This window comes from Archocentrus centrarchus, chromosome 18 (assembly GCF_007364275.1).
Source record: "Archocentrus centrarchus isolate MPI-CPG fArcCen1 chromosome 18, fArcCen1, whole genome shotgun sequence".
NCBI classification, from domain to species: Eukaryota; Metazoa; Chordata; class Actinopteri; order Cichliformes; family Cichlidae; genus Archocentrus; species Archocentrus centrarchus.
In genome coordinates this window covers 19,089,909-19,234,087 of record NC_044363.1, presented here as the reverse complement: position 1 = coordinate 19,234,087, position 144,179 = coordinate 19,089,909, and the positions used below count along the sequence as shown (strand labels likewise).

General features: G+C 41.1%; 6 protein-coding genes, 1 long non-coding RNA gene and 3 other non-coding genes across 12 annotated transcripts in view; 7 read left to right on the top strand and 3 right to left on the bottom strand.

Moving 5' to 3' along the window:
* Positions 1-18,328, top strand: part of adisspb (adipose secreted signaling protein b) — a 65,599-nt gene extending 47,271 nt beyond the window's left edge. For all 3 annotated transcript variants that reach the window (XM_030753319.1, XM_030753318.1, XM_030753317.1), the window contains exons 4-6: positions 2,839-2,977; positions 11,684-11,809; positions 16,188-18,328. In XM_030753319.1, coding sequence (XP_030609179.1) covers positions 2,839-2,977; positions 11,684-11,809; positions 16,188-16,288 — 366 coding nt within the window. In that variant the 3' untranslated portion in view covers positions 16,289-18,328. The remainder of the gene's footprint in view (positions 1-2,838; positions 2,978-11,683; positions 11,810-16,187) is intronic.
* trnag-gcc (transfer RNA glycine (anticodon GCC)) lies at positions 14,006-14,076 on the bottom strand. Its single transcript has one exon. It is a non-coding gene; the product is annotated as a tRNA-Gly (tRNA).
* A 5,976-nt stretch (positions 18,329-24,304) lies between the features above and the next one.
* vax2 (ventral anterior homeobox 2) lies at positions 24,305-46,962 on the top strand. Its single transcript, XM_030753299.1, is given in 4 exon segments — positions 24,305-25,369; positions 29,618-29,632; positions 29,635-29,804; positions 44,440-46,962. Coding segments are annotated over 4 exon segments (921 nt in total). The 5' UTR covers positions 24,305-25,134; the 3' UTR covers positions 44,941-46,962.
* Positions 46,963-74,690: 27,728 nt separating this feature from the next.
* Positions 74,691-74,773, top strand: trnal-cag (transfer RNA leucine (anticodon CAG)). Its single transcript has one exon. It is a non-coding gene; the product is annotated as a tRNA-Leu (tRNA).
* Positions 74,774-77,792: 3,019 nt separating this feature from the next.
* On the top strand, positions 77,793-80,085 carry LOC115796868 (uncharacterized). The gene is made up of 4 exons (XR_004021350.1): positions 77,793-77,917; positions 79,342-79,391; positions 79,778-79,838; positions 80,036-80,085. It is a non-coding gene; the product is annotated as an uncharacterized LOC115796868 (long non-coding RNA).
* Positions 80,086-80,362: 277 nt separating this feature from the next.
* Positions 80,363-92,499, top strand: shtn2 (shootin 2). The gene is made up of 13 exons (XM_030753285.1): positions 80,363-80,536; positions 80,629-80,726; positions 82,049-82,130; positions 82,459-82,553; positions 86,436-86,570; positions 86,663-86,816; positions 87,951-88,104; positions 88,302-88,348; positions 88,655-88,752; positions 88,892-88,912; positions 89,012-89,065; positions 89,211-89,361; positions 92,255-92,499. The coding sequence occupies exons 1-13, from the start codon at positions 80,380-80,382 to the stop codon at positions 92,410-92,412; spliced, it is 1,404 nt and encodes a 467-aa protein (XP_030609145.1). The 5' UTR covers positions 80,363-80,379; the 3' UTR covers positions 92,413-92,499.
* A 2,311-nt stretch (positions 92,500-94,810) lies between these two features.
* tex261 (testis expressed 261) lies at positions 94,811-102,872 on the top strand. Its single transcript, XM_030753313.1, has 6 exons — positions 94,811-95,163; positions 98,318-98,397; positions 99,048-99,201; positions 100,928-100,995; positions 101,107-101,209; positions 101,532-102,872. The coding sequence occupies exons 1-6, from the start codon at positions 95,094-95,096 to the stop codon at positions 101,645-101,647; spliced, it is 591 nt and encodes a 196-aa protein (XP_030609173.1). The 5' UTR covers positions 94,811-95,093; the 3' UTR covers positions 101,648-102,872.
* On the top strand, positions 101,308-101,380 carry trnak-cuu (transfer RNA lysine (anticodon CUU)). The gene has a single exon. It is a non-coding gene; the product is annotated as a tRNA-Lys (tRNA).
* A 175-nt stretch (positions 102,873-103,047) lies between the features above and the next one.
* Positions 103,048-108,547, bottom strand: ankrd53 (ankyrin repeat domain 53). The gene is given in 12 exon segments (XM_030753547.1): positions 103,048-104,387; positions 104,390-104,525; positions 104,528-104,554; positions 104,556-104,627; positions 104,630-104,839; positions 105,907-106,027; positions 106,115-106,212; positions 106,214-106,280; positions 106,522-106,646; positions 106,648-106,722; positions 108,041-108,152; positions 108,444-108,547. Coding segments are annotated over 12 exon segments (1,311 nt in total). The 3' UTR covers positions 103,048-104,223.
* A 30,548-nt stretch (positions 108,548-139,095) lies between these two features.
* The window catches only part of LOC115796804 (trichohyalin), a 10,474-nt gene continuing 5,390 nt past the window's right edge, over positions 139,096-144,179 (bottom strand). The window contains exon 3 of the mRNA XM_030753239.1: positions 139,096-144,179. This exon is cut by the window's right edge and continues 449 nt beyond it. Coding sequence (XP_030609099.1) covers positions 139,173-144,179 — 5,007 coding nt within the window. The 3' untranslated portion in view covers positions 139,096-139,172.

Below are 144,179 nucleotides of genomic sequence, written 5' to 3'. Positions count from 1 at the left end.
TCCAGTACATTTTCAGTTGGTTGCTGGGAGGCCAGATTTGCCAGCTGCACCAACGCAAAATCCTCTCTTGGTCTTAAGGATCTGCTGCACAGATTTTATAAAGAGGCACAGTGACAAATGTGCAACTAAAAGGCATGGACACTGTTACTTTTTGCAGTTGACTTTACTGTTATGCTTTTGTAGAAGTTTCCTTTTCTGAGTGCACAATTTTGGGAGGAGGTTATTTAAATGAATCACAAAAACATGAGGCGAGCAGTTGGCAGTTTACTGAGAATGGCGCTGAATTTATCGCTGAAAAACTGCACGTTTTATTTTATGCCTTCTGTGGTTGTGAAAGTTGTCGCTAGGATGTTGATTTATTTGCAGAGGGTTGTCAGAATGGCGTGGCACCAAAGCCAGAGCCCCATGTATTTATTGTCATCAGTAAAGCTGGTATTTTGATGAAACAGAGAAGAACTTAACTGAACTGAATTTGGGCCCCCTTTACACGAGAAGGTTTTCAGTGGAAATGGTGTAATTTTTGTTTTCGAACAAATTCAGATGGAAACATTTCAAAAATGATCTCCGTTTACACGGAAACGCAAGACGTTGAAAACACTGCAGTTCCCATTGCCAGGCCACAATTTGGCCATATGGACATAGGAGAGTCGCAACCATAGAGCGCATGTGCCAGTACCCCCGTTTTCAAAAAGTAGTCCATTCAAAAATTGCTCCACACTGGGACACTGTTCTCATGTAAATGGGAGGCTGAAACGCATCAAAACTTTACCATTTCCATCTGAAAACATTCTTGTGTAACATGGGCCTTAATGTGGAGTCTAGTGGAAGGAGGAGATTCATAAAGCTGGGATTATACCTGCAAGTCTGCTGGGGTCAGTTTGGCTCTGTGTGATGTAAATCTCATCATCAAATGGTGAGCATGATGTCAACGTGCCTTCCTGTTTTCTGTGACCGTGTGGACTCAGAGAATTTACATTGCAATGAACCAAATACACATGTGCCCCAGGTGGTGGACTTCAAACGAGTATAGAAGGAATGACTACTCAGCTATAGGGTCTCCTGCTATCCGTATCTATCCTACAGAGTATAATGTACACCTGAGGTGTAAAACCTGCTCATTCCCTGTAACATTCTGGCAAGTACACTACTCACTCCCGCATTGGTTCAGTTTTTGACCGGCTGATTTGTGCTGCTCTTCTTAGAATGCTGATCATTATTGAAAGGAAATGACTCTTAATTTATAAATTAGCACACTGTTAGGAGATTTCTTGCAGAACTTTCCACTCCTATCAGTGCATTTTGCTGGTTGTCGTCTCACACTAAGTCTGTGATCTATCAAAGAAGAAAACATCCAACAAAATTAGTAAGAGGGCAGTAGTTGCTTTAAGCCTGGAGCACAACGTTTTTGGCATTGCCATCCTTTTTTTTTTTTCTTTTTTCTTTTTCTTTTTTAAACCAGGTGTGATGAGTGAGTGATGCATCTGACTAAGAAACCAAGCAACACTGGATTCTCATACTCTTGTGACTTGTTGAATGTAAGATGTGTAATGTTTTAGCATCTTTAGGGTACAGTATGAAACACCTTGAGATGACTGTCGTTGTGAACTGGTGCTAGATAAATGAATCTGAACTGAAGGTAGACTCGCCTTAATGGGTACCCTGCTTACTGTCTGTTTTACACTAAATGGGACCTTCATTTACAAAGTTATCATTATGCTGTTTTACCTAAGACTTGAAACTAGTTATAAAAAGCAGGGCTTTCAAATTGTTTTGGAGTAGCAGGGGGGCATGCCAAAGTAGCAGGCACCTTATATGACCTAGACCGAAGCCATGATGGCAGCAGATGCTATGAATATTCACATGGCAGTCGTGAACCAATCAAATGGCTCAGATTGAAAGAACGTAAATATTGCAACGTGTCCACATGGCGCTGGAAATGGAGACAGCGGACGGTGCAAAAAAATTTTTTTTAGGAAAATTAAAAAGTAGACGGCGCAGAGCGGTGGAGTAGGTGGAAAATGCGCCTGCCGCCGGCATAATTTGAAAGCCCTGAAAAAGCATAAAATCATCAGTAAAGTGTTTTTTATTGAGGTCATAATTCACATCAGAAGGAGGGTAATTTTCCTATAGACTTTAATTAGAGGTGTCTCCACCTGCTAGCTGGCACTTAAACATGCACTTCACTTTTCATTGCTGGATGCTACTGTAAGTGCATTGTTTATATACACTCAATAAGCAGAACACAGAAAAGCATTAAATTCTCAGTTTTGCCTGGCTGTGCCAAATATCCTCCAACATCAGGTACTAAAGTTGTTTGGGCTCTGGAGCTGATGGAGAGGTTCTGCTGCAGCCTCCATCCCTGTGTAGAAGAAGTCCTAATAAGACTAATTGATCACAGCTTTATGCACATGGAATTAGCATCACTAAAAAGGTTTCAGAGCTGAGTGAAGTTCAGAAGGTAATTGGGTTTTCTTTTCCATTAGTCTACAATTGAAAATCTGGCAGAGGTGACAGAGATTACAATCACCAGAGCCATAACTAATCATTTCAATTAGAGGACTCTCTCAAGGAAAAATCTGCCCAGCAGTGGCGTGCTTATGGGATTGAAATATGTATCCATAAAATAAATCATTTTTATATACCTGTTATAGGCTTACTCTATGAAATGTGAGCATGTGACTTAATCAGCTTCTCTTCTATATAAATCTTCTCTGCTCAGCTAACCCCTCCCTCTTTTGGGTGCAGCTGAATAAAGGAGGGAGAATAAAAACAATGATTTGCCTTCATCTCTAAATCTTTGCTTGACTCCTCTTTGAACCCTGTTCTCCCTCTCTTTAGGTTGGCTTCCTGAAGACGCAGCATCGGTATGAAATAGTGTTCACCCTGCCTGAGGTCCCAGCTCTGGGTAAACATGTGTGTCCAGCACCGGTACCTGGTCCACACCTCCGGATCACTGACATCGCACCAGCACCAGAGGGTGAGGTCGTGAGTGCTGGAGAAAACCAAAAAAAAAAAAAGTAGTTTTCCATTTAAATTCTGTATGAATCTGTAATTATGTTCATCTTGTCGTTGCCTGTCTGTGCTGCATCTTTGACTAATGACTTTGAGCTAAAGTAGGTCATTGGTTTGGTCTATTAGCACTCACTCCTATACTCAATCAGTGTTATGTAACATTTGCAGGCAGTTAGCTCAATGATTACTGAAAGAGTGAAGAATGGGAAACTAGACATAATATTATTTTACATTTAGCGCAGTCTTTATTTCAAATGTGTTTATTTTAGATGAACTTTGGGTAATAGGACTAAATCAATAGTAATTGACTAGTTAATAAAGTATGATGACTGCACAGCAGTTTTGCCTAAAGCCTGACAGTGGCCTGTATATTGCAGCTTTGTTAAGGTCCCACCATGGTGCTGCCTTGTTAGCCTGTAGTTTGCAGCACAGAGCTTTGCAGCTTTGTGACTGTTTTCCATCACTGTCAAAAATATGTGGACCAAATGGTCACGCAGTCTACGCTTGTTTATGTTTGTACTGCTCTTCTTAAAGCAACCCCTGCTGTGGGATAGGCAGAGGTCAAATATCTGAAGGTTTCCTTTATAGGGGAGTGAAACCAGAGATAGAAACAGTGGCAGCTGTTTGCTGAAGCCATTGTCTGTTTTTTTTTTTTTTTTTACTTCTTCCTCATTGTGGTAAAGTCCAGTCCAGAATTCAACCCCCCACCCTCCCCAACACACACACACACACACAGAGCACAACACACAAGGTTTACATGGTGCTGGTTGTTTTTTGGAGGACTGTAAGTGAGTGTGCCTATGTAGCCTCTGCATTGAACTCCCATGATCCTTCCCTCTGAGAGCTGAGGTAGACAAACGCAGGTGTATAAATTAACTTTAGTCAGTGACCTGCCTCTGTAATGTTGTCAGTCTACCAGTGTTAAGAAGAAAAAAACTGCTAATAGATACAGAGACTAGAGTTAGAAGAATTATCTTAATGCAGGCTGTTGTTGATGTTAGTTGCACCTTTAATTTTTTTTAACTACTGTTAATAGCAAAACCTGTGTAGGCTTGGTTTTAGGAAAAATATGCATAGATTAGATTGGTGATTATGTGTCCCATTGTGCTGCCACTGCTGGAGTGCAGTAGCGCTGCTAGCCCACTAGGGGGGCTCACTAGGGTGAGCTTGTTAACCCAAGTTTCTGTTGCAGAAGAAGAAAGGTTGCTGGAGTCTGATAAAATAACGGCAGTTCAAAAGTTATTGTTTCAAAGTTGTTTTCTCACAGAGCATGGGAAATATATGCCTGTAAGTATGAGTGTGTTCTGAGTTCGTGTCGAGTAAGTCATGTAAGGTAATTTGTAGACTTGTTTGATATTAATATGCAGTCGTGCTTGTTAATGCTAATCGCATTAGCCTGTCTATGGGAAAATCCATTATATGTTAGCATGAAGCTAGCGGGATGCACGCTAACTATTGTTTACCTTTTTCTGGTGGTTATACCAGCTACAGTTTGAGATATTAAAGCTTCAATCGATATCGTGTAATATGAGAAATATAGTATGTGACTATATGCATGTTGTAATATGTTCTTTGTTGTGTTTTGTAGTTTTACAGTGCCTTCATTAGAGAGACAAATAAACCCTGCGATGATGGCGGAAAGCTTTTGCCTCTTCTTTTGAAGAACTGTTTATCTATCTGCCAAACTGGGCACCCACGTACAGTGAGGGCAGAATAGTAAAAAGGCATCACTCTCATCAAGAATAGTGAGTTCTGAATAAGAAACAATGGATGATACACTGGAAACAAGGTCAAAGGCGTCCAGTTCATTACGATCCAGCCAGCTTACATCATCGTCTACTGCTGCTGCCAGAGCACGAGCAAAAGCAGAAGCTGCCCGTGTCCAGCTCTCCTTTGCCAAGCAGGAAGCTAACATCTTGAAACAACAAGCTGAACAGCTTAAGAAGAAAGCAGATTTGGATGCAGAACTGCACATACTGAAATCACAGAAAGCAGCGGCAGCAGCGCTAGCCGAGGCTCAAGCTTGGGAAGCGACCGCGCAGGAAAGCGAGCACCCACAACAGTCCCAGCTGGACAATGTGCCACCAATCAACTCCAAAGAACGAGTACAAGAGTATGTGCAACAACAGTCAGAACTCAGTGTTGATCTGCAGACTCCAGAGGAGCATCCTCCTGGAATCCCACTTCCTCCAGTGACACAGCCAGGTAGCGCCATTGAGGCAACAGTAAAAGCATACAAGGAACCAAGTACCTGCCAGCCTAGTGTGTACAACAGTCAAGAGTTTGTACCTTTGCCATCCTACTGTGCTGTGAGCCCAAAGAAAGAATCTCTCAGCTGGAATTACGGGGGACAGACAACGAATGATCGATTTCACCATCCTCAGCCCAAGCTGTTGACGCCTACACCGATAAGGGGCAGTCACGGTGACACTTCAGATCTAACAAAATACCTGATACGGAAAGAGATGATCAGCTCTGGTTTGCTGAAATTTGATGATCGACCAGAGAACTACTGGGCTTGGAAGACTTCCTTTCTAAGTGCAATTCAAGATCTGAGTGTATCAACTCAGGAAGAGCTAGACTTACTTTCCAAATGGCTCGGCCCACAGTCAGCAACACAGGCCAGGAGAGTCAGGGCTGCATACATAAACAACCCTACAGCAGGTCTCCAGATGGTGTGGCAGAGACTGGAGGAGTGTTTTGGGGCACCAGAAGTGATTGAGCATGCACTTCTAAAGAAAGTTGAGGATTTCCAAAGCTGATGAATAGAGACAACCAACGCTTAAGAGAACTGGGGGATCTTCTACTCGAACTACATGCTGCAAAAACAAGTGGCCATCTTCCAGGTCTTTCACATCTTGACACAGCCCACGGAGTCAACCCAATTCTGGAAAAGCTTCCATACCATCTTCAAGAGAAATGGGTAACAGCTGCCTCAAGGTTCAAGAGAGATAATGCAGTGTCTTATCCTCCATTTTCATTTTTTGTTGGTGTAGTGAAAGAAGAAGCTAGAATTCGCAATGACCCAAGTTTTTCCTGTGTCACTGCTTCCAGTGCTAGCAGTACGAAAACAGAGAGAATGGTAAGGCAGAACTATCATCCTCCTCTTTCTGTTAAGAAGACTGAGATTTCAAGTGTTGAGGAAACCAGTTCAAACACTCTCACCGACAAGAACTACATAGACCCCGATAAACAATGTCCTCTACACAATAAGCCTCATCCGCTGAGAAAATGCCGTCTGTTCAGAAGTAAGACTTTGGAGGAAAGAAGGGCTTTCTTGAAAAACAAACAGATTTGTTTCAAGTGTTGCTCTTCTGTTCAGCACATAGCCAAATATTGTTTGAAAGCAGTACAGTGCACAGTGTGTGGCAGTGAAAGACATGTCACTGCACTACACCCCGATCCCCTTCCCTGTACAGCGGAAAGCTCCGTGACCACGGATGAGCATGGCGGGGAGGAAGGAGGCTCATCTGCAGCTGATGTGACGTCAAAATGCACAGAAGTATGTGGAGGTTCAATCGGCTCAAGATCATGCTCCAAGATATGTTTGGTCAAAGTGTATCCTGCCGAACAACCAGAGAAAGCGGTCAGGATGTACGCTGTTCTGGATGAACAGAGCAACCGCTCTTTGGCTAAAACATACTTTTTTGACATCTTTAACATTCAAGGACAATCAGAACCATATACATTGAAAACATGTGCAGGTGTCAGAGAAGTAGCAGGGAGACGAGCCAGCCACTTCATAGTAGAGTCGCTTGATGGTATGACTCAGCTTCCCTTGCCCAGTCTTATTGAGTGTGATATGATACCTGATGATAGGACTGAAATCCCATCACCCGAAGTTACTTCCTACTATCCACACCTGAAGCCAGTTCAAGGTAAAATTCCAGAAATTGATCCAGATGCTGAAATCCTTCTCCTCCTTGGCAGAGACATTTTGTGTGTGCACAAAGTAAGAGAACAGCTTAATGGACTCCATAATGAGCCATATGCTCAACGGCTTGACCTTGGTTGGGTAATCGTAGGTGAAGTGTGTCTGGGGCAAGTGCACAAGGTAGCCAATGTTAGCGTACACAGGACCAACATTCTGCTAAGTGGACGAGCTTCACTCTTGAGATCATGTCCAAACAACGTACAAGTCAAAGAGAAGCTCAGCTGTTACACACTAAACCTGAGTCTGCAAAGCTCCAAACAACACCTGGGGAGAAAGGTAAATGATCTCGGCAGTCAGGTGTTCCACGGGACACAACATGACGACATCCCTGCTATGTCAGTCGATGATGAAAGTTTCTTGAAGACGCTGGAAGAGCAAGTCTATAAAGATGGTTTCAACACTTGGGTTGCCCCGTTACCTTTTCGGTCACCACGAAACCGTCTTCCCAACAACCGACCTCAAGCCTTAAAGCGTCTTTCATCCCTTTGCCGAACGCTAGACAAAAAACCACAAATGAGGAAACATTTTATTGATTTCATGCAAAAGATGTTCGATGAGAAACAAGCAGAGCCAGCACCACCATTAAAGGAAGGTGAGGAAAGTTGGTATCTACCCATATTTGGGGTGTATCACCCTCAAAAGCCTGACCAGATAAGAGTGGTGTTCGATTCAAGCGCCAAACACGAAGGAATTTCCCTCAATGATGTTCTCCTGAGTGGACCAGATCTGAACAATGCTCTTCTTGGAGTTCTCATTCGGTTCCGGAGAGAACCAATAGCTGTTACAGCGGATGTTCAACAGATGTTTTACTGCTTCAAAGTCTGCGAGAAGCATCGAAACTTTCTGAGGTTCCTGTGGTATGAAGAGAATGATCTGCAAAAACCAGTGAAAGAGTTCCGAATGACAGTACATGTATTTGGCAACAGTCCATCACCGGCAGTTGCAATTTACTGCCTCAGGCGAGCTGCTCTGGAAGCAACTGACTCCACTGCTTGTGCAAAGGAGTTCATCACACGCAATTTCTATGTGGACGATGGACTCGCATCATTTCCCAGCGAAATGGAAGCCATTAGTGTCCTGCGGACTTCTCAAGAGGTGCTAGCTAAATCAAACATCAAGCTACACAAAATAGCATCCAACAGTAACAGTGTCATGCAGGCATTCTCTCCAGAAGACCTAGCAAAAGATTTGAAAAACCTGGATTTGGGAGTGGAATCACTACCTCTTCAGAGGAGTCTAGGTTTAATTTGGAACCTTGAGACAGACAACTTCAGGTTCTGTGTTTCAAAGGAGGAGAAACCTTTGACAAAAAGAGGCGTTTTGTCTGCAGTGAACAGTTTGTTTGACCCCTTAGGCTTTGTGGTACCTGTCACAGTGGGAGGGAGAAACTTAGTGAGGAACCTATCTGTTGAACAGTATGACTGGGACACACCACTGCCAGCATCCAAGCAGGAACATTGGAAGCTGTGGAGAGACTCTATGACAGACCTAGAACAGCTCCAGATTCCAAGATCTTATGTTCCAGTTTCTTTATCCATGCAAACACAGCGCAGAGAGTTGTGTGTTTTTTCAGATGCATCGGTCACAGCCATAGCTGCTGTGGCTTACTTGAAGACAGTTTCTACAACAGGACAGTGTCATGTGGGATTCATCATGGCAAAGGCAAAACTGGCTCCACGCCCGGCGCATACTGTTCCTCGCCTTGAACTTTGTGCAGCTGTCCTAGCAGTCGAGATGGCAGACTTCATTCAGGACAAACTGGACATTGACATTCATTCTGTAATGTACTATACAGACAGTAAAATAGTCCTGGGTTACATTCATAACACCTCACGCAGATTTTATGTTTATGTGGCAAACAGGATAACCCGAATCAGAAAGTCTTCACATCCAGACCAGTGGCATTACATAAACACTGAAGAAAACCCAGCAGATTATGGAACTCGACCAACAACTGCTGCAACTCTCAAAAGCACCAACTGGCCTACTGGACTCGTGGTTAAAACCTTTCCTAGTCAAGATAATAGAGTGCGGAAGGTGGAAGTCAGAGTAGTCAGACATGATATTGCTAGAGTGTATTTGCGCCCTGTTTCAGAGTTGATTTTATTGTTCCATGCAGAAAATGTATAGTGGTATAAAATACCAGGCGGGGAGTGTGCTGCCACTGCTGGAGTGCAGTAGCGCTGCTAGCCCACTAGGGGGGCTCACTAGGGTGAGCTTGTTAACCCAAGTTTCTGTTGCAGAAGAAGAAAGGTTGCTGGAGTCTGATAAAATAACGGCAGTTCAAAAGTTATTGTTTCAAAGTTGTTTTCTCACAGAGCATGGGAAATATATGCCTGTAAGTATGAGTGTGTTCTGAGTTCGTGTCGAGTAAGTCATGTAAGGTAATTTGTAGACTTGTTTGATATTAATATGCAGTCGTGCTTGTTAATGCTAATCGCATTAGCCTGTCTATGGGAAAATCCATTATATGTTAGCATGAAGCTAGCGGGATGCACGCTAACTATTGTTTACCTTTTTCTGGTGGTTATTACCAGCTACAGTTTGAGATATTAAAGCTTCAATCGATATCGTGTAATATGAGAAATATAGTATGTGACTATATGCATGTTGTAATATGTTCTTTGTTGTGTTTTGTAGTTTTACAGTGCCTTCATTAGAGAGACAAATAAACCCTGCGATGATGGCGGAAAGCTTTTGCCTCTTCTTTTGAAGAACTGTTTATCTATCTGCCAAACTGGGCACCCACGTACAGTGAGGGCAGAATACCCATAATTCTGAGTAGAACAGTTGCTTAAATCACAATTATCTCAATTAAATGAAGCAAACTTCTTTAACTAACAGCTTTGATAATGTGTATATTGCCTAAGCGGTGAAATCCAGGGTAAAAAACCCCCACAATTAACTGCCTATCTTAAGCTGTGAGATAAGCTGATAAAATTTTTGACAGTTATTTTGTTAAACTAATCATCCCCTCAGCCTCAGGGAAATGAAGCCCTGCTCCTTTGCAGTATACGTTTAATAAACCTTCATTTGCACAGGGATCCCGTTCATTAGTTTCTTATTTAAATTGTGACTACCTGACAACCTCAGAATATGGATCATCTTCCTCCATCACCCTATTCCTGTCACACCAGCCCTCTGCATATCCTCCTTCACCACATCCATGAACCTCCTCTGAGGTCTTCCTTTTTCCTCCTGCCTCCTTCAAGATCCTTTGTCTAATATATCCACTCTCGCTCCTCTGCACATGTAAACCATCTCAGCCTTGCCTCTCTAACTTTGTCTCCAATCTGCTCAACCTGAGCTGACCTTCTGATGTGCTTATTACTTATCTCAGTACTTACTAATGCTGTTTGTTCTGGTCACTCCCAATGAAAATCTCCTTCCAAATTTGATCTTGTCAAAACTGATGGAATTATGAACACAGAAAAGTACCATCAGATTTTAATCTACCATGCAGTACCTTCTGGAAAGCATCTGATTGGCATGATAATGATCCGAAACACACTGCCAATGCAGTAAAAGTATACCTGGATAGAAAAACACAATGGAATGCTACCAGTCATGGATTGACCTCCCCAGAGCCCGGACCTCAACTTTGTTGAAGCAGTGTAGGATCATCTTGACAGAAAAGAACAAAAGGCAGCCAACATCCAAAGAAGAAGGCTGGAAATTACAAGAAAGCTTTCCTAAGATTTCAGGCTGTGTTGAAGAATAAAAGCGGTCACGCCACTTACTTTCAAGCTCGTTAGTAATTGTAATTGTACAAGTTCTGTTTTTGCCTTGTCTACTTTGTTTGTGCATGTTTCAGTAAATCAGCATCAGCATCTCATTCTCATTTTCCTAGCAAAATACAAAGAAACAAGGAGTGACTCAAGACTTTTACACATTCGGTGTATTATACACATAAAAAGTAAACCTACTATGTGTCTGTTTTGCTTTTTTTTGTTTCTGTTCTTTTTTTTTTTTTTTTTTTTTTTGCAGGCAGACCTGAGTTAAATACTTAGTAAGTAATTCTCAGCAGTGCTGTCACAGGCTGCACAGAGTCCCAGATGTCCGAGGATTATAGCAACAGACAGTTCAGTTCATGTCAGCACAGAGATCTTTCTTTGAAAAATCACAGGAACAGCTCTGACTTTCAGACTATTTCCTGTGTTTCTCTGTGTTCCTGCCATGATAGCCGGTAAACCCCAATGATCTGCCACCTGTGCGGGCTAAAAAAAAAGTTTTTAACTACAATCTCGAACGCAAGTTTCTCCTCACCAATAAACCTGCTGAAATGGGCCAAAGGCGATCGTCTCTTTCTGGGAGTGGTGCCGACTGCATGCCTGTAATTGAAGCAGGTTACTGACCTTTACTGTCAGTTAACCATCACACCCTTTATATTACTCTCTGCCCCTGCCTGGCACTTCCCTAGTGGCTCAGATGATGTTAACAGGTGTGCCGCTATGTTTGTCTGTGTGTGTGTGTGTGTGTGTGTGTGTGTGTGTGTGTGTGTGTGTGTGTGTACATTCATGATTGTTTGCCTATCAGTCAGCTGTGTTTGTTTTTTTATTTTCCATCCTGTTGACATTTGGTTCTGGATTGTCTAACACTCGTCTTATGCTCATGAGAAACATCATCTCACGCAGAGAAGATAAAGAAGAAATGTGCGTGTATTTAGTAAAACCTGCCGATAAAGAGAAAACTTAATCTCTCTTCTTTGTAATTTTTTTTCCCTGCATGTGTCTCCAGGAGGTCTGAAGATAACGTGCGAGTACGTGACCCAGCAGGAGGGGGTTCTGTGTGAGGAGGTGCTGCTGCTGAGCGAGACCAACGAGGCCGTCTGTGTCAGAGTCAAAGTTCATGCCAGAGTCATGGGTAAGGTTATTTTTAAACAATGTATGAATGATGATAATCTTCTCTGCTCCCTCTGTATGAACAGCTAAAACTGTAACGTAACTTATAGAAGACTTTTTTTAAGTAGCTGATGAATTCAGTAATAGATTGATTTTGCAGTCATTATCATACAACTGCCTGTGCCCAGTAGACTTCCTATTAGAAAGACATTAATCATTTGGGAACTTATTAAACTCAAATGGCCGGAAGGCTTCCGTAGATTACTTGTTAAGGCTCATAAAACCACAAAGGAATGCCCAAGAAGATTTACCTCATTAAGCGTAGAGGACAAACACTGACCTCTGATGTTTTACTGATCTTTATATTTGGTCTGCAATAAGTGTTTCATTTTATCATTTTTGGTAGTTCTCCCAGATGGTTCTAAAGTTAAATGATCAAACTATATATTTATCAGTATTTACACTCACTCAGCCACTTTGTTAGGTAAACCAGCTGCTCTTTAACAAAAGTATCTAATCAGCCAATCACGTAGCAGGAACTCAACACATTTAGGCATGCAGAGATGGTCAAGACGACCTGCTGAATTTCAAACTGAGCATCAAAATGGGGAAGAAAGTTTATTTAAGTGACTTTGCTGGTCTCAGTATTTCAGAAACTGCTGTTTTGCTGGGATTTACCCACATAGCCATCTGTAGGGTTTACAGAGAATGGTCTGGAAAAGAGAAAATATCCAGTGAGCTGCAGCTCTGTGGATATTGAAAATGCTTTGAGGTCAGAGGAGAATGACCACACTCCTTTGAGCTGATAGGAAGGCAGCAGTAACTCAAATATTCACTTGTTACAACCAAGGTGTGTGGAAGAACATCTTCACTGAGGCAGACGCTCTACAGCAGCACATCTGCTTCAGGGTACCAGGTGCCACTCGTGACAGTTAAAACCAGGAAACAGAGGCTACAGTTCACACAGGTTCACTCATCAAAACAAATCTGCAGCAACTGTGTGATGCTGGCATGTCAGTATGGAACAAAGTCTCTTGTCTCTTGTTAGCACCTTGTTGAATCTGTGCTATGAAGAATTAAAGCAGTTCTGAAGGACAGAGGGTACTGGCCAGTACAACCCAGTACTAGCAAGACGTAACTAATGAAGTGCCCAGTGAGTGTGCTTTCATTTTTATTTTTTATTTAACACCTTTTTTTTTTTTTTATAACGATCACTTAATTTCTTGTTCTCTGATTTCTGCTTTGGTTTTAAAGGAAGAACTGACAAATAAACCCAAAGAATGAGCTTGTGGTTGTTGCTGATGTGCTGCTGCCACCTGCTGGTTACTCTGAGTATAGGATCTGAATAACTTAAAAACAATAGTGAAAATCAATCACAATGAACCGCTAAAAAAAATAAAAGCTAAATTTGGTTTGTGGACTTTTTTTTTAAATAATAAAAACTAGAATTGATAAAATAGTACCCTAATCCTCTTTTTTTTTTTAAGTAATGTTTTGCTGTACAACAGAAACACTATGGCTCTTGTACACTATAAATCTGTTGTCTCCTGCTATACGGAGCCTGTAGTAATAAATTTGCATCCTCCTCTTCAGTCAGTGTCAGTGAGACTGAATTAGTCTGTGGCGTTTGTCTCAGCAGATAGAGAATTAGGTAAAGGGGGTGTGCAGTGTGGGGTTTTTTTTTCCATCTGTGCCTGTGTAAATATAGCTGAACGTGGTGTGTGTGTGTGTGTGTGTGTGTGTGTGTGTGTGTGTGTGTAGTACTCTATGCATGCATTTGCGTTGCTGAGGATGAATGGCAGCTGTGTTGTTTAGTGTTTATTTTTATCCGCATAATGTGGTCCGAACATCTGTCCAGATGTTTGTGTGTAATTGAGGCCTGGATGAAAACCAGATCAGTGGATTAAACTCTGACTCCACGTCAGCTGTACTGCTGCCATTAGATCAGTGACGGAGTACAATAAAACACTGTGCTGCAGGCTGAGCCTTCAGTCTTCTTTAAATACACTTGGTTGTTGCTTGATGTTTAGCTAATTATTGTACTGCTAATTATTTGGTTGTAGCTATTAAAATGTGACATAAATGATTTCATCATGGCCATTTGTTGCAGTCCATATAGGTAAAAATTTGTTTTTAGATTATAAATACTTGTGTATTTGCATAGTTGTCTTCCCTTATGTGATGGCAGTAGGAAAGGTGGGGAAAAAGGAAAAACAGTTGCATTGGCCGGGAATCGAACCCGGGCCTCCCGCGTGGCAGGCGAGAATTCTACCACTGAACCACCAATGCATTTCTGTATGTAGTTCCTGCACTCGCAGAAAAAAGAGTGAGCCTGCTGTTACAAAGGGGGAGGGAGGGACTGTTCAAGTAGCGGCCTCAGTGAAGGGGGGGGCTGCCTCTCTTAAAGGAGCCGCTTGGCCTGTTGTTTCTCTCACATTGTGTGCACGTGGGTTTCAGCATGGCTTGGTTTGAGACCAATACATGACCTTAATTTTAAAGACAAGCCTCTAGATTTGTTGAGTCAATCTTCCTCCTTAACAACACTCGCAGATCATGTTTCCACTTCAAAATACTCAACAATAAGACTTATTGAAAAGAAAGCATGTCACTCTCATGTTTGCCTCTGTTCACTGATAAGCTTTTTGTTTTAATAGCATTTAAAATGATGGTGATAATGTTTAAAGGCATATTAATGGGCTCACTGTGTTTTACTGTTATTGCATCAGTACACACCATCAAAGTTTATGGTTAGATAGTTAAGTAGCTGTTAAAACCTGACTCCTGTCAGCCATTTCCAGTGCCTGACTTGTAGTGGCAGTGTCTGGCTGAGCGGTGTCAAATTAATTTTAGTTCATGCACCACATTCAGTTCAATTCAGTTTTATTTATATAGCACAAAACGCAGACTCTGGGAGAGAGAAGACATGCAGTAGTGGTCTATAAACACATGGGGAGTGAAAAGAGGTGAGTGAAAAAGAAACACTCAGTGCATTATGGGACGCCCCCAGCAGCCTAGGCCTATTCCAGCATAACAAAGGGAGGGTTCAGGGTCACCTGATCCAGCCCTAACTATAAGCTTTATCAAAAAGGAAAGTTTTAAGCTTAATCTTAAAAAGAGAGAGAGTGTCTGTCTCCCAAATCCAAGCTGGGAGCTGGTTCCACCAAAGAGGGACCTGAAAGTTTAAAAAAAAAAGAGTTGCAAAAATCAGGTGATTCCTCACCTGGAGTGAGAAACAAAATTTGCGTATGTTAAATGAGACTGAACAGCATCAAAGGCAAGAAATGTGATGTTTTGTACTGTTGAATGAGATGAACAATAGATAATTGTCATCTGCATAAAAATGAAGTGCTCTATTGAGATAATGTGATAATACACTGTGGAACTGGGGTAGACCAGGAAACCCACTGCTTAATTACCTGTGAAAAGAAACACTTCCAGTTGTTTCCCTTTATTTGCTTGTGAAATTATTTATATTTAGTGAACCATCAGATTAAGAACAACCTGAGGTGTGTTAATAAAATTAAGTAGAGTTTAAATATTCAGTCAGTCTGTTGTGAATCAGAGAAAAGCATCTGCACAGCTTGTTGGTGTAACGCTGCTTTTTTGTAGTATGGAAGGCCATGAGTAACATCTGTGTCAGTAAGAAGTGTGTAAAACACACCATCATTCAGGCCTCGTGCTTGGATGACATTAACAGTTCAGATAGCCACTCTTACAATGCTATGCATTCTGAATTATTAATAACACAAGGCTTCCTGGTACTATAAAGTGAAAAAGATATGACCTCTTTCTCTGCAGATTTTACGCTCTGCAGAGCCATCTAGGTGGCTGATGTTGACTCTTGTGCTCAACAACAAGAAGCCACTTCGATGACTAAAAACCTCCAAGTTCATTTGAAATTTGTGGATGTTTCTGAGCAACCAAGTTCGTGTCAGAAGACTAGGCTGTGTGGTGCTACATGATCAGAGATTGTTTTTCAAATTGAAATTCCCCACACAACTATTGAGTTTTTGACTTGTGAATCACGCTGAGAGATTTGCAGAAATATGTGTAGGAACTGAATTTAATGTCATCCGTTGGGGTGCGGTGTGTTGTGCACGATGCACTCTACGCCGTCTGGAAATGACACAAAAACCATTCAGTGGATTTTTCTCAAGTTTGGCAGAAACATTAATTCAGAGAGGAAAAGTTATGTTTTTCTTAATTGCATTATTATTGGTAATAATAATACCTTGAATATGAATGTAGTAGTAATGTAGAGACTGATGAAGCAGGTAATTTCCAGGCTTGGCCTTTAGTGACGGACATCCTTGATGCATCTCTCGTTACAGTTTGTATTTGTATTGAAAGGATCGCTCCGATTACAGTAATTATTTCTTTTCTCTTTGCCTGTTTTCCAGATCGTCACCACGGTACCCCCATGCTGCTGGAGGGAGTTCGCTGCATCGGTCCGGAGCTGGAGTACGACTCGGAGCAGAGTGACTGGCAGGGATTTGACTAATTGTCAAGCTTCTGTTCCCAGTTTTCACACACATCCACAACACCTACAGAAATTCACACACCTGCCATCTTTCCAGATAGAAAAAAAAAAGGAAAACCTCCACAGCTGCCCACTGGAGTACCACTCACACACACATATACGATTAGTGCCACGAGCTGTGCTGCTTCTCCACCACTGGTGTGATTCATCCCAGCCTGACTGTTCACTGGACCTCAGAAGAAACATTCTTCATCCTGAGACATGAAAAGCATTCCTCAGCTGTGACCTCCACTCTGACGAAACATTAGATCATCTTTCTGCAAGTCCTCCAGCTTCCCTGTCTTCAAGTGTTGTGTTTTCTTTATTTAACCTCTAGAAGGCAGCATCTGCCTGTAAATCAGCACAGCCTCTTTCTCACAGCTACGTGGGCTTCAGTTTTAGACTTTTTCTGATGTGCAGAGCCCACCTGGATTTATAGAGTTAGGAGTAAACAAGGGCTCTTTTACGATTTCAAAAGCTTGACCCTAAATTAAGGCGCTAATCTGCATAATTCAGGAAAAATTAGATGAACTGAGGAACAATATTTAGCAGCGCAATGCCTCTGTGTGACCATCAGGAGGCACTGCAGACCCCACGTGTATTGTTGCTCCAATCTAAAGGCTATTTCTTTTGCCAACTGTGCTGCAGTGTTCTCTGTTTAAAGGAAAATCCAACTCTGAAATGTTTCTGTATCTTCAGTTTTACTGTCAAACCCGTGTCAGCAGTTCTATCATTTTTGCTCTATTTGCATCAACCTGCCCCGACTTCTTACTTTTCCCAGTCTGCCTTTCAAAAACTCCAAAAGAAAACGCGTCAGCTTGTTTCAGTACGTGAGGAATGGATTTACAGCTGCAACACTGGAGGGAGAGGAAAGATGCCTGCTCTCCAGCTATGTCAGGTTCTCTAAGCTGGATTTTGCTGTGTGTGAACTTTAAAAGAAGCATCCTCTTGTTCATTATGAGGAGCTGAAACCAGAATCTGATGTTTACCTCTGGTGATTTAGATCTCGCTTTCACTTTTTTTCTTTTTTCTGAGCTGCAGATATTTAACAACTGGATTTTTTCACAAAATTTTAAATAAATGTGCAACCAAACACAACTGAATCAAACATTCAGCGTGTGTGTGCATACCCTGTGGTTATTTGAAGGGTGTTAAATTAAGGTGAAACAATCAGCTGATTAATTGATTTAAATATATTATTGTCAAATAATCATTTTTAAACCATTTTTCAAGTGAAATCCCAAACTTTCCCTGGACCAACATTTCCTGACCATGTGCAGGCCTAACAATGAACCCATTTTTCCTAAAAGCAGAACATTAATACACACTGACCACAATCCTTCGGTATTAAATCGTCTGAGGGGCTTTTTCCTTTCAGCCATTCAAGCTCTAATGTCTTGCTTTAATTCATGAAGCCTTCAGAAAAGTGCCTTTCATCGCCACATCCTCTTTGTCTCTTAACTCCACGTCCTTTATCCGTCTGTATCCTGTCTCCTGAGCAGTTTTCAGGTTTAGCGAGTACTATTTCGAGCGCTGAGGACTCAAACTTGTCTGGGATCAGAAAAGGAACGTAAACTCTGATGAAATCTGCTTGATAACTGTCCCGTGGCTGTCCTCACAGTGCAGATGCAGATCAGAGGGAACTCTGCAAATAGATGAAGTGCCAACGATCTGGCTGCGCTGCCATCTCTTTCTATCCCCTCTGAAAGAAATCATAACCTCTCCTGCTCGCTGGTTAATGTTCATGTTTTGTTGTTACCTGTTCTGTTGTTGAATGCATTCAGCCTTAAAGAATTCAATTTAGCATGTGGAATTGTTTTTTTTTTTTCTTATTATTGGACCACAACCTGTGGGAATAGTAATGATTGGATAGATTTATTTGTTTGCTCGTGCATAACAGGTCAGAGATCCTTCTTAGTGTAAAGCTCAAGTGCTTGATAGGTTTCAGGAATGTAGCAGTTTATTTGTCGCTCTCGGTATGTTTTATTTGTATTTTTAATTTTGAAAATGAATAATAATAATTAAAAAAAAGTGTGTATGTTTGAGTTTGGCTTCTTTGTGTCCTCTCTCAGTGCATTTCAGGGACGCTTGGTGGCAGTCTACACTGCCACTACACAGCCAGATATCCTGCATAAGGTGTATTCAGTCTTTTACACAAAGAGTTTCTTCATTTGACTCCACTGAATGGGGGGAAAAAATAAAAAAATTTTCTCTAAAAAAATTAGTTTCACATGAACTTTGAAGTCTTCACACATTTAGGATGATTTTATAATAACTCCTCTACATTAGCAGGATCTTTGTGCAGCACAGTTTAACACAAGAATGAAGTTTTCTGTTTTAATTGCATCGACATTACAGGAAACACAAAAATGTATTTGTAACCAGCTGTGTGACAGACCCCAAATTTGATTTTTAATAAGGTGGCTGTCAGAATTCAGTTCATGGTTTCCTCCATCATTTAGGTTTGAAGCTGCTGCACTGGTTAGGTGCATGTTTTGTTTTGTTTTTTTATTTTTTTACAAACCCCATCAAATTTAGTGATTTATTCTGTGTTTTAGAAATGATCCTAAGATTACAGATCACTTTTTTTCGTTTTCTTGGATCACTATCAGGAGGAAGAATCACACTTTTTTGTCTGTCTGAAATGATCATTTTATATGTGTACACAGGTTTGCAGGGGTTAAAGAAAAAAAGACATCCATCTGTGTTTTCGTTTATGCTGGTCAGGCTTTAGACGTGCATCCAGTAGCTTTGCTTGCAGTAATCAAACATTTTAGGAATTCAGCCGAACACCTACAGGCAGGCAGGCTCGTTTTTGTGTGTGGATGAAGATATCCATACACGCACAAAATAAAAGTTTTCATGTTCAGGTTTGGTTGTTCGACGACTCGCAGGCCTACGTCCAAATTATTTATCCTGATTGTCGAGTTGGCGCTACACTTTCAAACTTTCACACTGGAATTTCTGCATTTAAAATAAAAAGCAAAGCGGGGAAGTTGGACAGGATTTTGCGGATTCCCTCTCTTTATTCCTCTGCTGCTCCTCTCCAAACATTATATAACCAATTTTAAATAATCACCGCTCTTGGAACTGCGTAATTTCGCAGTTGCAAAGGTCGCCACCCTCCCACAAACGTCCACACAGCACCAAAGTGACGCACTTCTAATTTGTTTACGTTGGACCTTCAGATTTTCTCTCTCTCTCTCTCTCTTTAGTTGTTTGACGAGTTTGGGGACACAAAAAAGAAGTTTGCAGAAAGTCCGCAGTGTTCAGATCAGAGCGATGTCTGCGCTCCTCTGGGACACTCTGTGCCCTGAACTAAACCCGGACTCGTCAGCCCCGCTGCCGCTGCATGACCTGAGACTACGTTCACAGTTCACTTTTCACTTTTTTCTTTTTCTTTCTTTCTTTCTTTCTTTCTTTCTTTCTTTCTTTCTTTCTTTCTTTCTTTCTTTCTTTCTTTCTTTCTTTCTTTCTTCTTTAAAAAACAACAACAACAAAAAAACTGGAGTCTAGAAAAAAATGCGGAGCTGCATGAATTTGTAAGAAAAAATTTTTTTTTTAACATTTGTTGCTGCTTTTTCCCACTTTTATTTGAGACTTCTGTGATTTTTAAAGTTAACTCAAGTCTTTTAATAATTACGCGCACAAAATGAGGCATTTATAACTTTTAAAAATGCTCCTGGATGAGAAAGAAGCACATCTATAACTCGGCTTGAATAGTTTTCGTTTAGCTGGACTGCTCATATGTGGACTAGTTTATGTCCAGCAGTGTTTGGAGGAAACCAAAAGAAGCGACGAACCGTCACACTGGACACCAGACAAACGCTCTAAACTTTTGTAACCTTATGTGTGTGTCTAATAAATACTGTTAATCTCGGAGCTTCAGGTGATTAAATAAAACAAAAACAAGCAAACAAACAAAAGTAAAAACTTTATCTTTAGATAACCTCATCATTTCATTTAAAATTTAATTTAAAACATTATTGGACAAGCAGCAAGGTTTGTGTAACTTTAAAGTGAGGCGTTTGCTCTAATTACCGTTTATTCATACTGTTTGGTTCTTATTAAGAAATCCTTAATGAAGCATTTTGAAAATGCTAAATGAAAAAAACATTTTTGTTGTTTTTTTATTTCTGTTTTTATTTTTCTTGGTGTGTTTTCTTTGCAGCTTTTAAACGGAGGCAAACTGGATCTAAATTTAAGCTCCCAATGTAGTTATCGTGCTTATTATCAGTAATCTACAGCTGAAACCCCCAAACCAAACCAAATAAATAAATAAAATAGAGCAATCGGCCTACCAAATACATATTTTCTATATATCCGTAATTCATATTTCGAATTTAAAAAAGTGCATTTCGTTTAACTACATTAGTTTGACCTCAAGAAGAAAACAGAAAGTTGCTTCATTCACTCCGCATGTTTTATTTGGCGCAGTTTTATACGAGACGCTTTCCCTGACGCAACACTAAAGGGGATTTTTCTCTCTTCCCAGAGCTGAACCGGGGCTCCTTTGCTGGTTAGACAAATGTGTAAACTACTGCACTATAGAGTCACCTGTTAAAGTTAATTTCAGTCACACTCCTGCTCAATGTATACATCAAAACTCTAAAGGAACATATTTTGGGCCCTGAGCTGTTTTTCTCTCCAACATATCCGCGTGCGTCTGCGTCCGTACGCAGCGTCGTCCTGCCAATTTATCTTACTGAACGGAACCCCCCCATAATAGGGTTTCTAAGAGGCTTGTGCAACATTTTACGTAATGTTTGAAATCATCCAATGAATGCATTTTGTGTTCTTCTAAAATGTGTTAAAAACAGAATAAACAGGATGAAATACGCACATCATTTACTAATTTGTATCTGTAGTTACTAACGTGTGTGTAACGTGGATCCACGCTGGGAGCATCGTTCAGGTTTGCTTGCTAAATGAAGTTTAAGTGATAACATCGAATAACTTCACAGTTACACGGACACGTGGGCAGATTTGTGCGGCCTGTGAGGGATGTGTGAACTCTGCGTGGCCCGCTGCCCTCCTCCTGACCTCCGGGATTACGGTAATCTCTGTTGATTGATCTGATTGATCAGATTCATCTCTACGAAGACGCAATCCGGGCCGCACACGGGGCGGTGGTGTGGTTACGCAGATGAGGCAGTCGGTGCCTGGTGCAAATAACCCGCCCACCCCCACCCCCACCCCCCTTTTGGCCTGTGGGCTTTCCAAACAGTGAGTAAATCTGGGTGGCTGTAAACACCAGCATCATGTGAAGCAAAATATGCGCCTACATGTAAGCGAGAGTTCAGGAAAAGAATCAGTTTGAGTTTGTTTATTATGACACACAAAATAAATTGGGGTGTTTTTTTTTTTCAGCTGCACTTTTTTCAGGCTGAACCTGAACTCAGATCAGCACGGGGTGGAAAAAAAAAACTTTTTAGAACTATTACTGTACATTATTTTATACTTTCAACGCGATAAAGTCATTTACTGAATAGTGATGAGTGTGGAATAAAATGCAACAAAGTTAAAGACAGTTACTATGTTGCGAGTACAAATCCAGCTCAACTAGAAGTGTGATTAAAGTGCACTTAGAGTATTAAAGTAAAAACATTCATTATGCAGAACAGCTTATTTCAGAGCGTTAAACATGTAGAAATTGCTGCTGCATTAACATATAAGAAGCACTTGAATGCTTCTTATATGAAGCATTTAAAGTGGAGCTGAAACAAAACACCGTATATAATATTTCTATTTTGGGCCTCATTTGATAACGACTAGTCTACTCATTATTGTACAATTTTTTAATTATTTTTTTCTCATGCATCTACTGCGTTACAGTTTGTTCATTCAAACTGTTACAGCACACCTTGTCACAGTTTGATCTATCGTGCATGTTTCCATCCATCTATCTATCGATCTCAAGAAAGTCTAAACAAGCAGGTGTGTCACTGAGGCCTGAATGGAAATCCTGGGGTATAGTCAGGCATCAAATATAGCAGCCCAAAATCCCCTGTGCTTGTTAACATATTAAAAACATGGAATGACACAGAAATGTTTCCTAAAACACCCAAAGAAATCAAGCTTTGAGGTGTCTTCATGAAATTAATTATGGAAGAAAAAAAATCTTTTTTTTTTTTTTTGAAGGTTTTAGTTGTGCATCAGTAAAAGCAGAGAGGGCAACAACACTGGAGACAAGGAGGAAGAAAAAGTGTCTCTCTCCGTGTGTGTGTGTGTGTGTGTGTCGCTGTGCAACCAGCAGCAATCAGTCCCCTCTTGTCTCTCTGCTGAGTGCAGCGTCTGATTGACAGTTTCTATTCATACTCTGTGAGATTAGGCCAGCTGAAAGGAGTAACGACCCATGGCTGTGTGCAGTAATTACGGCTTCGGATAAGAAAAATAAGAAAACACACACACACACACACACACACACACACACACACACACACACACACACACACACACACACACACACACACACAAGCAAAACTATAATTATATAATCCCGCTCAAAATGCCTCCTTTTTTTTTCTCCGCGGTGCTTTCAGAGACGTTTCACCTGTAAAGAGGAAATTCCACCCAGTGTTTCAGTTGTGCCCGCGACTGAAATTATCTCACAATCACAACAAACTACAGGCTGCACCATCAACATCAAGCTGGCAGAAGAAAATAGACTGGTGCCGGATAAAGATGGCTCCGCGCATATACAGTGAATGACCGGCAATGAGCCGCTTTATCTCCAGTGGAAAACAAATTGTAACCTCACTTTGTGCTCTTTCATCTCAGTGCTTGTGACAGATTTTTGTGTTAACAGCGTGCAGTGTGGTTACCATCCATATCATAAACAAAAGAAGAGACAATTCTGCGTGGAGGGGTGGGGTGGGGGAGTGGGGACAAAATAATAGGAACGCCTATTCAGACAGTCAGTTCAGCTCTTTGGTCATTTCCAGGATGGAGATTGTGATACTATAGCACTGGATTACATTTTTAAAAACACGTGTTTTGCTGCTGCTGTTGCATCCATCCTCAGAATATAAGTGCATTTAGTTAATTTTAGTTTTGTGTTTTATCCAGAATTGTGACCTTATCAAACCAGCATTCAGAGGCACAAAAACGCTCTCAGATGAAATCAAACCCCAGAATTGGATGAATTTGAGGCCCTTTGACGCTGTCCTTAGTCTGGTAAAGCAGAAGTAGTGGAAGAAGTATTTTCATGGCCCCCGATCATGAATTTTGATTTTAAAGTACCTCTACTATTTGATTTAGATAAGAAGAGGGAACTAAATAGTTCAGTGGACATTTGAACGAAGAATACATTTAGAAGAGCTCACAGCATGTGAACAAGGCTTTAAGTAAAGGCATCTAAATGCAGCAGTAGGCGTTCTGTTTACCTCCGTTATGTGTCAATGACCGATATGAATATCCAGCATTTAATAGCAGAACATTAATCATGTATTTCTACACGCGGCCCTCGGATATTTTCTGTCACTGTCTGGTGTTATATTGGGATTTTGTATTTGATTAAGAGAGGAAAATCATCCAAATGGGGATATATTTTGAAAGTAATTTAGGCTTTACCTTACTGGGTCAGAACTGTTCATTGTGCATCTGCACTCATTGTTTTCTGGACCGCAGTGAGGAGCTCAGACTTCAGCCGTACAACAAGAAAAAGAGAACAGAAAAAAAAAGTCAGAGCCTGACGCTGATGCTGCGGGAAAACCCGGGCAGCGCTGCTGCTATCGGCTGTTTCCAGAGCGGGATAAGGCGGAAAAAAACAAACAAACAAACAACAACAAAAATAAAGCAAAAAAAAAAAAAACCCGAAAACCATCGTCTCATGTCTCTGTGCCTGATCGCGTTCTGCAGCGCCGCTCATCCTCTGAAAACGTGCCCTGCCAGTTGGACCAATGGGAGCGCGACTCTGTGCGGGCAGGAAATGACGTCTGGTTCCTGCCTCTGTAAAGTGCACCGTGTCACCACAAACGCGATCCATATATCACCATCTCTGTTCCTTTCGTGTGGGCAGGGTGTCTCAGCCAGTCCCGCTGTCCCAGACGTGATGTTGCAGCTATAAAGCAAATTGTCAACAAAGCAACAAGAGTGTTCGAGACTTTGTGAGCAAATGTAACCGTTTCCCCACTTCCCGACATTCCCCTCTAGAAGGGTCTCAACACAGACATTTTTTGTGCGCCTTTCAAAAGCAGGAGACCGCCGACCCCCTCAGCTCACCAGCATCACCACCAACACCATGAAATCAAGGATCCGCAGAGGCAGCCGAGCTGACCGGGACTGAAGTAACAGGCTGCTGCGTTGGACAAACCGGGAGAAACTTTCCTTGTGCACGGTGAACTGTGACCGCTGTGGGTTTCTCTCTCCCTCTCTCTCTCTTTTTCTTCAGCGCCTCCTCTCATTTTATTTCTATGTGGGTGAGCAGTATCTGAGTGGCACCTCCCCGCTCCTCCATAGGTCTTGTTGCCCCCTTGCAGCCTGCACCATGCATTCCTTCTGCACCTCCTATAGTTAGAGGAAAAGATCCCGAGGTCTCTCTCTCTCTCCCTCTCTCCCCCTCCCAGCCGACTCTCTCTTGCCTCGGTTTGGACTCCGGACCGTGCGTCATGCAGCGACACCTGAAGCGCACCCTGGTCCCCTTGCAGGACCACATGGTTCCTTTGTAACTGGATCTATTTTATTTTGGAGGGAGAGGGGGGGCATGCTCTCCTCGTCTCTGGAGAACATTTTCAAAGAGGAGAAGAAAGTAGAAAGAGAAGAGTGAACGGCAGCGACTTAAGGAGGAGGAGATAAAGCTAATCTCAGAGATTGTAACTTACTTGTAGATGTTTGACCAGGCCACGACTATGGGCGATGGGAACCACCGCTGTGGTCCCAACCCACTGTGTCCGGAGAGGATGGAAACAAAGTGTCGCTCCGAGATAGGGAGCCGGTCTCCGGTTCAGAGCTCCACCGACACCCCGGGAACATCAGCTTCAACACCGACTTCCTCCAGCGAAGACGGGCATGACAAACTTTTGGGAGTGGACCCTGACTACTGCCGGAGGATTTTAGTAAGGGGTGAGTGAGCAAAACAAAGAGATCAGTTCTGTGGGTAGAACTGCTTATCAGACTATGAGATTTGTTACATTTTACGCACGAGTATCAAAAATAAATTGACTGTAGTACAATAACAACGCCAATTATAGGCTAACCTCAGACACACAGTATAGGCAGTAACTACATTTAAAATAAAAAGCATACATTTTAGTTTGTGGTCAAAAACTTCCATGAAAATATTAAATATGAGACAAACTATCAAAGTAAAAAAAAAAAAAAAAAAAAAAACCCGCATTTTAGTTTATATAAACTCAAACTTTGAAAGTTAGACCATCAAACACACGCTTGAACTTCTAAACAAAGTATATGACGTGAGCGTGACACATGTGGTGCAGGGAGAACCACAAAAAGCCTCTCCCATGGTAACAGCGGGCGGTGTGTACTTTAACCATAATAGTTTTAAACATCAGGCGGGGATCTTAAATGCACCGAGTTAGTTTTTAAGTTTCAATGAGAACTCAAATCTCTGAGGCAAAGCATCGACTGACACAGGGTGCATCAACTGTGGCCGCTCCTTTGTTCGTGTGAAAGCATGAAAATTTAATTAGTCAAATCAATAATGAAAAACAGGGAAATTTGGCTTCAGTGAGATGATGGCTTTTATTTTCCTAACAGCAGGGATATTTTGTCTTTAAAGCTTTAGTGAGTGCGGATGTTTCAAATCAGAGCTGAGAAGGACGGAGAGCAAAAGAGAGGCTGGAGGTAAAACTTACAATCAGGGGAAATTCACCCCTGGCTGTTTGTGCTGCTGTTTGACAACAAAATCACTAATATATATTTAAAACACACACACACACACACACACACACACACACACACACACACACACACACACACCACACACACACACACACACACACACACACACACACACACACACACTCTGCAGCCGAAGAAGTGTGTGTATGTGTGTGTTTGTTGGCTTGTCAGCAGCTGATTGCCTTTTCTTGCAGCAACATTATGTCATTACACATGTAATAATAAATAATATTTAATTCGGTGTTAAAGTGAGTCCACGCCCTCCTACAGGAGGCAATGAATCTGCGTGACACCGAGAGAGAAAAAACAGGAAGTTAAGATGAAATAAGAAGCCAAAAATGACTCTTAACAAAATAAATAAATAAAAGGAAAATAGCAGTTTTTATTTCTTAAGTTTTGTAAATGATTACTGGTAGTTTTTAGAGTCATGGCAGACATATAAACAATCTATTTAAATTACATACTCTAATAATAATTTAAAAAGACAAAAATATATCATATATGCTTGTTATATATGTGAAAATATCCAAACAGAGTTAAAAGAACATTTTTATATCATTTAAGAAATTTAAGGGCATTTCAATGCAAAGTACCTGCATGGAAATACTTCGAAATTATTTCAACACATAAACATGAAATAACTGTTATAAACTCGTTAAAAAAATTCTTGATTTAGAGTTTATGATTTAGAGGAATATTTTTAAACTGTGAACCATTGTCAGGATTTCCTGCCTAGTTTTTTCCCCCCATAATGCTTTTCAAAAATAAATAAACAGAAAAATAAAATAGTTTGGAGCTTTTCTCCATTCAGAGACAAAATAAGATCAAATTAAATCGGAGTGTTATTTTGGTGGCGATATATTTTGCAGGAGTGTGTAGCTGCTGTGGGCAGACTCACTGTGTCGGCCTATCAGTTTTCAGGTTATAGAAAGCTGGGGATACTTTGGCTGCTGGCTGGTTTGGTTTTACATTTCAGCGTTTAGTCGTGTACTGCCAAGTGTCATGTAAAAAACTGAATATTTAGCTTTAGAGAATACTGGAGTTATTATAATAGCAGGCCTGTGGCACGACGAGAGAGAGGAACGAGGATGGGTGGGAAAAGTGGGTCTATATTAAAGACGATCTGCTTTTTTATGCTCTGAGCTCCTGTAGAAGTGCACCTACCTAAACGGCTTATTAATAAGAGTCCTATATATATATATTTAAATCTTTATCATGGGTATCAGGCATTGTTAGGTGGGTCGTTCGACCGTCAGATTTGTATATAAAATACAGTGTTTATGATTATTTCTGGACATATTGAATCAGTTGTATTTCTATAGAAAGCGACCTGACAGGCAGGTGCTCGTTCTTTGTGAATCATCAGCGCTCGTCACTCCCAGCACTGGAACATGCAGTTCTTATTGTGCTGCAGCAGTTTGATCGCGTCTATCTGAGGAGAAAAAAAAGGTCTGTAGGACAGATCCGTGAGGCCATTTTGGTGGGGATACTATGAGGTTAAACGCCTGTAGGATTTGTTTTTGGAGCTGAGCCTGTGTTTTCCGCTGAGCGACTGAGGTCATCGGGAGGTCAGCAGGTCTGCACACAGCCGCTGGCTTCCCCCCTATGCTTGCAAATATTTGCTCAATTCGAGCTGCTCGAGCAAAGAAATATCTAAACGCTGTGTTCTGTATGATTGCGTTAAGAAGATTTAGCCTCTCTGAAGAGGAGAATCTTTTTTCTTCTAATGGCTGGCTACACGTTAGGCAAAGAAACTTTGTGCGTAAAGGCGGAGAGCTCGTGTTGCAGCAGGGACCTGGGGGCTAACCAAACACTTGGGAAGAGCTGTATGTAGGGCTGGGATTGAAATATGCTTTCAGTACAGATCGATGCGCGTAGGGAAAGTAACTGATGAATTCACTGCGTTTCAAAAACGCATCAAATTGTCAATAAATGCAAAGAAACCCCCAAATCAGTGTTTTACGCAACGATCCTTCTTTTAATTCACCTGCTGTGTTTTACGAGTCACAATGTTTTATTTACATTTTTATGTCCACGTTTTCAAAAAGAGACAACAAGTCCATATAACTGTACAACTAAAAAAAACAACCCCCCCCCAAAAAAACAAAAAAAAAAAACAAACAAAAAGAAGCAACTTTAGTTTTTACGCACACTGTGCGTTTCTCTTACTGTTAGCCATGTCCTGCCCGGAGAAAACACAACGTGCCTTCAGTTCAATCGGTTTGTTTCATATTTAATTCAAAGCTCTTCATATTTTATTTGGATTGCATATTTTATGACCATAAAAACCGTGGACAAAGAGGGGTTCTTTTCTCGCTGGCGCGTCCACTTATTGTGATAAATACGAACAAATATTCGTAGCTACAGTGACAAAAGCCACGAATCCAAGGACTGGACTGTGAGGACACGCAGTCTTTAGAAACTAATTAAGTAAATAAAAATAGAGGTGGTCTTTATCCAGGAAATCTTTATGTTTTGACTCTCCAACCAGCTTTGATTCAGTATATTACATTAAGATTGTTTTCGGTATTTTCAGTCTGGAGGGCACCAAAAGAGCACCAAATGTGCAGTTAAAATATCAAATGGCTTATCAGTAAGGGAAATGATGAACAAAAAAACAAACTGCCCAATAATACTCAAAATCAACATGTGAAAAAAGAAAGAAAGAAAGAAAGAAAGAAAGAAAGAAAGAAAGAAAGAAAGAAACCTGCTCCCGATCTTGCTGGAACCCATGCGCAATAACTAATGTTCTGGGCAGATAACGGTGCGCAGCTCTGGTACTTGGACTCAGAGAGCAGCTCAGATCTCCAGCGAGTTTCTGTGCAGCTGAGTCGCAGTCTTGTAAAACACGTTAATAGGTCTGTTTTACACCCAGTGCAGAAATTAAGCGCTACCGGCATTGTTTTAAAAAAGGAGTTGACCGACACCTCTAACAAATGCTTGCAGTGCCATTAATTTGGCACTGCGTCACGCGGTGAAGAAGGCAGTTTTTGTTGTTGTGTTTTTTTTTAACTTAAGCGTTTAAAGCTAGCATGGCTCTTGCAGTGCGAGCTTAATTTATGTACCTTAATTTTGGGCGTAGGGCAAGTTTAAACCCAACTAATTCAGTTTTTAATGAACATGTAGCACATTGGTGCAATAAAGCAACGTCAAGAAATGGAGTAAAGGCAGTGAATGGGGTTGAATGGTCAGATTAACAGCCCACTAACATAATCATAATTAAAAATATATGCCATTATTTAAAAGTCACCGTACCGAACAGCCAGCACACCGACCTAAACGACTTGTTAATGATAACAGGGCCCTTCTTAAATATTAGGCTGCTCAGTTTGGCTGGTTCTCCACCCTATATGTGATTTCTGAGGTCTGAACTTGCTAGGAAGTGGCTTTTTGTGCGCAGCCGCAGTTCTACACTCACTTTAACCGAACCAACGTTCTCCCTTTGGACAGACGCCAAAGGCACCATCCGGAGATCGTCCTTCCGAAGGGCCTTGACCTGGACCGGCCCAAGCGCACGCGGACCTCCTTCACGGCTGAGCAGCTGTACCGGCTCGAGCTCGAGTTCCAGCGGTGCCAGTACGTAGTGGGGCGCGAGCGCACGGAGCTCGCGAGGCAGCTCAATCTCTCGGAAACACAGGTAAGGGCCAAACAAAATAAAATAAAAGGATTTATAAATATTTCGAAAATAACTAGCCGAGGCAAAATTTTTTCCAACGTTGCACTTAGCTACTAAGCTTGTAGCCGGTTCCTAGTCAACACATTTATTTTATGAGATACTTTAATAATATCGGAGCCCGTTTAAACACTTGGTTAGCTCAATGAGGTGGTTTCGATTAGCGACAGCCAGATGTTTTCTTAATTATGTGACTACAGGTGCGCGCAGAAGCTTTAATTGGCTCCTCAGCCAATCAGAAGCGATGAGCCGTCCGGCCCAGAATCATTTTCCACCGAAATTGCTACGTTTATGGCCATATTCCAGATTAAAAACAAAACAAAACTTTACAGCACAGGCTCATGTATTCATCTTTTAAATACCTAATGCATAAAAAGTAACAGAATCATCCATAAAGACACCACATGGATTCATTTGAAGCTAATACAGGCCTGAAGGCTGCAGGCCTAACGCAGGCCAAGTATGACCGCATGTTTTCACAGTTAGAGGCTCCAAAAGTATCCACCAGCGGTCCATTCTGAAACTTTTAAAATGTGTCTGCCTACATTTAGGTATATATAAGCGTTTTCTGATTCACGAATACCAAACCACAGCCTCACACTGCATGAGTCAACACCTCTGTGACATATTCGCCATTATCAGTAGCTCATTACATGTTTGGGGATGTAGGCATAAATTGTACATAATCTGCTTGAGTGTAAGAATAGAAGTGCGCTCATGTGTGTTTTTTATTTTATTATTTTTTTTACTTTTAATTCTCAGCAAACACAAAACGTTACTATTCAAATGTAAATACATAGCTGTAAATGCATGTTTATTTAGCTGCACACTAATTAAAAACCACAAAATCAAAGTTGAGTATCCAGTCCAGCAAACAAGAACTTACAGGAATTTGTGTGTGTGTGTGTGTGTGTGTGTGTGTGTGTGTGTGTGTGTGTGTGTGTGTGTGTGTGTGTGTGTGTGTGTGTGTGTGTGTGTGTGTGTTTTTGTAACGCAAAAATAGCCCGTGACACTTCATGGCACTTATGCCTGAACCCAGCACCCTTCATTCATATCTGTCCAACCTCATGGGTCAAAGCAATATGGAGCTATGCAGCAGCAGCAGCAGCAGCAGCAGCAGCAGAGCATCTTTATTTCTTTTCTTCTACAAATAAGAATGCTTTCAGAGAACTGCCCCTAAATGACAAATTATAATTGGATAAACTGGTTGTTGAAGGGCAACCTGGCTATCATGGCCCATATTAAAAAAGGTAAAGTAAAGTAAAGCTTTAACTTATATCCTCTGTAACTTCACTTGTATGTTAAAAGTTAATAGCACGTGAATTGGACTACTGTCTAAATGTATGTTTTTTCATGTGTAAATGCCTTTAGCAGCATGTGTGTCTTTAAAAACTTGCAGACCAACTCGTGTCTCATCGTAACAGCCGAATCAAATGCTGTGCTGGCCCTTGAGGGCTGTGTCGTAAGCAAATGGGTGACCAGTTAAAGGAGCTTTCTGTAGCCTATATTTATGTAAAAAGAACGCTGGTGTTAGTGACGAGTGTTACATGAAAAACCTGTGGGGAAAAAAACAGAAAATCTACTATTGTAAAGGTAAAGGTAGGATCAAGCTTTATTTTAAGTAAGCAGATACACGATTTACCAAAGCCTTCTGCGCAATTCAGACCAAAGCATCACTTGTGTGAAAACACTTGTTGCTACTGAACGCATCATTTTTGCGCATCTTTCTCACTGCGCCTGCGAAACAGTCCAGCTCTGAAGTACATATAGCGACAAAATACAAATAAAGGTAGCGGGATGGAGGTGTGTGCGCGCGCACGTGTGTGTGTGCGCGCGCTTGGTTTGGGGAACACAGAGCAGCCACTGTGTCCCTCATTAGTGCTGACTCTAGGGGTGTTAATAGGAGGGCTTCAGCTTCATGCTGCTGAGGATTGGTTGAATGAAACCGTCTGAAAAACCGTCTGGCCTTCAAGTGAGAAAAAAAAAATGAAAAGAGCCTCTTTGGTGTAAAATATTAAACCCATGGAGTCGAAATTTCTTAATGCTATGGGCTATTGAGGCAGCTTTAAGCGTGATCGAAAGGCTTTTAGTTGGCAGTAGAGGCGTTTTCTTCCTCATTATTATCCCCCTTTTTATCGGTGGCGGTTCCATGTTTTAGGCAAATGCGTCTTCAAGGCTAATCGCGCACAAATCACAAAGGGAAGATGGGAGCTCTTAGAAGTTTTAGGCCCCTTTAAAGAAGCTGTTTGGACCGTTTTTCTGGCTTTCAGGTGACTTATGGTGTTTGTTGATGTTTTGAGTTCTCAAGTAATATGTTTTATGATTCAATTAAAGAGCACTATCTATCTATCTATCTATCTATCTATCTATCTATCTATCTATCTATCTATCTATCTATCTATCTATCTATCTATCTATCTATCTATCTATCTATCTATCTATCGTGTCTGTTGGAAGACGAAAACCTTTGTCACCACTGAGCTGGTCTGGGAGTTGGCAAACCATGCAGTTCGCTTTAGTTGAAAGCAGCAGAAGGCCTCATGACTGGAAACACTCTAGAATAAGCTCTGTGGTTTGATTTTGTTTTGAGCACAACACTCCTTATACAATGGGGGAAACGACCGACTTTCAGATTACGATTAAATTCGTCAATTCAAATCAAAAATATGAAGAAAATCTGCGGATTTATCTGCAACTCGTTCGTACTTTTTCAGTGCCTGATTTGTGCCAAATTATTTTCTGTCATTAGATTATTCTAAATGAAAAGAAAATAACCCAATCAAGTCTCGCTTTTACTTTAAAGGAACGTTTACAAACAGTAATATGAGAGGTGGGGTAGATGATTGTTTTTTTTTTTTTTAACAGTGTTTGGGGATTTAATCTCTGACCCATGCTGTACCTACAGGTATTGCTCATTTATTGAAGCTGATCATAAAGAGCAGACATACACAAATGCGCGAAAAATTAACAAGGGGAGTCACGTCTTTATCAACCAAATCCTATAAAAAATATAGAAGATAAATGAATAAGAAGTAATGATCTGAGCAGTGATAAGTGTCTGATTATTACAAATTATTACTCTCACGTGTTCCAAGCTTAAACACCGTTGCCAAAACTAAAATTAAACTTTAAACTTTCCGCTTTTTAAACCGTGACCTCCAAATGTAATTCTAGCGAGTTTGGCCCGAGTTAAAGTCATAAAAAAGGATATTTTTAGTTTGAAAGTCTACAGTGCACATTTTCTTTCTCCCGTGCAAAGTTTTAAAACAAAAAGATAGCACATAATTACAACAAAAGGATAATATGAAAATAGATAAATAAAAGCCCCAAATCTGGGTGGAGCTAATTCTTACCGAGCTTCACCTGTGAAAGAAATCGATCACAGAGTGCTTGCTCCGACTTTATATCTTGAAAAAAAAAAAAAAAAATCGCGTGAATCTTTAAGGCTTTACATTTATTAAAGGCTTTTATTTTGATAGCGCGGATTTCACTTTCTTTTACCGCATTAAAAAAGTGCAAAGAACGGAGGTAAAAACAGGTGTTCTTCAGTTCAAGTTATTTTTATTCTGACTGAAACGTTTCAAAGACACCGGATAATTCAACCTCACCAAAATATTTGAGTCCACGCGTGAACAAAGCAGGCATAAATAGGCGTACTTATGTCTCCCACTCTGCTGTAACGCGTTACTCTGTTATCTGTTACCAGCTCAGAGCTCTCCCTTCATCCCGGCAGGTGGCTCCCCGCTACAGGGCAACACAGCAGGAAGGGCACGCACACACACACGCACACACATACTGTACACATACACACGCACACACACACACACACACCACACACACACACACACACACACACACACACACACACACACACACACACACACACACACACATACAGAAAGCCTGAACTAAACACGAAGGCTCCTCCATTTCAGTTTCATGGTCAGTTTCTGCTTGGATCATAGAGGACTGATGGGTGTTTATAGAAGTTTCAGGTGTGTTCCTGCATGTGGAGGAAAAAAACAAAAACGAACAGCCCCTTTGTGTGTTCTTTAAATGTCTTCTCCGGCTTGACTGTTGTGTTTACCCTGCAGCTGAACTACAAGTTGCCTTTATATCAGCCTTTTGTTGTCGAAATCTGTGGATTTAATGGTTGCTGTGCTGTGGAGTAATCCTGCAGCAAATGGGAGAGAATTCAGGAATAAGATCATGTTTTATATATATTTTATAGCTGACTGAACAGTGCACATTTGGGCAAATGTTTGCACCCCTTTTTGTCTTGTTGGTTTGAATACACAACAAATAAACATTTAAATTTAATGACTGATTGATTATATGATATCTGTGCATGGTTAGTGCCTATAATAACTATTAGTTTTTAATATTTAGCTGTCAGAAATGTAAAAAAAATAATTCAGTTCATGAAAAACTCTTTGAGGAAAAGTGTATTTTGGAGGCCTTGGTAGATATGTTTTGTAGCCACACACAACACCTCCCTTAATATGTGAGGTTTAGATCCAAAAATGTGAGAACGGATGATTGAATGTTAATTTCTTACGTTGTTCTTCACCTGGTGAAAACAATCTAAGACTGTAATGTCTCCTGTATCTTTTCTTTACCCGCACGAGTCACACTAAAACCTTGTTCCATCAGCCTCCACAGCTTTAACCACTTTAAAATGCAGATGCTGGCGTATGAGAAGCTTTATGTATGTAAATTAAGGCTGTCAGATGTTTCATGGCTAAAAGAATTTGTGAGTAGCATTTTATTGTGAAACAAATATAACTGTTGTGTCTTTTGCACTACAGTATGTTGTGTGTTAAGTTGTTTATTATGTGGGACACATTTGATTTCATGTTAACGCTGCAGGATGAGAGCAGGTGGAGCTCACACTCAGTTTAGTTCATTTGCAGAGCTTTGAAACGGCTCTTAAATGTCCCTTGTTTTTAACTCCACACAACTCCTTCAGTTTGTTTTGGTTTGTTTTCCCAGGCAAGTGTGCAGAAAAATGATTTGCATGTGTTTTCTGGCCTCTATGGCTGTCAGATTCTGTCCCTGCTGGCCGCCAAACACTCTCTAAAAGAGGCACATTTTAGAGTGAAAAAGTGCAAAGCCACCTGTATGGTGTTTTGGGTATGTCCAACCGGGAGGAGACACTGCAATCGACCCAGGACATGTTGTACAGAGAGTATTCCTCTTGGGAGGTTTGGGAATGCCTCTGTATCCGCCTGGTAGAGCTGGAGGTGGTGGCCGGGGAGAGGAGTGTGCTGCTCCAGTGACCTGAACCCGGATAAGTGGTAGAAGATGGGTGGATGGATGGACAGATGGAAGGAAGTATACAGCCAGTGTTAAAGTGAACCTCTCAGATGTAGCTGCAGGTGTACAAGTCACCCAAAATCAGCATCACGCTTTTTTTGCCCTGTCTGATGTCTTTTCTGTCAGATGGACAGTTTCATGATGCCAAACAACCTGGAATGCACTTTAGTACCTGTAAAACCTTCAAATTATGCTTTTGGTTGCTTCACTTGTGGCTTACTGTACCACAGAGGGGTTAGAGGTCAGAGCTGACTCCAGAGCAGCTCATGTGGAGCTCACACCTTTAATGTGTCTTTTTAAGCTGCTGTGCAAGGCTTCTCTTAACAGCTTGTAAAGTGGTTTATAAATAAAATGTATTAATGAATTAATAATTATTATGCTGAGCACTATAGGAGGGTGAAAAAGAGACAGACAGGCGCTGTGTGAACCTTTGTGACTGCTTATGAAACCGATGTTCCACCCACTTGTGGAACTGCTCTCGAGAAGCATCTAAAAGTGTTTTTGTGTAAGATTATTTAAAGATGGTGTCACTGTTTTATTGTATTAGAGATGATTTAGCCCACTGGTGTGAAGAGAAAGCTGAAGAAAAAACATCCAGGTTTCTTACTTAAAGACCTACAAGTCTCCTCTGTTTGATACCACGTGGAGAAAGTGATTTCATGAACATGCCGATGGATCCCTGAAATACATGTAACTGTGTTCCTCTGAAGGGTGACGATAAAGGAGACAAGATGACGAGCTGTGTTTCTGTGTGTGTCTGCTTGCAGTGAATGTCCTTGTTGTGTTTATTGTTCTTCATGACGGCCCAGACAGATGGCGTCTGGTCGTTCGTCTGGAGCGTAGAGGGCCCGGCCATTACGTATAGTTTTGCAGATGTAGCAGAGAGGCGGCTGCACAGTGCGGGGATTGTCCAAACACTCAGAGCAGAGAAAGAGATAGGAAGGGAGGCTGTCAGACAGACAGACAGACAGAGAGATGGACACTTGCTGCCTTTGTGCTTTCAGCTTAAATGTTTGGACTTGGTGCTGGAAAGAAACAAACTCTTTCCTCTTCGCTCTGCAGTGACCTAAAACTAGAGCGTCGTCTTTAAAATAGGAACTTTGTCCAACTCAGTGATGGTCAGGAAGAAACCTGTGAAGCTCTGATTATCTAATCAACTGATTAGATAATCAGAACATAACAGCAATTAATTCTTAGCCGCCTTTGTCCCTAATCACTCTCATAGATTGATTTGACTTGCTTCATCAGTTTCTGGCAGAGTGAAGAGTGTGTGAAGCCGAGCAGAGTGTAATTTTCCAAACATATGGAGCAACCTGTAATCCTTCAACATATGTGGAAATAGGAAATCAGCAGGATTGGATACAAGAGGTTTGCACTTCATGCACACGCACGCACGCACGCACGCACGCGTGCACACACTCGCACACACAGAGCGCCTCAAGTCTGACCCCAAGTTGCCAGACAATCAGCAGGGTCAAAGGTCGCGTATGTGGCCTTTTTTGTTACATTTTCAGTTTGACAATTGCAATGACGTCTCTGATTGGAAAGGGAATGCTGAATGCTGGGAATGCCCTCACACAATAAGCAGTCAGATAAATGCAGTAAATGTGGAGGAGGAGCAAATTAAATTCAATGAAATTAATTAGAAGATAATGAATCCAGTCTAATATGGACAAGTATCTAAAATGTGAATTTAACTATAGTATTTTAGTCGTATAGATGACTTTATCATGCTTGCATTTGTGGTCATTTAAAAACTCTAAGTCTCTTGAACAGGAAAGCCACTGAGCAGAGGTGAGGAGAGACGCCTGTGCAGTAGGTGATGCATGCACAGACATCAAATCTAAGAATAAGAGAGAGTCGTGCTTTAATGCACCTTTCTTTTGCCAGCTGTGATTTCCTAAAAAGATGGGAAAAAAATAAGAACTGTCAGAGATTTTGGGCAAAGACAAGACCATGTGCTGAAGGTGATGGGAAATTCAAGTGACTGCGGGGTGACATGCACAAAAAGTCATGGACCACATCCAAACACCTGCTGACTTTTTTTGGCAAATGCATGCAGTGTATCTCTAATGTTACAGCACGCGCAGGGAGGAGGTAATGGCTTAGGCGGAGACCGGTCATTGGACAGAGGCGAGGAAGGAGGGGCAGAGAGGGAGGGAGGCAGCTAGAGAGAGAGAGAACAAGGTGAGCCTCATAACAGTCTCACGTGCTTTTGTGCTAAGGAGGATTAGGCAGCCACATCTATCAGCGATTCTATAAAACCTCTGGGTGAACCTGGACCTGCCTGGAGGTTTGCAGGTCAGCTGAAATGTGTTGATGATAACAGTTTTGGGGGGGTGGGGTTGGGGGTAGTGTGATAGGAGATGATGTCAGGCAGGTGAAAATTATTTGTAGTGTGGAACTGAGGTGATTTATTTTAAAACTATATGCCTTGTTTCTTTCTTTTTCTTGTTTTTTTGGAATGAACCAAACATCCACGAATGTGTTTAAATCTGGTGCATTTAGCCACGATTGGGCTGATCCTGAGCTTCCCCGTGCAACACATTTTGAAACTCAACAAAAATTAGCCACAAGAAGCAGATGTAGAAATACTGAAATACCCAGAAACAATAAAGAGGTCATGTCCTCTGCTATGTGTACAGAAAAACTTTATTTTATTATTTTATTATAATGACTTTATTTATTTTGTGCACCTTTTAAAAATGCCTCATTAAGCGCTTTGAAAGACGAGCAAAAAGCAGGACGCTCAGCAGGTAAATTAAAACAGAAATTCAAACACTGGGCAAAAAAAAAAGCAAAATGTCAACATTAAAAATAAATATCATTTAAAGAATAAAAACTATAATAACAGTGGAGACAATAAACAAGACAATGGAAAATAAATGGTGACAATACACTAACAAATGTTTCTAAAAATGTGCTTTCAGAGGTGATTTAAAGGAAGTCCTCGACAGTGCAAAGCTCCTCTCCTTAGGCAGATCGCACAGAGCTGAGGGACCCTGATGGAGAAGCATTACCACTCTCAGATTTAAGCCTTGAGTTGGGAACAGCCTGCTGATAGAAGGCTGCAGCTACATTTCAGCAGCGGTTTAAAAGTAAAATGTACAGGGAGCCAGTGGAGAGAGGCAAGGGTGATGCCATCTGCTAAAACAAGGCGGTTGCGCGTGCATTTAAGGACAAACGTTCCACAGGGCTTCACAATAAAAGCATGTAAATGATTTATAAAAAATGAGCAAATATAATTTTAAACGGACAGTTAATTTTAGGTTTAGATGCAAAGGAATAAACATGACTGGTCATCTTTGTGAAAACGTACTTTTTAAACTATTTCTGAGAAGGTAACATTAGTCAGTTATTAAATGAAAAATTTAATGCAATTTTCCCCAAACAGTAGCACTGTCACAATAGTTTAATTAAGATCATCCTATCTGTGAATAATAGGTGCTGGTTTCACTAATATAAGTGGGAGAGCTGTCGGTAAAAGCCTGATGTGTTGATCCTTCACACACAGTTGTTCCTGCCCATTAGCTTGTTGCAGTTCTCCAATAATGGCTGCTACACACACACTACAGCTGAGTAGCCAGTGGTCCATTACATTACATACAGTCGAGTATCCACTGGAGCATTACATATGGTTCAATGGCCCCTGGTGTGCCTGGTACAATCTCCATGGAAAAGTGTTTTCATTGTGTGTTTGTCACATGCCTGGGATCAGGGGATCTGAACAGGGTCACAGTGGGAGCAACAAGCTGATGGAGGGGTCATGGAAAGTACAAAAAAGTCACCAAATGTTCCTCTTCAACACTTTTCTGTCATCCTAGATTTCACTTTGCATTATCAACATTATGTACCCATTATATAGCCAGAGAGTGCTGCTTGGATGTTTTAGTTAATGCTTCCCGTCTTTGTGGCTTAGGCAGTTCAGTTTTGATTCATTGTGGTGACACAGGAGGGTCAAGTGCATAGAACAACATGGTCAAAACACAATATAAATACATTGGAGAAATATGGAGAATTATAAATGCATCTAAACAAAAATAAATCTTTTCTTTAATCCAGTGACCTCCAGTTGTCCACCTCTAACACTGTGTTACTTCAGGGTGCAGCAGAGCTTTTACACCCACTTTATCTGTACACTGGGTCTTGATCTGGCTTAACCATTTTTACTGCTAACCCAGTTTGCCTTCATTGCTGTTTGCAGCTGCCTAGAACCACGTTGCAAACCTCTGACCTGTGCCTGCCCGGTCTGTGTATCCATGCATGGCACCCTTGATCATCTCTCCCTGAATTTGAACTTAGCCCACCCCCATCATTTTCATTTTTTATCCTACCCCATACATTGTAATTTGTTGTTCACTGCTGCCTATTTTTTTCCGACCATCATTTGATAGTAAACAGACAGGAAACAGGCAGAGGAAATGCGGCAAATGGTCTGACGTACTGGGTACTAAGCTAGAGACTCACTGGTTGAGGCACATATGCTTAAGGGACATTCATCCTAACCATTCAGCTATTAATTGACTATAATTTTGCTAAAATGTTTTTTTTCCCCTACAACATAATAATAGACAAACTGACATATTTCCACATGTACACACACACACACACACACACACACAAAAGCCTGCCTCTGTAAATATCAGCTGACTTCTGAATATTCTGCTGCCCTCTTGACCAGTTCTCTCTTAGAAATGATATTTTAATCTCAATGAGACTTTTGCCTGGTTAAATAAAGGATAAATATAATAAAAATTAATGTAGGAATTTAAGTAGACTATTTTTTAGATTAACTTAAAACCATAACTCCAAAAAGCTGTAATTAATAGTAATAATAACAATAGTTGTGGCATTAAAATATTATTTAGTAAATTACTGTCTTATTTAAGCATATATGTGTGTATTTGTGAGCCATTGTAACAATCAGAAAGTTTCGGTCTGAGTGCACAAACAGCGTAAGAAAGAGTTTATTCTTTAATAGCAGCTCTTCTTCATCATTGTTGGCATGTGAAGAGGAGTCACCCTTTTTTTTTTTTTGTGATGCACTGTTATTCCATGATGTAGTGATTAAGGATGTCTGAGCTGAAAACGCAGTGAGACGATTAGTTAATAAGCTGAATTTGTTGTAAATATGACCTCGTGCAGCGCTCAGTCCTAACCTCTTCACCCTTGCTCCACCCATGCCCCCTGTAGTGGATCAGGGCGTGGTGCAGAGGTGGAGCCTGCCTGCCTGGGACAAATGCAGGTCACACCCGATCCAGATCTCCCTCGGTAATCTCTGCCCCCGCACTGAACCCTGGATCCCATTAAAAAAGGATTTGCATCCAATAGTGTAGATGTACCAAAGGCAGCTTTGCTTTCTTCTCTCATCATTTTCTCTCTGTAAAACATCGGAGCCCCCCCCCGTATTATTTATTTATTTATTTTTTTCCAGCAGTGGATAGGAGGACACTGATGCGAACAGGAGCCTGAGCCACACCCACATCGCGGGGATAAGGGAAAGGGATTGGTAGGGAGTTTCATCCATAGTGAGAGCCTTTAACTGGATATTTGGCAGGAGCATGAAGATACAGAGAGAGGTCTTAGAGCGTCAGTGTGTGAGCTAGCGAGGAGTAAATCTGGACTAAGAGGAGGGACACAGATCATTTCTGATGCTTTTCCCACCCTCCTGTTGTCCCTCCCCTCATCTCCCCTCTTATCTCCATCTCTGCCGCCCCTCCCCCCTGCACCTCTTTCGGGTCTTTGCAGTAAGATCTGCTTGCGTCAGTATTTCTATTTGAGCTGTGGGATTCTTTCGATCCTCTCCGATCTCATTATTTGTGTCGCGGTCAGTAGCTGGAACTATGATCTCACTCAAACTAGTAGCTGTCACACTGACACTGTTTTTGACACCAACCAGACCGATAATCTGAATAAGAACAGCTTTAGCTTATTATATTACTGGATTGCTACAATGTTTTAGAAGATGTAAGTTAACTGATGCCAGTTATACAAAAATTACTTTGTTGGCTGTTGACAAGAGTCTAGAAGAACCGCAGAGTGCTTGGGAGGGATCAAAATGTGTACTTAGGAACCATCAAAGTGTCCTTGGACACTTAATTAGGTCCCTGAATATTCTATAATCTCACAGAGATCAGGATTAGATGAGCACGTATGGAAGCGTCTGGGGGCACGGGACACATGTCTGGGGATCTGGTTTGGCCAGATCTGCGTTTTTATACAATGATCAGCAGATGGAAAAGGAAATCTTACCCTGGATATCTGCTGGTTATGGAAGTACAGTGTTTGCCAAAAAAAAAAATTCAAGTCAAAAGAGCCTCTATTGACTTGAAAACTGGAGTTCATGAGCAGTAAAGATTTGGGATTCAGGAAAACAATTTCCAGACATTTCTGTTTCCAGCTGCTGATTGTTTAATTTTTATTTGCTCTTTTTAAAAAACGTATCCATATTTATAGTCACAGGGATAGTCATCAAAAGATTTTGCTGCAACCACAGAAACACTGGCAGTTGCCCCTGAGGCTAAGTCATCCAGATCGAGTCCCTCAGCACACAGCTGCTGTGCCGTGTCTTCACAGCTTTCCCTTGTCTTAATTTGGACTCTATGGTTTCTGCTAAAACTCAACAGAAACCCCAGGTCACGACGACTCCCCATTTTTCTTACTTGCAGCTGGAAATCTTTCAGCAGCAATGAGGCCAACCATTCACTGACCTGGAAACATTATGTTTAAGTCATTGTTGCCTTCAGTTGGTGATATGCAATAGACAGCTGGGAGGCCACAACAAGGAGGCCAGTTCAAACTGGGGAAACCCAGGTCACAAGGAAATTTTATTCAAGTATAAAACTTAGTGGCAGTTTGACTTTCAGTGGTTTTCAGCTTCAAATAATTGCACATATCTATTTGAAAATCATATAAAACAATTAAAAGTGCACAGAGTAAATGCACAAACAGCTTGAGCAGCATCTGTAATGTTGCTGTGTTCTTCCAGTACACTTCAATCAGAAAAAACGTTCTCTGAGAGGAAAAAAAAGCATATAATCAGGATGATATTCATCTACATGAGCCATCATTTAGCTCCAAAACGCACTCTCCTCTGGCTTTATCTGCATGACAGGTTTGCCTTTTTTAAAAGGTTCAATTTGTCATTCCTATTCAAACAAACAAACAAACAAACGAACATCTGTAACTTAAGATCAGACCAAAAATGTTCAGAGAATCTGAAATCAAATCAACTCAAAGTCAAAATGGTGTGTTAAGCCTGAAAGTTCCTATAAGGTCCTCTAACAGAGCGATGGGTCATGTGACAGACTTCCCTGTGAATGTTGCCTTTGTTTCTTTCTATGTGTCATTTTGCTGTTGTGCAATCAACACACTCTTATGAAACTTTTTTTTTTTTTTTAAATCATGATCTACAGATCCATTGCAGGCTTATGCAGTCCTGTTACAGGAATCCCCTCTCACCAGGGATTAGATTACTGGATTTCTACAAAAGTCTGTTGTGTAATGTTGGATTCATTTACACCATATGGATGTGAGTGGAAAAGAAGTGAAACAAAGCCGCTCGCCTCGACATTTACTTCTATCTTTTAATTGCTCTGCATGATTAACAAACATGAATTAATAACACAAATCTAGAGTGTGGCGCAAATCTCTGGGGAGATGGATCTCTTCAACAAAATGAACTAATCAGAAGGTAGGACGATAACTACAGGTGAGGGAACGCAGCCTTTAAAAAATAAGTTGCTAGTAAAAAGTTGTAAGTTCCAGCTGAAAGACAAGATGCTCAGTCACACTGGCTCTTTGTGTTTGCATCCTTTTTTTCAGATTATTATTGAGTTAATTCAGAGCATAAGCTTGAGATTAATCATTCAGCGAGTTGTCTAATTGAAAATATGTAGCTGTGCTTAAAATATTTAAAAAAGAAAATTGTTGCTACTATATTACTGTTTCTATTACTGTTTCACTTTTTATAGCACAAATGGGGCATTGTTGCAGCTTTAGCATTTAGACTGTTAAACTAAATCACATTTGATACCTCAGTTGAGAACAGAGTTGTTTTTGCTTCGTAGCTTTCATTATATTTATTTTTGTTCATTTTTGTATTTTTTAATTCAGGTAGTTTCCAGGGTGGATTTTCTAGTTTCTGCTTTGTTTTATTGTTTTAAAAGTATTACTTTCTTTTTTGTGTAATGAGAACGGCTTTTATTATGGGCAAAATGTAATAAGTACAAAACAGCACACAACACACACACACAGTCAAGTAGAGATCCCAGCCTCAGTAACAACCACACACTCCAAGACTCTTCTAAAGCCTTTCCCTCACATTTTAATTTTATTTCAGTTAGTTTTGTAACTACAAAATATTGTTCCACTTATTCTTTTTTTTTAACATTTATTTTCCTTACAGCTACCTTTTTTTTTAATTTTAAACTTTTAACCGAGTTTTAATGGAAAACAGAGTAAAATAACTCAAAAGAAAAAATGTTACAAAAGACTTGAATGAATCAACCTTAATCTGAGTGCAGTTGCAGTTCTTCATGCCACAGAAACTTCCTTTTGCCAACAAGCCAAGAACTCATTGGAAATGCTGGATTATTACATTTCTCCTTTCAGTGCCACAGTGATCCTGCAGAGAAACACGGAGCTGGCTGGATCTCGGTCAGGATGCGATTCATTTTTCATGTGTGTGACTCCTTGCAGAGGTGTCTCTCTATGAGCTGTGACCCTGTGACCCCTCTTTTCCCTCCAATCAACCTCCCTTTACCCAATCCCAAGTTTTCCCCATACTACACATTAAAGCTGCGCTCCATTAATTAAATATGGTGAACAAGGACGGGCAGAGTTCACTGAGCTTTTGCTGTTTTGCTGCAGTTAACATGATGACTCGTTTGGTGGAAGTGCATCAGAGTGAATGCATGTTTGATGACAGCTATGGGAGTGTTTTGTTCTTTAAATTTCAAATGTTTGATATTAAAGTATTCCTGTTTGTTCTAGAAGGAGTTATATGGGTGTGACTGGTTTACTGTTGCAGTGTACCCAGGGTCAACTTTTAACTTTAACTTTTGTCATGTAGTATAAAGATGTGGGATAATATCAGGAAGTGAATAACACAGTGTGTTATAATTTTCTGCTTTGAAGAAGAAGAGGTGGAATAAAATCTGTTTTTTCATTGAAACCTTTATTTTTGCTTGTGTTGAGCAGTTATTCTTTGCAAAAGTCTGCAAAGTTGTCTCACTGCTTTCACCAACTCCACCCCTGACAAAGCGTGTGCTTTTTCTCACAGGTGAAGGTGTGGTTCCAAAACCGCCGAACCAAACAGAAGAAGGACACCACCAAGGATTCAGACAAGCGCTCCTCCTCCACATCTGAGTCTTTGGCCACCTGCAACATCCTGCGCCTCCTGGAGCAGGGACGCCTCCTGTCAGGGCCTGCTCCACCACCACCTAACTCTCTCCTGGGGCCTCCATCTCATCCAGCAAATGGCTCCCTGCTGAGCAGCCCAGGTGGAGGCTCCTCCACCTCTCCAGGGATCAGCAGCAGCACTCCTCCCAGCTCCCTACCAGGGGGGACATTCGGGCTTTCTCTGCCCTCGCTGGGAGGCACCCCGCCCTCACCACGGCTGGGTGTCCCACCACCTCACCCCCTCTGCTTCTCCATGCCGCTGCTGGGGAGCGCTCACCATGAACTGTCGTCCTCCTATGGCTGTGGCTCTTCAGCTTTTGAGCCGTACATGCGCCTGGACAGGAAGGAGGCAGATCTGGGTGGGAAGAAGACAGTTTCTTAAGTATTATGTCCCCTTTTCAGGGACGACAGGGGAGCAGGGCTCGTCTTTGTAAGAGTTTTTCTCCTCAGTTTCTCTCCCTGCCACCTGTTTGACTCTTGAGTGGCTGCAGACAGGCAAAGAAAGCACCCCGCTTCATAGAAATGTGAAAAAAAGGAAGTTGCTTTCTTACAGCACCATTTTGTGCCACGGCACTGTTTGGCACACTGACACAAAATGGTGAAAAGGACTTGATGTGGTAGAAAGTGATGATTTCACTCTCCCACGTAAAAAAACAAAACAAAACCAACTAAGTTGTGAATTTTGAAGAAAAAAAAAAAAAAGCCCTGTGTGTATGTTGCGTGAACCCCGACAGGCAGATGTTTTTATCACCACTCTCTTTGCAGTGGTTTTAAGTGACTCTTCACTTTTTGTCCAGTGAGTGTGTGTGTGTGATTTTTCTCTCTATACAGGCCTTCATTTACTGTTCAGGATTAAAAAAAAAAAACAATGAGAAGAGAAGAGTGGTATTTCAAAGAGAGCTTTATGTACACATTTCTATTCCTGTACATGTGGCCATGTTTGATTTTAGTTGATGTGCTATCACAATAATAATAATAAGAAAAAAAAAAAAGAACTGTAGCATTTATTATCAGTCTGTTTGGTGTCCAGCTGTAGTTTTTGTAAATGTTTATTTGGTTGTGTTTGTGTATGAAACATAATGTGGTAGGATCTGGACAAATGGTGCAAAAATCACATATCTAGATCTAAGAGTTTAACATGAAAGGAAAGCTGAGTAGTTACGTGAAAAGGCTGGTTAGTGTTTGTGGATCAAGCTTCGGACGTGCCGCACGCGCACCCTTCAATCGGTAAAGTAAGACAAGGTCTCAGTTTTTCTTTGCAAACTCGTCTACAAGACACTCACAGTGAGAAAAACTTTAGACACGTAGAATCAGCACCGACTCTCAGTGCAGAGATCTCTGCAGCTTGTTTAGCACGGCGGTCGAACCTTAAGCTGCATCTCCGTCCTTAAATTGCCGTAATTAATAATAATTTGTTAAATGTCTTTCATCACTTTTTAAGTTAAAAAAAAACCAAACCAAAACAAAACACACAAACAAAACAAACAAACAAACAAAAAAGACTATTTCTGGTTCCAGCTTTTCAAATGAGATGATTTACTACTTTTATTTTATATGACAGCAGCACACAATATAATTTTGTAACCTTTCATGTGCTAAAAGATGAACTGAGCAAACATTTGTTGGATTGATTGACAGTGAAAATAGTTTTGGCTCTTGTTTGGATTTAAAAAACAGATGAATGAGCAGATTTTTGGTACCGGAAACTTCCTGGTTTTTGTTGGAGTTCTGTTGAGCAGGGTTTGGTTGCGTGGAAGTAAGTAGTCCATTTGGGGGGTGAAAGGAGGGTTTTGTCTGCAGAATGTTGACACTGTTGGCTATCTGCCGATGATTACTTAGCTTTTAATGTGCTTCTTTAAATTTATCTGCAATGACCAGTGGATGAAACAGGAAGTCTTAACTTTGATATGTACTGGAACCCCCCCCCCAAACTGCCCATTGGTCTCAGAGGTTCTGCTGAATAGCAGATGGACTCACAGACAGTCGTAGGATTTGCTGCTTTATAACCCCCAGTTTCATTTTTCTTTTTTTTTCAGGTTTGTTCATTTCATTATTTCTTTTTAATATTACAACAACATGAAAGCTACCTAAGTACTTTTTTACTGGGCCAACACATCCATAATCTTAATCTCCTTTAACATTTTTAGGATGCAGTGAGCTGCAGAGTTACATGAGTAAATGTGAGGCTGTTTATTTTTTCTTTGACTCTCCTGTTACATTTTACCTCAGCCTGCCTGTGTTTGCCCCTCAGTGATGGAAAAAACACTTTCTGTTTTTATGGTGTATATACATTAACCCCCCCCCTTACACACACACACACACACACTCACTTTTAAAGTTAAAACTGACTCCCAGGACTCAGTTTATTCTTAGGAAGGTGATTTTCAGAATTAAACCCAGAAAAATAAATCCTCAGCTATCCCCCCCCCCCCCCCCCCCCCCCCCCCCCACACACACACACACACACACACACACACAATAACCTGCAGTTTTCTTTCAGCTGCATTCTTTAATTGATTGACTTGATGCTAAATTGACCTCTGTGCATTAGAACTGAGAGAACGCTTGTTCGATTCATTGAGGGCTGAGAGAAGGAAGGAACTGGATGAATGACCTGTTTTATTTTTCACTTCCCCATGAGATGCCATTTGTCCAGGTTTCCTTGTTGCCCAAAGCAAATCAGAATCACCCGCGAGAACCTGCAATTCGAAGCAGTTTGCCCTCAATTTGTGCGTGTCAGATGAGTTATTGCCCCCTTTTCACTCCCGTCTCCTGTCTGTTTTCCCATGTGTCTATTCATTTCTAAATTTCACCTCACTGCGAGTTTTATTTCCTGGTCTCTTTCTCTTACACTAACTAAAGATGGCCTGACATGTATTAGGAAAAAAATGGACACTGCCATGACATCAATTTAAAAAAATGCACTTATAAGTAAAGGCCGGGCTGCGTTTAAAACAGCTGAGCATGTTTCTGGCTGCAGATACATTTCTTGCAGAGTGCTGTGGAAAGGTTCTGACCTTCAGCTCACCGGCCTTTTTGCACCCGTGTACCAGCAGCTGGTAGCTGGTGATTTGTTGTTGTTGCTGTGTTCAGAGCCCAGCAGCGCTGCAAAAAAAACCTGCCCATTATCTACCCGTGGGTCTTTGCAGCGGTGCACCTGTGATGTTGTTCAACACTGTATTATTTTCTATAAGCACTATTCATAATTCACACGCTCTGGTATCAAATATTGAGCAGAGAGATGGAGCTGAGAGGTCAGGAGGCTTGCTTCTCATGTAAGGCTGATGTAGTCTTTTCATTTATTTGTCCTTACTCGCAGCCAGGTTCTTTCATTCCTCTGCTGTGTCCCTGCTCCTCTTTCTTTCTTTTCCTTTTTTTTGGGGATTTTTTTTTGTTTCTATTGTTTTGCATTAAGCCGCACAAAACAGAGCATACAGAAACTCTTAATTTGCAAAATTTGTTCATTTTTCATCTAATGTGAGATGGCAGAAAATGTTCAGTGGCTCCATAGTTCCCTCAACTTTCAGCCGCTGACTGCTTTCTGCAGTCACTGTATTGTGTACTCAGCTCATTAGATGCAGGCTGCAGGTTGAGGATGACAGTCAGAGAGGTGAGATGACCCTTCCTCGTCCAGGCAGGGGGAAAGATTGTAAAGCTTTGCATGAGTTAAACAAAGCCTTTTTTTTGTTAGTTTCTTTTTCTCATTCCAGCTCAAGTGTGGAAGCGTTTGTTGTGTGTGACATCTTGCACTTGCTTAAGTGACACCACCATTTCAGGAACATTGCGAGCCTCCTCGCAGCCCTCGTCCAATGAGATTGTGTGAAAGTGTTCCTTTATTTTGAAGATAACAAACCGATTCAGCTTTGTTTACTTTTTGGTTATGCACAGCCGAGTTTCTGCAAAGGCCCTAACTTCTTTTCTCTGAGCAGTACTTAATGTCAAGCTAATGGCACCAGCTACTTCTTATGATGAACAAACTCTATGTACATAGATATAAATTTATATATAAATATATATAAATGGGTCTTTGCACAAGTTATCTTCATGTCTGCTCCGTGTGATTTTAACAGGAAAAACAAAAATGTGAAAGAAAGTTCAGAAAAAAAAGACTTTATATATGCTTTACAATTCTTTGTCTCATTAACATTTTGCACTTATTTAAAGAGGCTTACTTTCTGTTTCTGGGCTGGCAGAGCTGTTTTCACGCTCTGCCAAGATATTGTACAATATGTATATGTATTTTTATTCATATGCATATAAATATATGTCTATGTAATTTGCCTCCTGTGTTGTGTTTTATTTTTCATTCTCTAAAATGCCTCACGGCCAAACATCCAACCTTAAAGAGTGAATATTAAAAATAAATAAATAAATAAATACAAAATTAATCAGTGGGGGGGAAAAAAACTTGCTCACAATTTGCTGTGAGTGATAATATTTGTAATCCAGAGTCCTTGCAGAGGAATATGACTAACATCAGCCCCTTCTATCCACTCTGAGCAGTTTGAAAGTGCCTTAGCTTGCTTACAGCTTTATTAAAAACCTTGGTCTCTCTCCGTCCGCTTGGCAAATCAAAGCAGTGGATGGTTCATTTTTTTTTTCAGGTCTTTCTCTGGAGGTGCTGCCTTTTAAATTCCTTACTCTCTAATTATGTTTTGGTTTGGATGGTGGCACACAAAGACTGAATTGGTGTGTCCTTGGGACATTAATTGGATGAGAATATACTTCATGAAATGTTAAAATGACTCATGTGATTCTACCTGTAGGAAATAATAATCTGATGTTTTTAATTGCAAAAAGAAGCATTATATTAGAGAAGGTCAAATTAGTGGAAGAATGGGAAGACTGCTGGTGACGGGTTCTAAAGTGATCAGTCTGTTTTCCCCAAACAAACTTCAGATTTAAATATAATATAACACAAAGAGGAGAGCTCGTGTAAACATGTTCTAATAACAAGCCCTCACGATCAGCATATATGAATAAATGAGACAGCAAAAGTACCTATTTATAAAATAGTTCAATCACTGTGTAAAATTTGGCTCATAAGTGTTATTTTATCCCCTTTTCTATCCACAATAATCGGCCTTGCAGGTATTTTTCCCCCCACCTGTAACCCATTTTTACTTCCTAATGAAAAAAAAAAGATCTTTCTGTTGTGACAAATGACCGTGATTGGCTTGTCCAATTTAAAGACACTGAACATGTTTGGTCCTCACAGAGGGCCGTCTGATTTTCACCAAGATTGTTGTGAATCCTTTGTGATGCAGCACCTACCGCCGGGTCACATGGACACAGACATGCCACATGAATCACGTTTTTATTATTTCTTACCAAAAGTCTTCCAAATTACATGTCAGTGTGAAGAATTCTGTGCAATGAAAGAACAAGTTGTAACTCTTTCAAAGCTGTGAAGGTAAAATACCGCATATATCCTCCTGTAAGCCCAGACTTTGGTGAGGGGCACCTTTCCAAACAGGGACAATTGATCTGTGGGGTGCCAATTATAGTGATTGGCACCTTTATTTGAGTGAGGGAGAAGCGAGAGGGCCAGCAGAAAGAAGACCAGATGGGTGGGCTGTTTTAGAGAGGGGTTGGGGGCGCAGAGCACGGTGGGGATGGAGAGAAAAAGCAGGGGAAGAAACTTTGGTGGTAAACAGCTTCCAGAGAGGAGTAACAAGGCTGAACTCACTGGGTTTTTACTGTTTTTTTTGTTTGTTTGTTTCTTTTTAGTTGTTAAATTTCATCAGCAACCATATGAAGTAGTAATTAACACTGCATTTTAACACTGCACAAGAAAACATGGAGGAAAATACTAAAATCTGCATTTTGTCCAATATAAAAGCATATTATCAAAACATTGTCATAACATATTAAAGGTGAAAAACAACACTTTACTTTGTAAGCCTCATTGTTTTGCTAGGCGCTGATATGCAACAGTCAATTTGTAGGATTGCTCTTGGAGAAATTTATGCAACTTTGTAGCAATTTAAGGGAAATTAAGACAATTTTCAACCTCTCAGTTTAACTGATGATGCAATTTATTTTAGTCAGCTGAACTGAACCAATAATACCAATAAAAGTAACCAAGTTAAAATGCAACAATTCAAAAAAAAAAACGAGGCATTAAATAACGTTGAACAATAACAGAATTATTGAGTAAATTCCTTTGTGAATAAGAAGACTAACACAAACTTTGTAATTTATTTCAGACTTACTTTTTTTTTTTAAACTTTTCTTTTTTTACACAATAATTTTTGAAAAAGTGCTGAACTTTTTAAGGGAAAAAACAGCAGAACAAAAGCATAACCACCACAGGCACAGTGATACAAAACCACTGTAAGGTAGATAAAGTCTGAAAATGACACTTTTTTTTAACACTACTGAATTTTTACATGTTGATACAGAAACCAGAGGATTTTTTACTTGGTTACTTTTAAAATTTATTTTTGCTATGGTGGTTGAGGAGTGTATTTGTTTCAGCATGAATTTCACTTAGGACTATACGCTTCATAAATAATCATTTTTATAGTCATAAAAATGCCGTTATTTTGGTGCTAGCATTGTGTGGTGTTTGCTTGCTTCTGCCTTAGTCTTTTAAATGATGATAACATGGAGGGTATTTGTGAATGGAAAGATTTAGACAAGGCCAAATAGATACGACCAAACACAACTGCTTATAAAGGTAGCTGACCGACAGTATGTAAACATCTTGGTCTCAGTAAATATGCACCAAAGACTCATCAGGCAGTTTAGGTTGACAAATTTTACCAAAACAATAAAGATAAAAATGAAGAATATTTCATTTGTATTTTCACTTTATTTTAGATTTATCAGTTTACAAAGTTGTTTCAGGCCGTTTTCTTTTTTGCTTTCAAAATCCTAGTATTTATTTTTATTTCTGTCAACTAAAATATTTTTTTTTCACCTCTAATTTGGGTTTTTAATTAAATTTTTAACCCTTGGCTGTGATCCTGAAGCTGTGATTTTCTATTTTTCTGTTTGCACAGACTGATGTTCAAAAACGTGTGTCACAGAGTAATTTCACATTTTTAGACCTCATTATATTAAATTAATAACGTTAGCATCACAGATTGAAATAAACACAAAGGAATAGTTAGGGAAAACCTGACTGTTATTCCAAAATGAGCATTTGCAACATTTATGGCATTTATGACATCTTATCAGTAGGTATTAAGACTGAACCCTCACCATCACCAGGCACCATCAAACAAGAAACCACTGCAACTCTTGCACAGTACTCATACAGGTTGAAATCAATATGACCCAATCAGCTACGCTGGCTAGTCTCACCTGTCAGTATGAAATATTGCTTGTACATACTGTACCTATGTTACATTATTGTTTGTTCTCTGATTTTAGCCCATTGATAGGTGGTTGCTAGGCAACATGGTGATGCCAAAATATGTAACAGATAATGAAAGTTTTGTGGGTATAAATGAGACATTATTGTCATAAAATTTAAATCATACTATGCTTTTATAAGATGTTATGGGGCATAAATGCCTCAAATGGTTTATTTTAGCCCTTCACAGGTGGTTCACAGGCAACATGATGACATAATATTTGATTGGGGTATAAACTGTACCTGTGTGCCAATTTTGGTTGCTCAGCTGCTGACATTGTATGAGTTTGTAGTCGCACAGGTTTTTTTGTATTATGGTTGTCACTGTGTGGTATAGGCAATATAGGACCCCACTGCAGGACTCAGTAGACAGTGTGCCGAAAACAGCTTTATTTGCTGAATCTTAGTAAAGGAGAAGGCTGAACTTAAACTGTCTGAAAGCGAACCAGACCTACATAATCCAAGACTCCGAAAAAACAAAACCTGACACTTGAAACACACGGCGCACACAGGGTTAACTGACACTGAGTATGCGACAATGAACAGAGGAAACCTCAGAGCTTAAATACAACACAGGATAATGACAGGGTGGGGAACAGGTGGAAATAATTAATCAAGACAAGACAAGAGGAAGCCAAACTGGACAAGAAGCACACGGGACAAAGGACTAGCAAAGTAAAACAGGAAACAGGTAGGCACAGAGGCAAGAACGCAGACTTGACACAGGAGGCAGATACTCTGAGGGAAACAAACCTAACCAGGAATAAAATTAACGAGGCCTGAGGGTGCAAATACACTAAAACCAGGAACATAACCCATAACACAGCAAAACCCGAAAAACACAATGATAAAAGAATCTCTTAAAGGAAAACAAAACCCAAATTTGCTCCACAATAAACAACAACTTAACATACAACCAGAACACTGGGCAAACAGACCCAGGATCACTACAATGGCAAGTTTCTAATGAAAATTGCAGTTTGAAGGAGTGATGGGAAAAAAAAAGTGTGTTTACATACAGTTGATACCATCATTTCCATCAATGATGGTAGCGGACAAATGAAAGCCTTCAGCAACAACAACAAAAAAATCCTCCACATTGTGTGATTTTGATGGGCTATTTTATTTGTACTGTGATTCTTTTACTCTGATAACAGCTCATCACACAAAGGACTGAGCGAGGGATTAATGAAAAAGAAGAATATAAAGTCTGCACTCGGTGCCTCACACCAGGCTCATGTAAGTGAGCATCAGATCAATTCCACATCAGCACTCAGAAGCTGTTTGTTTTGCATCAACAAATGAACCTTCAGCTCCACAGCTCCTCTGTTTTCTTTTAATATGCACCGGATGTGTGTGTGTGTGTGTGTGTGTGTGTGTGTGCGTGTGTGTGCTTGGTCCACAGGTCTTTAGGAATGCTTCGCTGTCCTGCCTCCCCCACCTTTTAGCCCCCGCTTGTCTTTCTCCATCCCTCCATCCTTTTCCCCTCTTCCTTCCTCCTCTGATAAAGCGGCTGAGCCCATCAGGGGGCCTCTCCACTAATTAGGGTCACTAATTGGGGGTCGGCCAGGGCAGAGACCCCTCCACACCTGCGTGGTCATGTGACTTTCAAAGAGGTGCGCAGGGTCAGGGGTCGTGCAGTTGGGGGGGGGGTGGTGGTGGATTAATTTGACTGAGCAGATGAAAAGAGGGGTGATAGGAACATGTAGATAGAAAATGGCCATGCAGAAGGGTTTTATGTGTGAATCTTCTCAGCTAGCTCCATCTGCAGAACATCCACCTTCAAAATAAAAACGTAACCTGCATAGAGTCCCACAGTGTGAAGGAGCGGATGAACAACACAGGCTTTTTTTTAACCTGTGTATCACTCAGTTACAAGTGTCAGAACACTCACTGAAGCTGCACCATCAAAATGAAATTGATCTGTGAATTAACTTAATGCAGAGAAAAACAGGTTAAGCAATTTGTGCAGGGACGCCACTGCCTGGTCAGAGGTCAATTGGGGGGTAACCTTCAGGGCAGAGACCTCAGTGGAGGCCCCCAGCCCACCTGGCTCTCTCAGCTTTCATGGACTAAGTGATGGCTCCTTGTTTTGACAAGAGTCACACAAGAGTTGTGCTTAAGCTCTTCCAAAATATTCAAGGCTGCATTCCTAAGAACCCCACTGACCAGAAGGAGAGAGGGGAAACAACCGGGGATGAGGGAAGTCTTTTTTTAGTTGGGTAAAGAGTGGATATGAGATACATAACGGCAACACTAAGAGCAATATTGGACCATGGGTTTTAGAGGTCTGAATTTCATATAGCTGCTTTAGGTTCAGTGTCCTGCTAGTGTGCAAATGGGCTCATTGTCACACTTGTTTGGATATAATTGACCAGAACAGAGCCACCATTAATATAATTAATAGCCTCCAGTTGAACGTTTTCACTGTCACCATCTTGGTGTTTTAAACCAGAAGTGACAAGTGAGCACACTCATTGGCTAACAAACTGTGACTGACAAGCCAATGAGTGTGCCGTGGATAATCCTCCACACCATAATTTACAAAAATGTGGTTTATGCATTTGCCCAATGAATGAAAGATCCCTGGAAGAGACACAAGTCCCTTTTGGGGGTTGTATCAGGAAGGACATCCGGCATAAAAATCTGCCAAATCAAATATGCGGAGCGACCTGCTCTGTGAATAAGGGAGCAGCTGAAAGTAGCTTTATAAAATGAGCTTCATGTTTTATTCAGTATGACATGAAACTAGTGATTGAGGCCATAAAGTCATCAGGAAAATGTTCACTGAGGTCACAGAGGGAGGAAGTTGAGAGCTGTTTTGCCATGGACAGAAGCCTTTTGGTAACCGGAGGAGTCACCCCCTGCTGGCCATTTAAAAGAGCAGTTTTAAAGGTGTTTTTTATCATTGGTTTCAGTTTTCAGACAGACTAAGCTACTTTCATCTGCCCCCTTGTCATAATGGGTCACCACAGCTGGCAGAGTTTTACACCGGCCTCCAGATGGAATCAAACCCGTGGCCTTCAGCTTACTAAGCACACATGTAAACTTCTCCTTCTGGAACTTCTACATCTCAAACAATCCTTCAAAAGTGGATACAAGCGTTTGCCCTTTTGGAGCCATTCATTTGAAAAATCCCATTAGCTGCTTGAATTTTTTTTAATTTCAAAAATTTCCAAGTTAGTCATCATTTCCATGTCAGGAAACAGCTGTTTTACTGCAGAATTTCAAACTGGATTAATTTCAGAGGTTTTACTCTTGATATTTAATGTTTTTGACTATAATTAAGTAAAATTTATAACTTAAAAATTTCTTCAGAGTTTTTTTTGTTTCAAGGAAAACTAAATATTGTAGTGACACACATGTTACACGTTACTCCAATGGTCTGGTGACAGTTGCAGTTGAGGGATCACTCTGTCATCCCTTTATTATCCATGTGACACATACAGCTAGGCTCGGACATTTAACATTCATTGGGTGCCAATTTATTCCCGTGAAAATTTCACGTATTTGATGCATGAAGATTCCTTCCTCCTCTGTTTAGCTCTCTCATGCTCACGCACCATGTCATCAATTTTTTTAAACTAACACAGAGAGCTAGATAAAATTTACCATCACACCAACAGCCACTTTAAAATCCCCAGTTAACCTGAAAAGCAGGTCTTTGGACAGATTACTTGGGGTTCAGTATCTCGACCAAGGACATGTCAACATACAAATGCAGGAGCTACGAATTGAATCACCAACTTTCTGAACAGTAGACAACCCACTCTAAATGCTGGGCCTCTAAAAACAACGAGCTTTTTGGGGCCATAGGTGAGAACTAAGTAACCAGTGAGGAGTGTGAGGAGTCCATCCAAGAGATGTGGCTGAAACAAATAGTATTTTCTTCACTACTACACCCCTGGTCACAAATTATAAAAAAACAACAACTGTTTAAATTGAGACTTCTAAAGTCGACTGCTACAAGATCAAAGAAGTATGATCTGACACTGAGATCATTCAAAAGACAAGTCTAGTTTACTTTATCTGGAGAAAAAAATCACTTCCTTTTCAAAGAGCTAATGGGCTTTATCAAAAACGTAATCAGAGAGTAATCTCAAGTATGCTCCAATGTTGGTACTCGTATCCGTGGTTGAACAGTTTCCCCGTAATGTTAAGTTAGCTGCTGCACTATTATGACCATTCATGAATCAAGCAAATACTTCTTATCATACAGCCGAGGTCTCAGTAAATATGTCCTTCAAACCCTCATCTGGCAAGCTGCGATAACAAATTTTTTACCAGACTGATAAAGACTAAAACTAAGGATTCAGTCCTTTTTCCAGGTTCACAAAATTGCTTCCCCAAAAGTCTGATTTTATTTTGATTTTAATTAACTAAAATATTTCTTTTCATGTACAGTTTTAGTTGTCAGTTTAGTTTTAGTTACCAGGACTTAGCTGCACATGAGGGAAAAGTCTTGACAAAGAGGAGACAAGACGATAAATACTCATAAATACTCTATGAACTGATTCACAAACAGGTGATGAGATGAGATGCAGTTGAGAGTAATTAATAACAATTAACAACAAGCAGGGAATCAAGGGATGACAGAGAGAACAAAACTAAGATGGGACACACACACACACACACACACACACACACACACACACACACACACACACACATCAACCTTCAAAGTAAAATAGGAAATAATCAAAAGAGACCAACAGACATGAATACAAACACTTAACAAGATGCCAGAAACAAGAGAACACAGAGGAACCAAGTAAGCATGGGAATGAGATGGAGGCAGGCATAAACACAAACACCGGGGAGACTGACTGTGAACCAAAACACACAACAACACAAACTAAAACTTCTCACTATAAACAGAAAACCAAAGAATCCACTATACATGAAGAAAGACTCACATTATACTGGAATCAGAAAAGAAAATTAGACAAACACCACAAATGACACATACAGTCATAACCTGTGGTAATATCAAACAATATGTCTGCTGGGCAAAAACTGTAGACTGTAATCTCACCCACCATGGATCACTGATATGGATCCAGGTAAGAGAGAGGACTGTGAAATTGTCAGCTGACATTGTAGATGCTGACAATAATAGAGGGAAAACCCGACAACCCCATGGGCAAGTACTTGGCAATAGTGGGAAGGAAAAACTCCCTTTAAACAGGAAGAAACCTCTGGCAGAACCAGACTCAGGGAGGGCCAACCATATGCCTCAACCAGTTGTGGGTTACGGGAGGCATGTAAGATCTCTGCTGCATCTCTGCTTCCTGGTCTCAACTCTGGATAGTGTCTTATTTATGATGTTGCTTCACTTCACTGATGTTTGCAGGCATTCATTTATCCACAGCTCTCTGAAGGTCCCACCACAGCATTTCAGCCAGGTTGAGGTCTGGACTGTGACTGATTCACTGCAGACTTTTCTTTCTCAGTCATTCTGTTGTAGATTTGCTGCTGTGCTTGGGATCATTGCATTGTTTCATGACAGTTTCAGCCAAGCTTTAGCTGTCAGACAGATGGCCTCACATTTGACTCTAGAATAATTTGGTATACAGAGGAGTTCATGGCCGACTAAATGACTGCAAGGTGCCCAGGTCCCGTGGCTGCAAAACAAGCCCAAATCATCACCTGTCCACCACCATACTGACAGTTGGTCTGAGGTGTTTGTGTTTGGTTTTCTCCAAAAATGGTGCTGTACATGATGGCCAAACATCTCCACTTTGGTCTCATCTGTCCAAAGAACATTGTTCTAGAAGTCTTGTGGTTTGTCCAGATGTAACTTTGCAAACCTAAGCCATGCTGCCATGTTCTTTTAGAGAGAAGAGGCTTTCTCTTGGCAGCCCTTCCAAACAAGCCACACTTGTTCAGTCTTCTTCTAATTGTGCTGTCATGAAAATTTACCACGCTAACTGCAGCCTGTAGAGTCTGAAATGACGCTCTTGAGTTGTTTTTTTTTTTTGCATTTCATCTGACCTTGGAGTGAATTTGCTGGGATGTCTACTCTTGAGAAGATTGTGGCATCGTGTTAACACACACCTGAATGCTCCAGACCAGCTAACTGCCAGAACCTCTGCTTTTATGGAGGCGCTCACACTCGCTCAAGATCAGTTAACCAAGTGCATTTGATTAGCAGCACCTGGCTGCTACTTACCCTCTTAAATCCTATGGAAGCAGTAAGGGTGTACTTAGTTTTTCACACACTGCTTCTGCATTTTGGCTTAATTAATGTCATATAAATAATGACACTGTGTAATATGGCATGTATTGTTGTTCATCTGATATTGTATTTATCTGTTAAACATTTTTATTTTGTTCTGATATTGTAAAACCTTAGAATTTATGACCATAACCCTTTCTATGCTTCCTTTGTTTGTCCAGATAGTTTTTCAGGCAGACGTCAGCATTCACAGGCTTTTCCTAATGTTCTCCTTGAAAGTCCTTTCTGTCTGGCCTGTTTTTGTTTTTCATGTAAAGACTCAATCTGCTTTTGGACCTTGGTTTTGTATCTGCGCCTTGCCAGTTTTGTTCACCACATTGACGTCCTTCTTGTGTATGAACCTCGCCTTGAATTGAAAATTTGAATATTGGGTTTTACTCTGCCTCTGGCGTTACGCAGAATGATTTTGGGATCTATCAGATGCCTCCCTGATGGTATTGCATGATGAATACAAATCTGAACAGCTACAGTGCTAAAAAAAAAAATGTGTAAAATTCATACATTACAAAATACAGTCAAATGAGTGCGTCCTCCAATATGATATGAAATTGTGTCTCTAAAAACATTTTAATTTTGCAGCATTTTCTCATACTTCAAGGTTTGCTGATGCACTGCAGTGTAAACCACAAACATGTCTGCATTTTCAGAGGATGAAAGTATTTCATTTTCGGTCCCATCTGCAAACACTAGAATCAAGGCCTAATGCAGGTCACAATGTGGACACACAGGCATTTAAGCCAAAGATTTGTAGGTGACCCCATAATAGTTGTAATTTTGTGGCATTGTGGTTGCACGCACCCTCTATGATTGCATTGTAACATTTCAATTTCTCAGCCTTTCACAGAGCTGAATGAGTCTGCCTGCTGCATACAAATAAGCGCAGCTGAAGACTTTAAAAGTTCAGAATACAATTTATTGTGCAGAAGTTGCCCTTTTGCACAGTAAATTGGAGCATTGGTGTAACAGGGGGAGAGGCCAGTGGATTATATTTTCAGAGGATTCAAGGACACCCTCCCACCTTTTTGTTTTGCCCGTGTACCTTGTTTTGCCTGAGCAGGCCACATATTTGCATCATCTCCTCTTTTACATTTCTGACCGTTTAGCCTGTATTCAGATAACCCGGGTGCAATATCATGTGAAACAAGCAGTGAGTGCATTGAGAACATTCCAGCGTTGTTTTGTGTCGTGCTGAGAATCAGTGGACAGAGCTCTAGATTGACTTGATTGCTTTGACTGTGCGTATAAAGCTGCTTTTGTGGAGAAGCCATTCCTGCACTTATCTTGCTGATTAGGTCAGTGGAGGTTTAGAAAGTGATCACACCTCAAGGACACAAGATAGCATCTTCATTTGTCTCCCGCAGGACATCGCATCTGTACACTGAAGCAGTCTTTCCCCCATTAGCTGCTGTCAGCAGTCTTAAAACCAGTCTTAAAACCTTGGAGGAAATCAACGCTGCTTTTAAACACGCTTTGTTGTTCACTTTTCTTTTCTGCCTTTACTTCAGGTCCAACAAGAGTAATGCATGGTGCTAATGCGCGGCAGAGACCTTTCCTCATCTAATAAATACAAGGTTTTGTGCAGAAAGCTTATGCTTTGCATACTTTCAGATACAACAGGCTGGCATTCAAGGGAACTGACAATAGCTTGTTACAGATTCAGGAACACTGAGGAGGAATATGTTATTTGCAACTCAGCGTGACTGAAGAGTGCTTTTGGAAATAACAGGTGAGGTGATGATGAGCAGAATGCAGGCAGCGGTGAAAAATGAAAGCAGAGCACGAAGGAAGTACTTAATAATGTGTATAAGATAATCTTAATAGAGTGTCTGTATGTCCTTGCTTGCGTCTCAGCACTGGAATCTTGAGTATCTCATTCAGTGCTTAAGGACACTCGCCTCATATAAATGAAGTTTTATGAAGATAACAGCGTTCACTGTCTTCACCATCTTGTCAGATATTGATTGTGTTTCTGGCTTATTTCAGTATCATCATCATTATCATCATCATCATCATCAGGAATTTCATGTTCTCTTTATTGTTCTGTGTGTAATAAGATTCTTCTAATTATGTTTTTTTTCTGTGTCCAAGGCATGTTAGTGTATCATATCTTTATTAAGTGCTGCTCCAAAGCAGATATTTCTGTGTATTGAACAGCTCGTAGGTGCTGCTGGTATGGCAGTCAAACTTTCATTCCTCCCAACGATGTGCTGATAATAATCGTAATGCCATAAATTGTTTCTATTTATTGAATTCAGTTAAATTTAATTTTATTTATATAGCACCAATTCACAGCAACACTTGCCTTACAGTGCTTTATATTGTAAGGTAAAGATGCTACAATAATAGAGAGAAAATGCCAACAATCAGACAAACCCCTATGAGCAAGCACTTGGCGACACACGGGAAGGAAAAACTCCCTTTGAACAGGAAGAAACCTCCAGAAGAACCAGGTTCAGGCCTCAAACTGGGAGCTGGTTCCACAGAAGAGGGACCTGGATGCTGAAGGCTTTAAGTTGAATGGGAGGCAGGACCCACAAGTAAGCCAGCAGTCAGAGAGGGAAGTGCTCTATTGGAGTGATGGGGCACTGTGAGGTCTTTAAGATAAGATGGGGCCTGATTTTTTAAGACCTTCTATGTGAGAAGAAGGATTTTAAATTCTCTTCTAGATTTAACAGGGAGCCAATGAAGAGAAGCCAATATGGGAGAAATCTGCTCTCTCTTTCTAGTCCCTGTCAGTACTCTAGCTGCAGCATTTTGGATCAGCTGAAGGCTTTTCAGGGAGCTTTTAGGACAGCCTGATAATAATGAATTACAAAAGTCCAGCCTAGAAGTAATAAATGCATGAATTAGCTTTTCAGCATCACTCTGAGAAAGGATGTTTCTAATTTTAGAAATATTATGTAAATGCAAGCAAGCAGTCCAACGTATTTGTGTAACACATTGCATTGAACGACATATCCTGCTCAAAAATGACTCCCAGATTCTTCACAGTGGAGTCCAAGGTAATGCCATCCAAAGTATCTGTTTAGACACCACATTTCTAAGATTTGTGGGAACAAGTACAATAACTTCAGTTTTATCTGAATTTAGAAGCAGGAAATTCATCCAGACCTTTATATCATCCATCCATCCAGTTTCTTCCACTTATCCTTTTCAAGGATCAGGAGCCTATCCCAGCTGTCATGAGGCAAGAAGCAGAGTACACCCTCCACAGGTTGCCAGCCTGCACACAGAGAGACAAACACTCACATTCACATCTATGGGCAATTTAGAATCACCAATTAACCTAACCCCACTAATGGCATGTCTTTGGACTGTGGGGAGAAAAAAACAGAGTACCTGGAGGAAACTCATGCAGACACGGGGAGAACATGCAAACTTCCACACTGAAAGGTGTCGGCCAGAAAGTGGATTGAAAGCCAGGACCTTCTTGCTGTGACGTAACAGTGCTAACCACAGTGCCACTGCTGCCCAAGGTGGTGTTAATGACATAAAATTAAGCATAAAATTACATAAAATTTTACATCTGAATTACAGCAGTTTGTCATACTGTGTCATGTAACTGAAGTCTTTAGTTTTACAGATCTCCCTCTTGATTTCTTTTCAGGATTCTTTAAATGCTTTGTTTCTAACTTATATCATCTCTGGCTGGCAAAATGTCTCACTTTTATATTACTGTAATTTCAGCCCTTCACAAAGATCATCTCAACATGCTGGACTAGATGCTCTGCATCTGTGGGGTCACTGCAGGTTGCCCTCATTAGTAGAGGGGTCTCTGCTTCTTCCCAGTCCATCACGCTATTTGCGTGCTTCCTAATAGAGGCAAAACGACCACACATGATCAGAGGATCCTGCCCAGACCGTAACCTATAACCCTGGAAACTTCACTTAGTTCTTTGCCTCCATTCATACTTCATTCACTGTGACTTCAGCAATCTGTTTAGTCAGTGAAAAGGGAAAGGACACACACAGACACAAGAGGTCATTTGCTTATCACGGCCTTGGCTCAAACTCACACACACACACACACATCCTCCAGTGGTCACACAGTGGTGTTTTCCGGGTCGGACTGAAAACAGAGGGACCCGAAGAGAGAGGGAGCGGATCGGGATTAATGGGAAAGAGGAAAAACGGAAGAGGAGGAGGAATGAGGGGGCTGAGGCAGAGGAGGTGGGCCCTTTTCTGCTATTCAGCGGATGTGTGAACAAAGGCCTGGTCAAACTGTCGGGCCCACAGCCTAGGGTGGTTACTGCTCTTGTATCTATAACCAACAAAATCAAGCATCGCCCCACCCCCACTATCGCTACCACCTCACAGCACAACTCCCCCTGCTGCCCCTTTCCCCTTGAGCTGCCTGGCTTTATTGGGATCAACAAATTAAGGAACCATCCATCTGGGTGTGATCACCAATTACGGAGGGAAACTGTCAGCATGCATTAAGGCCTACAGGGAAGGCGGGCGTGTTAGGGCGGCTTTTACGAAGAGGGAGGAAAGGGAGGGATTAAGGAGTGAGAAGGGGAAAGGATATGATTAAACAAATGATTTTAAAATTCAAACATTCACATTTTTTAAGCCTAAAGAGTCTATAAGTCATTGAGGCCCCTCATAATTATCCAGGAGTTTTGTTTATCACAAATAAACAAAGTCTGCTTATTATTTAAAGGTTTTCTGCTCCAAACAAATATGTTTGCTTGCAGAAGCCGGGATGAGTGAGTGCACTTTTTGTGCTTGACATAATGCAAACTTGTAAATGATACAAATAAGGCAAAAACTCAGTGCAGCCTTTGGCCAGCCCCCTTTAGTCGCTGCTCACTGACACAGGCAGTGATTCCCAGTTACACTTGTCCTCCGGCCAGCTTTCTCACAACACAATAGACCCGTCATTAACTTTTTGCGCCATCGGAATGCTGAAAGACCCCGACGACCGAACGCCCCCCTCCCCACCCCTTGCTCCACCATGCATCCCGCTTTTCTCTCTGCTTGCTGGTTTTCCAGGGCCCTAATTTGTGAAGGCCAGGTGTGCGCAACCCCACAGTAAAGAGGGGGTGGGGGGTGGGAATGAGGGAGCACTGGTGCAGACTATTTTCTGGTACATTCTCTGAAGCACTGTTTGTGCATAATTACTCTGTTAATGAGTAAATTCATAATCTAACTTGGTGGTTCCAACACAAGGCCTCCACAAGGGGCCACAAGACAAAGTCGAAGGGTCAATAGACTATTAATAATGACGATGGTAGAAAAATATATTTCACAAACAAAAATACACTTTTCCTTACATTTTATAACTCAAAATGTAGTGTAACACCACATTAAACTATACAAGACTAAAACCAGCAACCTTTTTATGTTTAATGCTGTTGTATGCTGCTCTTTTAGCTCCAGTTTTGGTTTCCACCATCTCCTCAGGGCAATATCTTTCTCTTTAGCTGCTGAAGGTGCTCACTCAGTCTGTCAGCTGTTTGGAGTGTGGTAGCAAGTGTAACCTCTGGATTCTTGTGATCTTTAGGCCATCAAACGGCATTGCATTTAAAACGGACTGATTCTGTCATGGAAATCCCTGCATGGGCTCAAGGACACTTCCATCAATCATCTGTGAAGACAGTTTGACTTTTGTCATCCAAAAATACAGATTAAAGCTCTGTTATGCAAAGAAGAAGCCATATGTGACCATGATCTCCTCTGGGCTCAAAGCTGATTTAAATGGACTGAGGCAAAATGGAAAACTGTTCTGTGGTCAGACGAATCAATAGTGAATTGCTTTTCCTTTTTGGAAACATGGATGCTCCATCTCCCAGATTAAAGAGCAGAGTGACCATCCGGCTTGTTATCAGAATTCACATCTGCATCTGTAATTTCAGCAAGATGATGTTAACACACATACTGCATCTATTACAACAGCATGGCTTCATTGTACAAGAGTCTGCTGAACTGGTCTGCCTGCAGTCCAGAACTTTCATCAACTGGAAACATTTGGAGCATCACAAAATGAAAAATACAACAAAGAGCCAGGACTGAATGAGATAATATTCCTCTCCTGAAAGTCCAGCAGCTGCTCTCCTCAGTTCCCAGACATTTACAGACTCTTGTTAACAAAAGAGGAGATTCTACACAGTGGTAAACATGGTCCTGTCCCTACTTTACTGGAGTTTTATATAAATTCTCTGGTTAAGGCTTTCTCCCCAAAATAGCTAGTGGTTGAGGTCAAAAACTTAGAATGAGATGAATATTAAAACATTTGCAGAATCAGAAAACCAAAACAAAAGAGATATAGAAATATTGAATATAGATATATTCAAAAAGTTTAAGGAAATCTGCACAGTTTAGTAATAATGCCATGCTTCTCACATGCAATCATTTGAACATTTGTGATCTGAGTTTTGCTGTAGCTTTCATGTTTGCATGGTTATATACGTGCAAATTATCCACTACATTCCTCAGTGTTGCTGAATTGGATCTGTGGGAGTTCATATTTGGAAAATTGTGGTTTCTAGGTGATGTGTCACTTTGAATATGTGCTCTGGTGGTGCGTACGAGTATGAATGTGTGAATGAGTCATTGTGAGTGTGTGTGTTGGATAATTGGAGGATGAGGACGGGGGTGGTGGGAGGTGGGTGAGAGGATCGGGGGGCTGCAAGATGAAATCCAAAATCTAAAGCTGTTCACCAGCCAGTCCGGTTCAGCGAGTTGTTCAAAGCCTGGCAGCTTTTTTGAAGAGTCACAGCGGGTGAGTGAGGAGGTAGGTGGCAGTGGAGGGAGGAGAAGGAAGAGGAGGGAGGACCAGGACTAATTGCCACTAATTGAATTGGATGTGCTGATCAGATGGGAGGCTGTGGAAGTAATCGGAGTTGTCACAGTAGATAACGCCGGGCCGTCCCAGAGTGTCCGCCTCATGTGACAGCCTGTAACATAGCCTGCGAGAGGGCACTGGTCCCCTTTGTCATCACCACAAAAGGGGAGAGAAGCAAAGTTGCCAGTTACAGTGAGCAGCAACAGGCTCAGAGCAGGAGGAGGGAACAGAGGAGGGAGGTGAGGGAGGGAGAAAAAAAGGGAAGAAGAGGAGGAGAGAAAATGGAGGTAAGGGATGGAGACACAACCTGGGAGAGAAAAACAAGGTAGGAAGTGATAGGTAGGAGATTAGAGTTTTGGCAAAATTGGCAGCTTTTATTCACAAAAAGCAGCTAATAATATAAAGACTGCTCACATGGACCCCAAAAGTCATTTTCTGTAAGACTCCGTGGAATGGCATCCAGGAAAAGATCAGAAATCTGTTTGCGATTGCTGAGACGAGGACAACAAAATTCAAAAGTAATTTCTGTTGTCTTTATACTGAATAAACCTACAAGCAATTTACATCATCAGTGAAAAAGCCTCAGTGAGGGTTTCGGGTACAGGAAATAGTTTTAACATCAAATGTCAGTGTTGGGACATGTGCTTGATTCTTGTTTGTTTTTCTGATTCTTGTTTTTTTATATTTCTGTGTTTTTAAGACTGAGAACAAATTAATTATACACTAACTTCTAAATTAATTAAATCCTTTTCAAAATACTTTATTTACATTTATGTAAAAGCATTAATTCACTGCGTACATTTACAAAACATGCTTGCAAATATGTCATTTTTTTCTTCATATAGTCATGAATGATGATCGCATTCAAGCCAACTGTCTGTGTACTTTTAGATTTCATAATATTTACATGTCGTTGGGATGGAGTTTATCAGTTATACTAAATAGTTTAAGTTTAATAAAACATTAAACACATTTCAGTGAGTAGAGGTGATGGGATGGGGTATCCACAGCTACCACAGACTGAGGTTTTGTAAGAGAGAGACACAAGCGCTCTGTGAACCTAGCTCTCCAATCTAGAAATCTATAAGCAAACTCTGCAGCAGCAACACAATTTGAGCTGTGTGCTGGGAGGCTCATCTCTTTGTTAGGAAAGCAAGTATATCAGACTAAGTGTCCTTATAATGTTGTCTTTAGTAATGCATACATAGCATTAATTAACTGCCCAAGGGAGTTACCAAGATAACTGAGGAGTGGTGAAACCTGCTCTTAGAAGGACCTTGACTAATGTCTGGCTACTCCACACAAGCAGGTCATCAGGGGGCTGTGCACATAATCATAGTGCACATTCATATAGTGTGTTTTGTCCTTTTTTCTCCGTGTTCTCTCTCTCTCTCTCTCTCTCTCTCTTTCCTCCACAGTGATGTGACAGACTGATAAAGTCACACAGAAAATTAATACTTCAGGTTATTGCTTCTAAACATGATTTTACAAGCTACTGAAACATGGGGTGCACGTAGTTTTTCCACAAACTGCTTATGCATTTTGGTTTAGTTTTTGTTAAACAATAATGACGGGGTGTAACTTGTCATGTTACTGCTCACCTCAGACTGTAATGACCTAATTTTAAGACCAGATTATTGTGTCCTGATATGTAGAACTTTAGAATTTATAGAGAGTGTACTTTCCTTTTACCATGACTGTATTTACAGGCAACAAGCTGTTGGTGTAATGATGTAATTATATCAAAATCTCAGTCCACAGTATGATATTTATTGTGATAAAAGACAGACTTTATTAAACCATGAATAACTGAAAAACAAATTTTCTGGGGAAACCTGGTCCTGTTAGGAGACGACATCCTGCTTTGGATGGAGCAGCTCTCATTTCTAGAAATATGGTCAAATTTATTAACGTGCCAAAAAAAAACACTATCCAGAGTTGAGACCAGGAAGCAGAGTTGCAGTCTCACATACCTCCCTCATGCCTGTAACCGGTTGCAGCAGATGGCTGCCCCTCCCCAAGCCTGGTTCTTCCCGTTAAAAAGGTGTGAATGTGAATGTTTGTCTGTCTCCCTGTGTTAGCCCTTGATGGACTGGTGACCTGTCCGGGGTGGATCACACTTCTCACTCTGTGCAGGCTGGAATAGGCTCCAGCCTCCTGTCACCCTGAAATGTATAGGTGACCATGGTCAAGATGACCTGCTGAAGTTCAAGCTGAGCATCAGAATGGGGAAGAAAGGTGATGTGACTTTGAATGTGGCATGATTGTTGATACAGGACCAGCTGATCTGAATATTTTAGAAACTGCTGATCTACTTGGATTTTCCTCACACAAGCATTTCTAGGGTTTATTGGAAACATTGGAAAAACATTGCAATATTTGAATTGTGGTGTCCGAATTTGGTGTAAACAGCATGAAAGCACAGCTCCATCCTGCTGTGACTCAGCAATGCAGGCTGTGGGTGGTGTAATGTGTGGGGGATATTTTCTTGGCACACTTTGGGCCCTTTGGTACCAACTGAACATTTAACCACCACAGCCTACCTGAGTATAGTTGCTGACTGTGGTCATTAAGGGATGGACACAGTCAGCAACCCATCTTCTGATGGCTGCTTCTGGCAGGATAACACACCATGTCCCAAAGCTGCAATTATCTCAAACTGGTTTCTTGAACATGACAATGAGTTCACTGCACTCAAATGATCTCCAAAATTCCCAGATCTCAATCCCAATCCATTTGGGATGGGGTGGAACAGGAGATTCACATCATGGATGTGCAGCTGACAAATCTGCAGTAACTGTGCAATGCGGTCACGTCAATATGGACCAAAGTCTCTGAGGAATGTTACTTGCACCTTGTTGAATCTGTGCCATGAAGTATTAAGGCAACTCTAAAAGCGAAAGGAAGCCCAATGCAATACTAACAAGGTCTAACTAATGAAGTGGTGGTGAGTGTACATACTCATGTTGTATATAGATTAAAAAAATGATGCGTGATGACCACAAAAATTGACCCCATGGCCTGCAGTGATTTACCATCATCTGTCATCATAGTCTCAGTCTGGTCACACCTAGAAACTGTCTCGCTCCTTCACTGGACTTAGGAGACATACAGCACGGGGAGCCAACACTACCACTTGATTACTACTATCACCAATGCAACCATGCAGGTTGCACTAAAAAACGTTTCTTATATTTGTCACAGTTTTCAAAGCTGGTTTCATATAAAATTTCATGTGCCAGTATAACAGTAAAAGGCGACGCACCAGAGCTTCTCTGATTATTTTCAACAGATTCTGTGGTTGTGAAAGGACACAAAACTCCAAGGCAAACCTGAAGGCTAAACCTGATGTTGATCATAGAAGAAGAAGATAATAAAAGGAAATCGGACTACAGCTGCTGACACAAAGAGAGAGAGAGCGAGGCGTGAGAAAGAGAGAGAGAAGTAGAGAGTGGCTGTGGGTCTTTCCCAAGCCTGCAGCAGTCCAATTAAGCAGGATTTCTCTCACTGCACATCTGACTCTCTCTCTCACTCACACACACACACACACACACACACACACACACACACACACACACACACACACACACACACACACACACACACACACACAGAAGCTGTGCAGTCAGTTGGTACTAGTGAGGGAGGGGCAATACAATGAAAGCAGTCAAAGTTGTGTGTATGTGTGAATCCGAGCGTGCATGAAAGTGTGTTCTTCCATATTTGTGCATTTTCTTTGCATCACTGTGTATACATGGCATCCGCACTGGATGTGAGTGTCTACCTGTGCAGCTCCGTGTGCATGAGTGTGAAGGGAGAGTTATGTGGACATCCTGGGGCTCGCAGATGTGTGAGCATGTAGTACTGAGCCCTGGTAAAGCCCGCTGTGAGGGGTCACAACCTTTACAGAATCAGTGCCTCTGCATGTCAGGACTAATGGAAGGGCCTCACCAGCTGCACAGAGAGGTGGAGGAAGAGGAGGAGGGGGATGAAGGGAGTAGAACGAGAAGAAAACAGGGAGATTTGAGGAAAAGATGAAAAGTGAATAAACACTGAGGTGGAGGAGGGAAAGGGGGAAGGATGGGAATATTTGGGAGTTGGAAAGAGGCAGTGGGAGGAGAAGGAAGAGGAGAAGGAGTCTAAGGAGGGGGTTGGAATGGGAGGGAGGATGGCGGACAGAAATATTGGGGAAGTTTGAGAGCGAACCGACTGTAAATCCTTTTATCTTACAGAAGCAAAAAATTGGATAGAGAAAGAAGAATTGGGAATACTGGACATGTAGAAGAGAAAGAAAATGAGCAATGGGGAATACAAGGTAAGGATACAAGACAAAAAATTCTCAGCTGACAAAAGAAATAAAATGAATAAAGAAAAAAACAGGCAGTGTTTGGGTAATAAGCAAAGAACTGGAGTGATGTATGATGGGTGCTCTAAGAGATAGAGGGTGTGGCTTTGGTGATGAATAGACATTTTTTTTTCAGCATTGAGTCCTCCCCTAAAACCTAAAATGACAAAAATTTCGAAGCAAAGTCTTTTTAGCTTCAAATCTGTGACTGTATGATTTTTGAAGATAATTGCTGGAGTGATGTCAGAGTAACTGGTCAGGTGGCACTTCTGAGGATGTTTGGAAAATGTTGCACATTGAACTAAAAAGCCTAAAGTTCTAAACTGCTTTGGCTTTGCTGCTTTATCTGACAGCTACAATTAGGGATTTGCATATTAAGAAAAAAAAATGATGCTATCCAGTTCAAAAACAGCTATGCAAAAACATTCAAATAAATAATTAAATAAATAAAATGACCTTGATTTCAAAATACCTCAGTGAGAGGCCGCTCTGCTTCATCACTGTGCATCCAGGTCTCAACACACAAGAGAGGCAGCGTCATAAAAAAAAGATGATATTCTATAAATATTTTTATAATTTCCTGCAAAAGATTCTGTAATTTACAACAAATTTATGACTTCTGCTCCTAATGGATTATTGTTTTACTCTAACACAGAACTTTAGTGTTTTCATGCACACAAGTACTCGGGTTATGGAGTATCCCTGCTCTGCTGCTTCCAGTTTTTGCAACATCATATCCTAAATATGATCAAAATGAGAATGAAGCTCACTTGCCAAGGAACTAAATGTGGGACGATGCGGGACATGTTACACACATGTAGGTTACACGTCAGGCATGGATCACGTTATTTAAATGCGACTCTCCCACTTTCCTACAATAAGCATAAACTGAAGCACAAGTTTGTTATTGTTCACTTTCGTATTCCCTTGTTCAGATGCTGCTGAGTTTCAGCTGAAATGCTGAAACCTGGTGACCTATAGTCTCAAAGGCAGGATACCCACGCACATTTCAATACACAGCAGCTAACATTAAATGAGACTAATTATGCCCAGCCTTGACCTTTGACCCTGATGGATCAGCAGGAAATAATCTTTTCCGGAGAAATGAGCATGTTATTTCTACTGATTGTTGCGAAATGATGATCTTGAGTGGTACGAATAAATTGGCTCAGACCTTTTCAGAAATCGAGAAAATAAGCGGAAGATGAGATCACGAGGAAGATGTAATAAAAGCATTTTTTTAATCTATTAAATCTATGCTAATTTATGCTGTGCACCATATTCAAAAATAATTCCCACCCACACAGCCGGCTGCTGACCGAGTCAGTGTGTGTGTGTGTGTGTGTGTGTGTGTGTGTGTGTGTTTGGTGTTCAGCTGCAGACAGTGCCACTGTGTGCCCATGATGTCCAGACACCCTGCTTCCTCTCCTGTCATGACCCGGAGACGCTGACCGGCCGTCTGTGCCACTTTGTGCTGGTTTCAGCAGCTGGCTTCTCCTCTGACATCATCACTGTAAGATGATGATGTAGCTGCCATTACAGGAGACGGGGGTAGAAGCCAACAATGGAGGACTCTGACCCTGTGTCTGGAAGCTTTTTGGGTGCACAGTGACTGACGTGTTGCTTCTTCCTCAGACTTAGACTTCAGTCTGACTTAGACCTAATATCAAGGCAAAACTCACACACTGTGGCCCTATAAACAGAAACTACAGTGGACCAAATATGACTGTGGAAGCAGAGTCATAATGATGGATTCCACACTTTTTCCACAAACAAGCAAATATGTTTGTATTTTTAAGTTAAAACCTGTGAATTTGTTTTTCTTTTTTTTTTTTTCTTTTGAGATTTGGAGCTCAGCAGAGATTTAGCCGGAGGAACCTGTTGAGGAAGAAGAAGCAGAGCAACAGGTGGCAGATCACAGAGTTAGAGCGACATCTACAGAGCACAGTGGGGAAAAACCATGAGACACACATACAGATGACCAGATATTCATGTGTAGCAGTTTACAAGGGTCCAAAATTGTTACAAACGTATTTGGATGAAAAACACACTGACTATGACCTTGATAAATCTAAATATTTACTGTTATTATATTTTGCAGGGACATATGGCATAAACATATTTCATAAATATACTAAGCTGATATTGATTAGCCCCAAGGTAGACTTTAATTAATTAATTAATTAATTATATAATTAACTTATCTTTAACTTTATATAATTAACTTTATAAAAGTTAATATATAATTAACTTTTTTTTAATTGTAATGTCCATTTATTAATTTCATTTGGTATCCAGAAAGGCTGAACAAGCTTAGTATCATGTATGGAATTATATGTGAGTTTCATAATGATAAAAAAAGCATGTTTTATTTAAATTTTGTATTTTTTTTGTATTTTCTATTCTCTAAAATGTGTCTATTATTTATTTTTGATATGAAAAATGCAACTGCATAATAATGTTTGCCAAAATAAAATGCAATTTAAAACTGTTGAATTGAACTCGATTTAAAATATTCTACTGGCACCTTAAGAGGCGCTCTGAGGCGAGTGTGTTTGCGAACATAAAAGCATGAAAAACACAAAATCGGTCAAACGTTTTAGTCCTATTTAAGAGCTGCATCTTATAAACAATAGAACAATGGATAACAAATATAACGGATGATAACATTTAATACAAAGCAAGAGCAAGAAAACAGACATTAGTGTAACAGTCAGCTCCCTTTTTGAGGGCTGGATTTGCCCATTTTGAACTTTTGAACCCGTATTATCTTTGAAGTGGTCGCATGAGCAATAATGCACATACATATATATATATGCATGTTGGAGTATTTTCTCTCAGCCTGAGTCTGTGTTTGTGTGTAATACGTGCAGGGGCTTAATCACAGGAGAATATTGTCATCTACTCATTGTAATAGACTCGGTCAACATCCTCTGGTCTGAACTAATGCAGAAACAAATCAGCCCTCTGGGAGCTGACTCACAGGCAGTTATTCTCAGTCAGAGCCAACTGGACTCATTCACTCACACCTGCAGCTGCAAACATTTGTGTCCAACAACAGTGTAGTAGTGCATTATGAAATACAGTTCTATGAATGCACATAAATCCATGAGAACATCAAGTGGTGCACGTGGCCCAAATCCTAATATCCCATTAATCCCTTCTGGCTCCTACCAGATGGTCAAAGGATAGTTTAGGGTCATAGAAAAATGATGTTCTTCTGTTATGCGGCAAACACATAAAAGTGGCGGTGTGTGTTTGGACAAAATGTAACGGGGTGCGCGCGGCTTTTATGAAAGAGAAAGGGAGAAAGAGTGAGTGAGGGAGAGGGGGAAAAAAAACAGGGAAGTCTCACGTCAGAGTCGACGGAGCCGGTGGCGGCTTCCCTGTTTGTTTGTATTTTCCGAGTACAGTGGAGTCACCAGGAGGCCAGCAGTGTCTGTGAGGCTAGTCTGTCATAACGCATCCCGTCTCCCATCTGCAAACACACTCCATCTTTGCTGCCTCTCCCCTTTCGTTAGAGCATCGTCCTCTCTGAATTCCAAGAAATCCAATCTGTCACCATTCTGCTAAAAAAAAAGAAAGAAAAAGAAATCAACAACATAATAACATCCCCTCCTTATCATTGGTCTCCTAAAATGTTTCTTTTCCTCCCTCTGCTGCCCTTCTGTTGAAGGCCTTGTTCTCATGCAAAGGTCACAACCCTGCTGGCCTCTTGTTGACCCCAGCCTGACCTTTGCAGCTTCGCTTCTCTCTCAGCTGTAGCTGTGGTGCTGCTAAAAGCCTGGATAATCCAATCACACAGTCATTAGTACTGAGTGAGCCGGGAGCCGGAGCAGGTGAGTGTGAGCATTTGTGTAGGTGTTTGTGTCCCTCTCCCTCTTTTAATCTTTCTCTTTTGTTCAGATTTGGCTAATTTCAAGCACAAATGTGATGTATGTAACCCAGCAGATAATCACAGCCCCACCGCTATTGGTCATGCGCTCAAACACACATCAGATCAGTGGCGTTAAAACCCCAATGATCCATCAACTCAGTCCGGTTCACCTCCGAGTATTAAAACAGCCAGATGCTGTTGTGGTGTCATATCCTAACACACGTGAGCTTCGTCAAACCTCTGCTTTTTAACAGCGCCATCAGCGGGAGCAGATGCAGATGAGGGCGGTGTTGCCTGGACTGAGATTTTCAGCATGGCAGGCATGCGTGGTGTCCCAGCCAATCATGGAGAAGATGCTCACAAAGACTTACAAAATCATCGCGATCTCTGCCTCCGTGAAGAAAACCTTTAATCCCCGAGTGAGCCGGTGACTCCTAATGACTGTAAAGAGCAATTAAAATGTTTTAGTAAGATGTCGCTTTTAATTGGATCTTTATTATTGTTTCATGCCTTTGACCACGACAGTGTCTCCCTTTCAAGCTCAGTGGAACCCACCTGATTAATTATGAATAAAGCAATAACGAGTTTAACCTGAGTGCTGTGTTGCGACCTGCATATGACACATTCTTGAATTAAACTGAGCACTTTAATTGCATTAAAATTGGAGATAGTATTTTTACCCTGTAGATGGATGGGCTAATGTTCTCTTTAATTCCTTCTTTTTTTCTGTTGTTGTTGTTGAGATACTTGTCCTTTTTTATTTGTCTCATGTCTTCTTCTTTTCGTAAATCCTTTTAATGTCTTATGCAAGACATAATCATTAATTGTCCTGCTTCTGTAAGACAAGTGCCCTGATCAACAGTATTAAAGATGAAAAATAAGGCTTACCTCAATATTAGACATCTTTACCAAAGGTGTGCAGTCATTACTACAGCATTTGTTATATATATTACTATCTAAAAAGGTCTTAATGATGCAAAACCTTCTCATGCAAATGCATGAGTTAAACTCCTGTGTTAAAATACTGAATAATCTATTGATTTTGGATGACAAAGAGGTGGTCAGGTCAGATCAGCTTCTAAACCACCCACCCTGCAAACAAGACAATTCACTGAGAAGATGTAAAAGGAAGCCATGGCTTCACTTCCTGTATTTTGTAAAAGTTGTGTAGTTGTGTTTGGTGATAGAAGCTGACATACACGCCACAAACAGCATACAACCTCCACCGAGTCTTTGCTGGCATATTTCAGTCGGAGCTGGAGGCAGAGGTAGTCACGCAGCAGTATAATACTGCGGGGTACAGCAGGGGGAACAGCTGCCGTTTCGTGAGACCGAGCGCGTGTCTATCACGTGTTTCCTTGTTAAACGTTCAGAAACTTGAACTTTTCGCCGTGAACTTTCCCTTCCTTGAGTTACTGAGGCGCGGTTCTGCCCGTGTGACAGCGCAGAGGGGTCAAAGCCACCCACGCTGGTGAGATCATCATTAAACATCAATATGAAACATCACCACCTGTTGTCATGAGTCAGGATGGCCGAGCGGTCTAAGGCGCTGCGTTCAGGTCGCAGTCTCCCCTGGAGGCGTGGGTTCGAATCCCACTTCTGACAGAAATTTTTCTGCCAGAAAAGTTACGGCCCACAGTCCGCAGTTATAAGGTGCTCCACCTGTTATTACGCTGCTCTTAACAATCACGTGTTCTTGGTTTAAAAGGCCGCATTTAAATCAGCTGTGCAGGGAGCGGCGTGTCATCTAACTGCAAATATAAACACAAACTGGTGTGACGGCAAAGTATGTTAATGCTGCAGGAAGGACGTAAGTCAGTCTTTTCTTTCAAGACCTGTTTATTTAATGTGTTAAGAGGAAGCCTTTGACAGCCCTGGCCAGTGACTCAATAGCTTCAACTTCAAATAGAAAAGTTTGGCTTGCTGCAGGACATGAAACCTGCGTGAAAGACTGTGACTTTTTTCCCCCCAGGAAAAAACAATAAACGGGAAGATGGCAGAAAAATAATAATATGATTATCAGCAAGGAGAAATACATAGATAAATAATTTACTTAGGCTAAGTGAACAAGGATCTTAATAACAGTCAGAAATTTTTTTGAGGTAAGAATCACAGACCCCGGACAGTCAGGATTATTAATTTATTTATTTATTTTGAAATCCTCAAAATTCAGATTCCCAAATATATACCCTGGACTCAGGACTCAGTTGTTTTTGTTTTTAAATTCAACTGTCAAGCGTAAAAATCTGGTGGTAACATGATTATTTATTTATTAAAAAGGCATTAAATATTGCATATTATTATAATAATATGCAATATTTAATATTTGCCATCAATTTATAATTGGTCATCCATCAATTTGTTTTTAGTCAGTAAGTTCTTATAATCTTCTTCTTAGTCTTACACCTGTATTTTGTTATGTTGTCAGTTATTATCTCTACTTATGGATGTTCACAGGAAGAGTTATGTGCAAATACTGTTCATAATGATATTATGGTGCTTTTGTTTGCTGAAATTTCAGTGCTTAGGAATTCAGACTGGTGGTGGTGGTGGGCTTGTATTAAAGTGCTGTCAGTGGGGGTCACAAGATAGCTTTAAATGCCTGAAATTAAAGAAAAAGTAAATGAATTATGTCATTGTTGGTCATGCTTTCAACACAGCTGTATTATATCAGAAAATATGAAATATAATAGCCTGCAGTGATAGAGAAACATTAATTGGTGCATGTTAGCAGTAGGATTCAGCCTTTTCTGTCTAAAATAGTTTTTTTTTAATTACGGATTTTCGTCGAGAAATCATCCATCATTCAATAGATTGGAAAAAACAAACAAACAAAATAAAACAAAAATGAAAAATGAAAAACAGGAGTAGTATAAGGACCAAGGGTTGAGTGAGGCCCAAAGCCATCCTTGTGCATTCTCCTTGACCGGAAAATAAAACCTGCCTCTTTTCTAATCCGTCTCAGCTTAACCAGAATTAAAAGATTCCGGTTTTTAATGAGGTTTTCCGGCACTGATGCACACTGTGAAAAACACCAGACAACGGCTAATGTTAAGTGACAATTTCACCTTTATTAACATGGTGAAAAATCATTAGTAAAGGTCAGGGTGACAGGCTGGAGGAGGGTTCGGTGCTCAGGTGGTGCCTGTAAAGAGAGCAACACGCTGAGAGAGAGAAGACAAGGATGTCACTCTGCGGAGAACCACAGCAGCTCTTTATACTTCAGCTGTACATGCACACTGAAAGTGATTAAAATGCACTGAAAGGAGATATTTTGATTGCAGGAATTATTGAAAATAATTATTGTGCCATGTTTGTGTTGGAAATGAAGAATGCCAGCATCCAGTGGGAACTGCGTTCTGATTTTAACTGAGATCACATAAAGCACTCAGTGAACACTTTACAATGTTTGTGCTAATTTATGTCACAAGCCGACACTTTGGAGCATTATTTGACTCCCTTCCAACAATAATAGCTGTAATTACTGAATTAATAAGAGACCCAAAGAAGCTGTATAGTTTTTGACCTCATAGCTTAAAAGGACGGAGACTGTGGACAGCTACATAGCATCATGCAAATCATGAGTTTTGCATGATGTTATGAAACTTAATTCTGGAAATATTCTTCTTACTGTGAACAAAACTCATTAAAATCCTGATATAGGTTTCTCTGGTATAGAGTTTCTCTGATGTCCACAATATTGTAAAAACACTCAGTTTACTATGTTATACTTCAAACTCAAAAAAAGGCAAAAGTAATGGCTGCCAGTAATGGACAGGTAGTGAAACTTTGGTATTCAAAACAGTGGGAAAGTTTTCAGTGACAGCATGTCATGTTTGATAAGAATAACAGGAGACAGTCTGCTAAAGAAGCCCTTTAAAAATGTGTATTTGCTACTTTCAGGGAAACTAATGGATGCGGGACTGAGAGCTGTGTTTTTTTTTTTGGTAGATAAAAAAAAAAAAAAAATACTAAAAAGACTATGAGCTCCACCTGACCCCTAGAGCGCCGTGAATCATCAACCCACCCAGCTGTAACTCCAAAAATACACTCCTGGAAGGCGGCAGGTGACTGAATAAACAGGAGCGAGGGGTCAGAAATTAGAAGCTTCTAAATGATTCACAGGGAGGAATGTGTGTCATTAGCGTCATCAGCATCATCGCTCCCACCCATCGTTGTCATCTCTTGAATTATCACCCAGAGACGAGGCTCCCATGGCAGATGTCTGATGCCTCAGAGGTCATGAACTCTGAGCGCAGATGCTGATAGAGGAGTGTAAGCAGCTTTGCCTTTGCCTCAGCTGCTTGAGTGACATTCATCGTGCGGCAGGGAGACAGCGTTGTCCCTCAGAGACCGCATGAATGGATTGATGCTAATATTTTCCCCCTTTACATTTTATGGGGAAAATAAAAGGTGGGGGGGAGGGGGTTTCATAGAGCTTTTATCATCCTCTGGCACCATTATTTACATTAAGATATAATCCTTTCCTTTTCATCAACTCTAAAGACATGGTCTTGTGATTATTAAGACGCTTTCGGCCTGTGTAAGGGGAAAGTTCCTCATTTTTGAATCCTGGATGTGGGGGAGGGTTTAAGCTGAAATTCCCTTTTTCATAAAAAGGCCACTGCTGTTCACGGAGAAAGCAGTTTTGTTTGTGCTGGAATGCGTAGCTTTACTTAGTGTAGTAAGGAGCTAAAGCTTGAAAGTGTTGCAGGATGTGGGTATAAGATGAGGACACCGAGGCTGCAGGTAAGACTTGATAATATGGATGCAAAGAGCTGCTGAGAGAGTTAAAGAAAAGTTTTCAGCACATTAAAAATTCAGGTTTTTTTTTTATTTTTTTTTTTTTTATTGTGTCACAAAATGCTCTCATTTGTGAGGATGTTCAATGTTTTCCTACTTTATCCAGTCGATATACTCGATATATTCGTTGCATTTGATTGTTTTACAACAGCTTTTGTTACCAGCTAAACCTGCATCACACATCCGCTTTCTAATAAAGTCTGTGTAAAATAAAATTATATTACATCATCCCTCACCAAAACAGGACCACAGACACCCTGGATGGTCTGTCCAGTTAACAGCAATGCACTTCTTCTTATTTGCCATATAATTTCAAATGATTTTCTCCAAAAGGAGAAAATCAGCACCACCAACACCACAAAACCTGGTCGGGTAGTCCAGTTTAGTAACTTGTATTTGAGGAGGTGGTGCCTAGTAGACAGCTAGAAACACCAGAAACTTTTGATCTTAATGCAACTTAATCACATCCGACCCCTGTACAGCTGTCATGATGGACATGTAGAGACTAGGACCACTTTTTTTTTTTTTTTTTTTTTTTACTGGATTTTGGAGCTGGCCTTAAGTGGCAGTGAGAGTTTCTTAAACCTCAGTTTTTAAGCAGATTAAGCAAAAGACATATGAGGCACTAATCCAGGGGTGGGCAACTCCAGGCCTCGAGGGCCGGTGTCCTGCATGTTTTAGATGTGTTCCTGATCCAACACACCTGAATCACATATAGAAGTCATTAGCAGGACTCTGGAGAACTTGACTGCATACTGAGGAGGTAATTCACCCATTTGATTCAGGTGTGTTGGATCAGGGACACATCTAAAACCTGCAGGACACCGGCCCTCGAGGCCTGGAGTTGCCCACCCCTGCACTAATCACTGACTTTTGGAGGTGCTGGTACTGTAGAGGGCTTTCATTTCCCCCATTTTTGCATGACATGCCTCACTCAGCTCATCCCCTCCTGGTTGTAAGTTTAGATTAAAAAGATGGCAAAAATCAATTTTTCTTACACCTCTAAAATTCACAAAATAACATGTGTTTTGTTTAATCTGCACAAAAACAGGCAATGTGCTACAATAGGTATCAATATTCTCATTTAGTGCTCAGCATGAAACTGAGCTCTCTGTTTGTATTTCAAGACTACAAACTTTGTTGTAGGCCAAAGTGAAGTAGCAGCTGGAAACTGCTATTGAAAGCGAAACACCTTTATAGGTTCCTCTTGTGATTTCCACTTCCTGTATTCCTCTCACTGAACAACAGCCTCACGGAGTTCCTCGTCTAGTCATTCTGATCTTAGTTTTCTGCCAGTGAACACAGCATCCTTTTTTTCAGGTGCCACAACCCATTTCACAATTTAAAAGTGTCACGTTTTCGCCCAACAGACTCCGATGCAGAGAGCGGTTTGTCCTCAGAAGATGAGGGAGATCTCCAGGTATTGCTGTGACTGACACTTCTTATAGGAGGGATCACTGAGCCCTGCTCAAGCAGGTGTACTGCTAGATCCATCCAGCTTGATGGAAACAATATCACAAAAATCTGACAGTCTGGTTTAGAAATCTTCCCTGTATGCCAAGACCCTGTTATTATAGAGAAAAAAGGGGGACGAAAGGATAAAAATGAAATGGCACCAAAATTAAACAAAATTGCCGAATCAAAATGGTCAAAAAAAAGTGCATAAACGTGATTACGTTAAAACGTAATTTGGTGCCTCAGCTGTCTGATAATGGAATAAAATTTGAATAAAAATCAGCTGCGTCAATTTGCTGTTACTTGATTGATCTCTTTCTTCTGTTTTGCTTGTTGACATTTGATTGCCAGTGGCACATCCTGGAGAAGCAGAGAGATGAAGCCAATCAGAGACTGCTGGAGTTGGAGGAAGGTGAGAATTCACTTCAAATATTAATGTTATTCACATGTTTGTTCACATTCAGGACTGTGGGATAATCAAATGCAGAGATTTCACAAAGAAAATGGTTTCAAATATGTTTATTTTGTACATTTTAGAATAATTGTCAGTTCCTCTCAATTCTGTGTTTATGTGAAGGGATAATGACTGACCACTGTCCTCTTTATCAGCTTCCAGTCAGCTCCTGAAAGAGATAAAACGTAATGGAGATCCAGCAGGTGAGGAGATCTGCAGGGAGAAAGCGGAGGCGAGGGGCTACAAAGTAGGTCGGTTAACTAAGCAAATTTATTTTCCGGTGCAGGGGAAGGGAAGGGAAGGGACGGGAACGGAAGGGACAGGGAAGGAAGGAAGGGAAGGGAAGGGAAGGGAAGGGAAGGAAGGGAAGGGGAAGGTTCCTTTCCTTTCCTTTCCTTTCCTTTCCTTTCCTTTCCTTTCCTTTGGCACCTGAACAATCAGCTTCTCTGTTTTTCCCCAGGTGACCAAAGAAAACAAAGTCCTGAAGAGGAGGAGCCAGATGTTGATGCCACTCGTCACCGAACTGCCTGAAAACCTGACTGATGCGACCCTTGACCTGGAGAGTGACCCCACAGTTAACGGTGATGAGGTGGATAGTGGCGAGGGCAGCAGCAACGAGGAGACGCTGCTGCTCGAAAGTCAAGCCAAGATCACAGGTTAGCCAATACTATGATATGAATTCAGCTATTTTAAGATTACAATGAGTTTAAAAAACCAAACATTTTTCCCCCTCTGTTTTGTATGTTAGAGCTGCAGGCCTCAGTGGACGCTCTGCTGGCGGAGAAGCTTAAACTGGAGCAACAGGTGGAGGATCTGACCAAAGAGCAGGTGCAGCTAAGAGAGCAGGTATTATAGACAAACACCCTAGTGTTTTTATGGTGGCGGAGGCCGCACACTCAAATGATCCGTCCACATTCAGTATGTAAAAATGCCCTGAAGGCACCTGGGTGGCTTAGTGGTGAAGCCGGCAACCATGTACACATGCCGCGTTGCGGTGCGGGTTCGCATCCCGGCCCGTCGCCAATATGCCTGCGTGTCATCCCCTGTATCTTTCCCCCATTTCCTGTCTCTCTCCACTGTTGATAAAAGCTGCTGTGGCCAAAAATGCAAAAAAAACCTCTAAATTCTTTCTAATGGCCAGCAGGGGGCGACTCCTCTAGTTGTAAAATGAAATGTCTTAAAATCTATGGGGAAATGGTTTGTGGCTCCCTTGAGCCAGGTTCCTGACCACTTTATGGCCTCAATCACTGGTTTAAAGTCTTATTGAACAAGACATGTTATTTATTTTTGAAAATTATGGCTCCCATTAGTGTTTAGAAGGATGATAAAGGGTGGTATACTTAAAGGGCCCTTTATACCACCCAGTGGGGCCCTAGCAAAGAATAGTGCATGCCAAAAATGACTTCACATCTTCTGGCGTGAGCTAGCCGTGCACTTTTTAATTTTTCTAACCTTGTGCAGGGTTGATGGCATGAGTGTTTTTAACCACCATCTCAACGATGTATCAGTAGAGGAGCTCCAAGATTCTCAGATTACACAGCAGGAGATGCTGCAGTGGCTTGAAAAGATGGACAAAAAACAAACTGTGATTTCTTTGCATCCAGTTTTGACTTCGTCTCCTCCTTCTCCCCACCACACTGACTCAATATAGCATCAGTGCTGATATAGCAGCACTATGACTGGTGCCACCTATTGTTCAGGAGAACACTGCAGGGAGTCTGGGGCTCTCTCAGCGCCCATTATAAATGGCTGGTGTGCAACACAACCAAAGCGGTGACCATAAAACCACCATAAGGGCAGGCATAATTTGTGACTGACGAGTTGCTACGCTATGTGCAGCGTCCATCGGTGTCTCAGTCAGACTCACCCTTTGCTTGTCAGGTCCACTTTCCAAAAGCTGAGGGTCAAAATGCTCAGCTCGATGCTTTCAAACAAGACTGCAAACCAGTGAGGGACGCCCATCTTTCTTATATAGTAGATGAGACTGACTGCTGTGTGGAACTGAACCTCACGCCTGCTTACACAGTCAAATTTTGGGGATATGTCTACAACTTTGAGGGGAAAAAAAGCAACTCCCCAATGCAAATAATCAAACTGCAAGGCAGAGACAAGTCTTAAGGTTACAGTTTGTTCTCTCTCTCCCTCTGTGTGTGTTTGTGTGTGTGTAGCTTGCTCTGGAGGTTGAGGAGAAAGAGGCCATTCTGAGGAAAATCAACAAACAAAACAAGACCATGAATAAACTCAAACGAGGTAAGTCCTCATTAAAGAAGACTGTAGTCTGAAGATTACTTTCAATATTGATTCACTGCTGAAAAAAAATGCCTTTCATGAATCCCGAGAATCGAGATGATTTGTTTCATTCATTTTTCAGTTTAACTGCAGTCCAGCTCTTGAGAGCATTTAAAGGATCTTTTCACCAAAATTACACACAAGCCAAAACACACACACACACACACACACACACTGGCTGTACAATTTATTTTCATCTTTTCTGTTTCTACATCAAAAGCTACATAAAATCGTTTGTTTTATTTGTTAATATTTGTTGTGTATTTTTTCTCCTTGTGCGCATGCCCAGTGTCGCAGCTTGTCACAGAGGAGTTCACAGAAATGTCTCAGAAGCTGGAGCTGGAGCAGGGCCTCCGGCAACACGCTGAAGTCTTTGCCACCCAGGTGCGAGCGCATGCGTGTGTTTGTGTGTGTGTTTTAGCACTGCACAAAACATTTTGTCATATATTCACACCTATAGACTCTGAGGGTGACAGGTCGTGCCACAGGAACGGGACAAGGAGTGTTAGCGTTGACCTTCGGGCGGGTGCGCAAAACAGACGGACACTCTAGTGAAAGGGGAGGGCCGGGGATGATGCAAACACACACACACACACGTACGTGCATTGCTGCTGTCGCACTGTTGCATTCCTGTTTTGGTCAAATGTGCGCTGTCTCAATGAAGGGCGGCCTTTAGACACACACAAGACAAAAGCGCACACGCACTTGTGCACATTAACGAGAAACATCAATTCACCTAAAAAACCCACATACCCAACACACACACACACACACACACACACACACACACACACACACACACACACACACACACACATACAGCACAGCTTCTGCTGTCCCAGCTGCTCCCATAATGAAGGGCTTTTCTTTAAAAAAAAAAAAAAAAGTGTCTCTCTTCCCTTCCCATTTAGCCCCTCCCTTCTCCATAATTAGTGGTCATCACTACTGCCGAAGGAGAATAGTGGTCTTTAAGCACAACCTGTCTTCGGCTGACACCTTTATGTTTTGCTGAGCATATAGCAATTGTCGCCTTTGTGCGCAGCCTCCTCCATTTACTGGACAGGCGCACAATGGGCTGCCTCACAGGGGTCCTTACCTGTGAAAAGGACCCCCGACTCTCCACACAATTCAGCCCCTTTACTCTCAATTCATGGTAAAAGACCCCCCTTCGCTGAATGCCTCTTGTGTGCACTACTATTTGTCTGTTTTCATGTGTTTTGAAAACAACAACCATTCACACCTCTTCTCTGCGATGCGCGGTGGTGTAATGATGCAGGGCCTCAAACAGGAAACGATTTGGAGCTTTTTTCTGTGTGTGCTTCTTTGTTCCTTTGTGTTGCAGTGTGCGCTCGGCCTGTGTGTGTTTGTATGTATGAAATAATTGTGCTAATTGCTGTGTGAAAATTGCTCTCTGCTGAAGGGAGACCAGAGATTAGAGCGGTGTAATTTGCAGTGCGGAGCCTCTTGTTGCATGTGCCGACACGGAGCTCCACCTAACCTGCTGCTTCAGTTTGTCCCGATCGTAAAAAAAAAACAAAAAAAACAACACAGAAATGAAAACCTCATTTTCTCACACTTCCTCTTCTCCGATCATGGACCTGCTATCAAAAAAAAAAAAAAAAAAAGGCCATAAAATTTTTCTCAGAGAGACGCCCATTATGAGCAGAGTGCGCCGAGGTCATGTCCCTTGTATTGTTTTAGGAAAATAAAGGGTATTAGAGGCAATTACAGCCAAAATAACACGTGGTAGGTTTTCTTAGGTGATTTTTAAAAATGTTTCTGTCATAAATAAAAAAAAAATACAGAAGAACTATATAATTAAAATACACACGAGTAAATTTTACATTATTTGCAAATGTAAGGTTCTGATTCATAGCTTTTTCCTCTTTAAGGCCATTTCTTTATGTGTGGCTAGCCTTTTTTTTTTCTTCTAAACTACTTGCTCACTTACAGTGTTGGGAGGAACATATTACAAAATACACTATATCAGGGCTCTTCAACTCCAGGCCTCGAGAGCCCATGTCCTGCAGGTTTTAGATGTGTCTCTGCTTCAACACACCTGAGTCAAATATAGAAGTCATTAGCAGGACTCTGGAGAACTTGACTGCATACTGAGGAGGTAATTCAGCCATTTGATTCAGGTGTGTTGAATCAGGGACACATCTAAAACCTGCAGGACACCGGCTCTCGAGGCCTGGAGTTGAAGAGCCCTACACTATATGGTCAAACGTACCGGGCTACCCACATATTACACCAACAGCAGCTGCTCAGCTATGGAAACCCACCCAATGAAGCTCCCGGTGCAGTTTTTGTGCTGATCTTTAATGCCAGAGGAGGTTTTCTAGCTCTCCGGAGTTACTGAGTCAGCGGAGCTTTGGTGACGTTAACGCACTGTGCCCCTCACCACTCTGTAACTTCATGCGGTCTGACACTTTGTGGCCGAGTAGCTGTGGTTCCTAAGTGCTTCCACTTTGCAACAATAAGAGTTACAGCTGATTGTGAAATGTCTTCCCTCGTAGACATTTCATAAACTGACTTGTTGCAACAGCCTGCATCCTATTACAGCACCACACTCAAATTCAGTCACCTCTTTCACAGATGTTTGTAAAGGCAGGATGCATACATACAGTGTAGCCTGTCAGGGTAATCAGTTTATGTTTTTGATTTAATAAGTAATCTAAGAGTAGGTTTGGTCCCTGTTTTGTTTTCATGGCTCTTCTTTTCTCATGCTTCTCATGTTCATGTTTTCCTGTTGTCTCCTGGATTTCTTTGTCTTACACGTTTCCACTTCCTGTTTTATTTTGGTAACTGCTTTTCTTTGTGTGTTTCCTACGCCTGTGTCTAATTCAACAGTCAGCTTTGTGTATGCATAAAGTCTTTCCCTTTGTCTGGTCATGTATTTGTGCAGTGTGACCTTGTTCCCCTGTCTTGGATTCCTTTTTTTAAAATCCCCTTTAAGACTTTGGGTTTCTTGTTTTTGTCACTTGTCTTTTGTTTATTTAACCAGCCTCAGTGTTATGTTAATTGCACAGATCAACAGCACTGGTGGCAAACCCCAATGAGGAGGAGCTTGTAGTTTGGCTAAGGGCCCTTTCACATAGAAAGTGGCATTCAAACAACCCAGAATTTGTGCTGAGCTGGCTGCTGCGCTCTACCTGTACTAGATCTTTTTTTTTTTTTTTTGCAGCCACTCATGGTCTTCATGTGTACTGTATGCTCCCACTCCCTGTCATTCTGCATTTCTATTGGTCACACATGTGCCACTGCTCCCTGGGCGGTGCGCTTGCACTTTGCTTGACGCGGCAGGAAACCGTTATGACGTGGTGCAAGCCATAGAAAAGAATGGCATGCTGCTCTGCGCTCTGAAACCCACTTTCTTTGTGAAAGCTGTCTAATGCAGTTGCTCTGGGGGGGAAATTCATAAGCTTTGTTTTTAGTGATAATTTGATCGTATTAAATACACCGGTTTTTGACTGGGGAAGTGGACCTCTGAATCATATTATTGCTCTGCATCTGTCTGTTGCTGCAATATCAACAGTTAACCTAACATGCATATCTTTGGGCAATGGCAGGAAATCAGAGCACCCAATGGAAACCTACACAGAAAACATGCAAACACACAAAAGCATCAGCCGATATGAATGAGAAGGAACCTTCTCATTCTGAGACAGTGGCTCTAACCACTGCACCATCATGCAACCTTTACCTAATCAAAAACTAAACAAAGCCAATTAAAGCCAGGATGTTACCTATATACTGTATAGCGCAATATTAACAATATTACCAAAATATTAACACGTCACAAAAACTTAAACCAAAGAGCAAAAGGTTTGTTTAGAGCACTCTGCTGATTGAGGAGCTCTACATGGCAATGATTAAGCACAGTTGGTGTGTTCATTTCTCGCACCACAGAAGAAAGAAAGACATTTTCCAAATGATTTCAAGGCAAAGTCTGACATTTTATTTTCCACAATGAGAGAACAATGATGCTTTGTCTCACAGAAAAATAACCCTGTTTGCATTGCTGCTGCTCTTCAACGAAGCCGATGAGTAACACATAACAAAGCTTCCAAGTCATTGTTCACTCAAACACTGGTTTGACAACCTCCTGGTGGGAGACAATCAGCAACCAGTCCTTTAGATCTCACTTCATCTTTCCTATAATTATGGTTCATTGTCAGTGACGTATTTATTTTCCATTTTCTTAGAAACAAAGAATAATGATGGGTTGAAATTGTCAAAGCTCAGTTTGGTTTTTCCCATCAGATGATCCTGGAGCAGAAGGGGGCCCAACACTCAGAGACTGACCTGAAGCTGCAGGTGCAGCTTCAGCAGGCGCTGGAACAGATCTCCAAAATCAGCACAGCTCTGTGTGATATACAGCTCTGCTACCAGGACCAGGTGGGTAAATGTGATGACAGAGAGTCTCATGAGACTAGAGCAAAATGGAAATAATTGATATCTTCATCATGCCTCTGCTTTCCTGTGATCAGTTAAAACAGAGCCAGAGAGCTGTGGAGGGGAGCAGCGCCCTCTCCGAGCTGCAGAACCTCAGGGAGCAGCTGGAGAAGAGTGAGGAGGAGAGGAAGACTTTAGAAACTCAGCTATCTGAGGCCAACAGCTCAGTCACGCAGCTCCAGGAAGAAGGTACCCGCTTGTGTCATAAGATACAAGCTTATCTAATGCTGGCTCTGAAAATAAAAAAATAAAAAAACTCTACGTAGAAAACATTTTAAAACGGATATATTTTTATTTAGTCTCTGATGTGTGGTGGAGATGATTTTGAAAAATATGGGTCCGTTAAAGCAGTAATCCTCAAACCTTTGCTTGAATGCTGCTTTTCGGTTTCATTAGCAGAAAAATGTTCACGCACCATACCCTACAGGATTTATAAATTGTTAAGAAAGAATAAAGATGAATCCTAACTCAATTTTAAATAAATAAAATTAAACATGGTCGTCTCGGCAAACTTCTTTTTGTTAATTTTTCCCCCAAAAAGCTTATTGATTCAAATTTCACTTCCATGTTTTTCTCTTGGTTGTCTTTGCCTCTCCGTAAGCTGTGTCCACGCTGGAAGCGATGTGGGGACCACAGACCACGGGATGTGAATGATATTCTGCGACTTCAAGCGACTATGGGCGAACAACTAATAGTGAGAGAGAAGAGTACTGTTGACATATGACCTGGTAGTAAATACATTATAGGGGCACCTACACAACTGGAGCCTGGAATGCCGGCAAGTGTCCGGCCATTAGCTTCAAAGTGATGCGTGACCAGCAACTCGCTTCCAGTGTGGACACAGCTTACTCGGCTTCGTTTGAGAACTGGTGCATTAAGAAGACTTTTATGTTTCATATGAGCTTAATTTGCATGTTTTACCTGATTGAGCTGCCGCTGTGTTAAACCTCCAAAGAACACGATAGTTCAAGTTCACTGTGTTGGCAAAAGTAGTGGGCCATACCATAGACAGTAAAAAAAAGATGGCTGTGGCTACTGAGATGCCGTCCATTGGTTTCTGAAGTCTCATTTTGAGGCCTCGAGATTAGCACTTTCAACGTCATCTTGGTTTCAAAGACCTGGATGTGATAAGGATGGGCAGATCTGATTGTGTTTGAAACATTTCCCCATTGTGTTCTTGCATGTCTCCATTCCTTCGTTATCTAAGGACAATCAAGTCCTCTTAAGCCTGTCTCTGAGTCTGAGACAGTGGAGTTCCCACCAGCTCTTCATATGCACTGACTGAGTGTTTTACTTCTCCCTCTCTCCTCTCTTTCTTTATAGTGAAACATTTACAAGAGGCACTTGACAGGGATGATAAAATTGACAACCCAGAAGAGAAACCCATTTCTGCCCCAGCTTCACTGCCTCCTCCACCGCCACCACCGCCGCCACCTCCGCCACCTCCGCCACCTCTGCCTCCCACTACTGTCACCAAGTATGCTAAACTAAAGTCATAGCTTTAAGGATATGTCTAAGTTTCACAGATGGTTTCAAATATTGAATGTGCATCAAGCTGTGTTAAGTAGGTTGCGATTATAGTGATGAGGGTAATGTTTTAAAATGAAATGTCCATATGTAAAACTGTAAAGTCCACTGATTTCAAAGACTCAATCCCTTTCTCACTTTCTCTAGCTTTCGTGATTTCCTGAAGAGCAGGAAGAAAGATGCTGATCAAAACAGTGAGTCTCACCACACACAGCATCATTTTCAGCATAAAGCGCTGATATTTAACAGAGTCTCTGTTTTAAACTAAGATTATCATTAAAACCCCTCATCACTATCTAATTTCCTGGGTTCCTGGAAAGCATCTTAGTTTTTGAGGAATTAATTCTACAACATCCCATCTTTGACATGATGCATTTGATGGAGCACACGCAGTATAAGCTGTCTAATTAGGGAAAAATAAACTCTACTCATTTCAAAGAACTGGCAGAAAAGACTAAGAAAGCCATCTCAGCACCAATTATCCATTTCTATTGTTTAAGAAGCGGCACCCTTGCTGGACATGAAAGCAAGAGCGGTGGATGAAATGATGGAGAGAATAAAAAGAGGCATCATCCTGAGGCCTATGAAGAGGATACAGGTAGAAAAACTGAACTGTGATTTGACATTTCTGATGTTTCAGAGTTTTCCAAAGGAACTGATAAAAAAGCATAACCTACAGAAATAAATATGATCTCTGTCTCATAATTACCATCTAACTAACGTCTTCTTCACAACAGGAGGACGACAGTTCCTGGAAGGTCAGTTGTCTCGTTACACTTTTGTTCATTTTAGTTTCTGTAATAAAAAAAAGCTCCAATTCTGTACCAATCTGTGTTTTAAATCCACATTTCTTACAGGACCAGAAAAGCGAAAACAGAAAGTCAGCCATCCTGGAGTTGAAAGGAGTGCTGGTAATATCTATAAAATCAAATTTCACCGTCAGCCAGAAAGTCACATCAGTGTTGCAAAAGAAAACAAACAAACTTAAAGCTGTGAGTGATGCATGGAAGCTCGAACTGCTGTGTTTGATCCATCTTTAACTATTTAACACATCAGGACAACATCAAGCGTCAGCATCACCGCAGAGTGCCATCCAGGAGGGGAATCGGCCGTAATGTGGGTGAAGCAGAGCTCCTGATGGTGCTCCAGAGGAGGAGGAAAGCAATGGGAGAGAATCAGGACTCAGCGCCCTCAAATCAACCACAGGGTACACTGAGCAATATGGTGTTTTCTTAACCTGAATCATATTATTCATATTCTATGCCTTCACAGTATGGTTTCGGTCAATTTTGACCTGGGCTGAAAATTCCCCCAAAATAAGTGTCTACAACAAAATTTGAACTACAGGTCTGTGTGGAGTTTATAAATAGCCTGTCTCACATTAACAAATGGAGGATTAATCCTTTATTAATGTTTCAAAAAGCAGGCAGAGTGAATTTTAAAAAAAGTTTTACAGTACTCATTTTTGGGGAAACACATCTATTATCACACAATATCATATTTTATCTAAGACATGAAAACATAACAGCTGTGATGATTTAAATATCTTTAAAAAAAATGTCAAGAACATTCTGGAACTATTGGGATTCATATAATCATGTATAACCATTACAACCATTTAATACTATCCTCACATCTGTATCATAAGAAGACCCTCATAACTACCATTTATCATGATATATATTAATTCAATATTAATCAACACAAACACAAAACTTGCTTATTGCAAACTAGTCTGTGCATTCACAGCAGTGGTAGGAAAACCTGCATGTGTGAGATTTGCATGTGTTTACAACACTTTATTGTGTACACTTTAAGTACTTCATCTACGTCACCCATGCTGCCAATTTAGAATCACCTCTTTACCTCACATGCATGTCTTTGGACTGTGGGAGGAATCTGGAGGAAAGCCACTCCAGGTCCTCTGGAGTGGGTTAAACATGCAAACTCCACACAGGAAGACCCCAGCTAGGATTTGAAACAGAAATTTTCTTGCTGTAAGATGACAGTAACCATGCCGCCCTGTTATAAATCTTGGGTCTGTGTCACCCTTTGACCTCTGTATGTTTGGAGATTCCCCCGTGATCCTTCACAGACCAGCAGGTGCCTCTCTCTGTGGGAACCTGAGCAAATATGAGGGGAAAGCAGACAGTTCTGGTAACAGTATCAGGGTGCCCCTTGACTCCTGTCACCACTGTCCCATAAAAAATACACACAGACATGGCATGTACAATTTCATAGTTTCAAGATTCCCCCCAAAAACATTTTTCTTGCTTTGACCCACAGTGGTGGATCGAAAATCCATCTGAACAGATATGGGTCAAATTTGACCTGGAACAGCCTGAGTGTGCAAAAATTAAAATTTTGAACTACAGATCTGTTTGGATCTGTACAGCAGCTGTACAAAAGAACAAACATTTAAAATGTTTTTTTGTGTGTGTGTTTTGGCCCACTTTAGGAAAAGTCACCAGATTTCAGGCTAAAAAAAATGAAATTTAGGGATTTTGTCAAATGTCAAAACATGGATCAGTCTTGCTGTTGTTTGTTTATTGAGTCTGTCGTATACTACTGGTCTGTTTAGGGCAGAGATATGCCATATTTGTGCCGCTTTCATTTGCCTTCCATACGTCCCACTCTCATGAGCGGCATATCTCCGAAATGCCTAGAGAGGATTACTTCAAATTTGTCAGAAACATTCACTTTAACTCAAAGATGTACTGAATAGGATTTGGTGGTTGAAGGTCAGTGTTACTCTGACCTCACAAAACAGCTTTTGGCTGTATGAGAAGACTTCATATGCCAACCAGACAAAATTTCACAGAGACGTCTAATAGAATAGAATAGAATAGAATAGAATGCCTTTATTGTCATTATACAGGATGTACAATGAGATTGATGAAGAGATGATCAGTTATATCGACCTGTTCTTATCTCAAGGCTTCAAATGCTGCCTTTTCATCTGAAGTTGATGTCATCACAGAGATGCACACAAGGTGTTAGTGCCTAGACACACTCGCCATGGCAATACTGGATGCCATGAGCACTGGGTTCTGTTTGATGGAGCAGGACATACGAGGCAGTAGGGGTGACAGTGATGTGAATCACAAGTCTGTCAATGCGGTTCATGTCCTTTCCCCATTTCTTACACTCGGTTTAGGTTTGCTTTCACTTGCTGTTTATTTGATCAATGCAGTAAAACTATGTGATAAGATTTAGGAAGGAATTGGGTTTAAAACATAGCTCTTTAAATAATTAATCCTGCACACTGAAAAAAAGCACACCTGGTGCATTTAGATGTTTGATTAAGAAAGGGGTCTTGACCATAAATGATAAGTTGGGAGTGACACTTGTCTCACAATTGCTGTGGGTGGTATCTTGGCACCAACACCTAAGGACAGCTTTGCGCCTGTGTTTGTGTCGCCAGCAGCTTATGACAAAACAACACAATTTGGTGTTCTGGGTGCGAGAATGGGATAAAAAAGGTCAAAAGTCAACTTCAGTGTGACCTTTTTCAGACGTGGTTGGGTGCTGACGGACTGTAAAGATCTTCTGTGCTGCTGGGTTTGAGATGCATGTGAGGCATTCGTGCTTTAGGATTTATAAATGCACACAGTGCCTTTCATTAAACTCAAAATGTCAATGCAAATATTACATGAGTCTAGGACAGGTATGGAGACTGCAGCCTGAGTGCTTGGTGGTGACTTATAACCATGAAGTTTGACTTGTTACAAATGTGAAGTGCCTACCAGGATGTAACATGTATACTTTTAAATTCTTTCATTGGTTTTTTAAAATAAATTCTAGATGTGTTCTTTTAGTATTTGTTTGCACTAATACTTTTAGTGCTTTTCATCCACTTGCCTTTAAAAGGAGAACAGTTATGCAAATTTACTTTTAAAAGGGAAAGATACAGACAAAAATACGAGAAATAACCGGATCCCCTTCAGACTGAGAGCCATTTCGCTCTCCCCGACTTACCTCTATTTTATAATCAGAACAAACCTCTTTATTCTCTACCTGCTTTCAGCTGTTTTAACCCATCCTTTAGCTCCCACTTTCAGACTCGTGCCTAAAATGAATATGCGGTGATCTCTGCACAGATTTCCAGCCAGGTTTGCCGTGTGTTCCAGCAGCAGGAGATGCTCCCTGGGCAGGTGAGAGCGGCAGCGCCCCTGTGCTTCGGAGGCTGAAGCAGAACCGGGAGAAGAGGGACTCTCGTATCAGAGCGTCGGCACTGTTCATCAGCCACCAAGCCTGACAGCTGCAAGAGGAGGACATGCCACTTAAAGGACATGCTGCATCACTATTGTTATTATTATTATGCAGTTTTATATGACAATAAACGAAAAATGATTGTGCAAACTACGCATGTTTTGCTTTAACTTTAAAAACATGCATTCTATCTTTACATAAGCACTTACTCAGTATTTAAATACACTGCCTCTTTGGTCTCTCACAGCAAGCCAGTACTGCTTGGCTTGTATTTAAAATTTAAAATAAAATTTTGACCTGTAATCAACTCCCTATCTGACAGCAGTTCTTGGGGATTGTTTTATCCTCTCTAGAGAACCAGAGGGGAGGGTTATATCATAAACAAACATTAAATCTTGCATTTCTGGATGTAGAAAAACAAAGAAAAGCATCTTTCAAATGGCGTTTAACCCAAGTCTGTGAAAAGCTTGTTGCGTGTCAGAGGAAACGGCACTCTTTCAGCCGTATTTAATAGCCAGCATCTTTCTTTTTGGGAGCTGGCATTTCAGCTGATCTAAGTGCAGAAAAGAGATGAAAGATAGCCCGAGCCATTAAAAAAACACTTGCGTGAATGCGATCGCCTGCTTCTCTCCCAAGCTGTCTGTCTCTTAAAGCTCGATCCTGCAGAAGAATAGTGGCTGCCATTCATTTAGACACATTAAAGCTGTCGCACCCAGAGCCCAGAGGTGTTGCTGAGATAAGAGCCTCGGGTGATCTGTGGCATCCCTCCTGAAAGTTTTTTTTTAAATGTAGCAGGCCGCCTTTTGTTTTCTCACCTCCACACAGATACTGTATATATATGCAAGCATGCATGCATCAGTGAATACATACACCTTCACACCATGCTACCTGCCTCCCTGCCTATGTGCATTTGTTAAAAGCATTTGAAAAGAGGCTGAAATTACTCTCACCTTTGACTCTGACACCATTTTACTGTCTTCACACTGTTTCACATTATATATTTACTTTATTTAGCTCTTTACCAGAAGGTCTGCCTTTTCCCTCTTAATCATGCATTTTTTATTGGTTTATACTTCAGCCTCAGAGGTGTTAGGCTTTGAAATATAGTGTGCATGCCCGTCTTTCTAGCTGTTGAATCTATGCACATAAAAGCCAGTGTCTGAGAGGGAGAGAAAGAGAGGGAGCCCTCTGAAAAGGATCCTATAGATACTGATGATATTGAAGATGTGTCATTGACTCACACAGAGGTGAGATCCAAATAGTGTAAATTTATTTTCCTCTTAATGTCTTTTTCTTTAACTCAAAATATATACTGATTTCCTTGCATTGAGTTCTAATCATGCTGCCATTCAGCCCACTTCTAAGGTCACTCATGTGTCTAATGAATACAGAGATCTGGTCTTGTTGCTTAAAACTATACATTCTATTCATCAGCGCCCTACAGAGGAAGCTGAAAAACTGGCATAAGCTATAGAATAAAACAATTGGACAGATATTATTATTCTAAAGTATGGCTACTGTGGATAGACGATGTGGTTGCTTCAGGGCCAGGAGTTACAAGTCTTAACAAACTAATAGTGACATCTGTGGCTTGCCTATTTAATGAAATGTGGAAATACATAGAGCCCGCTTAATATCAGCTTTCCTTAGAGCTTCTATCTCTTTAGGGGATATAGCAGTAAATACCTATGTCCACATTTTTGCTTATGACTTTGACTTCATAAGGAAGCGTTTTGTTTTATGGAAGGCTGAAAGAGCCATGATTAAACAAAAATAAATAAGTAAAGAAGACTCAATAAATAAATCTGCCATTTAAGGCCCCCAAAATATTAAAATAAATAAATGTGGGTTTTAACTAAATGAATGAAACAGAACATCAAATCTGAAAGTAAGTAATATGTGAATAAATGAGTCACATTTTATGAAAATAATATATATATATATATATATATATATATATATATATATATATATATATATATATATATATATATATATTTTTTTTTTTTATTTTTGCCTACATCCATCTATCCATTAACTTTCTTAACCGCTTATCCAATTCAGGGTTGGGAGATTGGAGTCTATTCCAGCTGTCACAGTGCGAGAGGCCAGGTGCAACCTGCTAATTTAGAAACACCAGTTAACCTAACTTGCATGGCTTTGGACTATGGGAGGAAGCCAGAGAGACAACAGGCAGGCAGGTTTGAACCAGGATTCTCAAAAACGGATTACATTTTGACTTACTGTTTTTTTCTAATTCCTCAAATCTAAGTGCGTTAACTTATTCTTAAAATATATATATCCATCTAGCCAAGCATTTTCTCTCACTAATCCAGTTCAGGGTTGCAGGGTACATGGTGGACAGATGTGGTGCTAACACCAAGAGACAGACAACCATTCACACTCACACCAATGCACTCACCAGTTAACCTAACATGCATGCTTTTGGACTGCGGGACGCCACATAGAAAGGCTCCAGCCTTTATATTTCTTATCAGTTTATTCTCAGATAACTGTATCCGTGTGGGGTTGAATTGCTCCTCCAACCACAGGTGGGAGTCTAACCAAACAGGTCCGTCCTCTCCGGAGCTGAGGCCCTCTTTACGGCTCTCCTCAGCTGAACCGAAACACAGGGGAGGGACTTTGACCAGCGCTAGTTAGCAACCAGCTAGCTGCTTTCTGTATTATTTTCTTATTGTTTTTGTGCGCTGTTGCATATGCAGAGCGATGTGGTTTATTTATTTACTGAGCTGGCTGTCGTTGGTGATCCAGATATCCTTCGTCACGTTAGCGATAGGTAAGTGCACGCTGAAATCCCCCTGGAGGTGCTCTCCTGTTAGCTCATATTTACCTGCTAATGCTAGCGGACTAAGTCAGCAGATTTAAGTGCGCCAGCAAATAAAAACGGAGCTCCGTTTTGCAAACAGCTACCGACAGAGAAAATAAACTATAAATAATATAAAAAAAAACAAACAAACTATAAATAAAATATACACATAAATGGTGGTAGTGAAACTTGTTAACTCTCCGAAGAGCTGGGAGCTACCTATTAGCCTCTGGGTTATCTAGCTTTCGATTACAGAAAGTTATGATAGTTAACATTAAATATTTTCCATATGAGTTTCTTTAACAAGAAACAGAGAATGCGCAATAGGTCAACATTCAGATTTTTCTGTTTTCAAAGCAGTTTTCTTGGGGCAGGGGGATTATTTTCGCAATTTCTCTAACTCCTCCTCCTAATCGATACTTAAGTGATCAGCGGGTTCAGCCTCTGTCTGACTCCGGCCTCTGCCTTGAACCTGCAGTCTTCATGGAAAGCTAAGTTTCAAAACGACCAAAAACGTGTTTACATTATAGAGGAGGAGGTTAGCAGAACCAGATGAACTAGCCTCCTCCGTGTCACAAAACTTGTACAAGAGCCTTGGCCTAAAGCCAGAGGTCTTACCTGGCCACGTAACACCTGCCGCAGGGCACGCTCCGCCATAAGACCTGAGCATGATACTGTCAGTAAATGAGGGAATAAAACAGCAGTTACGCGTGACTTACATAATTTTCATTATGGGGTAACGTGAACAGTGTTGATGGAGAGCAACATTTTTTATTTCGGTTGCAGGACTGTGAAAAAGCTTTTACTTATTTTTTTGGTTTAATTGCACCCACTTCACAGTTTCACCTTTAGAGGAGCAGCCATTAATCTTCAGAGCAAACTGATTAGCCCTCAATCGTTTTTGATAATTTAGTGATTGTTTTGGTGCTTTCTCATAGAGTACAGAATTATAATTCAAAACTTTGTAGGTTTTCAACTTTTTTTTTAAGCAAAACAAAACTGTATGATGAGATGATGTAATCACTTTAGGCTTTCAGAGGTTAGTGTGGGTTTTTAATTAATTATATAATTACATGGGTGGCATGGTGGTTAGCACTGTCCGGGGTTTGAATCCTATCTGCCGGCTGGGCGCCTGCTGGAGTTTGCATGCTCTCTCTGTGCCTCCGGCTTCCTTCCACAGCCCAAAGACATGTTCGGTCAACTGGTGATTGTAAATTGGCTGCAGGTGTGAGGTAGATAAAGTGCTTAAAGTTTACAGAGTGAAGTGTTGTTTGAATGCATAGTTAAAGTGTGACTAGTAGTTAAAAGCGCTTTGAATGGTCAGAAGGACTTGAAAAGTGCTATATAAATGCAAATACATTACATCCTTATTTGTTGGTGCTTGCGTTAAGCACCCAAAACATAAGGAAATAATCTAATAATAAACAAATTAGAATCCATTTATTCTGAGCTAAATGAGATTAAAACAGAAATCAAAGAGCTCAGACGGGTTGGAAGGGTCATAAGAGGGGTATTGTTTTTGGTATGTTTGTTTAACAATATTACAACAAAACTATCAGTCTGATTCATACAAGGTTTGCTGAAAGATGGCCAGTGACCCCTAGATCACCTGATTACATTTTTTCCATATTTAGGTCAAGTTAAAAAAAAAAAAAAAAAAGAAAATCCTGAAAATTTGAATTGATATTCAGTACACAGTTGTGGAGGGCCAAGAGCTAGAGCCAAACTGAACACCATCTGGATCCAGTCCAGATTGTGGATTTGCAGGCTACTTGGATTTAACATGGGGAACTCCATTTAATGAATGTTTTCCATATCTCAGCTGGAAAAAGACACATCATCCTCATTACTTGCAGTAAGAAGCATCTCACTGTTGTCCTTAGACATGTAACATTTGATTGGGAGGTGATCCGGATTTTAGTTCAACTTTTTAAACTTTGGAAAATTATGTGCATGGACAATAGGAACTATGTGTTATCTCTGTGATTTAGTGTTTGGAGAGTGACATGTTTGTGAGATGTCCAGTGTTCAAATCAGATAAAACGTCTGCCAGGGGCGGGTTTGTTTTATCTGGCATCACTTGTTAATACATGAAAAAAAGTTGGAAAGTAATGAAATATACTTCCAGTCATATATATAACTGTAAGCATGCATTTTTTCAGTGATTATCAACATCTATAACTTCATTATTATTACATATTACATGTGAACACCAGCCAAAGCCATTACTCAAATCAACTGCTTGTTATGAGTAATGTTGCATAACTTCTATTAAAACCCCCCCGATAGAGCAATTAGTTAGTATAGAAAGTTGTTACAGTTGGTGCAATTGAGGAAGGAGGTACTGACGTGATTTATTCCTCACTGTCTCCCTCGCTTGTAGTGTTAAGAAGCAGTTTTGTAATATAGCAACAGCAGTGCACTGCATTTAATTAAAACTGAATTAGTTTCATAGCACTTTAAAAATGGCAAAGCGCTAAAGGCGGCTTAATCACACTCTTGTTTCTTTCTTTCTTTTATCTCAGTATTTTTTTTTATTTCAAATTTTAATCAGATAGTGTTGTTATGATCTGGGTTGTTATCATCAGGTAAATTGACCAAGCATTACTAAATTCAATAGATGTAACTTTTTTTTTTTCCATATTTGGAGTTGAGTGCAGCAGGCTTTCCTTCATCTTTGCTTTGGTCGTCGCCTCTGCCTGTGGTTCACACGTATTGATCAGTCTGATCAATTTCCTGTCTGCGTTTGGCCTTCCTTCCACATGAGCTCAGTAACTGTGGGTCATGTCAGTATTGCCCAAATGAACCTGTATTATTTGTTCTGTCTTTGTTGCTCTGGCTGTTTGCCAGAGCTAGGTATTGAATGTCGATGCATCCTTTGCAACAAATATAGAAGACCATCACTCAGAGATTGCCTTTAGTAAGATTTAGTTGCTCAGGTGGTACCAAGACCTAAAAACTTTGAGTCTCAGTTTTTTTTTTAACTATCTCTCCAGCGTTACTTAAATTTCTAAGTAATTTTTCTTTCTTTTAATCAGAAATTTTTACATCAGTAGTGACATTTAGAGAGAGCAGACTGAGCGGTATCTCTCTCTGTTGTTCATTACCTTTTGTCTTCCCCCAGCTGCTGGCCTCTACTACCTGGCCGAACTAATAGAAGAATACACTGTAGCCACCAGTCGAATAATAAAGTACATGATACTGGTGAGTACTTGGGTGTGACATGATGATGTAATTGTCTTTATGTACTTGTTTAATGATATACTGTACACTAGGGTTGTCAAAAAAAATCGCTACTTGGATATTAATCGATACTAAAAATACTCGTGCGACAGTATCGATACAACAGTGCCGTCTTGGCCTCCTCCAGCTGACACACAACTTCACACAGCACCGCTGCAGACAGGCAGGCACTCCTGTCTCCTCCTCCAGGCTAACAGCTGAAGTAGTTTGTTCATAAGACTGAACAACACTATTGTGCTGTTTGTTGTACTCTTTGTTTATTAGCTTCAGGTTCCAAAAAAATACTTTACCTTCATGAAATTGTCCTGAAACGATCCAAATAATTTGTAAAACAAATAAAACCTCAAAATGTAAATACTCATTTTTTTAAATCTAACTAATAATTTGGAAAATTAGTTGAAAGTAAACAAGTTAACTTTTTTGAGAAATGACTTCTTCACCATTACTTCTGTTGTTGCAGGATGGGATCAAAATCTTCCCTGTGGTATTGAATGTGATATAGAGTATATTCCTGGGTATCCGTATCACATTTGAAATTCTACTATTGTGACAACCCTGCTGTACACCCAGGTCACACTGTGCGGTTTCACAGTTTGTGTGAATGTGTCCAGTTCTCTACAGGTGTGCTGGTAGGTCTGTATGTTTTTGAAGGATTTCCAATATTGATGGTGGGAGTCGGCCTCTTCACGAACCTGGTGTATTTTGGCCTCCTGCAGACCTTCCCCTACATACTCCTGAGCTCCCCAAACTTCATCCTCTCCTGTGGTAAGGTTCGCCTGCATTTGCATTTAATTGTTTGATAAAACTACGCAAACATAATCAAGATGTTAAAAAAAAGTAATAAAGCAATAAGGATGGATGCCATCTGCTGTTCACACTGATCAGCCACAAGATGTTAACCACTACCTTAACTCTGTTTTATTGATCGTCTCATAACAAATATTATGCTGGGAAGGCTTGGCTTCAGGCAGTAGCCTCCACTAGCAGGATAATGTGCCTCACTGCACTTGGGGGGGGGGCTCAAGAAATGCAGCAAATAGCATGAGGGGTGTACTACAAAGCCAGATTAATGCTTGGCGAGCTGTGTCGAGCTTAAAGTCAGAGCTCTCTGTGTCTCAAAAGTGGCTCTCTTTTTGCCTGGCTAAATCATCGTGGTAACTCATGCTGAACACTTAACCGGGTCAGGTTATGGTGAGAGTTTTGGATTAAAATTGCACCGCAGCACCACATTTTCACTGATTTATTTTGAAGTGCATTATAGAGTCTCTGTTGGGGAAATGCATTCTGTATGTGGAAGCTGTTAAGCTGTACCTTAATTACACCACAAATGAAGCGTAAGCTGCATTGCACTGTCTCTAGAATGTGCATTTATTAATTTGGTGATGCAGAAAATGTATAAATGTTTTTATGCTTTATTCTAATCTGCTGCAAAGTCTCTTTTACACTGCTGGAAATGCAGCTGCTAGAACAGAGAGCCCACACCAAGAACACCTGTTCAATCAATAAAATTAATTTCACTTTGATCTGCTGACAAACTGAAGTCCACGTCCTTTATGAGGTTGTGGGGCGCTAACTTTTAATGTTGAATCTTTCCAGTCTAAAATTTCAGAGCTCTAATGCACAGCCGTCACATTAGAAATAAACACCGAGTGCACTGAGAGAGAGCACTCAGCGATTATTAACTTGAACTAAAGTGTTTATTTTACCGCTCTGTGCACAAAATCCCAAGATTAACGATTTTTCTGCAGCATTAATCTCTTATTTGTAAAAAATATTGCATTTTACTGTTAGATTCTTATGATCTTTATAGATTTTTAATCATCATTTTACCATCATCATCTGATAACGTCTGACTAGAGAAGGCGGCACTCAGGGAACATTTTGTGCTGAAGAAGAGTCACATGACCCCTGAAGCGCTCCTTTTCCACAGAGCCTGAAGGAGAAATCCCAGCTTACCAGAGAGTTGATAACCACTGTCATGATATACTCGTTATCTCCAACTGGGGGGTTTTAGTTTTTGTCAAGCCAGCTAAGCCAAAGAAAGCCTGGCTGTGTTTAACTTAGTACCTAGTACACCCCTCTGGCCTCCAGACTCTCTAGATCCCAATCTGATTAAACCTCTGTGGCATACCCTGGAACAAGCCCCATGTATGTGTGTCTAGATCAGGGATCCTCAAATCCAGGCCTCGAGGGCCGGTGTCCTGCAACTTTTAGATGTGTCTCTGCTTCAACACACCGGAGTCAAATAGAAGTCATTAGCAGGACTTGACTGCATACTGAGGAGGTAATTCAGCCATTTGATTCAGGTGCGTTGGATCAGGGACACATCTAAAACCTGCAGGACACCGGCCCTCGAGGCCTGGATTTGAGCATCCCTGTTCTAGAAGGACAGATTCCTTTCCCTTTTAAACCTATGTGGACTCATTACTCATGAAACTTTGTCAATACACAGCATTTGTCAGTGACATGAATGTACATTTTCTCGCTGCAGTGTTGGTGGTGGTGAACCATTACATGGCCTTCCAGTACTTTGCACAAGAGTATTACCCATTCTCAGAGGTAATTTCATCTCAGATTCATGATACGGTGTAGTTTTGGATATAGATCTTTTTCTGTAATAATTTCTCTTTCTTGTTTAATCATCTGCCATTTATACCTCACTGGCCATAGGTGCTGGCCTACTTCACCATCTGCCTGTGGGTGATCCCGTTTGCCTTCTTTGTGTCGCTGTCAGCAGGCGAGAATGTTCTTCCATCCACCATACAGCAAGGAGGTAACGTTCACATAAATGCTTGTGACAGGTGGTGGTTTAATGTGCAGTCTGTTTAAAAGCAGGGCTCTTGACAAACTGTGGGGCTCAGTGCCATAATAGCCCGGCTAGCTCAGTCGGTAGAGCATGAGACTCTTAATCTCAGGGTCGTGGGTTCGAGCCCCACGTTTGGCGTGTTCTCTTTGCACTTTGTTACTTTCTCAAGCACACTTTAAGTGTTTAAAACATGCTTCCTGCCTTTTAGGTGTCAGTGCAGGAATAAAACTCAGGTTATAAATGACATTTCTGTTTTTTTCTTTCTTTCTTTTTTTTTTTTTTTTTTTAGATGATGTGGTTTCTAATTACTTCACCAAGGGCAAACGGGGGAAGAGGTCTGGGATCCTCCTTGTGTTCTCTTTCCTGAAGGAGGCAGTGCTGCCCAGCCGACAGAAAATGTACTGAGGGGCTCGGACTCAGGATGCAGCCTCGGGGGGTTGGTGGTGGAGTGTGAGTGTGAGTACGTGTTGGAGATCAAGGGGAAGCAGGAAGGACACTGGAAATTGTTTCTGGATGGGACTAAAATAAAGCACTGGCCAAATGGAGAAGAAAAGCAGACAAAAAAAAAAAAAGGACGGACCAATGAACAGAAAGGAGCTTCCTGCTGGCCGAGCCGACGAGATTACCCGGGCCACGTCTGTTTGAGCTTGTCTTTCTGTCTGTACTGACTGCCAGCAACACCCGCCGGAGACCTCTTAGTGGGGATCCTGTGTGTAGCGTGATGCTTTCATGTCATGTTGGACTCCATTTTTTTTTTTTAAAGCTTTAGTAATAACTCTATGTGCGGGGTTTGAAAATAACAACCACAGATAAATAATTGTTTTGTTTTTTTTCTGTTATTTTTGCGTCAAAGGCCTCACACTTTCATCTGAGTCAATACACAAAAGTAGCATTACAGATAAACTATGGCAGGTAAAATTCTGATGAGGAGAATTTCTTAGACATGAGACAGATTAGAGGTACTTTATGACTAATTCCTGCAGGGCAAGCTTCGGTTTTGATTTAAAAAGATGGCATATCAGTTGAAGAAAAGATGCTACAGGTCACCAGACAAGCATTTTAATTAGATTACTTGACATGAAGACGGACAAACTGTGAAGTCCTGCTCTGTTTACAACGTATGGCATGGTGTAAACAATGTGTCACCTTCCACATCATATCTCTAAAAAATGATTAAGTAAAAGCACTAAAGGATTAGTTTGAAAGCAGGCATCTTTCCTATGTTGGATCATCAGTATTTGGCCACAGAATCAGTTAGATTTATTCTGCTTTTACAAATTCATCAATTAACAGCATTGTAGTGTTTTTTTTTTTTTTTTCCTTTTTCTTTTGGACTGTTTGTAAGAATTCATAGTAATTTTTCTATATTGATTGAAGAGAAAACCCAACATCAAAGGCAAATGTGAACAATGTAAAGATCAAACCTGTGCAATGACTTTATTTTATTGCTGTTGGGGACGATAGCTGCTCAGTGTGGTATCAGGAGAGAAACATTAATAAGGCCAAAATTCCTTTTATCACTTACCCAGTGTGAGTCATCACAGGCTGATATGCACACAGCTGTGTAATTAAAGGTTTTGTTCAAATAACTTTGGATTAAATGGTTATTTTTACAGGCTGAAATAAAGGCAGAAACAGAAGAAACAGAAACAGTTCCTGATGTTTATTATTTAGTTAAATCAGTTTATAGCTCCTAGTCTGTTACATTTTATTTGCAGCACGATGGATTTTCTAACTGTTGCCCCCCCCCCCCCCCCCCCCCCCCCCCCCCCCCCCCCCCCCCCCCCCCCCCCCCCCGACCTGTCAAAAGTATGTGTCAGACCAGATGGCTTTCTTTTCCAGATCTCATGTGGCCCGGTCACAGAGTGCACCAGGTTGATGCTAGTGTGCACTTTGACCCCCCCATCAACGTGTGAAGTGCTCCATGAATTCAAAGGAAAAAAAACACAACACGTGCAGGCGCACACACACACACACATACACACATACACATCGTCATCTGACAGGCCGCACCTCGCAGTTCACACTCTAATGCTGTTGACAAGCCCTCACCTGGATCCCGATTTGCTTCCCTGGGGGAGATCAGTGAGAGTGCAGGGATACACCTGTGACAGGCGACCCAGTTCACGAAGGTTTTTCTCACCTTTCATTCACCCCTCTGTTCACCTCGCTTTTGTAAGTTCAGCTTCAGGAGCGGGGGTAGCATATTTAATTTTTGCACTTTGAGCTGTGATTGCAGTGCAGGTGGTTAGAGCGGGTGGGCCACTAATCGCAGGTTCAATCCCTGGCCAGGTTTTGTTGAACTTCTTGGGTTTTAAAATGTGGACGGCATAAAGAACAGTTATAAAACTGTGTGTGGGGGGGTATTTTTCCTTAACTTGATTTAAAAGCTAGTAAAGGGGACTCTTCTGTATTTTCTGTTTTATATTGTATATATCCTGTTATGGTGGTGGATGCTCATGACATGTTTTAAAAAATGAGTATATATATATATACACACATACATACATACACACATACAAGTCATCCCCAGGAGCCAAAGCTCATGTTTCAGACTGCACTAAGTACTGTTCTGCTCTTGGCTCTCTATGACGTTAATGGGACCAGATATCCCTAATATGGGCATCTCAGGCACATACTTCTGGTTCTGGTTCAGCTGTTTAAGCCTACTGCCAATCAGAAGAAAGATGGCTCAAGGAGAGGGTGTCCTTAAATGGAGACAAACTAAGCTTGTTTCAGACAGGATGATCTGAGGTGTTGCACTAAGGTTCAGTATAAGATGAATAAGGTTTATGAATTATGACTCATGCAAACCTACCCTGGTTGAGTTCAAGAATAAAAATATGAAAGTGAAATGAGTATAATAGGCCTCCTTAATGCTTCTGATATATAATGTTAATATTTCTACTTGAAATAGCCATTTGATAAACTATAAACCATTGAGTGACACTTGAGCTGTTAATGCATTTCTTCTGAGCTTGTTAACCAATTTCAAGTCTAGTTGAGGCCTCTTCAGCACAGACTGAGACTCTCAGTAGTGGTTCAAACTCCAGCACCTCAGCCAGGTGCATGGCCACCTCTGTCCCAGGGGGGGTGCTCTGTTCCTGAGGGCATCCTTGATCTTTGTCTTCCATGATGTTCTGCGCTCAAAGTCCTGAGGGCTGGCGATCCTGGAGGGAAGGCTCCTGGGAAACAAAACCCTCTCAAGGACATCAAAGGCAGGTTAGGAGCGGGCGAGGTGTGCTTCCCACTTGGTCGTGTACTGAAGTTGCCTGCTGGCAGCCTGTCCCTCCAAATGGTGACGCTGTCAGACGAGGTCTGGTTCTGTGTGGGGGTCTCTCTAGCTGGAGCCTGTGAAGATGGTCCACGCCTGGGAGATGAGGCTGCAGGTTGCTTAGGAGGGGTGCGCCTGTCTTGAGGACCTTCTTGCTGCTGTTGCTCAGGCTGGCCCTTCGCATGTTTGAATCACGAGTTGCTCTGATCTGTTAAGAAGCACTTGGCGTGGTACTTGCTCACCTGCCCCCTGGGGGGGGAAATCCTTCAGGAGGGCACGCCTTTCTTTTCCGCCCACTCTGCCATCTTCTCATCGAGGAGTGCCTGATGATGGAACGAGATAAAGTGCAATCAGCATAATATGTTTGGGGAACAATGGTTTCTCATCTGAAGCTGCTTTAGTTTTACACAAACTTTAGTTCTATCATAAAATTGTTAAAATTGTGTTTTCCTCAGTGGCTGGTGGTCCCTTACATTGCAGAGGGCCCCCTGCTTCATGGGCGCTGTGGCCTCAATGTTATCATACAGTATCCAGTGCCGTGCGGTGAGGTTTGTGACGGGTGAGGCACTGACTCGTCCAGAGTCAGATATTCACATATATGAACCCAAAATAGAATCTTATATTTCAATTTTGATTATGCTAATGATTAATTAGGCTTTAATCAACTCCATACTGTTCAACAATGATGGCAAGAAAAACAAGATACGTAATTAAGGTCAAACTGCATGTTTTTTTTTTTGTTTGTTTTTTTTTTGGGGGGGGGTCTCTTTTTAAATAAATTAAAAAACCATGTATTATCTGACCTTTATTTGAAGATGACGTCCATGCTGCTGCAGCACTGCCCCCTATCGTGCAGTGCGGTACTTCCTGACTCCCTCCTGTGTATTTTCAACGTGCATTTATGGCCGATCACAAAGAATAAACATGTCACACAAATTCATTCAGTATATTAGACAGACTGTGGAACATCAGCATGTGTAGCACGTGTGTAATCAAACATGTATCTTGGCGATATAAAGAGAGACAGCAGTGGGCACGCTCCAGCCGCCTGCTTTCATTCACTGTATGTGACACAGCCGCCACCAGAGTGAGCCACAGCACTGCACGCCTCGCCCCGCATTTCTTCTTCCATGTGTTTGAACAGGCGATGCGTCAATTCCGCGATTTTGACCATTAAAGTGTTGAAATAATTCATAAAACCGTTTTTATAGAGCAGTCAAGTGGTCAAATGTATTTTCTCTTATCATTGTTAGTATTTTACTTGTCCATGACGACAGGGGCGGCACTGCCTCACCTGCCTCCCCTGACTGCACGACACTGTACAGTACGTGTATATTCTTTGGGTTCTATACAGTTTTTCTCATTGATTTTTCACATCATATAAACTAACCTTTCTGCTAAGATCATTCTGTTTGGCCATATCCACGAGCTGAGTATATAAGGCTTGAGCCAGCACTCTCTGCTCTCTTTCTTTCTCCTTATCCACATGCCACATACAGCTTTTCAGAAACCTGCACACACACACACAAGATCTGTTTAAAGAAATAGTTGTTTCAGCTGCATGTTTAAACATTTATTTTGGTATGAGCTCTTTCTACCGTGCCACCCTCCTGTGACACCAGATGCAGGCCAAGTCCAGAGGCGTTTGTCCTAAGCTGTCCTTGGCCAAAACGTCTGCTCCAGCTTTCACGAGGATTTTCTGCACAGTCGAGGAACCCCTCAGAGGCGGCCAGGTGCAGCGGGGTCTGCCCCGAGTCTGTGGTACTGGTTGGGGAAAAAAAAAAAATCTCAGCTTCATCATCATTATCATCATCATCACCATCACTGTTGTCAGCATAATCATTGTCATTACAATCATTAATCTCTTTTAAAAAGCGTTACTTTGATGATTTGAATTTCATGTAAGCAACAGCCTGAAGCGCAACTAAATTTCTATTTAGAAAATAACCCAAAATAGAAATACAGCTGCCTGCGCAGGAGAACAGTTCACAGAGAAAGGCCGTACGCGTTGACGTCGGCACCGTGCTCCAGCAGGTACCAGAGGCAGGTGGAGGTTCTGGGGAAGCTCTGGTAGGATAGGACCATGTGAAGGGGCCGGCGACCCTGGGAATCACTGCTGTTGATCCACTGGTCGCCTGGACTCGACCAGGAGCTGAACAGCAGCCAGCTCGCCATAAAGGCAGGCCTCATGGAGCTGCGGCAGACCCTGGAGGATAAGTTCTAATTAACAACCTGCTATTTCTATTTAGATATTCCAGTTAGTTTTTCCTTTCCCTGATTTATCATGTGCAGTTGATGTACTACTGGGATGGTAATGTTTGTACATTTATCTAAAATATATGAATAGGAACAGCTTTAGTATTTGTAAGATTATTTTGGACCAAACGGATCAATAGGTAGTAATAAGAATGCAAAACCTCTTTGAGTATTAGATAATTAAATTGTTGTTTTATGTAAACGAAAATAAAGACAAGATGTTAAATTTTAGCTATTTGACCTCTGACCAAGATATCATTATCTTGGTCAGAGGTAATTTTTATATACACAAATTCAGAATTCCTCCAAGTTTTGTGGCATCTACAAACAACTTGAAGATCTGCTATAAATCCTTTAAAAAGCTTAAAAAGAGAATCTTGTCACTTTTTAAAAAAAAAAAAGTTTGGTCCCCTCTAGAGGTCCTCAAAAACCAAAGAGGACCAATAAAACAATTATATTTTGTCCATTACTTCCTTCCACATTATCTTTGGGCCAACAAAAAACACCTCTGACACGTATGTCAGTCTAAGAAATCACTTGCCTCTCAGGGCGCAGCGACCTGTTCCTGCTGCTGCATAGCTCAGCTCATTAACCTTCTGGTGAGTCTGTGCAAATGTTTGAATCACTTTGCACCACCTGATCCAAACCAGCTAGACGGCTGTTAGGATTATGAGGAGGTCCTTGGAAAATTTTGTCTCCTGTAAGGGGTTCCTCTCCTTCAAACGTTTGAGAAACTCTGCGCTAAATTACTTCCAATGCATACTGATTCACCTTAGGAAGTTTTACCACAGTTAGTTCTATTTATATTGTAGTTTTCTTTCAAATGTATTATTATTTTTAGAAAATTATTCATTTTTTAAATTACCATGTGCTACTTGAACAAATTTAATGAAAGTTAAAGCTGCCCGTGATGTGCCGGTCAGGGATCTAAGCTGCTGTGATTTCTCCATAGGAAGCTGTAATGCAGGGACTATTGCCTTACATTTCCTTATGCCCAAAAGTGGTCTTAAGATTTTTGAAAGCCCGCATGGTACACAATTTTTATTATTATCATTATTATTCAATTATTATTATTAGAGGCATGACTTAGCCTTTCAGGATGTGCAAAACCAAAATGCTGTCACTTTTACTCATTCTTAAAAATGTATTTTTAGACAGATACATAAAGTAGATGCATTTTTTTACAATGTATACTGTCCTCAGCTCTTCGTTGCAACGGGATAAACACACCTGCAGGCACCATCTGGCTGTGCTGTTAGTAACTCTACCTGTTGGTTCAGGGAGAGGACACGCTGGTTCTCACTGAGCTCAGACTTCTCCGGGTTCCCAGCAGCCACAGGTGGGAACATCTGCCTGCCCAGCGCACCACGGGACTGTTTCCTGCAAATGTAATCCACGCGGGGAAAAATGTGGTTAGAAGTACGGCCGTGAAACAATGAGACACTCGAGAGTTAAGACGAATATTTCCTTAGATCTTTTTTTTTTTTTTTTTTTTTTTTTTTAAGTTGCTGTTAGATAGCCACAAGTAATCTCTGAATGTGGTGGCGATTGAGGAGCTCATTATAACGTTTAGAGCAGCTAACGTAACCAAAGTACGGTATAACTTTAGACTTTAAGTGTATATGCACTGAAAAACAGTCTCCAGGCTCACAGTATCAATAAAGTTTTTACCCTTTTTGCGTCTGCCTCCTCTCCGGTTTCCGCTTTTGTTGACAGCTTCCATGGTTGCTATGGAAGTAACCAATGTACAGTAACCAGGAAACTAACCACGACATCCGTCCCGAGAAAGAAAACAGTGTTATTACTGTTATAAGCTGTTAGAGTATGTGTTGAATTATTAGCTTTACTGATGCAAAACATGTTTAGACAGTATTTCTGACTTGAAGCTGATGGACGCGCTAAAGCATTAACTAAAGTCAAACACTTTCCTCTATATAGCATATTAGAGGCAGAAAAAAAGAAGGATTGCTATCTTAACTTAACATAATAAATAACTAAAAATAAATTGCATTCTCATTTTCATCACAGATTCAATAAAACCACTTACAGAAGCATTAGTGTCAGTTTTCTATTTAGAGGGCAAAGGCTGTTGAGCGTTTAGTTAGCATGCACATTTAAGATTTATAGTAAATTATTTTGTCATAGCAATACTGAACAATTGTGGTTGCTCTCATGTTAAATCTACATAAGCTATTTGTTCTTTTATCTATTAAATAAAACTGGAATGAAAAAGTTTTCATATACATTTGTTTATTAAGTTCTGTCTGACTGTAATAGCTTGTGACAGATAAAGGTAGATGAGTGGCTGCAGGCATGGTGGAAGCACACTTCCACCCTTTCATGCGGAGTCCACAGCTCTCTCCTCATACATCCCTGATGTGCTCATATTGACAGTTCATTATGATTCCCTGCTGGCACTTGGCCTTAGTAAAGTAGATCAATTTTGCTCGTGCTGCGCAGGCCAGACATGAGGCCAGTATAAATTAAACAGTTACTGTATGGTCTCCATGTCTCTGTGGCAGTAGGCCTCCCGGATCACAGCTACTGACCCAAAGTGAATGTGACCGAGTGCGATTCAGTCGACACGTACATATATGCAGAGGAATGATAGTGGGCATACTGGAAAAAAGGATGTTGAAGACAGAGCTGGCCAGGCAGCAGGAAAAGATGAACTGAAGGAAGACAGGCGGAGGGTTGGTGTGATGGAGGATGATAGGGATAGGGTGAGATGGAGGCAGATGATCCGCTGTGGTGACCCCTAAAGGGAGCAGCTGAAAGAAGAAGGGAGATACAGTATGTCCTATAGAGTTAAGCGTGTTATGACAGAAATACTGAAGTGAGTTTACAATGTTTGAGGCTGAGCATATTAGAATTGCAAGTTTATTAAATCCATGAAAGAGACCAAAAACCAATGTTTGCATTAATTTTAATGTTTAGGCTGGATTTCTTCTTATTTTTTCAGCTGCTCCCTTTAGGAGTCATTGCAGTGGGATCATCTGCATCCATCTCACCCTGTCCCTACCGTCCCTGCTGTCACACCAACCCTCTGCATGTCCTCCTTGCATCCATGAATCTTATGCAGCTCTTCCTCTTTTCCCTCCTGCCTGGCAAACTCCATCTTCAATATCCTTTCGCCAATATATCCACTCTCCCTCCTCTGAACATGTCCGAACCATCTCAGCCTTGCTTGAGAAAAAAAAAAGAAGCTGTGTAATAACTTTCTGTGGGATTTCTTGTGCAGTAGGGCAGTGTAAACAAAGTCAGTTTTAAATGATAATGAAGAAACATGTGACTCAGAGCAACTGTCATCCATTGTGAGTCAACCTAACAAGCATATAATTGGACTGTTGGAGGAAGCTGGAGTACCCAGAGGGAAAACATGTGAACTTCACCCAGAAAGTCCCCAGGAGACCAGGAACCTTCTTTCTGTGAGGTGACAGTGCTAACCACTGCTCCACCATGCTGCCCTCAGTGTAACTGTGTGGATTAATATGTATTTGAAGTAGCTTTTAGACAGTAGGGGAGGTCAACAAGAAAGGAATCAGCTACATCAGGCTTTGACTGCACAGAAAGTACTTTTTAGTACTTTTATTGCTTAGTTTTGTTCTTTTTAGGAGAGCTCTTGACAGTAAGATAGCAATGAAAAAAATGAGTAAACATAACCTGGAAACAGGAAACCTATAACATAACTCACAGAGCTTTAAGAAGAACCTCTGGTACCAGGTCAGAAGAAAGAAAAAATCAAAGAATCTATGTGGGAGCCAACTTTACACCAGAACAGATCCTGGCAAGGAAATGCAGAGAGCTCATTCCTTTTCTTTTTAAATACTTTCCCCAGTGTAAGGGACCAGTCAATCAAAAGACACACAGGCAGAGGTGCACTGATAAAAAAAAACCAGGTTTTATTTAATTCCAAAAAATGCAAATAAAAGAAAGGTAACAACAGTAGCAAAGTGACCATACCAAATGAGAGAGAAAGCTACCTATAGTGGGACAAACATCATGCGTTACTTTAACACAGGGGTCTCAAACTCGCGGTCCGCGGGGCCGCATCCGGCCACGCCCCTACTTCCGGTCCGCGATTTGATGTCAAAAACATGACAATATGGCCCTTTAAGTTACTTTTTTGACATTTCGCTCCCCTCCAAATAAGAGGAGTTAGCTCCCCTCCAATTAAGAGGAGTTAGCTCCCCTCCAATTAAGAGGAGTTAGCGAAATGTCAAAAAAGTAACTTAAAGGGCCATATTGTCATGTTTTTGACATCAAATCGCGGACCGGAAGTAGGGGGCGTGGCCGGATGCGGACCGCGAGTTTGAGACCCTTGCGGATCCCACCAATGCAACAAGTCAGTGAAATTTCTACCGTCCTAAATATTCCATCATTAACTGTAAGTGGTTTTATTGCAAGTGAATTAAATGTCAGACCATGTAAAGTTATAGAGCTTGGTTGCCGAGTCCTGAGGTGCATAGTGGGGTAAAAGTCACCAACACTCTGCTGACTCAAAAACTGCAGAGCGCCAAACGTTTTGTCTGTATAGTGCATAAATCAACGAGAAAATATTGTGAACCTAATTTTTATGGCATCATTTAGAGTATATATAGTATCATATAGTCCAACTTGTATGCGTGTAGGAGGTGGATGAATACTAATGATTATATTCTTATATATTTGTTATCATACTTGTATTTCAGGTGTGTAGTTGTGGATAAAGGCATCACATCCAGCCATCATTATCTCAAATTATTTTAAAAGACACCCTAACCCTCTTGATTGATAAAAACCATGAATGAGTGCTTCCTTTCATAAGTTTAAACACACTTTTTGCATTCGTGACTCCTCCTTTCACTCTTGTGTTGTTCTCACAGCGATCAAGGTCCGGTGAAGGGTCAAGGAGAAGCCACAACCTCCCTGTCTTCCCCCCCAGAGCTTTTCGCCTTTGTCACAACATGGCCTTTCAGCTTTCAGCAACTTTGGTGACGTAGGTTTGTGTGCGCAGAAACAGTGAGTACATGCGAACTTTGTGTGTGTGTGTGTGTGTTAATGTATGAACAGTTCTTGTGTGCGTGCACGCCAGCGTGTGCAGATTAACAGTAAGAGAGCAGCACAGCCCCCCTGTGGCCTCAGTGGCTTCCTCTGACCTCGGTCACGTGCTGTGGAGGTTGAGTGGAAACTTTAGTGCAGAGCTCTTTCATGTTTGACTTTCAGCACAAGTCCCTGGACAGCGACCCCCAGCATGACCACTTCCTTCTGACAGCTGAGTGTATGTTTGGTATGTGCTGTCAAATTCAGTCTGTGTGCTCCGTAAAATAGCTATGTTTCTCTCTTTAATATTGTAAGGTCTTGACCTTACTATGTAGTGTGTGCCCTCAGATGACTAAACAAATTTGAACTGAGCTGAATGAAAAGAAAAGCCCCCCCCAACACACACACACACACACACACACACACACACATACATCATACACAAGTACTTTCTGACAAGTGATGGAGACCAACAACTAGAGACCAGAGTTTTTCTTACTCTAAGTTCAAAGTTCAATCAAAGGTTCTCTCTGCTCCTCTCAGATGCTCACTGCATTAAAATAGTGCAGTGAAACCTGGAAATGCACGTGTGTAGCTGCAGCTCATACATTTGGTCCAGTGCAGATTAGCAATGGGCTGATCAGGGCTGCGTAAACCTACTTAGGATGAGGATGAGAATTAGATCATATCCCAGCAGCCCTGCAGCTGGCTCTCCCATTGGTTCATTTTATCATCCATCTGTTTTTACTGGTTTCACAATGCAAGCTCCTTTTTGGCTAGTGGCACTTAACCAACTGGCTATCACGCTGCAGGATAGAGAAATTGTAAAACAATGAGAGCATCTTTCTTATATGTTTTTTAATTAAACTGCCTTTAAAAGAGGGAAATTGGTGTATTACAAGTTTTTAATGGGAAAAAAAATCATGCGGAATAGACAGTTTAAAAAAAGAGACCGAAGTGATGAAGTGGAAAAACAGTGAGCAAGAGAGTGATTGAGAGACAGCAAGGAGAGAGTCTTGTGGAGTTAAGAAGTAATAAAGTGACACTGTTGAAACGAAAGAGAGAACACACACACACACACACACACACACACACACACACACACACACACACACACACACACACACACACACACACACACACACACACACACACACACACAGAGAAGTAGGAGATGAGGAGCAGAGCCAACACACCCTCAATGTGCCTTCATATTTGATGAGCCATCTTACAAGGACCCTGTGCCCCTGGGGCTTCCAAGCTCTGCTTGTGTAAGTGCGCTGATGCCCTCACTTTCCTCCTTTGCACCCCTCCCTCTCTCTCTGTCTCTTCTTACTCTCTTTTCTCCTCCTTCTTTCCTGGCTCTCCTCCCTCTTATGGCGCCACGTCTTTCTGCCTCTTAATCCACTGCTTAGCTCCTCCTCCTCTCACCTTCCCCGTTTTCCCTCCTCTCCACTTCCTCCTCTCTTTCTGTGCCTCATGCTCAGCCAGGCGGCAGTGTGCTAATGCACTATGGCACATTCTGCAGCTTCGAGTCACAATGCGACCAGGCTTTATGCAGTGACCGCACGGCGACCTCCCTCAGCATCGCTGTACAGAGGCACTGTGCTGTACCAGGGCCTGTTTAGGGTGAGGATGGAGGCGATTGCTGGAGGTTTAGTGAAGGAGAGAGGAGAGGAGAAAAGAGATGAGATGAGAATAAGCAGGATTCTGCCTTTCACAGGTCTTGGATCAGATGAAAGTAGATTAATTAACTGCTAGAAGATAAAGTCTCAAACAGAGTGCCACACCAGAGGAGATAAGTGCTTATGTGTGCAGCTGTAGCGCAGTTTCTTAGTTTACAGCCAGCACAGCCACTGCAGCCACTGGACATGTAGATTCTTTCAGCCATAAATGAAAGTGTTACACTGAAAATGTGAGGATGAGGACAACGGAGAGAGATTATCCTCACTGTTTCTGTTTCAGCACAGTTTTTTTTTCCTTCTTCTTTCCCTTGGTCAGGTCATGTTCTTTGGTCCCTGAGGTCCTGACAACTTCCTGCCATCACACCTTCCCATGATCCATGAGTTTTTTTCCCACATCCCTCAGACACGTTCTTCTCAGTCCTCACAGCTCAGCAGAAACAACCAGAGGGAAGGAGAGAGATAAAAGGACTTTGATAGTGAGAAAAGGAGTGGTAAGGCCTTAAAGGTCAATATTATGAGGGTTGGGGGGAGGAGGAGACAAATGTATCATTTGTGTGTGTAAGGGGAAATAGTAAGGCTCAAATATCTCATGGCAGACCTGTCCTGTTTTATTTATTTGTTGCCTGTGAATATTCTCAAGAAGGAAGTATACCTGAGGGGGATTCTGCCCATCTGTTGGTTGTCATATCTTGCAAGCTGGCCTGCCATAGGCTGCACCACTCAGTATTCAAGCTCCACTCCGCTCATCCACTACTTTTAAACCGTTTTTGTAATAAAACTGAATGTAGTGGAGCTACCCCTGATTATTGAAAGTTATCTCTGAAAGCTATACTCATCAGTCATCTGATGAGTATCTTGGAATAAGCGTGTCTATTTTTATACAATACAAAATTTACAGTAACATACTGCAAAACTAAGGGTTTAATTGTAAAATTGGTATAACCTGCAGCATTTATATACCACTAGGTTCCATTAGGCAGTTTGATTTAAAGAGAAAAAGACGCTTTGGCAACTATAAGGTTTCCTGTGACATGGACATGGAGGAACACACTTTTGACAGCCTGGATTGTTCAGCATGTGGCTCACATCAAACTAACTGTCAGTCTTCAGGTGCACTGTGCAAGTCTGCTAGTTTTTGGCCGGGACTTTGTGCAAGCAAACATGGAAGTGTGTCAGACCAAGTCTTAAGCACTGGAGTTGAAGGCAGCTGGCCTTCTTTTTGCATTCTTGAAGACGTTTCACCTCTCATCCAAAAGCCCACTTCAGTTCATAAGCTGAAGAAGCCAGAAGTTCAGCTGCCTTCAGCTTAAACATGTAAGACAACCATCACCTGGATGAATGAGAAGCACATCTGTTCATTGTAGCTCAAAATGTGTGCCCAATGACTATGACAGAGTGAATATTAGCATCGGGTTCAATCTGCATTATGTAAAGACTCTTTTGCTTCTCATTACTCGCTCCACTAGATAAACAGTAAGTCAGAAATTATAATCTATGTTTTTCCTGTAATGTAATTTACTTCCAGTGGTCAGGCGATGTCACTGATTGTTAGCATGGAAACATGGGTTGTAGCCTGGGGTGAGATGGCTAACTTACATTTAACTTGCATTACTACTACGCACATGTCTGTCCCAGCACTGGTCTAAAATACATATATCATATAGCTGCTTTGACTTTAAGGTGTTAATAGAACAAACGAGCTCAAATAACACACACACACACACACACACACACACACACACACACACACACACACACACACACACACACACACACACACACACACACACACACACACAAATCATAAAAAGTACTCTGAAAACAGATTTCCTTGAACCTCTCATGGGTTTACTTGCTCAGCTGTTGCGTTTACTCACCCATATTGTGCATCAAGCTGCAAAGATCAACCACTCAGCAACACCAACAACAAGATCAAACTTCCATGTAGTTTATGTGTCAGGACAGTGCCCTTTAGCAGCAGCCGCTCTGCGCTGCCAACCTGCACATCAACGTAAAACTCTGAGACACTAAAATAGAAAAATCATGGTTTTGTGTAATCAGCCTGTCCTATATGTAAAGTCATATGTTGTTTTGCCACTAACACTGCAATCATTTCTTAAAGCATGGTGTCTCCTCTCCCATTCGGGTCACAGAGCATTGAATCAGCCCGGGTCATCATGAGGGCAGTGCTCTATAAAACCCACTGCCCTTCTGACACACATCCTGATTATATTCATAAAATGGTGTTGATGGGGACACCATGATGCAAAATGCTAATGCCATTGAAACAGTGATACCACAACAGCTTCAGGACCGTCAGCCACTTTATAATGTGTACACACACAATGCTTAAACAAACATGATGCAACTAGAAGTGAAAGACACACACACACACACACACACACACACACCACACACACACACACACACACACACACACACACACACACACACTGGTCAACAAAAAATTCAAATGGTGTTTTTTGCCTGAGGTTTTTTTTTTTTTTTATCTATTCAATTTGAGTACTTGTAGTTTGCTCATTTTCTCAAGCCACTGCGCTGGAATTGGGCCAAAACAAACACAGTAATGTTTGTGGAGGGTGGATGGAGGTTTCTCTGGTAGATGGACGACTCATATGATGATTTCATTGAGTGGATCTCAAAGTGGGGTCCCTGCAGGGCACATTGTCACATAGCTAAGGAGTCCACAAAATATTTAGCTATAAATCATAAAATCTGGGTTTTAATATTGAAAAAGAGTGTGGGTGGTATAGCACGGCATAGCACAAAGTCAATTAAACCTCAGGATATCAGTCTGTTCAGGTAAGTAAAAATTCATTTATATAGCACATTTAAAAGAAAATCACAAAGTGCTTCAAAACCAAAGTGCCGAAAGCATAAGCATAAAAAGTTATCTAAAAGCAAGTTTAAAAAGATCAGATGAGTCCACAGATCTCAGATTCAGAGGGAGAGAACCCAAGAGTCTGGGGGCCTGATCACATGACCTCAGGGACCTGCTGGAGATGGGTGGATGCAAAAGTTCACATCTGACAAAAAGTCAAAACCAGAATCTTAAAACTGGACCCTGAAGTTAATGGGGAGCCAGTGCAACAAATCAACAACATCATGATGTGAGCATTTAGAGGACTTTTTCAGTCGCCTTGCAGTGACGTTCTGAACAACCTGCAGATGTTTTGACGAGCACATGTATGTGCTCTCCTGGACTATCTGTGTGACCTGAATGGGCTGCAGGTACCATTTCATGCTACCAGTAGTGACAAGAACACTAGCAAAAAGAAAAACTAGAAAAACATCAGTCAGGGGGCCTGTTTTTGGGGTTGTCCTGTTGTTGTCTCTACAGTGCACCTGTTGCCACTTTCATTTGTACCAACGCAGGTGAAATAGATTCACAATGGCTTCTGTTTCCTGACTGACTGATATCCTTGAAGTTTCATTGACTTTGTGTTACACTGTGATGATCCAGTGTTCCCTTAATTTTCTTTCAGTAGTGTATATAGTGTCCATTACACCCACACATATTATCATTGAGCCAGCAGAAACATTGTCATCCATCTGTTACTTCTCTCAGACAAACCTTTGCTGTGCAGCTCGGTGCATTAGCAGATTAGCAGCCAGTAGGCTGGTGGCAAGCAAAGAGGAATTTTTGTGTCAGTCCACATCAATCAGCTAAGCCTGCTTTAGAGATATGAGGAGGTCCTTGAAACCCACCAAAGTTTGAGAACCCCTGAATTATTCTTAAAAACTAAGCGTATTCTGACAGCTACTTGCCACACAACAACCTCAATCACCCAATTACCACCTTAAATAATTCATTTGAACTGACAAGGCCACGTTTCACCCCAATGACTGCAGCACACATACATAAATGCCTGTTGAATGCAATAGTCTGCAGAGCTCTAAAAAGTGAACACATGGATACAATTTATACTTGTATATGTCTACTTGTACTGTGAATTCCTGCTAAAATATAAGCTTGTCTAAATGTCCTCAAAAATTAATAATGTGTGTCTGCAAATGGGCTATGTGGCTAAAATGATCAGACCCCCCCCCCCCCCCCCCCCCCACACACACACACACACACACACACAACCACCCCCACACCACCTTATTCAAGTAGTTAAATTTGTTTATTGTTGAGGAAACCTTCTATAGGAAGAACATTTAGCAGACTCGCATCACTCCTGCAACATGCAGGATGTCTTATGCAGAAATATTTAGCACAGCAAGTTCAGCCGAGGGCAAAGGAGTGCAAGCAAAGCCAACATCCATTTTGAAAGGCATTTAGAGTGCATTTGAACTAAAACAGTCCATTAATGTGTAGTTCATATTGTTCTTCCTACGTCACTCTCTGAATACACGTGGCTGGTCTTACAAGAGACAGAAGGCATGTTTTAACTATGCATACTTAGAATAGAGGCGCTCTGTAGGTCCTTGCTGTCCTCAGATACACGCTGAGTCATTACAATGCTACACGTGCCCGATAACAGCAAGTTGCAGCCTGTGACTGACCTCTCACCAACCGCTTCCCCTCACAGTTACCTCTTACCTGATGCCAGGGAGAAAACTATTCTGTGATGAAATGCTGGCTTTTTTTAGGAGTGGAGGGGGGAGAAACTTTGGCTTTAGTTTGACAGCAAACTTTTTTTGACATTATCAGGTTGATTATGAAAGGAGTTCAAAAGTTCAAGAGGTTAGAAAGGGATTCCCCTTTGGGCAGATGTAAAAATCATCAGTAGTGAAGTAAAGAGGCTGCAGTTCCAGGCTGCAGAGCACGAGGACACAAAGTTCAAACAAAGGTCGTCCTTTTCTAAAAGAAACAAAAAAGGGGAGGTGGAGGGAGAATGAAAATTATCAATCTAGAGTGCCTCTGCTGGGCATAAATAGAGGATCTTCAGTGTTCAATTTGAACCAATTTGCCGTGTCATAAAGGCTTACTTTTGATTCTTGGTACTTCTAGTGATTAAAAACACTGAAAACTTTTGATAGATTGTTCAAAAATGTTTCTTTAATCAGTTTGTGTCATTGTTGCTTGTCAGTGCGAAGTCACGGTGTGTATTATTTGTCAAATGTCCACACAGATACAAAAGATTCTTCAACAGATTTTACTATTTAAATGTTAAATGATGGATTTCCCCTTCAGTATTGTACAGTCATCATTGTATAACTGATAAAGAACACTAATGCGACCCAGCTGAAATACAGTGTACTGATTAGAACAGCTTTAAGTAAAAGTACTGACTCAAATGTGAAAATGTGATACCCTGCTTTCTCAGGAGCCAGTCTGAGTTGTTATTTCTGCTCCGAGTGTGTGATCCTCACCTCCCCTGGCATTCCCTGCAGTGCCAACACTGAGGTCTGCCACCCTTCCTGTCCAGTTCCTCTTACCGGGGGTCCCGATGTCGGCGGGGCACAGAGCAATAGATTTTGATGCCGTCTGGCATATTTGGGCTCTTTCTGCAGTTCAGTCTGCTCAGTCTCCATGCAGACACCTCCAGCTTTGTGCGAGTCTTGTTGCTCTTGTGCATGTAGCTGCAACATGTGGTGTTAGGACATATGGCTCACTTACTCTGTCACATGACCTGTTTATCACTGGATGCTTATGTAAATATGTGCGCATTACATTTTATACGGTCTTATCTAATCTAGACTGAAAATGTGTGCACAGCTTCACATGTTCACATCTGTCTCTCTCCAGCTAGTGCTGATGGGTTATGACCCATAAATTCAGGCTATGAGCATGCTCACTGCTACCCCTCAGAGTCAGGTGAAGGTATCTCCAGATGCTTGACCCAAGGTCGGCTTAGCAATTGTGATCAAAGTGTGAAAAGAGGTCCGGGCATGAGAAATCAGGGTTAAATCACACCCTGGACCAGAGTCTCACTCCTCTGGTTCTCAGGTGTTTTCTCACCTCAGATAATACTAATGTGCAGAGAAGAGAGGAGCTTTGAGAGGCTGTTTTCATAAACGCAATGGACAAAGAGATGGTGTTAAGGGGTGATTGTTCTCTCACTTTTCTCTCATCTCCAACATCAGTGGGTCACAGTTTTGAAAACAAAGTAAAATTCCCCTGCAGACAAGCAGAGTCATTTATTAACTCGGGAGAGGTTTTCGCACAGCATCTGCACACAAGAGGTGCACAGAAAATGAAACGTGGCACATGACAAGACAGAAACGTTCAGTCCAAAGATACAGAGCGGGCCACGGGAGGATGATGCAGTACATACTGAAGGGTTTGTTTTGAGAGAAGGAAAAAAAAGAAACTTTTGTTGAGAAATCTGCTTTAATGTTTGGTTAGTCATCGCACGTACTTTTCATAAAAAGGATGCAACGGGTGTCGAAAATTACCAGAGCAGCTTGTGTTGCTGTTGTCTTCTAATGGACAGAACTGTGCTCTGACAGTGAAGTCACGATGTCCTGACATAACCCGGGTTACACCACTATGTCACTGCTGCTGAGTGGACACTAATCCACTAGAGGTCAGCAAAAGCTGCAGCTGCTGCTGTTATGTTGCCCATTAAGGTTTAGTTGGAATTAATGATAAAGAGTCATCTTAGTGGTAATGGTGTTTGCAGGTTATACACAATTATCAATTACCTACTGCAAAGGTACATCAGTCATTTGTCTGTTTCTCAGATTAATGTACTGTAGACTTGTTTTTGTTCTCTGAAGTTCTCAGCCTTCGCTAAACTAAACTAATCAGTTGGTGGTTGCAGTATCATAGTAGCAAAACATCATTTGAATCAGGTTTAGCAAACATCCCATTATTTGGCACAAAACCTCTCTGGATTTACTCCAGTGGTTCTCAGACCTTGTCTGTCATGGTCCACACAAGGCGAGGTCCCTGGAGAGCAGTAGATGATGACGGTGGAGAGTTTTGCTAGTCTCTGTGCCAACGTACCTGCTAACGTTGCCGATGTTCAACATTCGTTCTAAATGACTTTTCTTCAAGGTCAGTCGTGCTCCACCTGTCGTGACCATGCGCCCCACCAATGGGGTGCTCCCCACAGTTTGAGAACCACTGGTTTACTCAAACAATAGACCTTTTGGACACGTGATGACCAGTTGCCTCTCGGAGACTGCCATGACCTAAAAGAGGTGGGGTGAGGAGGTGGTCTTATGTTTTCATCCAACCCAGGTACAGTATGTCTATACATAGTTTCACTGCGTCAATAACAAGCAACTAGTTACAGTCGCATGAAAAAAAGAAAGTTTCCACTGTAGAAATACCTACCATCCATGATTCAGGAGCTTGTAGATCCACCTTCAGCAGCAACTTGAAGTAATTGTTTGCTGTGCTGATATGCTGTGTTTGGTTTTGACTGAACATGGTGCTGTGGCCAAACATCTCCACTTTGGTCTCATCTGTCCAAAGGACATTGTTCCAGAAGTCTTGTTCTTTTCAGAGAGCAAAGGCTTTCTCCTGGTAACCCTTGCAACCGACCCATATTTGTTCAGACTTTTTCTAATTGCGCTGTCACGAACTTTAACATTTAACGTGCTGACTGAGGCCTGTACAGTCTGATTTGTAGCTCTTGGGTTTTTTACAGTTTCTCTGAGCATTGCATGGTCTGATCTTGGAGTGAATTTGTTGGGATGTCCACTCCTGTGAAGATTGTGGCATCATGTTAACACACACCTGAATGCTCCAGACCAGCAAACTGGCAAAACGTCTGCATTCATAGAGGTGCTCACACTTGCTGAAGATCACTTAGTTTTTCACAGGACTGTGTAGAGTCCTGTGGCAAACATCCTGTTATTTTAGAGTAATATGCTTTTAATAAAAAAATAAATAAAAAATTGAGTCGGTGCAAAATGCCCCTTTTTACTGTTACCAAAAATTAATTCTAATAACACCAGATATGCCTATGGTAATATTATGTTATTATTGCCTCTTTATTACAGCTTTATTATGACACTATTACCCCACTATTGCTATGTTATTACTGGGCTCTAATGTAAAATGTGGCCCACAATCGCTTTAGAGGTGCTATTTTGAATACTGTTGCTGCTAAAAACTGGCATCCTATGCAGCAACAGCTCCATCACATTCTGTTCACCCGTGCAAATGTCAGACTATCCTTTACCCTCCACATCATCTGGTCCCCGCCAGGTCCCTTCACCCTTCAGCAGCTGCCGAGGAGCAGCACGCTTTTATATCACTGCGATTTTGCTCTCAGGCAGTGAGAGGAAATGACATCTCACCTCACCTACACAGCAAACAACACGGGCTTTTAAAAACCTCCCCGGTCCTTTCCTCAGCTGTGTCCTCTCCAATATTACACCGCCAGCCTGTGCTCCCTGCTCTGCTCTGACCTAATGGGCTGTAAAGCACTGAGGGCGGGGAGGGTCGGGGGCTGACTATCTCACACCTCCGCCTGTCTTTTTCCTCCTGTGCATGTTCTGTCTTTCCATATTTTGGTCTCATTATTTGCTCCTGGTTGGTCCTGGCTGTATTTTTGCCTGTGAATTTGCCAGTCTGTAAATAGTCACATGCACAGTTCACAGACAGGCACACGCTGGGGTGAAGACATGGATTTGCAGCTAAGAGCATTTTATACATTTGAAGAGCTCGCAGTCAGATTGGGTTCAGCCTCTTTGTGCAAATATTACCCCTTTGTGCCTTTTTCTCTTCATCACAGCATCAATGAGGGAAATCAATTAAATCACTACATGACTGAAAGAGCACACTGAAAATATAAGAAGAAATTAGATCCAGAATCATATCAGTCTAAAAGAAAAGGAATTTGTCTTTAAGATTTTTGTGCAGGTGAGAAAAGAGCAACCAAATATGGACTTTTGGGTTCATCTTACATAAACATGTATGCCTACTAGATCAATCAAGACTTGATTTACTCTGGTTCAACAGATTGCTGGTCAATCTGTTGAACCAGACTGACCTTGAAATCGATCTTATGAAGCTCTACTATGTTAATGTTGCCAGACCAGTCTACTCTGGGGGCTGTCTATCAGCCAGAAAGAGGTTTTAGATTGACAGCTGTTCATCATGTGCTTTAAATGCTGATCTTGCACAATCACAATGCAGAGAAAAGCCTTTAAGTGGCCTTACAAACTAACTGTATTAATAGCAGGGCGACCTCTTCACTCTATCCTCGGCTGGATGGGCAGAGTGGCAAAGATGGCATCATTAGATTAGTCAGCTCAGCCGAAGACATCAGAAAAGAGATCTCATGATGGATGATAGTGGAACTGAAAGCTTAGACCAGGGGGACTTTTGCCCGCGGGACACAAACAGCAGCACCTCAGAACTGGCCCAGCTCAATGGTCATTGTTTGAAGATGATGCCTGGTCAAAGCCCTCTCGCATTGGCCTTTTTTTTTTTTTTTTTACTGTTAGTCTGCTGCAGGCTAAAATGATCCGACAGGACTTGATGCATTTCGCTGCCTGGAACATAAGCGATCTGAAAACGTGGAGCTATTTTTGCTGATGTTAATTTGCTCCGTGTTAGGGCCCTGGTTCACAGCTCGGTCAGCCTTCTCTGATACTATATTCCCGTTTGTTTCAGTAAAGGTTCTCCCGTCACATCGCATTTAGGTCGAGATGCCTGTGAACTGTGAAAGAACCGCACAGAGGGACTCAGCCATGCTGAGGCTCCTGGGTCCTGACGTCTGCTGAGTTTGGGGGAGAATTACTATGTTGAGGGAGTTTATAATGATGTCTCAGTTTTCCAGCATGAGAGTCCTGAAGGAGGAGTGGAATTAATGCCTGTGTCATTTTAAAAAAAAAAAATTATATATATACATTTTCAGAGAAAAGTTAAAGCATATCTTGCATTCCTTTTAGATTATTAAGCCTTTAAAAGATTTTTTAATAGCAGTTAATGAAATATTAACAGCCAGCAGCAGCATGCAATGAATAATATGAAGGTGATTTTTTAAATTTGTTTATATATTTTTTGTACATTTTTTACACAAGTTGTTATTTGAAAGCAGGTTTTTGTGGCTATAAAGTTGTTTTTTTTAAATGTAAATAAAAAAAAATGTAAGTTAAAAACATCATAAAACCTTTAAGGCAAAAAAAAGAAGTTTTGAAAAAAATTTATGATTATTTAAAATGTATTTTTCAAAAAAATAAAAATAAACCAAACTGTAATTTGTCAGTGCAACTGATTATATTTCTAAGAGTAAAACAAAATAAAATAATGTACCTGATTTGTGGAGCTGTCTCCACGCAGCAGCCTGAATGTGTCTCCTCCCAGAAAAGGCAGCAGTGTCTCCTGTCTTTATACCAATCTGCCCTCAGTGGGCAAGCTGATCCCTTCATTCTGCGTCTTGTTAACTCTGATTTCATGAATAATTCATCACACAGTCAGCATCACAAATGCTAATTTGTTGCCTTTTTTTAAGTTCTTTTTTTTTTAAATATCACAATCATTATTATTGTTATTATTCCCATCTCTGGTGTGCAGCAATTAAATGGGAAATTAAATTAATGTGATGGTGAGAAAAATATTTTTCTAATAGCCCTGCATTAACCCTCTAGTTAATTTGAAAACACATTTTGGGAAATTAATTTTGAATTTGAACACAGTTTGCGAGGGGAAGATGACAAACTCCAAACAGCTAATTTAAGTATTAATTTGTGTAATAGCTCTGTTTATTTGCCAGTGGAGATATGCTAATATTTCTTTTCAAACTAGTGTGTTGGAGAGGAGGCTGAGCAGAGGATGAAATAAAGTCAGTGTGGAGCTAAATATTGGAGACAATTTCTGATCAGCATTTTATGTGTAGGAAGAAAAAAAAATGCCAGAAGTCATTTGTCTTAATAATGTCTTAGTTATTCTTTAAAATCAAATTAGCATTCCAGCAGGGCACTCACAAACATAGAGCTGCATTAGTGTGTACTCTGTGAGTGTGCCTGTGTGTTCTCCTTTAAGACACCCGACAGCTGAGTGTGTGCCTCACAGAGATGCGGTTAAACGGAGGTTAACACGTGTTGAGGCATAATCCAAACATAATTAGGTCACATTAAGTTCATGACTGAGTAAATATTTTTCCTGAATGTACTTTTCTCCCTGTTTTTTTTCTCCACATACACACTTCTCATTGGCTTGTGAGGTTCGCACTGAGGTCATGGTTGATGACATAAAAGATACACTTTGAGTTGCATTTAAAATTGATGGAACAACGACACTTACCGCTTCATGCTAAAGGCCCGCTGGTTTGCTGCTACTTCCTTCTGCATGCGTGGATGTGCTAGCTGCGTGAAACGCTTCATATGTTGCAACCATGTTGTATTTCTTATTAATTTGACATTTTATATTTTATGAGACAGCTGAATAAATAATAGTTTACTTTTTGAAACATCATCCAAATTCAAATTTGGAACTCAGCTAATGGATCATTTTTACTGATGCTACAATTTTTTTTGTAGCTTTCAGTCCAAATTTTGCAATCATGGTGTTCTAGAACAGAACTGACTGCTAACATTATACAATATATTTATTCTCTTATATTGCTTATTGCTTTGGAGCATTCTAGAACAGAACACTCCACAATTCACTTCTTTTATGGAACGTTCTGGAGCATGTTCTTGAGTAGAACTGTGCTAATATGATGAATAACATGCCTATATGGCTGCCCTGCATATATCATTGTGGATCTTAGATACAAGGTGCTGCTACATAGAGTCAAAGAGGACACCTGGACAACATGTTCCCCTTGGGAACAGGTGGATAAGATGCGTTCCGATGTGTTGGAAAAACACTCGTAATGGTCCAGGTGAATGAGAGGACTGGGGGCCGAGACCTGGAGTGCTGTAGAAAAGCGGGCGTTACTCCTCTCTAATTTGCGTCAAACTGCATTAAAATGCACCTGCAGCAATAAAAGCATCCCCTGCTCTCTCGTTCTCGTTTTCATCTGTCTGTCACACAGCAGAGGCAACCACAGGCAGTTGCCATGGCAACAGGAGCAGACACCGAGGGGTGTTTCCTGTGTGATGAGATTTGAACTCTTGACCTCTGCCTTTAAAGAAGAGAAATGGCAGTAATGGATATGGATTCATGTATGGGGTGTAGCTGTATTGCCTCTGACAGAGGTTGGCACCCCATATGCCGCTGTTTGCATATTTCATGATGCGGGGCTACTTACTTCCAAGCATTTAATGATTTACTTTGCTCACCGGGTTAGAGGCTTTGCAGCAGCGCACATTTATTCTGTCTTTGGAATCTACAGAGGAAAACTTGCACATCTGATTCCTCCAACGCCCACAATAAATGTCTGGCTCTGTTGTGGACGTGGATCAATGTAATAAATCAAAGTGTAGTGGAAACAATGCGCTGCAGTCGAAGGCAGAATGGCTGAACCAGCTACATGTGACTCACTCACACACACACACACACACACACACACACACACACACACACACACACACACACACACACACACACACACACACACACACACACACACACACACACACAGCTAAACCAACTGTAGACCTAATTTGACAGATTGGGATACAAATATGCGTTAATGGCTTTGGGCACAATGTGAGTCACAGCAAAGCTACCGTAACCACAAGGGTCTACTTCTGCATGCTTTTCAAAGGAGGTGATATGCAGCATGCAGGGACACTGCAATGTTTTACAAACACAGACAAGAATCTGAGTGGCTATTCTTGCATTATTGTCTCTTTTGGTAGCATTTATGTCACCTTTTTAGAAGCCAACCAGCGTCATATTCTGTCTTTATTTACCGCATGTCGAAAATCATTGTTAAAACTGGCCTCAGGGTGGACTGTAGGAACCACCTACTACTTCAATTTGTTTGTTAGAATAGATTTAATCAGGTTTCTACAAAAATTTTATTGCTACATAGCAGTGAAGCTTACAGTCACCTACTTAAAGTACATACAGTAAGTCAGTCTGTAAGTAACATTTTTCTCTACTTGTTTTACTTCTGTCGCTGTATACACACAACCCTATTATGTTTCTCTCTATTTCAAGCCTGTTAACTGACTCAATAAAATTCAAATTGCCTAAACTGCTAAAATGTAAACCAAAAATGGTGCTTTCATTGGGATGTGATAGTTGTGTGCTTGTGAGCATGCCCTGTGGCTCTTTAGTTAGCTCCCCCTCTTATTCATTTTGAATTTGAGTCAGTTCTGCAACAAATGTACAAAGAGACAAATCCATCTCTGTCTGGCCACTGAGTCAATTATTTCCCCCCCTACCCATCAGCTTTCCCAGCGAAAAGAAGCATGACAGGCCTTGTACCTTTTGGTTTAAACTCGCTGGTTCGGGGGTCTTGTTTTTATAGTCTTTGAGGTAAGCAACATCTTACTCAAGGACATAATAAGACACATTGGGTGCTGCAGGGGTTGAAGAAATGATCTCACCACTACAGGATTGCTTCTTTTACCACGACGTCACCGTACTAAATGTGTCAGATATGAATGTTTTTTTGCATCCCTGACAGTAGCCTTGACATGGGTGCAGATCAAAATGTGAAGAAAGTGTGTGATTCAAAATGAGATTGCATTTGTTTGAAAAAAGCAGCACTGACACGAGGGTGTATGATGCTATAAAATGAATCATTTTTAAATTGTCGTTTATCATTTATAAAGTGGAAGGTAACTTAATGTGTTGGAGATACACCCTGATGACTTCACATAATGTCACTTTATAATGGCATTTTAGGTCAAGGCAGGTTGCAGTAATATGCAAAAGACTAGGCAGGTTTGGTGCCAAATTAAAAGAAAATGCAGGCGGGATATGAAAGAGTTATAGAAACACCAGCTAACTATGAATCCTAACAAGAATTTAAGGTCAGTGTTTTTCTCACAAAAGCTTTGTTCTTGGAATTCTGAAGCCCAAGCCTTTGAAGTTTGTGGTGCTTTCCTGTAAAGAGAACCCAGCTGGATGGATGAAATAAAACTGACATCATTTTATAATGATTGTCATCAAGGTTGAGGTCTGCTCACCGCTGAGGTCATGGATATTGTTCGTGGATAGTATGGCAGCATGTAGAAGCTCATCACCTTGGACTTTTGCTATAACATATGAATGTTCTATAAAATGGCTTGATATGGTTCTGAACATGTTTAGATATTGGTGTCTATTGGCTCCCCATTGATGATGTCGCCAGGTCTTGATGTGGAAGAAAATGATGGTGACCGCCTTCTTTATATTTACTGCTCAACATTTGCAGGTTTAACTCAGGGACAAAGGTCGTGTTTGAGGTTATGTGTGTCTCTGGCCGTGGATTTGAGGTTTGTTGCTTCTGAAGTGCGTGTAACACACATTTTTGGGTCAGAGAAGTGGCGGGGCAACAGGGTGCTTAATCTGCTGAGTTGAGTTCATTGACTTTATAGGTGTCTGTGAACTTGTGATTGCTGAATCATGCATTAAGTTTGGCACTGGTCATCCATGCCAAGAAATCTTCACTTTACAGACACTCTCAGCTGAGTCTTTAAAGTCAGTCTATATTTGTGTGTTAATTTCTTCTGTAGCAAGATAAATGAGGGAAATGGATTTATTACAATCACTTGAAATCAGGTTGAAATTTCCCAAAAGAAGTTGAAAGCATGATGAAATTATAATTCTGCTGTAACGTTTAGATTTTTAACCTGTTGCAAACGAACCCTGAGGCTGAATGAAAGCTTCTAGATCTTCTTCATGAACATTGGACGAGCTTGTTTGCAAGACTTTTTTGTACATTATCCCCTCATCAATCAAACCAAAACAATAAAAACAAAGAACATGGGAACAACAAGAAATACAACAATTTATACACAATCTCAATCATGCCATCTTACTGAGCAGATATATATGAATGGCACAAATGTGTTTTATATAAAAACAAACAAACAAAAAGCTGGTTATTGAATACATGGTGTGAACGGTGCCTGGCTGTCTGATTATAACTATTTTGCAACTGTCAACAATACTGAATTAAAAAAACAAAGCCGCATGCATTTGTTTTTCACAGTAATAATGTGTTCAATTTCCCTCGGTACAAATTGCTGCCCGATTGTGACCGTTTTTTGCCAGGGGAAAAATGTTGCTGTCTGATCTGTGTTTGCTGGCATATGTGGCGCATATACAGTGAAATCTACTGAATAAATTTGTGAAATTATATAAATAAAACTGTTTCAAAAAGGAGCACCTTGCAACTGAGTTTTTTCAGTTTGATTATCATTCATTTTTGTCTGTGGACTTTTTTTTTTTCCATCACTTCTAAATTTGTGTCACTGACCCATTTGGACCCACTAACTCACACCCTTTAGGTGTTGCTGGCTACACTTTGGCTACACTTTCCATTTATTTACAGTGCTGTGCAAAAGTCTTGAGTCACCCCTCCTTTCTTTATATTTTGCTTCCAAGCAGCCAGCAAAAAATTAAAGAAAGGAAGGGTGGCTCAAGACTTTTGCACAGCACTTGCACATATTTATTCACAACATGCAGGTCACCAATACTGTCTTTGTAACATGTAAAACGTGTGTGGACTAAGCAGAGGAAGAATAGCTTGTCTCAGACTGACTTCAGTGTACGTGCACAATTAATCTTTTATCTCCTCGCCTCAATCCAGAGCTGTGACTTATCAAACTTTCATAGGAGTAATCGAGATAAAACCAGAATGGGGGGAAAAAAAAAATACTCCTTCCATATAATCCCAGAGGAAAGGTGAAAGAAAACGTTTTCAAGGTGTTACATGGTGCTAGACAGCTCTCTGACTTGGCTTTTCTACCCAGATATGCAGCCTAGATTGCCAATGGATGGTGTTTTCCACTAAAATATTCTACAGGGGCCAAAGGGAGTGGTGTGTGTGTGTGTGTGTGTGTGTGTGTTTGTGTGTGTGTGTGTGTGCGTGTGCGTGCGTGCGTGTGTGTGTGTGTGTGTGTTTCCTGAGGCTAAGCCTTTCCTGAATAGAGGTGGACATTTTGTACTGAAACACAACTGAACTTCTCTCTCACTGAGACAAAGAAAACAAGGAGTTCAAATGAGGTAAAACGTGTCCTTACTCTGTTGCTGCAGTGGAAATGAGAGATAGGACATGCATAATAAGTTTCAGTCATGTAATACCCTATTACAACATAATAGAAATCTGTATTTTTTTCCCTCAGTCTTACATAAAGTAGCTACTTAAGATTAAGAGGTCATTTAAGGATATGCTGGATTAGACATGCAGTGTGTGTGTGTGTGTGTGTGTGTGTGTGTTTTAGCGTACTTCTGCGTGTGCACATGTCAGTGCGCAGGAGGAGACAGAGAAACCCTTTGTGAAGTAATACAAATACACTTGAATAAATGCTGCCTACAGCTGTACATTCGTTCTTGCATCCCTATGGCATATACATCAGCTTGCATTATGCAATAAGCAAAACATATTGTAGAGTGTACAGAGTACATACTGCACAGATAGGGCTCTGTGCTCACCACTAGAGTGTGCTCATCCTTTGTGAACTTTTGACCCCTGCTCCTGGGCATTCAGACAATATTACATCTGTTGTTATGTGATCCAACTTTGATGAATTAAGTAAACACGATAGTACGCGCTGGCTCTCCAAATGAGCACAGAGCTTCTGCCGGATGATTAAAGTGATGCAAATTGACAAACTAGGAAACAGAGGAGAAAGAGAAAAGAGAGAGATGGCAATATGGGTGGAGAAGGGAGAGAGGAGCTGAGGCAAAAGCGCTAACAGATCCGACTCAAAGATGTGTTACTCTGATGGCTCTCTGTTCCTCTTTTATCTACTTCTACCAAGGTTAGATTACTAAATAGCACTACTGGACCCAGAAGCCTCGGGGATCAGGGGACTCAGGTTTGAAAAGTTGGAAAAGTCAATCAAATAAATACAAAGAGATGCATCTGGCTCCTGTGTGGGGAGTTTGGCTGGCATTTTACATGTGAGTGTCCAGGGACTTACAGGTTTAAAGTCCATCCCTGCTTTCTTGTCAGACACAGTTTTGCCTGACAAGAATGCAGGCATCTACGTATCTCTCTGTTTTCCCTCGTGGCTTTACAGCTATACTCCCTTCCTCCTGCGGCTTCTCCTCTTTCTTCTGGTTTTTCTTGCTGTTCATCAGCCTTCGGGCATCTGCCACCATGAACTGATCAGAGCGCGCTCACTTCGGACTGGAAATGTTCGTCATGCGGTTTTCTTACATCCTGACCTTATGTTGAACTCAACTCACAGCTCCGAGGAGGCCACTCAGACAGAAAGGCTAAATGTCAAACATGGGTTGAAAAAGCTTCAGTACATTTCTTACGTCTTAAACTTCTGTTGTCCCCCTTGGTTTTGTTTTTTTGGGCAAAATACAAAAAATATGTCTGAATATTTTAGATAATTTCCCCTTTTATATATGGATGAATCAGGCAACCGATTTGTGTGGGTAGTTGGCTTGGCAGTTACTGATGAAGGCACAATGAATAGATGGTGATCTTTTACTTTTCTCTTTGCGATGGTTTTCTCTCCAGCCATGCAGCCTGCAGGCTTGTGTGCCATTTCATCCTTTTCATGTATTACTGTGACAGATAGCAGCACAGAAGGTTCTAGGTATAGCAGACCTTCCTAACAATTACAGCAGGTGTCACAGTTTGATGACTGTGTGGATTGTAAGGTTTGATGAGGCTGTAAGAGTTAAGGAACAAAAGGAGAGCTCTGATAGCTGATAATTATTCAAAACAATGTCGAAAACAAGAGAAACCAAGAAGGTGAACACAAAGAAAGAAAGATAAATCCAAATGTAACGTACACAGACAGAGGGAGGAACAGATAGAGGAACGCTGAGGGAAGTAAACACCAATAAACTCAAAGCTGAATGAAAAAACAAGGATTTTAAACCAACACTAGAACAGTAAACTGTCTAAACTGGCATTCAAACTCCATGAAGAGTAAATGTAACAAAAACTCACAATACAAATAGAAATAGTGCTCAAGATACTGGAATGATAATGAAACAGGAATCAGTGATCAAAAACTCACAATGCTTGGGTTCGAATGCAGCTGCTGGCTGAAGGCTTTCTGTGGGGCCTCTTTTCAGCTGCGGTTTCCTCTCATAGTCTGAAGACACACATGTTTTGGAGATAAATTATTTGAGTTTCAGGAGCTGAACCATACTTGAAACACTCCCCTTCCTGTCACACATCTATACATAATGCACCACACACCTGTTTGTTCTCATTTCCCGTGCTCCACCCTTCCTCTGCTTTTTTCTGCTTTTCTTTAGGTCATCAACCACCTCTGTCAAAGGTATCAGGGTGATCTGTCAGACCTGGGAGCTGCTGCTGATCCTCAATATACCATCTGGTCTAGCTTGTTGTGTTGTCGTCAATAAACATTTGTCATATTTGGTGCAAAGGTCATAGTGCAAGTGAAAGGTTAATTGGTGATTCTAAATTGGTCACAGGTGTGAATGTGAATGGCTGTTTTCCTCTCTGTGATAGACTGATAACCTGTCCAGGGAGTACCCTTCCTTTCCCCCGATGACAACTGGGATAGGCCCCAGCTCCACGATGACCCTGAAGTGGATACACAGAAGAGGATGGATGGATGGATGGACCGACTAGAAGAGCAGTGAAACCAAGCAGAAAATATTTAATAATAAACAAGAATTCAAAACTCCAAAGACTCTTAAAAAAAAAAAAAAAAGAAAGAAAAAACCCTGTCACCAAAACCAGGGAACATGCCATTAGACCACAAGAAATGCTACATGACTCGGGTTAAAAAAACCTGTCATAAACCACCACTCTGCAATCACTCGTTACAAAAAACCATCTAAAAGTGGCACAATCTGCATTTTCAAGCCAAGCCAAGGTTTTCTTCTGCACATTTAAAACTACCTCAGCTGACTAAAGTGTTTGTACAGGCTATGCAAAATATACACGCAATAAACAATAATTAAATCAACGACAAATATGCACTAAAATACACAATAAACCTCAATAGAAACTTCACCATATAAAATAATAATAGAGATAATTAAGATTGTGCTTGCAAGATTAAAAAGCCAGGATATCTTGCTCAGTCAGAACTGAAAGGCTCTGTTTCTCCTCTGTTTTTAAGTCCGGATCCAGGAAAGCAGTTGGCTCGTAAACCTCAGGGCTCTGCTAGTGCTCTTGACCACCTGTTAAGATACAAGTTTCAAGTGTCATACAGATTTTGTTAAGTTTAGATCAGCTTATTCTAGTCAAAGTGCAACTAAAAATATTTGTAGGATGTTCCAGATGAGAGGCTCTGCCTTTAACGTGTAGTAAAAAACACAATATTTTATTCATGCTGCAGCCCCCCCCATCAGATGTTTCTCTGAATAAATAAAAGCTGTATGTGTATATGTATATATTTTTTACAGTGACTAGAGGTAACTCATATCCAGATGATGTTTTGTAATGTTTTTACGTTCAGTGGAGGCTTGAAATAAGACTGATTTACAGCCCTGAAAAATGATCCTCTGTGGAGGCCTCATAACTCATTCAGCCATAAGAGGGAACCTAAACACACAAAAAATACAGCACGGCCGCTGTCATATGTGGTGCCTGAAACTGCTTCAAATACATAAACAGTAATAGAAACGTTACTGTGTTTCAATATTATTTTAGATAAATTCCTTGAAAATCATTCATCATTGTCAAATAATAATAATATTAAGAAAAACTTAATGTAATAAATTTAAGTTCTGCATCACCAAGCTGTCTGCAGTATGCAAATTGTTGAGTTTTAGCCTGCTTTTCACTCTGCTCATTTAGCTTCTTTACCTTGTGCCACACTGGATATGAATGCTGTGAGTCTGACTTATAACACGTTCTGACAGCTGCTTACACTGGACTTGATCAGCCAATCATTTGCCTCGCCTAGGTTTTCAGCCAATAGGGTGACATTAAGCCCTCGAGGTAGGCGGGTAGGTGGTAGTGGTGGTGTGGGGAGGGGGGTGCCTGTCTCATTAGCTAGATTCCAGGACCTGGCTGTGGCCCACTGGAAGCGCTCAGCCAGAAAGGATGCAGTCCAGAGGGGGAGTCATCATTTGCAGCATCGTCTCCTCTTCCTCTCTCTCTCTCCCTCTCTCTCTATCTGCCATGTCGTCAGCGAAGGAGGAGGTGATAGGGAGGAAGAGGAAGTGAATCACAGAGGGACAAAACTGGGAGATTTGGGAAACAGGTTTCAAGCCTTTTCTGGTTTTAGCTGAAAAACAATAATAATCTTCCCATTTTACACATTTTGTGTCATAAGTAGCTGAACTTGGCTACGTATCTAATCCCAACAATGGCTGCCTCTCATGCTGTTATGTACTGGTTTGCAGACTAAATCACTGTACAGTTTTACTTTTCCTGGTAACAACTCCCCCCACCCCATCCAAAATATGAACAATTAACAGACAACAAGTCATCTCTGGTTTCAAGTTCAGCTAAAGTGCTTATTCTCTGAGGCATCTGACCACCTCTTCACCCCAGCAGGAACATTTTGTACTTTTGTGACGTTCCTTTGCACTACAACTATTTTGGGTATATACTCCAGAGGGCCTGTGTGGGACCATGGGTGGTTTATGTAACTGTGTGGAACGGTCCCTCTCATTTTGAAAGACTAACGCTATCTAAATGTATCCCCTGGGATGTGGCTGAGGTAGGGAGTTTTGGTAGGGAGCACATGGCCCATCAGGTTCAATAAGGACGGAGGGATCAGTACTGACCTTTGCAACATGCAGATACCTTCTTTTCTACCAAGAAATGCGACATAGGAGTCATACTTTCTAATGAATCACATCTGTTTCACTTCATTTAATTACTAATGGGTAATTTAGACTTAATTTAAAGCTACAGGGACAAGCTATAATAAAAGCTGTAACAGCAAATGGATTTGCATAATTGAAGGCTAAATCAACAGAGTAGGGTTTCTTGTCAACAGCCACAAAGGAAGAAAAGTAACTTTAAACTTTAAATCAGCCTGTCGCAGTGATAAAGATACATTCATTCAAAGCATTCACCATAGGTGACTGAAACATCAGAGTCTTTGTTGCAACTAATCATCCTCAAGCACAGTGAACAAATAACTGTCTCGTCTACCAGGTATTCGATCCTCGCAGTGGCTTTGTGTTTTCTGAATGGCACTTTTTGCCATCAGCAAATGCACAATCACAACATGAGTTGTCATAAACTGGCACCAGGCTGCTGTGCTAATTACGGTGAATCCGAATTAAACCTAGAGTATTAAAGGCACTTGAATATTAATGGAGGTGTTAAAGCGGAATCACATTTATTTCCTTCCTGGGTCAAGTACTGAAAAGAAAAAAACAGTGTTGGAAAGACCATTATTCAAATGAGAGTGCACAGACCTTAATAGAAATCAGCCAAACCATTAACTTCTGTTTTAACGCAGCCCAGTAATTTTGTTTCCAACATTTGTAGACGTGATTGACTGAGCTGTTCCTGTCTATTGTGGTGGATGTAAATGTGGCCCCCTTCCATATTTCCCAAAAAGCCTCATTCAGGACCTTAAAAGGTTCCATATAAAGATAAACTAGGGTTACCATTTTGCCTTAATCTGAACTAATGCCAGCTAAACCAAAATGAGTGCTAAGAGTGGTTTCATCAAACACTGTTTGCACCATTCAGTGTGGCAATCCTGATGTGGAGCACGTATTCACCTTTGAACTCAGAGATGTAGCTGTGATTTCTGGTTGCTGAATGACCTTGAATGGAAAGAAGAACAAGCGTGATGGCTTTTCTGGGATCACAGTTCACATAGTAAACACATTTTACATGCTTTTACTTTTAAAAATCATAAACTTGTAGATCATTAGTTTATTTCTGCAAGGTTAAGGTGGGCTTTTTTTGTTGTTGTTTGGTTTGGTTTTTGTAAGAACAATCTGAAAAAAAAAGAAGAGGCCACATGTTTGTATTTTCTTGGGCCACTTTTCCCACACGACTATCTATAGTTTACAGAGAATGGGCCAAAAAAGAGAAAATATCCAGTAAGTGGCAGTTTTGGAAATGCCCTGCTGATGTCAGAGGTCAGAGAAGAATAACCAGATTGCTTCAAGCTAATGCAGTTAAAAATAAGGTGTGCAGAAGAGCATCTCTGAACACATGATACATGGAACCTTGAAACAGACAGACTACAGCAGAAGACCACACTGGAAGCCACTCATGTCAGCTAAGAACAGGAAACTGAGGCTGGTGGTGTGATGGTGTAGTGGATCATGTCCATCCCTTTATCACCACAGTGTACTCATCTTCTGATGGCTGCTGATCTCTAACTGGTTGCTTGAACGTGACAATGAGTTCATTACACTCAAATGGCCTCCACAGTCACCAGATCTCAGTCCAATAGAGCACCTTTGGGATGTTGTGGTATGGGAGACTCACATCATGGATGTGCAGCCAACAAATCTGCAGCAACTGTGTGGTGCTATAATGTCAATATGGACCAAAATTTCTGAGGGATGTTTCCAGCAACTTGTTAAATCTTGAAGAATTAAGGCGGGTCTGAAGCAGCAAGGTGTACCTAATATAGTGGACAGTGAGTGCAGAGAGTGGTGTAGTCTCACGTTTTTTAAAATGATCACAAAATATAACATTTTGCTTTATGTTTGTGGGCTTTCTCCCCTTTCCCCCCATCTGTAGGGCAACACATGGCAGTTTGTGGTCATGAATGAAATTTTTAGTGCTTTAAGTTTAAAAGAGCAACAAAGACACAAAGAGTCTGTGGCAGTGGTGTAAGGCACAAGTTCCTTTCACCTAAGAGATGACAATTTGATTTCGCAGGGCTATTATTTTATAATGTTTGTTATTACACAGGCATGAAAACTAGGAGCCTGGTTTGTGTTAAAATATCAAATATACAACGTGTTTCAAAGCTCCACTTTCTATGCTGGGAGTCCCAATAAAGGTGTCTCAAATAAATATGTAGTACAAGCAGTAAATACTGAATACTTCCAATTAATTTACATTATTCTATCTATCTATCTATCTATCTATCTATCTATCTATCTATCTATCTATCTATCTATCTATCTATCTATCTATCTATCTATCTATCTATCTATCTATCTATCTATCTATCTATCTATCTATCTATCTATCTATCTATCTATCTATCTATGGCCATTACCATTTTGCAGAAACGCACTCCAATCAATCCAAAGTTATAATCAATAAATCAAGTGTGATATTATAAATAATATATGTAATGATAAATCTAAGGATTTAGACATGAAAAAGAGCAATGCTTATGGGATATTATAACTGAGTTTGTGTTGGGTGCCTGATATCTTTAAAACATTATGCTAAATGTATGAAAATTATGTCTCCATCAACGTTAATTTGACAACTTTTTTCTCCTTAATTTCCCCGCAGACACTTTGAAAACAGGCCCACCCTGCAGAGATGATCAAAAAAGCAGAGCTCCGTCTTGACACAACACCCCCTCATCTCGCTTCTAAAGGCAGCTCACATTGAATGGACAGATTATAAAAACATTGCTGCCATGTTAGCTACAGACCAGCACTCGCACTACATAATTATTAGCCTGATGATTGCACACAAGTGTTTTTGGATGCTGCATCTGGCTCGGGGGATGATGGAAGTTGTTGTATGTATCCACCCGCATTTTTCTGGCTGTCAAAAATTGCATTCTGAGAAAGCCGTACTCCTCTCATCAAGAGTCATAATTTACTTGTCAAAGCAGGAGTCCTCTCAGCATGTGGGAGGCTCCCTGGGGTTATAATTGCGAGACGGTTTGGTTCTCCTGAAATGCCTCCAGTCAAGACGGAGCACGGGCCTGCTACTCAGGCTTTGTGTACTCTTCCTTTTAAAAGTAGCCATTTACACAGAAAATTGTAAAACACGGCTAAAAAAAAAAATATTTGACTAGCTTCACTACACTTTCACCATCAACTCCTTATAATCTGTGACTTTCAACACTGATTACTTTGGTAATCTCTACACTGACACAAGGTCTCCACCTTGTGGATAAAGTATGAAAGTCTCATGAGTGCTGCCTGCAGGTCAACTAGGGTTCATCTGAAAAAAAATCACGTTAGATAATTATATATATATGAATAAATATGCACACATGTGTGGTTTAGAGAAATTAATGTATATATAATCTATATATATATTTGTATATGCATCCATCCATCCAACCATTCATCTTCTTCCACTTATCAAGTTCAGGGTTGTGGTTGGTCTGGAGCCTAACCCAGCTATCATATAGCATATATATATAAATAGATGAACCTTAGCTGGCCTGCAGGCAGCATTCATGAGACTTCCATATTTTTCACGCTACTATTGTGGTGTAGTTCCACTACTGCATTTTACAGTGAATCACAGTACATTTTACTCTCTTACAATTTGGTAACACCCGTAAAGATTTTAAGATTAAGGTTTTCACATTTGTCCAAAAAAGGGCAAGCTTGTAAAATACAAGAGTGTGACCTCTTAGAAACAGGAGCAGTCTGAGACGGCATATTTTCCAAGAGTGAAAATTCCCTCCACACTGCGTACAAACCGAATCCCTGGATCCAGAAGGATATTAATTTGAGAACATTAAGATGTTCTTATTTCAAATTGCTAGGTTTTTGCAAAAATCCATCCATTCTCTTCCACTTTTCCTTTTCAGGGTTGCGGGGGTGCTGGAGCCTATCCCAGATGTCATAGGGAGAGAGGCAGGGAACACCCTGCACAGGTTGCCAGCCTGTCGCAGGGCTAACACAGAGAGACAGACAACCATTCACACTCACATTCACACCTATGGGCAATTTAGAATCACCAATTAACCTAACCCCGCTAACTGCATGTCTTTGGACTGTGGGAGGAAACTGGAGTACGCAGACATGGGGAGAACATGCAAACTCCACACAGAAAGGCCCAGACCAAGGTGGATTCACACCCAGGCCTTCTGGCTGTGAGGCAGCAGTGGGAACCACCATGCCACCATGCTGCCTATGTTTGCAAAGATGTGATGTGAAATATTAAATCTCGCATTGGTAAAGAATACATCCAAAAAAAAAAAAGTCCTACTCCATGACCCATCTCTGGAAATACTTTCATAGACACGTTCGCAACTCTGTCTGCTAACAGGCAAACAGACAAACTGTAGCGATCCCATAACAACCTCCACACACAGCCAGTGTGTAGTTGAGGCCCTAAATGTCAGCCCGGTGTTGTATTAAACTGTGAGTTAGTCTCAAAATGTGATGCATGTTCATGTGCACAAACATAAATTGTCTATTTTGTGGCAGTCAGTGCAACTTTGGAATGAATGTGTTTCACTGTGAAATATTTTCCTATGTGCCACATATTTTTTTATATTGACCCAGAGAACACGCCTCTTTGAACTGAGGGGTGTGCGCTGTACTTTAAGCCAAACCATTCTGAACCAGAGAATAAAGAAACACCAAAGTATAAATCACTGGACCTGTTTGGGTCTATCAATTCAATTATATTTGCTTTTTCAAACTACAGTGATGGGCCAACACGAATCAGTTAATTAGTGGATTAAACACCATGACCATTTTACTGATACCCTTGAGACTGTGAGACAATTTAATAGTCTAGAGTTGAGGCTCAAAAAAAAAAATTAAATTATCAAAATAATTACTCATTATCTGTAGCAAAAATCCAAAGACGAGAACTTCTTCTGCCTTTAGTCACATTTATTCAAATATTTTCACACAAAATAAGAACTACACAACATCGCATGATAAATTCACTCAGTTCTACACCAGAAACTGCTCTCTGCTGGTCAGGGAAACAATGTCATCCATCTTGCTGAATAACCCATCAATTACAGAGTTGTTCTTTTTGCTGGCGAGCACATGATATCTGCCCCCGCATCGCTCTACGAGGCCCATCAGTTCCCCGTTCCTGAGGATGTGCTGCTCTGCACTCTCACCTAAAATCTCTCCCCATGTGAACAGCACCAGAGCCCGTTGCCAAATCTCGTCTCCGAGCAAACTCATGTGCTCCTCCACGGCTCGTCTAAACTTCTGCGTGCAGGTCAGGAAGGCCGGCATGAGCAGCAGGACGACGTGAGGACCCGGGTGGCACCAGGAGACGCTGTCGAGAATGCTTTTCAGTTGAGATGCGTTTCCTGCGTCGGGACCGTCTCGCCACTTCAGCCCAAGCGGTTCTGCAACAGTGAGGTGTCTTCCGGCTATTTGACCTCTCCACTGCCTGAAGCTGGATCCGCTGAATTTAGGCACTTCTCCACCCAAGATGGTAACTCCAGCAGGGGAGCGGGAAGACCAGGTCTCCCCCAAAACCATCACCCTCAAATCTGACCCAGGAGAGCCTCTGTTGTTTGATCTTCTGTGAGGTTCCGTTAGCAGCTTCAAATTGCCAGTCACCTTTGCACTTTCCACTTTGTCCCTCTCTGTTGTTTTCCTGGTCTCCTTCAGCTCCTTGACCTTCAGTGTTTCAAGGTGACAGTTGTTGCTCTCTGCAGCTGACAAAGCTGTTTTCATCCTCTGATCCTCGTTATCTGAACCTTTTCCTCTTCCTCTTTCCCTTCTCTCACTGACCTCGTCTGATCTCTCATCATCAGTCCCATGATGTCCATTCTCCAAACCTCTTTGTTGTCTTCTGTGCAGCTCTTCCTCTCGTTCTTTAAGGTTTTGCTCCCACATGCTCAGTTTTTTCAGTGACTCCTTTAGATTTTTCTCCTTCTTGTGAAGTTCTTCCTTCAGCAGAGCCAAGTCTTTGCCCATCTCGTCTAACTGCTGAGTGGTACAAGTTACATGCTCCTTTTTCATCTGCAGCTCCGACTTCCAGCTGAGCAACTCCTGTTCTTCATTTTTTAAGTAGTGCTCCCTGTCTTTCAGCTCTTTCCCTTGATCTTTCAGTCCTCTTACCTTCTTCTGAAGATCCTGGCCATGTGAGCTCAGCTCTTTCTGTTTGCCCTCCAGAACTTTCAGTAAGCTTTCCAGCTCCTTTTCCTTTCTCTCGACACTCTGCGCTCTCAGCTTCACGTCTTTCTCACATTTATCTTTTTCTTCTTGTTCTTTTTGTCTTATTTCTAGACGCAGTTCCAGTTCTCTAAGTTCTTGTTCCTTACTTTCCAACTTTGCCTGTTTTTCGCCAAATTCTTCCTGTTTTGTGTCAAGGTCGTGCCGTCTTTTGCTCAGCTCTTCTTCCTTTGTTTGCAGAACTCGTTCCCTTTCATCCGCTTCTTTCTCTCTTTCTAAGAGTTTCTCTTCGAGCTCCTCGTCCTTCTTTCTCTGCTCACTTTCTTTCTCCATCACCTGCTTCTCAAAATGCTCTCTCTGCTCATTCATTTGCATCTTAGTCTCATCTTCCCTCTCCTTCATCATTTCTATCTCCCCTTGTAGTTGGTCATTGGCTTCTTTTAACGTCTCCAATTCCAGATCTTTCTCTTTAAGGGTGATTTGGATTTCCTCATATCCTGTGAGATGTTTCCTAACTTCTTCCTCACTCTCCTTCTTCACCTCCTCACACTTAGTTTTGAGGTCTACAGTCTCTTTTATTATCATTTCATTTTGCTCCTGCAGCTCCTCAATTCTCTTCTGACTTAACTCATATTTCTCTGTGATGGCTTGAATGCTTTTAAGTCTTTCTTCCTCCAGGCGACTTATGGTGCTGTCCTTCTCCTTTGTGATTGTTTCAATATCCTCATTTTTTGTTGCAATCTCCTTTTCGTACTCCTGAATCATGCTCGTCATCTCCTTTTCCATTTTCTCAGTGAGCTCCTTCAGGTCTGACTTTGTTTGCTCGATTGTTAGCCTCAGCTGGATGAGCTCCTTCTCATTTTCGCTGTCACTTTGCCTGAGGCGGTCAAGCTCTTCCTCTTTCTCCTGCAGTTTTCCCATCATTTCCGCATCCTTTTCCCTCTCCTGGTCTTTTTGCCGCTGCTGTATCTCATTGATGGTGGAGGTTTTACTGTCGTTGCTTTCTTTTAGCTCTTCTATTTCTCTTAAGTAGCTTGCACATGTCTGCTTGGTCTCATCGATCTCGCTGTCTTTCTGCGCAAGGAGTTTTTCCGCTCGCGTTAGTTCTTTTGTCTTCTTGTCGATGATCTCTATCAGCTTGTTCACCTCGCTCGCTGCTTTCTCATCCTTCGCCTTCTGTTCTTCCTTCCATCGTGCCTCCCTGGAGTTGGCCAGCTGTTTGACACTTTCAATGTCAGCTTCCTTCTCTCTCAATTTTCTCTCCATGTCGCTTAAAAGCTGCTGTTTCATCTCCTCCATCTCTCTTTCCTTGTCTCGCAGCCGTTGCTCTGCCTCTCTCTTTTGGTTGAGAATGATTTCTCCTCTTTCTTCTTCTTTTCTCTGCAGGATTTCATCGATATCGTTTATGTGCTGTTTCAGCTTTTCTGTCACTAGGTTGTTTTCTTGCACAGTTTGCTCCATCTGTTTCCTGTGATTTAAGTTGTCTCTTTCTCTTTCTTCTTCTGCCCGCTGCAGCTGCTGCCTGAGCTCTTTTAAATGTTCTTCCAACACTTCGATTTCTTTTTCTCGCTCCTCCAGTTTTTGTTCCAAATCTTTTTTGTAGTTCATATAATCAGTTTCGTTCTCCTCCATTTGTTGCAGCTTTGCCTTCATTTCTGTGAGTTTTACTTCCGTGTCCTCTATTTCCTTTTCCTTTTCTTGCAGTATTTGCTCAGTTTCTTGCTTGTTTTTTAAGTGATCTCTTTCTTTTGCCTCCTTTTGTTGCATTTCTTCTTTCATTTCTTTGACATATGCTTTAAACTCCTTGATCTCCTTCTCCTTCTCCTCCAGCATTTGCTCCATCTCTTTCTTGTATCTTTCTTTGTCCTTTTCACTTTCTTCAATTTCATTCTTGAGCTGACACTTTAACTCCTCTGTTAGCCGATCTCTTTCTTGCAGTTTTTCCAAAATGTATTTTTCATGTTTTTGATTCAGAATTTCTTTTTCTTTTTCATGTCTTAGCTGTATGTCTTCTATTTGGGCAGCAAAGTTTTGTTCTAAGTCTTTTATCTGTCTTTGTCTTTCCTGCGATTGTTTGTCAATTTCTTTTACAAGCTGTTGTTTCAGCTCTTCAGTCTCTTTTTGCCTTTCTTGCTCTATGTCCCTCAGCTTTTGATCATACTGCTGTTGGATCCTTTCCACGTCCTCCTCTTTTTGCTTCACCTTTTTATAAGCGTCCTCCTGCTGTTGGGCACTTCTTGTCTCCATCAGTTTTATCAGCTCATTAATTTTTAGCTCCATCTCCTCCTGATGCTGAAGTTTTAAAGCCTCTGTCTCTTTGTCTGTCTCTTGCGCCTGCTGCTCCAGTTCTCTTTTGTGGTTTTGATGAATCATCTCTTTGTCTTTTTCATTTTCTAGTATCCTTTCTTCCATTTGCGCGAGGTACTTTCGTTCTATGTCTGCCATCTCTTTCTCTTTTGCCTCCACACGCTCCTTTTTTTCTTTTGCAAATTGGTCTTTCAGCTCTGTGATCTGTCTTTGTTTTTCTTGCTCTATGCTCTTTATTTTGTCATCATGCCGCTGTGTCATCCTTTCCATGTCGTCTGCTTTTTCTTTCAGCTTCTTTTCATATTCTTGTTGTTGAACTTTTGCTGTCTCTATCATTTTTTCTATCTCACTTATTCTTCTGGCCATCTCTTCCTGATGCTGTAGTTTGATGACTTTTATCTCTGCTTCCTTCTCCTGCATTTTCCCCTCCATCTCTTTCTCATATTGTGATTTGTTTTTGTTAAATTTGCTCTCCATATCTTTCTCGTGTTGTTTTACGTTATCAAGAGTTACCTGCTTTTCCTCTGAGGCGTTCTTCCTCAGTTCTTCCATCTCTTTGTCTTTTTCAAGGAGTTTTAATTCCATCTCTCTCCTCAGTTTTTGTTCCATTCCTGCCATCTCCCTGTTTTTTTCTTGTACTGTTCTCTCAAGTGTGTCCTCATAGTGTATTTTAGTCTGGCTGATTTCTGCTTTTAAAGACTCGTGTTTTTCAGTCAAGTCAGATATCTCTTTCCTGAGGAGCTCAATAGTTTGACTCAGTTTCTCAAACTCTTTCATCCATTCTTGTGACTTTGCTCGAAAAGCATCCTCTGTCTGTTTTCTCTCGTGTTCCTTTTCTACGCCGGCACGTTCAAGGTCATGAAGCTTCATTTGCTGCTCCTCAGTTCTTTCTTGCAGCTCTTCAATCTCTCTCTCTTTTAGCTCCAGTTTGAAAAGGGCATCTTTCCTTTCTTCTTGAACTTGGCTCAGTGCTATGCGGATTTGCTCTTTTTCCAGGCTCAGATCCTGAATTTCTTTCTCTCTGTCCTCTGTCAGCCATCGCATCCTCTCCTCCAGCTCACCAAAATCATTCTTCCGTTCACCAATCCTCCTGTCCTCATCCTCCTCTTCTTCCTTTTGAATGTCAGCTTTCCCTGGGGATTTCACCTTCTTCCTTCTATCAAAGAACCATCTGATGCTCTTCATCTCCCTGTCCCTCATGTTCTTCAACTCAGCCTCCTGACGAAGCATTTTATCGCCCATCTCCTTCAGACGCTGGTTGAACTTTTCATTCCTTTGTTGGCTCAAATCCCTCACTTCTTGAACCAAACCTGAGAAGGCTTCACACCTATTCATTGTTGCCATCTTTTCCACTTTCTCCAGAAGCTCTGTCACCTTACTGGAACCTCTACCCCCCCTTCCTCCACCATCTACACTACTGATGACGTGATACCTCCTCCTGCACTTCTCCAAAAGTGACTGCAGATCCCTGCCTCCACTCTGGATGTGCTGCTCAATATCCACTCCCTCTCG

Excerpts from the sequence above, each read along its gene's own strand:
- shtn2 (XM_030753285.1), top strand. The coding sequence starts at position 80,380 with ATGTTGATGCCACTCGTCACCGAACTGCCTGAAAACCTGACTGATGCG. Across the intron at positions 88,753-88,891 it reads GGCCTATGAAGAGGATACAG|GAGGACGACAGTTCCTGGAA; the intron begins GTAGAAAAACTG and ends TCTTCACAACAG. Across the intron at positions 88,913-89,011 it reads AGGACGACAGTTCCTGGAAG|GACCAGAAAAGCGAAAACAG; the intron begins GTCAGTTGTCTC and ends CATTTCTTACAG.
- tex261 (XM_030753313.1), top strand. The coding sequence starts at position 95,094 with ATGTGGTTTATTTATTTACTGAGCTGGCTGTCGTTGGTGATCCAGATA. Across the intron at positions 95,164-98,317 it reads CTTCGTCACGTTAGCGATAG|CTGCTGGCCTCTACTACCTG; the intron begins GTAAGTGCACGC and ends GTCTTCCCCCAG. Across the intron at positions 101,210-101,531 it reads ATCCACCATACAGCAAGGAG|ATGATGTGGTTTCTAATTAC; the intron begins GTAACGTTCACA and ends TTTTTTTTTTAG.